The 144,179-nt window shown below is 41.1% G+C and overlaps 4 protein-coding genes, 1 long non-coding RNA gene, 2 other non-coding genes and 1 pseudogene across 9 annotated transcripts; 3 read left to right on the forward strand and 5 right to left on the reverse strand.

Moving 5' to 3' along the window:
• The first annotated feature begins 5,776 nt into the window (after positions 1-5,776).
• On the forward strand, positions 5,777-44,376 carry LOC149994200 (uncharacterized). Its single transcript, XM_090260863.1, has 5 exons — positions 5,777-5,801; positions 7,198-7,761; positions 22,170-22,284; positions 25,121-25,315; positions 43,807-44,376. Exons 1-4 carry the CDS (start codon positions 5,777-5,779, stop codon positions 25,149-25,151), a joined length of 735 nt encoding a protein of 244 aa, XP_090116989.1. The 3' UTR covers positions 25,152-25,315; positions 43,807-44,376.
• Positions 17,634-17,740, reverse strand: LOC149994201 (U6 spliceosomal RNA). Its single transcript, XR_016507971.1, has one exon. It is a non-coding gene; the product is annotated as a U6 spliceosomal RNA (small nuclear RNA).
• On the forward strand, positions 23,563-23,697 carry LOC149994202 (small nucleolar RNA SNORA42/SNORA80 family). Its single transcript, XR_016507935.1, has one exon. It is a non-coding gene; the product is annotated as a small nucleolar RNA SNORA42/SNORA80 family (small nucleolar RNA).
• Positions 27,364-66,458, reverse strand: LOC149994203 (leucine-rich repeat-containing protein 37B-like). The gene is made up of 12 exons (XM_090260864.1): positions 65,290-66,458; positions 62,885-62,956; positions 59,259-59,330; positions 54,695-54,766; positions 53,988-54,068; positions 43,611-43,682; positions 36,509-36,624; positions 34,451-34,591; positions 34,072-34,199; positions 29,665-29,711; positions 27,657-27,711; positions 27,364-27,579 (listed from the first exon to the last, which is right to left on the reverse strand). Exons 1-12 carry the CDS (start codon positions 66,456-66,458, stop codon positions 27,463-27,465), a joined length of 2,142 nt encoding a protein of 713 aa, XP_090116990.1. The 3' UTR covers positions 27,364-27,462.
• Positions 56,206-57,358, reverse strand: LOC149994204 (heterogeneous nuclear ribonucleoproteins A2/B1 pseudogene; annotated as a pseudogene).
• A 29,503-nt stretch (positions 66,459-95,961) lies between the features above and the next one.
• Positions 95,962-114,360, reverse strand: DDX19A (DEAD-box helicase 19A). Of its 3 annotated transcripts, none has more exons than XM_090261195.1 (12): positions 114,188-114,360; positions 111,379-111,427; positions 107,514-107,564; positions 106,923-107,058; positions 104,383-104,475; positions 102,439-102,541; positions 101,980-102,094; positions 99,937-100,114; positions 99,322-99,559; positions 98,024-98,186; positions 97,376-97,567; positions 95,962-96,951 (listed from the first exon to the last, which is right to left on the reverse strand). In XM_090261195.1, the coding sequence occupies exons 1-12, from the start codon at positions 114,242-114,244 to the stop codon at positions 96,890-96,892; spliced, it is 1,437 nt and encodes a 478-aa protein (XP_090117321.1). In that variant the 5' UTR covers positions 114,245-114,360; the 3' UTR covers positions 95,962-96,889. The 3 variants fall into 3 exon arrangements, with proteins under 3 accessions (XP_090117321.1, XP_090117319.1, XP_090117320.1); XM_090261193.1 differs by lacking the exon at positions 114,188-114,360 and adding an exon at positions 112,729-112,769; XM_090261194.1 differs by lacking the exons at positions 107,514-107,564; positions 111,379-111,427; positions 114,188-114,360 and adding an exon at positions 106,561-106,621 and having other exon boundaries at positions 106,923-106,939.
• A 72-nt stretch (positions 114,361-114,432) lies between these two features.
• Positions 114,433-118,718, forward strand: LOC149994206 (uncharacterized). Its single transcript, XR_016507871.1, has 3 exons — positions 114,433-114,645; positions 115,451-115,564; positions 118,074-118,718. It is a non-coding gene; the product is annotated as an uncharacterized LOC149994206 (long non-coding RNA).
• Positions 118,719-125,012: 6,294 nt separating this feature from the next.
• Positions 125,013-142,298, reverse strand: LOC149994207 (ATP-dependent RNA helicase DDX19B). The gene is made up of 12 exons (XM_090261433.1): positions 142,146-142,298; positions 136,774-136,822; positions 135,813-135,866; positions 134,972-135,107; positions 134,550-134,642; positions 131,920-132,022; positions 131,244-131,358; positions 128,846-129,023; positions 128,231-128,468; positions 126,393-126,555; positions 125,745-125,936; positions 125,013-125,322 (listed from the first exon to the last, which is right to left on the reverse strand). Exons 1-12 carry the CDS (start codon positions 142,200-142,202, stop codon positions 125,261-125,263), a joined length of 1,440 nt encoding a protein of 479 aa, XP_090117559.1. The 5' UTR covers positions 142,203-142,298; the 3' UTR covers positions 125,013-125,260.
• Between the last annotated feature and the right edge of the window lie 1,881 nt (positions 142,299-144,179).

Raw genomic sequence — 144,179 nt, forward strand, 5'->3', positions numbered from 1 at the left:
CGGAGTCGATACAGCTTGGGTTCAGGTGCGCCGCAGGAGTTGCCGGTGTTGACTACAACATCAAACCGCCTTAGGGACTCCGGCTCCGGATTTTCTGTCAGGGTTTACTCCCTTAGCCTTTCCCCTGAAGAGGTATGCCGCAAGGCAGCGGAGGTTTTTTGGAATCAGAGTTTTCCTTCTCTGAGAAGGTCATTATAATGATTCAGTAATACATAATACAACACACCACATCCTCCTTCCACCAAACACAACACTCCATTTCAAATGCTTTTGCATAGGACACACCTCAACACAGGGGGATGACATCAAATAAAAGCACAGACCAGTTAAAGGTAATTCTGCATCTGCGTGTATGGGAAAGGTAGATATATAACATGGTGTACACACCGCATGCTCAGAGGACCTGGTTTTGTTAGAAAGGGAGACAGCTTTACCTCCCAAAGTGTCCTTCGATTCTCTCAGTCAAGCTTTTGTTAGCTTCTGGGAAGCAATAAGTTTAAGAATATCGTATCTTCAGACTTCCAGCCAAGACGGAGGCCTAGACTGACATGCTCTGTCCCCCTCCAATACTAAGAAGGAATACAACTACCGCAAAACCAAAAATAACCAGAAGTTCCAGAAAAAAAAGTTACACGGAAGTCCAACGTATGAAGTTATAAACAAGTGGTGCTCATCTGGACAGGTAGGAGGGGCGAAGCCAGGTGGAGAGGTCAAGCTGTGCTGGCAGTGGCAGCAGCATCGACAGTGGCAGGACGGCAGTAAGCACAGACACCTGTATTTAAGAGGAGGCGAGAAGAGCCTGGGGAGCACCCCCAGCTGCAGACCAAACCCGTCAGCTTGCAATTCCAACACCAGGGAAGGAAGACCCCCCATTGCCTTGGATTTTGAGGCCTGGAGGGGGTGGGGATGGAGGAGAAGGCTCCCGGTCTCTCAGCAGAGAATGAACGGCAGGAATCCATCTTGGACCCTCACCCCCACAGAAAACGCCACAGCATGGTGAGAAGGGTCGCCCAGTTGTGATGAGTGCATGGGGCTCCGCCCCCTATAGCGTAGGAGGTGTGACAGCCCCGCCCAGGAAGCAAAGGTAAACACAAAACAGTCAGGTTGGCACAGATCATGATAGAGATCCCGGTGAGGCAGCTGACCAGAGAGCAAATATCTAATCTAATGAAGCAGCAGATAGGAATCCTTCTGAGGCACAGTTCAGAGCTTTGGTTATAAGAATGCTTAGAGTCCTAACAGCAGATCTTAAACAAGACAAGGAAGGAATGAAGGCTAGTCCTGCTGAAATGAACAAAAACACATAGAAACTAGTGGTGAAGGAAAGAAAACCAGGGATCAAATCAACAAATTGGAACATAGGGAAGGAACACAGTCAACCAATGCAGAAAGAGGAAACGAAAAGTGAGGAAAATGAGGAGAGGCTCAGAAATCTATGGGACAGCTAAAAGCGGGCCAACATCTGAATCATCGGGCTGCCAGAAGGTGAAGAATAACTAGAAATGGAAAAATTATGTGAAAAGATAATGAAGCAGAACTTCCCGAACTTGGGGAAGGAAATAAGACTTACAGGTCCAGGAAGCACAGAGAGTTCCAAAAAAACTGGACCCAGGGAGAACCACACCAAGACACATTATAATCAAAATGTCAAAAATTAAGGATAAAGAGAGAATCTTAAAAGCAGCAAGAGAGAAGAAGAGAATTATGTACAGAGGAGTCCCAATAAGACTATCAGCTGACTTCTCAAAAGAAACTGCAGGCAAGAAAGTACTGGCAAGGAATATTCAAAGTAATGAAAAGCAAAAACCTACAACCACGATTACTCTATCCAGCAAAGCTGTCATTCAGAATAGAAGGGCAGAGAAAGTGCTTCCAGGACAAAGTAAAACTGAAGGAGTTCATCAGATCCAAACCACTGTGATATGAAATGTTAAAGGGACTTGTTTAGGAAAAAGAGGATCAAAACTATGAACATTAAAATGATAAGTGTATCACAACAACCAACAACAGAAGCTAGAGAACCAAAACAAAGGCAAACTAAGTAGGCAACGAGAGTGGGAAAAGAATTATAGGTATGGGGAACATATTGGGGGGAGGTCAGCTGGTAGGAAGAAGGGGGAAATGAAGGGAGATGGTACAGGAATTAAGAAGCATAGTAGGAGTGAATGGAATAGACAGGAAGATGTTGAGAAGAACTATATGCACAACCAATAGGCATGGACTAAGGCAGGGGGACAACTGGAGGGAGGAGGGTCACTGGGTGGAGGGGAACAAAGGGGAAAGAAATTGGGACAACTGTAACAGCATAATCAATAAAGCATATTTTTAAAAAAAGAATATCATATCCTCTCAGCATAGTACCCAGCACATAATTAGTGCTCAAAAATATGATTTTCACTTACAACTATCAATTCTAAGCTCCTGAAATAAGGCTTTTTATCTATATTGCAAATATTAAAGTAGAAAAACACGGTGTAGTTGATGCAGAGCCAGTGAATGGCAACCACATCCTCAAGTACGGAGGAAAAGAGTGAGCTTCATTTGTGCTATCTTCCTTTGCGCAGAGGCAGCCAAAGGCAAATGTGGGAAGCATCTAAAATCCCTCAGACATCCCTTCAACACCCACTATCTTATAACAAGCAACTTCATGCTATATCAGGCATGCTCTCAGATCAGAGCCAATGTTCTAGACATTTCTCCTATCCTCATCTATCAAAAATGATCCATTGATCCAGGTCTCATTCTCTTACACCATGCTATCTGACAAACTAATTTGAGCTAAGATACAGTAGATGACAAGCCTCATGCCTTTTAAGTGATTGGAGAGACCTCATAGATCCTTGAATCAACTGTCTTCATTTCATGAAAGAAATCTGACATCTAAGGATGTCAACTTATTGAGGTGACAGCTACTTGAGGATGTCATATTTAAGATGACTTAATAAGCCACCTCTCCCAGACATGACATTTCAACAAGCACCTTTCTTCCTTGGTCAAAATAATGAGCTAGTGGAAATTTCAAGTGCTTTAACAGACTGGTATGCCCATTTTTAGGTTTGTGAGTATTTGAAGCATTACTAAAGTCAAAATGCCATGTTTCTGGCCCACGCTTACAGGGCCCCTAAGGCCAATAATCCTACAGTGTCCATATATTTCAGTGAACATGAGATAAAGGAATATGTACTGGAAAATAATCTTCCTAATACCATCTAGTCTCATAATCTTCTTTGAATAAGACATCTCAAAATACAGCTCATATCTATAAATTCAAAGGTCTAGCACTGGCTGGTGTTTGGAGTATCATTCATAAACCAAAAGATCACGGGTTCAATCCCAGGTCATGGTACATACCTAGGTTTTGGGTTCAGTCCCTGGTTGGGGTGGATACAAGAGGCAAATAATTGATGTATCTCTCTCACCTCCATGTTTCTCTCCCTCTTCCTCTCCCTCCCTTCCCCTCTCTTTAAATCAACAAGTATATCCTCAGGTAAGAGTTTAAAAGAGATCTAAAATCATCTGTTATAATTATTCAAAAATGTTCTTTTACTTTAATATCCTAAAAATTCCAGACTGATGTTACATTTACTAGAGGCTACCAAGTTCAAGATGGGTATGCAGAAGAGAAGCTCTTATAAATTACCTTCTTTCACAATTCATTTTTCTCTTCTGACACCAGAAAGCCTCTGCTTCATAAAAGAAATAGTCCCCACTAAATTATAGTTTGGTATGTAAAACTTCATGTAATGATCCTCAGATGCTTTCTTAACAACAGTCAGAGAAGATGTAATAAACTCTCCAAAGGCAGAGTATCTGAGTCATTGCTAATTTCAGTAGTCTTTCAATTTTAATGAGCATTAAACTAATCTGAGGTATTTCTTTACCAGTTTCTGTGACCCGGCTCCAGAGATTTTTGACCCAGTAGGTCTATGGGGCCAGGAATATGCATTTTTAACAAGAGCCTCAGGTGACTCCAATGCTGGTCCCCATACTCCTTTAAGAAACAAGGACATAGTGACTCCCAAACCAGTAGAAAGTCATTAGTAACAAAGGGCAAATGTAATTAAAGGATCTCAAGGGCAAATGTAATTAGAGGATCTCTGAGAAGAGAGTTGACAGCATTAGCATAGTCACAAATCACAATAGGGGAGTTTAAATAATCGAGTTGGATTGTAACGCTGGAGTAACCAGTAATGGAGAACGGGAAGAAGGAGGAGTTAATTGTGTTAGGGCGGGGAAGGTAATTACGTTCAGGGCAGGAAGCTAATCACTTTCAGGGCAATTTCAGGGCGGGGAAGATTTAGGGTGGGGAAGATTTAGGGTGGGGAAGCTAAGACTATAACACCAGCCATCTTTGTCTACTTGGAGTGCACATTCTCCTGGCTGAGGGTGCACCCAGCTCTGCAGACTCGTGAATAAACAGCCTCACTTTACTGCTCAAGTCCTGTGTTCCAGTTTTTATTGTGAGCGTTTCTCACACTGCTTTCCAAAATGGCACTGAGTAGTTTTGGCTTTTCATGATGTCAATTCTGAAGTGATCATTTTGTTATTTTAAGGGTTCTTTTTCTCTTAAAACATAATATCAGCCATATATTAATGGCAGATATGTGTACATAATTGCATCTACATATATATCACCTATACAGACTCCAGGTATAGTTATCAAAGCCTTGGACCATGAAAGGGGATCTTTTTTATTTTTTTAATATTTTATTTATTTATTTATTTATTTACTTTTGAGAGAGAGGAAAAGGAGAAAGAGGAGAGAAATATCAATGTGTGGTTGCCTCTCACGTGCCCCAAACTGGGGACCTGGCCTGCACCCCAGGCATGTGCCCTGACTGGGAATTGAATCAGTGCCCCTTTGGTTCACAGGCCAGTGCTCAATCCACTGAGCCACACGAGACAGGGCAAAAGGGGATCTCTTAGTTTAAATCATATGAACTTGCCAAAATTCAACCCTTTCATATGGTTATAAAAACAACACGTTCATATGGTAAACCTACAATGGACATGGATGATGGCAGAACAGGCTGATCACCTCTTTTTCTCACTATTGAACTGACATAACTCTGTCACCTCAAGAGGCCTCCTAACATGATGGCACCAGTTCTTTTGTTTGATCTTTACAATGATCCAACAAGGTATTTTTCCAGAAAAGAAAACTGAGGCTCAGAAAATTTAAATAACATGCCCAAGGCCACATGGTATTCAATAGTAAAACAGAATTCAAAATCTAGTATACCTGATCTTCCCGGAAAGTGAGAGGAAGGATGGGAGGTAACTCTGGCCTTCTTTCCACACTCAGGGACCCCACAGCTGATGCCAGGGCCTGAACACCCTCCACTTGCCCAAATCCCTCTGTGACTGGGCAGGCCCCCCACTCCAAACCTTCTGAGAGTCAGTAACACAGAACTGTCAACGAGCTCCCCACAGTGGCTCCCTGCCCACTGAGCAGCCCTGGAAAGAATGGGAGGGACTTTCCAAAAAGCCACACAAACCACAAAGAGGATGGAGATGGAAACTGACAAAATGAGAAAATAGAGCAAGAATCCCTATAACATACACATGACATACTGCCAGTAGGTAACAATTGTGGAGATTTATACTACGTTTAGTGGTCTACATTTCAAAAGTAAAGGAAGTAAAAGACCACAGTTCTTGGGATTGTTGTGAAAGTAGCCTCTTTTTTTTAAGTTTCATCACCTGAGAGTGTAACACACAGTATGATAAAAAAACAAGACCATGCCTGCTGTACTACAGACAAGCCAATGTTAACATGAGGAAGTCGGAGCTCTGTGTAGGTATAATTAGTTTCACTCTCTATCAGATATAAAAACTTCTGAGATATCTATTATTCTCTGTCATGGCACCTTCTTTCTAGTGAACCATGGTTCTTTCAACATACCAGTGACTAAATCAAATTCCTCCCCAAGAGTCATGATAAATCTACTGCATAATAAATTTATTCTTTTAGTTATCAGTATAATATCAAAATTCTACTCTCTGGCAATAACTGAATTATAAATTTTTATTATACAATATAAAATTACAGGCTTACTTTTACATATTTAATTAACAAAAGGTAACACTTTTTCCCTTAAATTTAGCAACTTGCTAAGGATACGAAGCTCAAAACCCACTACCTGAGCCTATTGTTACGGTTATTACAAATGCTTAAAAAAGTCACAGTCAAACTCAATAAAAAGAAAAGAAACAGTGATAAACTTAAATAATTTGATATTTTTTTCTTCCCTAAGGGAACTTCACTAAGTCATTTATTTATGCATTCACTAAGTGATTATTACATGCTAAACATTGTCCAGTAATTTGATTTATACATTATCAGCATTTACTTTAAAAGGAATGCTTTAGACTGCTTTATAATTTTGTATCTAGAGAGAAAACAATGAGTCAATTTCAAGCATGTGATTATGACATGATTTAAAGTATCTCAAACTATTCGAACTGAAAAGAGGATCCATCAAAACTGGACTATAAAACAGATGTGGTCCAGTGAGTTCCTTTTCACTAGTTGTCAAAGCCCATATTCGAATCTGTTCTGATTTTTATCTATGGAAGCAGGGGGAAGTAATGGAGCCTCAGTAAACCAAACTAAAACATATTCTTTTCATAGTATGCGATAAATCTGCTCTCTGCATATTGAATAGGAGTAAGAGATTAAAATGAATACTCACCCATCTGAAAACAAATTGATGCTCTGTAAGCTTTTACATTTTGCAGCCCATAAAAACTAAATGCTTTGCTTTCTGCTTAAGCTGCTATATTTTGAAATAAATCATTTTGTTGAACAGTGGACTTTTCCTCCAAGGGAGATTCTAAAATCTTATCCATTTTAACAAGTCTCTGACAAGTCTAACTCTCATTCACTCTCTCCTATATACTCACTCAGTAATCATTGCTCTTTGGCCTCCAGCATTCGCCCCAGTTCTAAAGTAAGCACCAAAGCCTTCTTCTAGCACACCCTCCATTCTCCATCCTCTACCTGCTTTCAACTCAAGGCCCAGAACTCGTGTTCCACATAAAAAGTTTTTAATGAATCATCAGTCTTCTGAGTTGTAAGCAGGCAAACGTACTGAATCAGATTTCCATGCAAATTTTAATGACTTCCTGATACACACACATACATACATACATCAAACCAAAAGCATTGTAGAAGTAATGTCTTACAGCTGTAAGCACAGCCTTCAGCCGGCCTGCGGGGCACCACCAGTCAGTCGGGGAGCAAGAGCCCTGCGCGGAGCCGGCGCGGGCTCGGCCACTGGCGCGCCGCCTCCCGGGGGCTGGGCTCGGGGCTGCCGGCGGACAGGCAGCGGACAGGACGCGGGGCTCGTGTCCTGAGCTGGGGAAGGAGAGCGGCGGCGGGTGCAGCCGCCGGAACGGAGGGAGGATTTTGGCTCGGCCGACGCGCTCTCCGCTCCCTCTCGCAGCAGAGGCAGACGCCGAGTGGGGTCAGCGGCGGGGGAAGAGGACCCAGGCCCCTCTCCCCAAGCCCCGGGAACCGCTGGAGTTCGGACTTCTGCAACTGTTGGCACTTTGGAGGACTGGTTCTGTTTTCTGGCTGTTTACCCTTTTCTCGTAGCTGCCTTGAACCCAAAGCTCCCGCCCGCCCTCCGCCCTCGCGCGCCGACCCACCATCCCGGGGAGCGGCCCGGCGCGCACTCTGCAACATGAGGAGACTTGGGAGTTGCCTGGCGACTTTGGTCGGACTTTTGCTAACTGCAGCAGGGGAGGCGTTTTCAGGTAAGCGGGGCCACTTTTGCCGTCGCCTGGGGAACGCAAGCGGGAGCGGGAGCTGGAGCCCGGGACGCCGGCAACTCCCCGGGTGGAGAGTCTAAGGCGGGCGGCCGGTCGGGAGAGGGGGCGCGGCGGGGCGGGCACCGCGCCTGCCTGTTTGCCGGCGCTGGTGAAGGGACGGTGGGGAAGGCGGGCACCTAGAACTCGAGCTGACGGAGCGGACGAACCTTGCGCACTAGCCTCGGAGCCAAAGGCCCCCATCTTGGCCCCTGCTCCGCCGCGGCCTGGGCGCTTGCTCGGGGCGGTCGGCCACCAGTCCGAGTCCCGGGCCGGTTCCAAGAGGAACAGCAGAAAACTTTGCCTGAAGTTCGGAGCTGCAGCTGCCCGGCCGCCGAGCGTGGGCGCTGCGCGGTCGGGAGGGATCTCCGGTGCTCAGCGGCGGCCGCGGCGATCGCCCCGACCCAGCAGCAGCTTCAGCGACTGCGACGGTCGCCCAGCACCCTGCCCTTCCTGCCGCCGCCTCTCGCTGATCGTCGCCGGTGACCCAAGCTCATCCCGGCGGTCGCGTGGCAGCTCCGGAAAGCCAAGGCGGGTGTTCCTCGTTGGTCTTAGCGGGAGGACACGGCAGCCCGGGAGGGAGTAGCCTGGACCCCAGGCCTCGCGCCGCGGTGGTCCTGCGCTCGCAGGACTCCGCTTTCCCACTCTCGATCCCCAGCGGAGAGCCAGTGGCCACTGACAACTTTGTCAGCCTAGCTGCACCGCCCCGAGGGTCCCAGGTGGGCAGGAAAGGGACTGGCAATTGTGCGAGTGTGTATATGTGCGTGTGTGCGCGCCCGCGTGCGGGTGGCTGCTTTCGCGCGAGGGACGTTCCGAGCTCGGAGGAGCCCCCGGTACAGAGGACCTCTGGAGGCGAGTCTGGGGTCAGGTGAGGGCTCGAACCCTGCCTGAATCTACAGGGGTTACCTCTATATCGCCAGTGGTACCTGGGACAGACATGTGGATAGACAGCAAACGCTTGCACATTGCACACTTTCTCATGTGTGTTAGTTTCATGAAGGTCCAGATACAGTTGTGGTACTGGGGTTCCTGCTTTTCTTTTAATGAAGAACCCGTTATATAGCCTTAGACTTGGGTTGTAAAGTAGGTTTCCATTCTGGAGGAATGAGTAAGTTGGATTTTTGTTTTTTCAATTTGATGGAGACTTTCACTGGCAGTAAATGCATACTTTAAACATTGAAGATATTTGACCCTTAATTGTGGAGACACACATTTTTACTTCTTGGAGTCCAGGTTCATACAGGCACAAAAGGCTGTCTCCGTGTCCCCTGACCACAGTTGGTGGGGGAGATGAAGTTTGAGCTTCTAGTTAGTCGGCTGATTGGCTCATTGCTGTGAAACCCAAACCATTACTTCAGTAGAGAAATAGCCTTGTCCTAACTTGAATATTTTCTTAACTGTCTGGTAATTGCACTTGCTCTAGAGGGTTTAACAAAATGATACACTTCTCTCTGGTATAAAATTGATGCAGATTTTGGCCTGCGTTCTTTCTTATTAGTGAAATATGGAGTAGACTTGCCAGTTTTACAGCTTGATAACTCATTAGTATTAGAAGGCAAGTGTGAGGACTTTAGAATCATAACTTTCTGCCTGGAGTTTGTTTTAACTTAAGCTGTGTTAAATAGCATTTGGATGGATTTTTAAGTTGTTTGCAAGAGGGTGGAAACAAATATTTATGTAGCTTATTTACACAATTAGTCCCTCATCATTAAAAAGTATTTTAGCCTGGGTAGTACTGACCTGTGTCTTTGTTAAGGTTGATTTAAATGATCGGTCAAACCAAAATAGACCTTTACTAAAATTTAACCAGATTTTTTCTCAAGAGGAAATATATCATCCTGTTTGAGTTACCACATCATTAGTTAGTGTATTCGTGGGCAAAGGGGAAATGAAGTACAGTATCTGAGATATTGCTTAGAAACATTGACAGTTTAAAAATTTGAAGTTGGCCAATTTTGTGTGCGTCAGGATCGGCTCTGTTGCAGTCCACCTTTTTTTTTTTTTTTTTTTCCTCTGCATTTAGGTAGTACAGCTATAAGGCACTTAATGCTTGGGGAAAATCAGGTTTTTGTATGTTGACAGTTAATTATGATATTATGAGTGACACACATTTTTAAATGATTCTTTTGGAAATTAAGTGGCTACTTTCCACCTAATGTGGGAGTCAATTTTAAAGACAGAGAAGCTAGATTGTAAGCTTCTTGAAGGCAGTTAATTTTTTCCCTCTTAGTTCTCCATAAAACACTTAGCATAGAGCTTTAGACCTAACTGGCATTCATTATTTGTTGAATAAATTACTAATGTGAATCCTGATCATTTGTAACCAGTATGTGAATTGACTCATGCAAAAGGGAGGGAGAGAAGTGATTTTTAGAAATTAGAATTGGCTTGCATTTTACCTTCATTTGATATGAACATTTTCTTCATGGGTCCTCTTTAGGCCATCCCAATGGACTATCATGAGGTTTTATGTAGTCAGTGGAGGTATTTCTGTGTAACTAAGATTTACACACAAGGTACTTTACTATTGCCCTTATGTGGTACCCTTCATTCTCATACCTCTTTTGGAATGGATTTGGAATTTATATGATTGTTAATTAATCATTTCTGGAAGTGTGCTGCATGTAATTTGGATGCCAGATATCAGAAATAGAGTGCCAAGCTTATTGTAAGAAAAAAAAAGAATATTTTTAGTCCATGAGGACTTTTTTTACTATAAACATTCCATTAAAAAATTACTATCCAATTTGATAATATTTCATTTGTTAGGCACAATATTGGAAGCTCACTTTCTGCCTTCCAGGCTTTTAATAATCATTAAAATAATTTTTGTTAAAAGGTGTACGAGTAAGCTGTGAGGAAGAAAGTTAAATTATTTTACTTTTGCTTGAAAATTTTTTCCATAGTGAGAAGCCAAACAGCTGTCAAGTAATTCCTCTTTGACCCAGTTTCTCAAAGGCCAAGGTGTAATATATATTATACAACAATGCGTTTAATTTTACATTTTAATGGGACTGATATGTTAGGTTCTGTTAAGCAAGCTGTTGATCTGCAGAAATAGAAATACAAACGGATTGGGCCCTTTGTTTCACTATAGTATTTGGAATAGATTAAACCTTAACATAACCCTGTGAATTTGGGACTCTTGTTGAGAAATTCATTTTTTAAAAATATTCTTTTAAGGGCAAATGTGGTGAAAGAGTAATTTAATTATAGTATTGTACCTGTGTTTAATTTCTTAGTTTTGGTTAGATGTAAACATTTGGGGAAGGCAAATGAAGTGTGTACTTGAAATCTTTGTACTATTTTTTGCTACTTTTCTATAAGTAAAATTATTTCAAGATACAAAGATCTAAAGTATTTAAATTTACAAAGAGTGGGGATAGATTTGTTTAGCAGTTTGACTTTTTCAGATAACTAGAGTCATGACATTTTACATTTTTATGGTGCTTTAACTAGATTGATAACTGATATGATGAAAATACTTCAAATTGAAATCAGTGAGCATGAAAGAAATACGCCAAGAAATTACTATAACATTTTTAGTGTTATGTGTATGTAAAGTATTGCTTGAGTGCAATAAGTTGTTCTGATCTGGAAAATTAAAGAATTTAATCTCTCATGTTGTCAAAAGGTTATTTTACAGGTTTTTAGAAGTTACTTACAGATAGTGATGTATGGATATGTGAATATATGTAACTAGACTAGTGTAATTCTAAATGAACTTAACAAGTAATTTATATTATGTGTTCAGATACTATAAACCCTATATGAATAAAACATAATCTTTAGTTTTGGAAAAAGTAACTTTTAATATGGAAGTATTTCTGACAGTTCTGTAGAAGTTGATGACTTTATTTAAATTTTTCTTAGTTCTATAATGATTGTAATACATTCTAGGAATCAGTAAGCTGTATATATCCATTTTGGTAGAGGAACTATTTTGGATTAACTATTGTTTCCCTTTAGTTTTTGTTTTAGATTTTATTAAGTTTTGTAGAGTGACTGTTGTTATCGTAAGACATAGTTTTCTGTTCGAGGGTCAGCCATTTGAATAACTAGTTACATATTTTTCAACACTATGTTTTTCCTAAGGATGGTGTCCATGGTGCTTTTAACTTGAATTCTAAGATTCTTCTCCTTGAAATCCAACTTTCCCACAAACTTCCTTATAGTTTCATATCTAGTGTGTTTATTGTCTTTACAAATCGACATATTAATAAGCTTATTTGGTAAGAGAACATTTAATTATTAAAGATCTTCAAACTCACTAATGAAACATTTTAAGAAGATATAAAATAATAGAGACTTCCTATCATAGGAAGATTTAGCTTCTCAGGTTCCTAAAATACTGCCATGGTTTTCAGTTTAGTCATCAGAAAGCTTGAGTGTACACTGTAGCTCCAAAAAACTAAAGAGAGAAAAATAAGTAAGGCTGGCGTTGGGTGGGGAGTAGGAAAGCCTTAGTCATCAACCTTTGTAGTCTGTAGTTCCCCCATGTCCCCCACCACCATTGGTGGGGCAGCTGGCAAGACCAGGGCATAATTAAGGGTGGGACTGTTTGAGAAAAAAAAAAAATGTAATGGGCATGAGAAGGAAAGGGCTATATGCTGAGGTGTAAGCAACATAAGTTCTGGAGATCCTTGCAGGGAAGGGTGGTTGTCCTTAATATTCTCTTTGCTGTTTAATGGTGGAACATATGGAAAGTTAAGGGAGGGTAATCAAAAGAATGACAAAATGTGCAGGTAGATCAAGTGGACATCCTATACCTCAGCAGCTTCAGTGGCCTTGGGGAAGACCTGGGGGTATTGAGCCAGTGTTGACAGTGAACTGTGTTTAAACCTATGCTTTTCAAAAGTTAGTGTGCCCAGGATCACCTGGAGTGGTTCTTCTCAGCATTGATTTCTATGGTGAGCCATGGTGATTCTGAAGTAGAAGGTCCCTGGAGTGGCCCACTGCATCCCCAGGTGATCCTGGTTTGTGGCTGCATTTTGAGAACATTGGTTTAAAAGAATAGTTCTGAAAGTGTTCTTGGACCAGCAGCATCAGCATCTGGTAACTTGTTAAACATGCAGACTCTGGGGCCACACCCAGGCTTCCTGAATCAGAAACTCTGGGCATGCAGGCAGCAGTCTGTTGGAACAAGCCCTGCAGGGGATTCTGATACTTGCTGAAGAGTGACAACTACTGTTCTAAAAATGCTGAGATCCTCATCCTGCATTTTCAGCCTCTCTTGACAAGAGCTGAAAGAGGGCTAGAGGTGAAAATATAATTTACATTCATGTACTTATTAGCGTCTTGATTAACACTGCCAAAGTTATAAACAGGCTGATGCGATTGTTAGGTGAAACTACCAGTGTGACATTTCAAATAATAGTCTGGTCTGGGGGAGATATTGGATCCAGCCAGTTGTTAAAAAAGTTTTCTATAATTTTACTTACCACAATATAAAGTTTTAATTAAATTTTGCAGTGATGATTAGCCATTGGAAAATTTTCTGGGTTGATATTGTGTATAGAAGACATTTGTTTGCTTGTTATAATAAGGACAGAGCCCAAGTGCCTATTAAAATAATGCCTTTAATTCAAGTAAATACTTACTGAACACTTACTGTTTGTAAGATCCATTTTTGCTGGGGGAGTATTGGGGTGGCGATGAGCAAAGGTAAGAAAGATATACTTACCATACTTTGAAAAGTCATCCATTCCCTAAAAGTTTAAAAATTCTCTGAAATGCAAAGAAACAAGGACTTCTGTAGTCACTGGGAATTAGTATACATAGACTTTGGAACTGTATTATGGAAATGTGAAACTTTGCCTTTGGAAATGAACTCAACTTTCAAGTAGAAAATGAAAGGTTTTCATTATACATCTCTTTAAAGTACTGACAGTGTCTATATGCTAAAATCAAGCCTTGTTTTCCTGTTATCCACAAAAGACAATTATTGCAACTCTGTCATTTAACACTCCAGGCAAACAAGAATGATTGTGATGTCATTTGACAGATATAGCCTGGAAATGTTGTCCCCAGGCTTTGAGAGAGTCAGTTGCAGAATGCTTTTCACAGGCTGTCTAGCTTCCTTCTTACTGCTCCTCCTGTTGTGATCCACAGCTGATCACTAGGTGTAGCTGCATCCCTAACCCCACCTGCCTGAGCCAGAAGGGGCAGGCTTTCTGGACTCACAGCTGAAGGGGGGCATGCTATTTAATGGATCTTCATCTGCCTGCATATATGTCTCTGAATCTTTATTGTAAAATTAAGTTCTTTAGTGGGAAGTTGTAGTTCCACTAGTAGTAGTTTAGTTTGTTGTTGTTCAGACACTGGCCCCATGACAGCTTTAGACTCGTCTGTGAAAAAATTCCTCATTTTTTTTTTTTTGGCTTTAAGATATATTACTGCTATACTTTGTATAGCAGTGAAATTGTTACAGAAACAGGGGAGTCCAAAAATCCCTGGAGTTTGGGGCTGGGGGGTGGGGAGAAGGAAGCAGCTTTCAAGAATGCCTCCACATGCCTGAGGCTGACGGCTGGTGTCTTTCATTATACAAAATTGCTTGGATGCTTCCAAGGCCTCAGGTAGATGGGAGGGGTCTTGAACCAGGGGACGGCATGGAAAGCACACAGAGCCTACGTAAGGGTCTGTGAATGGTCAGAACTGTTGGCAACGCCCACTGCGTCAGAGGACGCAGTCAGGGATATATAGGCAGCTGTGAACACTTCAGAGGGCGACGTGCTCTGGCACTGTCTCCCTTACTGGCGGGTGTTCCAGGGGTGCTCTGGAGAAGGAGAGGAGATCCACGCGGTTTACAGAAAGAAGACAGTTTGCAATGTTTATAGATAGAGCAATGCAAACTAAGTTATCTGACTCAGAATTATATAGAATGCATTACATCGTTTACCTTCTTTTAGAAAATCATGTGTAACTTCTTAACTTACCTTTTATCTTTCCAACCTTTTATAATGAAAATGAAAAAGGTTTCTGGTTTAAAAAATCTTGATAGTATAAATATAAAATACAAAGTCTTCTGATTCTGTTTCTCCTCTCCTAATCTTCTCATGAAATAACAGTTTCAGATGAAATTGTTGGGTTTGGTGTCTGTTTTTCTCAACGTTTTTTTCTATGTATATACTGATATGTATACATATAATTTTTTTTTACAACGCAAATGATTAAATACTGTTCTACTTTTTGCTTTTTAAATGAAGAATATGGTGGTACTTTTCTTGAAGTAAATATAGGTCATTCAGAAAATGTTTGTATAATCTGTTATGCGACCATACGTTGATTTATTTATGTTTATATTGAGAGACATTTAGGTTGTGTCCACTTTTGGTTATTTCACATAATGCTGGCAGGCTGCACTGAAGGATAGTTTTTTACCATTTTACATTCCTAGTAAAAGATACGAAAGTTCCTTTTCCTCACATTCCTATGAATACTGTCTATTACCAACCATCATTTTTTAAAATATAATTTATTTTTAGAGAGTGGGGAAGGGAGGGAGAAAGAGAAGGTGAGAAATATCACCGTGAGAAACATCGATCGGTTGCCTCTCTTATGTGCCCCAACCAGGGACCGAACCTCCCACCCTGGCTCGTACCCTGACCTGAAATCGAACTGGCAGCCTTTCTCTTTGCAGGACGACACCCAACCAACTGAGCCAACCAGTCAGGGTAGTCTATCATTGTTTTTGTCATTCTGCTCAGTGAAAAATTGTATCTCATTTTTAACGTTTTTTTAAAAATGATTGAAACTGAGCAACTCTAGAAATATTTTTACACCTTTATACTTGTTTTTTTCTTAAACTACCTCTTCACATCTTTTGTGCATTTTTCTTCATCTATTATCTTTTCATACTCACTTTTAACAACTGTACTATCAAGTGGAACTCTGTAATGATGGAAAATGTTATATAACTTTGCTGCCCCACTCCGTCAGCTACATGTGGCAATTGAGCACTTGAAATATGTCTGGTGTACCTGTGTAATGAAGTCTTATTTTAATTAATTTAAATTTTATTTTATTATATTTTAATTTATCCTAAGCTGAGGGCATTTTTTCATTGCTTTTAGAGCTAGAGGAAAGAAGGAAGAGGGGGAGAGAAAGAAAGAAACACCAATGAGAGAAACATTGATCGGTTGATTGTTCTATTTTGAGAAATGTGTTTTCCTTTAATTGACAATTTCTTTCTTTTCAAGCTTTATTGAGATACACTGTAATTGAAAAAAATTGTAAGATATTTAAACTTATGATTTGATATATGTATATATTGTAAAGGGATTCCCCTCCATCAAGTTCATTAACAGAACCATCACCTCACGTATTTACCTTTAGAATGTGTTTATTTTAGAAAATAATTTCAGGTTCTTTAAAGTGTGCATATGTATCTTCTCTCCAGCGCTCCACTCCAGCTACGGGAGCTAGTAAACTGTCGCTGGGCAGGAGAAGTAACACAGCAGCTTGATACTCTCCAGCTCTGCAATCTCACCAAACACAAGAAAATGAAAAGGACGAGTGTGTCTTTGATTTCTCTGTTTATGTTTTAATAGATGTTGTTACATGTTATTTTAATGAAACTACAGAAAGCCTTTTTTTTTTTTTTTAAGTTTTGTAGGGAAACACTTTTTTTCTGACATGGTTGGGGTATTACTCTCTGGAAGGGTCATTCTAACTTTTTAATCCTCACCAAAGGACTTTTTTTTTTTTTTTTTTTTTTTTTTTTTTGCTTTTAGAGAAAGAGGAAGTGGGGGAAAAGAGAGAGAAACATCGATCAGTTGCCTTCTCTTCTGTGCCCTGACTGGGGACTGAACCAACAAACCCTGACCAGGGATTGAACTGGCAGCCTTTCAGTCAACGCTCTGGCCAACTGAGCCACACTGGCCAGGGTGATGCTTCTTTTATCAGAGCCTTTCATGAAAGTGGAAGTGCCACAGTTGCTAATCTGCTAATCTCTTTTCTTAGCCCCTCAATGCCTCTTGGCTTCCTTTGGGTTTGCTGAGGTGCCTATAGGTCACTGATTAGAGTTGTTCTGATAAATTCCTTATATTTTAAAAGTTATAGCCTACATTAGACGGTGTGGAAATCATGCTAAGTGAGCTTCCAGACAGTAACTAATATACCGTTTCTTCATACTTTTATTAATTTTCTGTTTGATACATAGATCACTTATGAGAATAAAATGTGGACCTATATAGGTGTTTTCTCTAAGCCCAGTGTACTTCAGTGATGAGCAGAACAAAGGCAACACTGTGTCTTTTAAATGCAGGAGAAAACTTAAAAAAAATTTTTTTTAAATTTTGGGAAAAATGCACGTAACATAAAATTTATTGTCTTAACTATTTTTAAGTGTGTAGCTCAGTAGTGTTGAGTATGCTCACACTGTCGCACAGCTCATCTCCACCAGGGCTGCCGTAACAGAACAGCACAGACTGGGTGGCTTAAACAGTGTAAGTTTACGTTCTCACAGTTTTGGAGGCTGTAAGGAAGTCCAAGGTCAAGGTATTGTCATGTTTGGTTTCTGGTGAGACCTCTGTCCTCGACTTGGATGAGGCTTTTCTCTCTGCGTCCTTATGTGGCCTCTTCGCTGTGTGTACACACTTCTGGCATCTTTCTTTTCTGGTCAGGACGTCAGTCCTGTTGGGTTAGGCCTTCAAACTATGGCCTCATTTAATATCCTTAAAAACCCCTTTTCCAAGTACAGTTACATCATGACCTTCAACGTAGGGATATGGGGTGTGGGGAATGCAGTTCAGTTTTTTACCAGGTTCATCTTCATTCATTTGCATGTGGATTCCCAAATTATGGGAAAACTCTTTATTTTTTAAAATATGGAACACTTCACAAATTTGCGTGTCATCCTTGCACAGGGGCCATGCTAATCTTCTCTGTATTGTTCCAGTTTTAGTATACGTGCTGCCAAAGCAAGCATGGGAAAACTTAAAAATTGAGTTCAATTTTCATTAGGATCTGGTACTACTTTGTGCAGTTAACACGTGTCTTGATTATTGTTAGCATTGGCCACGTTTAGAAAAAGTATTTGTGCGTGCATACAGGCTCACATAATCTGATTTGCCCAGAAATGTAGTAGTAGGCTAGAATTTACCTTCTATGGCAGTGATTTCAACCGGTCTGCCTCGGCATACTGGTGTGCTGCAAGAGTTTCTAAAACATGCAATACCTGACTATTTATTTAGGGACACAGCTTCTTTGCCCGTAGTTTGTCAAATGAAGTGACAACAGGCAACAAATAATAGCTGTTTGGTGTGAATGAATACAACTTAGAACTATTGTTTTTTGTCAGGTCAGCAAACAATGTATGTTTTGGTGTGCCACAGAACTTTGTGGTTAGCTCATGTGTGCCATGAGACGGAACAGGTTGAAGATCGCTGATCTCTAGTGACGCTAGGAAATGTCATATTTGTACATTATTCAGAAACTGGACTGCATTTTTCATGTTGTTATAAATTCTTACATATTAATTGAAACAATATTTAAAAAGAAATTGTGTTCCAGTGTAATTCTTAGGTTAGTTACAGATGCCATGGGATACATGTTACATTGTTTTCCGAGGTATGATGGTTAAAAATTGGTCAGCTTTCCCCAACTTAGGGATTTGTTGAGGTAATTATGTTCCAGTATTAATTTATTTCATTTGTAACTTTTTTTTTTCCAAAATATGTAGATGTGAAAATCCCCATGGAAAACTTAGCATATTTTGCTAGAGTTGTAAGAAGTGTATCTGCCATCGGTGTGTCCAGGCACGTGCCCCAGCCAGGAACTGAGCCAGCAACCTTTCAGTTTGCAGGCTAATCGTCAATCCGCTGAGCCACACCAGCCAGGGCTTCAAAATTCATTTATTTTAAAATTGCATGGTGATAAATCTCAAAGGAAATGGCATAATTTTTACATGTGAGGAAATATGAGTAATGACTATATGAAATAATATATAGCTTTGCTAAAACAAAACAAAGTAACTTTGAAAGTACTGTTTTATGCAAAATTTTTGATTTATCGAGGTGACGTTTTATACCTGCTATGTTGACGAACATTGAGAGGAGGGAAGGACCCGGTGCCAGCCATTGACAATGCTGCTGTCTTTATAAATAATACTATTCTGATGGAAGAAATGTAATTGTATATATCGCTAAGTTTCTTCTCAGGTAATTACACAATGAATGTGGCTTTTATTCTGGTTTACCAACTATATTCATGCTCTCTTCTTCAATTTGAGATATGAATATAGTGTAGAAACGGTTCGTCAGTCCTGCGGTGATCCTACGAAAAACATCATTCGAGAGCCTGCATCTGACTTTGAGGTTGGAGAATTCTGGGGCTATAATAGCCTTTTCCGTTTGGACTTATTTGCAAATGAAGGATACTTGAATTGACAAAATGATCCAGTCATTTTAAGGTAGGAAAGATTTGATGCTGCGGCTTTTGTCAGGAGGAAATAATGTCACCTACCAGAAGTTTATTTTAAAGTTTATACCTTTAACAAAGATGAATATTGAAATGCATACTAACCATAACCGTAGCATATGTTCTGAACCATTTCATTTCAGGAGTCCTGTGCAGTTAAGTAAGTCAGTCAGAAATGTGTTTGACATCTAGTTAGTAATTCCATAAAAAGGAAAGTACTTCTAATAAGTACAGTAAGTTCCAATTTACCTTTTGAACTTCTTGCAGCCTCACTATTTGAAAATCAAAGAATAGTGAAAATCACATACTTTTTTTTTCACTTGACATTGTTCATATTTGGGTGACTGACTGGTTTTACAAGGTTAATTTTACAAAATGATTTTCAGATCCTTCTAGATAATAAATTAAAAGTAAGGGAATAGACAAAAACTTACAAAACAAAGTGATAGAGTTGGTGTGTTATTTTCAGGAAAAGACAAGACAAACTCTCAAAGCACATAAACCCCATCGTTGGAATAAACTTTACACGTCAGAAGTTTCGGTCATCATTACAAGGTGTTTTAATTTGATGATAAAAAATGATGATAAAAACGAGGGCTTGAATATTTAAAAGGTCGATTCATCCCTAGCCTGTGTGGCTCAGTTGGTTGGTGTGTCATCCCGGTAATTAACCGAAGGGTTGCAGATTCGATTCACGGTCAGGGCACAGGCCTCGGTTGCAGGTTCGATCCCCGGTCCGGGTGTGTATGGGAGGCAACCAGTCGATGTTTCTCTCTCACATCAGTGTTTCTCTTTTCCTTCCTCTCTCTCTAAAAGCACTGAAAACATGTCCTCAGGTGAGGATTAAAAGAAAAGATTCAAATGTGTTTTGAACTGAGAGGTTTCAGAGTGTTTTAACAGTACAGAAAGTGTTCTTCAAAACAATTTTGAAAGCTTTTTTCCTTGGAGTGATTTGATAAACTCTTAAATGTCACCTATTCTGAGCTTTGTTCTTGAGCATGCTGGGTGAGCTGCTGTTGTATCAACCTTTACTATTCTGTGTTCTTCGGAAGTTCTCTGGGAGAGTAAAGAAGTGGAGAAGGAGATCATTGCATTTTTAATGTAGGAAAAAAGCATGTTTTTGTCAACTTTGGGGGATTAGTTTAGTTCCATTTTAAAACCTTTTAATTATTTTTGTATTTTAAAAACATAATTCAACAAAATAAACACTTTGTTGCCTTTTCACATCAATCTTACCAACCTACGAAAGAGCTGTTTTATACCCTTAGTTCTCTCTTTACTGGAGTATTAGTAATGTTGAATCTTTCTGGTGGGAATCTGTGAGTTTCTTTTTTAATGCAGTTTATCCTACCTCTAGTTTTTTATTCAGGCCATCCCTGATTATAACAACTTTTCTCATACTTAGTACAGAAACAGATTCCTGTTGTGGTGTTTAATTGTCCCTTATTTAGCAACATTTACTGAGTCTGTGCCTGGCATTGAGCTAATATTAAGAGAGAGGAAGATATGGTTTTTGTCCTCAGGAACCTCAAGATGAAATGGGCAGATAAAAACAATTTATTATTCTATAAGGTAGTGCGGTCATAGCAGTGTCAATAAATTGCTGCGGGATCATGAAGGGGAAGCTTTTAATGACCTTGTTACTCATAATATTTAATGACAGATTGTTCAAGATTCTGATGTAGTTTTATATGTACATATTAGAAAGGTACTTAAGGCTTTTCTGTAACTATATATAAAGATATATCTATTTTATTAAAAAAGAACGTTAAAGAATTTTATCTTGTGCTTGCTTTTGTCTTAATGGCACTCATATTAAAAATGTGCAAGGTTGACCATGGTTTGATTAGTCATTCAAAGATACTGCTCTTGAGAAAGTCTTACTGATGTCCTGTTAGTGTATGCTGTCTGGGCGGTGTGCACTCAGGATGGTGGTTGAGTAAATCCCTCCTGCCCTCTGAGGCAGGAGTGTCCTTACGAAAAGCAGATACCTGCCGCAGATAACTGCTAGAAGGTCAGTAGATCCTTACACTAGGAAGAAAAGTGGAATGGTAGCTAACATAAGGCTGGCAAGACTGGGACTAGGATTTAGAGACTTCCAAATTAGTCTTGCCTTTTATGACTCTTTAGAAACCTCTTTACGTTACTGTAATTTTTTTTCACTGTCAGTGGAGTCATGTTTGGCTGTGTAAGAGAGTAGTTCTTTTTGTTTGTTTATTGTTTGCTTTTGCTTTAATAAGTATTCATTTTTTAAAAAACTACTGATAACTCCTGTAACTTATCCATTCATAGACTTTAATATAGATACTTTTTTTCCTTAACTATAGCTGACATATACCATATTATGATATATGGAGAGTTTTGATTTTTAAGCTGCTGTCCGGAGGGGTTGGGATTATAGGTTATTGAAAACACGAGACTCTTGGAGGCTTTAAAGCAGTCCTGGGTGGCTGACCTTGTAATTGATCTTTTTCCTGAGGAGCAGGGAATGTGGGAATGTGAGATGCAAGAAGGAAGGGAAGGGAGCAGGGCCAAAAACACACCGCCTGTTTTGCTCGGGTCTGACCTAGTTAAGAAAAGGGAAAGGGAGCGTTAGCTTCCTCCCTCCTGCGTAGTTGGTCCTGTTCTTCCTGACTGGTGATCAACATTGAATTTCCGCCTGGTTATTGTAATAAATAGGCTTTAATAAGTTAACCATGATGGGTAATGTTAAGTCTTTAGAAAACTACAGTTTAAGTTTAGACGGCTGACTTAAAGATGACTTCAGAACCTAATTTTATTATGATTTATGAACTATATGTATAAATGGCGAATATGAGGAGCTCTGAGTTCATTTTTAACTTTGGCCTTACAATGCAAAATTTTAGAATTTGTATAGATTCAAGGCTTGGTTGATATATTTTACTGTTTTATTTTTCACGTGCAGCTATTCTTTTAAGGTTTCAGGTTCGTTCACCAACTTTCTTTCAAAGATGCTGGGACCGGCATTGGTGTATTACTCCACTGGAGGCTGCACAAACTCGCTATGTCCAACAAATCAGTAATCTTAAAGAGGTAAGCAGAAAATATGTATTTTGGTGGTTTAGTGTTTCCTTGTCTTCTTGGCCTGTTTAGCTTTGTGATTAGATTTTGGATATTTACTGCTGTTTGTAATTATGTAGAAAAATCCAGTTATCTTGTTCTTCATGCTTACCTTCCCTGAACCTTTATTTCTCTACTGTTCAGTAGTCCCCAGTCACATATGGCTGTGTAAACTTAACTAAAACAAAAAAAAAGTCAGTTCTTTAGTTCCACTGGCCACATTTTTAAAGGCGTGAACTGGGCATTGCAGGTACAAACACGTGCCTCGTTGCATGCCGTTGTGTGGCCGCGCTGCGGCAGTGTCTCCCTGTGCTTCTCTCGGGCGTCTGTGTCCTCCTCCCCGTGCTGCCCTGAGTTTAGGGGACTCAGCGTGGTAGGAAGCCTGACAGGTACCCATCTTCAATGCACACCGTTGGTGAATTGAACCCTGGGGAGCATCAGTTGATTAATTTTTGTTTTACAGCGTTGAACTCAATTATGTAGGAACGTTCCCTTCTGCCAATGGAAAGTGAGGTGGGGTGGAAGGTTGGAAGTGCCAGGGGCGGCTAATAGGTGACGGAGGAAGGTGTGAGTAAGTACGTGCTTTCGGGGATGTTCCCGTTAAATGTGCTGTTTAAAGCCCCTCTATTTATATAGAGTTTACTAACTGTATGTGTACGTGGGCCTGGTAGGAGAAGTATGAGAATAAATTGGGGAGTTTTGCATTGTCATAGATCCCCCGTTAGCAAAAGGCAGCAGGTTGTGAGGGAGATGGTCCAAGAAATGGTTTTACGAACATACAAATATATTGTATTATTTAAGTATTCTTTTTGCCCTGGCTGATGTGGCTCAGTGGATTGAGTACCAGCCTGCGAACCAAAGGGTCACCAGTTCGATTCCCAGTCAGGGCACATGCCTGGGTTGCAGGCCAGGTTCCCAGTTGGGGACACGCAAGAGGGAGCCTCACATTGATGTTTGTCTCCCTCTCGTTCTCCCTCCCTTCCCCTCTCTCTAAGAATAAATAAGTAAAATCTTAAGAAGAAAATAGTCAAGTAGATCAGTGCGACATTTTAGCAGGATTAATCTGGGCTGGCGCAGGAAGGGAGGAGCCTGTAACTGATCCATTTGCTTTGTTATGAGACGTTTGATATTTTCTTCGTGTGCTTCAAGAGCAGTTATCTGCTTTTAAGTTTCAGTAGCTTCACTCTTTATAGCCCAAAGCTCTTAGCAGCCCAGACTCTCTCCCCGCAGAATAAAGAAATGGGACACATTGCCTGGTAATGGATTCATGGGGGGCCCGCCTCTGTGGGCCTCTCAGTGCACCCAGGCCAGAGCACATCGCAGCCTCGAACCGCTGCCCAGCCTCCGTATCTGTGGGCCGTGAGGACCGAGGGGGGTTGTGCAGTGTGAGAAATGAAAAAAGTAAAGAATGAAGAAGAAACTGGATATAGTCATAGCCTAGGATGCTGCATAGAAAGATAGATGAATCTTATAAACATAATGTGAAACTAAGAAGCCGGATATAAGAGCACATCCATACCTTACTTTACGTTTATATAAATTTCAAAAACAGGCAAAAATAACCTATGGTATTGAACTCAGAGATTACCTTGGGGAGGAAGGTTAACGAGCAATTTGAAGAGGTGTGGGGGAGGTTCTGTGGTGCCAGTTCTTGGGGAGCACTCATTAGGCTGTGTACATTGGTCTCAGACACACACCCACACCCCACACCCCACAATGATGGCAGCTTTAGCTCCGAGAGAGGGAGACTGAAATAGATGCTAAAGCCTTTGATGCCCGTGGGTGAGCACCATAGTGGGTAGAGAGGATGGGAACATGGGAGTGAGGGCGCAGACAGGGCTTACAGCACAAAGGAAAGGAGTTTTTGCTCGTCGGTGAGAATAACGGCCTGGAAGGTACTGAGGAACAGGGGACTGGTGGCGCTCCTTTCTGTACTGGGGTTCATTTAACACGGACAACTCCTACATTTAAAGACCCAGGTATCAGGGCATTAGATACCACAGAGCGGGCTTCTGACCTTACTTACTTACTACTCAGAGTCACCTGAGCCCGTTTTTGGAAAAAAGGTCCTGGATCTCACTCCAGTATTTTCATTCCATACATCTGGTGTGGAGCCCAGGAATCTCTAATTTAAAAAACTCCTCCAACTGTTTGATATGCAGCCTGATTTGACAACTCCCTAAAAAGGAAGTGTTAAGAGTTTTGTGGTGGAAGGAGATTGTTTTCAGCCAGTTTTAACAGGAATGCCAGTGGGTACTGAGGCTGGGAAGAAAGATTGGTAATGGAACGAGTATCCTTAGAAGAGGAAGAAGTACGAGAAGGGGACATCATGAGGATGTGACTGTAGATGAAAAACATGCCAGTAAATATTTAGCCTGAGTCTTCTGAATAATCAAACTTTTCTCTTAAGTTGCTTCCTGTCGCATCTCTTTGAAACACTCATAGTTAGAACTCAATTATTTTATGTTATTGTTACAATGCCTACTTTTAAGAGTTTTCTTTGGGTAACATTTTAAATGTTGTGTTTCTTTAGAGTATATTTAAGTTGCTTTAATAAAGATCAATTTTAACCAATATTTTCATACTTACTATTTGCTAGGCATTGTAGGAGGCACTAGAGAAAAGTCAGGTGGTTTCCTTGGTTTAAAGCTTAGTTCAATATAGATGATAGAACACGCTGGAAAAGTCTCCAGGTCTTTTATACAGTTTGCTGTCCAAAGACTGGAGAAGATCCCTGTTTGCTTTGTCTGTTAAGCCTACTTAAGTTTGTGCAAGTATGTAGCATGCGTTTTCTGTTTTTCTCTTGCAGGCAAGAACCAGGGCTATGTGGGTGCCAGTAGCAGAATGTCGAGAAGAGCACATGTATGCTCCGCTGCTACCACTGCTTTATTAGACCTTGATCCCTTCATTTTAATACGTTTGTTGGACCTAAAGGACCGGAGCAGTATGGAAAACCTATGGGGCTTACAGCCTCGCCCACCTGCTTCACTGTTGCAGCCCACAGGTAAAATACCAACAGTGGTTTCCTTTTTGTGTGGCTCCCCAAAAGAACTCGTATTTTAATCCAAGTACATCATCTAATTGTTGGAATATAGTATGTTTCTGTAGCAAATTGATTTTTCGTTGTAAGTCATAAAATGACATTAATCAAATTCATTTTCTATTATTATTTTCTATTATCAAAGGTGTTTTGTGCAAAAATGTCGAAGTGCCTGAAAGGCTTTTTTTCGCATTTGTTCCAAAAGAGGTTTTTTAAAAATACGATTTGCCCTGTAAATTGTATATGTAATTGACAGTTTGATCCATGTGAAGTACAATTTACATCTTTGTGAATGCACTTGTTTTGCAGGCTTCATGAAGACCATAATTTCCAAGTGGAATTGTCTAAATTGAATATAGAAAAAGATGGTTTACTCTTACTTTGATGTTCAGTAGCCTAGAAACCTCTACCAGTTAGCTGGAGTGTTTTAAGTGCAAAGGTTATCTGTTGAAGAGAAAGTAATTTGTGTTACTGTAACACAGTGTATGCACACGTATGAGAGGGGTAGGCAGAGTCCGACTCTGAAACTCTAGGGCTTAGTCATTTTCAAGAGCTAAGGATTTACTTTTAAATCACACATTTGAAAGAATATTTTCATACCTTCTTAACCAATAGTATTGTACAGATTAAGTCAGTGGTTTGGAACACTGATTTTAATGCATCATTAAAGGAGTGCAGCTCTCCACTCTCGCGGGAACACCGCTGTTGCTTATGAAGACTAAGGGTAATGTTTCTTATGGAAGTGTGAAGGTTATTTTAATTCAAGTCCACAGCCTGGGAAGAAATGTTTCCTTCCAAGATAAGGAAGAAACAGCACACATTAAATTCTTAAGTGGTGCCTTCTCTAGAGCTGCTTCCCCGTGACTCCAAACCTTAAGCTGTGGATGGGCTTCAGGTGTGACACTCTGGGAGTCGAACAAATCTTTGAGGACAGGAGGAGCAGGAATGGGTGTTTCTGGTGCATTAGACCTCCAGGGCAAGGCAGAGCCAGGCGGTCGGAGGGTCTGAGGTGGATGCCGCCTATGCACACAGGTGAACGTGTGGAAGGCGGGCGAGCACAGCACACAGCAGCTCGTGGGAGAGGATTTCTGCTCTGGAGATCTGTGTGTGTGTGTGTATATGTGTAAGAAAGGGGTGAGAGGGCATCAGCTGAGGTCTGTCACTTTTTTTTTTTTTTGGCTCCTCTTCACCCCCATAGCTTTGTATTTTATCTTTACGATTTTTAACCTGTTTTCTTTGCAAATAAGGAGCACCGTCATATTCCTTAACACGGTGAAGGTACAAGAACCTTGAAGTGATTACTGCTCTCACACGTTCTTCTTTGCTCTGTCTCTCCAGCATCTCCCTGCTGCCTAGGCAACAGCTGGGAATTTTTTAAATTAAAAAGATAAAAACAAAACAACTAAGTGGTAAGGGTGGAGAACCCGCTACACCAAGACAGGGCACACATTTGCGCATAAGTTTAAGGGAGAAGACAGGCCCCACCGTGAAGACAGGCTCAGGGCTCCAAATATTCTGACAGCCCTAAGACCTGATGATGGGGGGCCCCAATGGGGTCAAGGATGTTGTACATAACTGGCACTTGGTGAGCCAGGGGCCAGAGCACCAAGATGAATTGTTATTTGACTTAATAACCCACAGCCCTGGAGAAGGATGTGTTTTCCAGTTCTCGGGGACTGACAGTATTGGGGGTCACGGGGGACAGGAGCCCCTCTTCACCCTTGTTTGACCACACTGCTGCTTGAGGAAGTGCTGGCTACCCCAGGAGTCCTGCTTCAGCCTTGCTTTTCTTGCTTATGGCTCATGCTATTTGTGCATATATCTATTTATCTATTTACATTTTAATTCCTTCCCTCATGGCTAGAGGTGGTTAGGAATGTACACATTTTAAGAGAAAAAAATTTATTGGTGACTGGTTCACTCTGGCAGGAGTATCAGGTTTCACTTTCTATTGCAACTGAATCCAAGGCTGCAGAGCTGGAGGCTTCCTCTGTCCTCTGTCTCCCTGGGGAGGGAAGAAGAAGGTCAAAGCTTTTCCCTCTTGAAAGGGACAAGGAAACTATTCATTATTTCCTCCTTTTAGACAGAAATTCTAAATAGTTCCCAGTCATTTACATGTTGTCTGAAAGCTCCTCCCCAGCAGATGAACCCTTGGCATGCAGCTTCTGTGCCTCCTCTTTCTCAAAAGGGCCATATGCACCCCTCAGCCGGCTCCAGAGACCGCCCTCCTAGAAAACAGACAGGGAAACGTGAATTCTGTCACCCGCTTTGTCCCGCCACAGTGCTTGATCCTCCTGACATTTACCTCCATCTTGCTTTCCGCCGATCGGGCCTTACGCAGCAGTCCTGAGAAAAAGCCCCTTGGAGGAAAACGCATACCAACAATTAGTGATTTATCCCTGGCCTTATTAGGACTAAATGGGTACCTGGGTCCACACTCACAGGCAAAATCACTACAGACCTGGGACCTTGGAAATGATTCCTTGGAGACTGGGCTTCCAGGGGTTATCTGTGTCTGTTTAAAATGTCCCTGCCATGTCTCTGGGGTGACCTCTGTGTGCGGCTTGGCATGGAGTACAGGCAGGGTTTTCAGCCCCACTCACTTTCTTGGCCCTTGGCCAAGTGCCCTGAAATGCTTCGGGGGGAAAATGCACTGCCATGTTAGGCAGAAGCAGTTTACTCTCTCCAGAAGCATTTCACATCCGTCCCATTTAGACTTAATCCCACATGTACCCTTTGCTGGGGGTGAGGGTGCGGGTAAGAAGGTGCTTTTAACTTTCTACTGCTTTATCCTGTAAGTTAAACCACACAACTAAATGCCTGAGTGCAAATAGCAAAGTTAGCTAAGTCAGCTAGCTTGCTGACTTCCGTACTGCAGGCTGTCACTGCTGAGTGAGTTGTGAAATCAGCTTAGAAGTCACAACCAGCACTAGAATACAAAATATTCTTTTTGACTGAAACAGAATAGAAAAATATCAGAGTGCATAATGATTCTGCTTTAGAAACGACTTATGTCTGTGCGGGACGTGCGTACTGAGCTCTGACATAAAGCGTAGCTCACAGCCCAAGCACGGGGTCATCAATGGAGAGGCCCCAGCTGGAAAGGCACCATCTTCTTTCTGACACTCACTAGCACTGTGACCTCTTCTCTGTTTCCTTCTTATTAAAGGAAAAGACAAACTACTGTGTAAGGTCTCTCCCAGTTAAAACTCTATGAGGTTGGGATGAAGGCAAGAGAGAGAGTAGGGGCCTGAAAACCAGGAGGACGGGAAGGGAAGTTTCCTGCCACCTTACAGGAAGGACTCATACAGTCTGCCTTTCGTCAGCCTTGAAGGAGACCGGCCAGCGCCTTCACCCTAAGGCCACGTGGCTTTCCCTGTCCCTTCCCCAGAGCTCCCACCACCAGCAGGAACAGGTACAACCAAGACCTCCCCCTTTGCTCCCTGTTTCCTTAAAGGACCAGTGACAGCAGATGCACCTGTGCCGGTCACGCTCTCTATCAGCTTTGGCTACGGAGCTCATTTTGCAAAGTCCCGGCAAAGCATCAGAGTTAACAAGTGTTCTTTCCAAACTTAGTGGTTTCCTCAGTGTAAAATGAGACTGAGGCAGCGTTCTAAGTTCTCCTCTAGTTCTTTCTTTCTTTCTTTTAACTTTTCTTAGCATTTATTTTATGATAAATTTACTCCCAAGTTTTTGTTTCTTCAGTTTCTTCCGGCAATTTTTATCTTTTCTTTTCTGTGTAACCTCCTCTTCTGGTTCAGGACCAATCTGCTCTTTTTCAGGGAGGAGCGTCTCAGTGCGGCAGGCCTGAGAGCCGTGTGTGGGTTAATGCACCGTGAGCACCGTAAGCTCTGCGCTGTATCTTGGGAGCTTTGCTCACCTGGGTGTGCTCAATGCCCAGAGAGTCTGCACCTCAACCCTTAAGTTCGCACTACTCTCTGCATTTTAAGCATGTGCAGCAAAAACGTAGCACTTTTTGGGGGCACCAGACTGCACCCAGCCCCAATCTTTGGCCTGGGCACACCTACCAACTCCACTATTGTAAACAGAATGGCACACATTGCTTCTGTAAAGTAACATCCTTTAGCTGCTTGGTGGCTTTTCAGAGACACATACCCTTGATGGCCTGGCAGTTTCCCAAGTGTTCTCAATGTGAACATGAATATTTAAAACTCTTGATTTGCATGATTGTGTGGGGTTTTCTGGGTCAAATGAGTAGCGAACCATTTTCAGAGGTCACCTCGGGCCACTTCCAGGAAGAAGCTCCTCTAGTTTTAAAATCCTACTTTAAAAACTGTCAGACTAATATTTACCGTGGCTTTCCTTCTTTATTGTCCTCAGATGTTCTTCTGCGACAAATCTGTTTTAGGAAGACAACAACATCACAGTTATTCATCACAGTGACCACAGTCTCTAAATCTTTATTTGTTCCCTTCTAAGTAAGGTGATAACTTTCTTGAGGACATGGATTTGTTGAATATCCTTTGACTCTCCTTCCATAGGCCTTAAGTTAGGGTCTTGCAGGGAGCTGGCAGTGTGTTTCATTGGCAGTTTTGGATAACATTCAGCGGGTAATCCCTAATGAAAGCTCTTAGAAGTAGGAAAATAAAAGAAAAATGTCTCCCAGAAACAACACAGCGGCTTTGTTTTAAGGTCAAGAACAAGAGTAGGATGCCTGTTATTACTGCTACTATTCATCATTGTTGAGAAGGTCCTACTCAATTTAATAAGAAAAGTGAAGTACTGGAAAGAGTCAAAACGCATGTGCATAGGAGATGATGCCAAATCTAAAACTCCAAGAGCGTCGACTAAAATTTTAATGTCAAGTAAGATGATAATTCAGTAAGTAAATCCAAAAGCAAATGATCAATACGCAAACCTCAAGCGTTTTCCCACGTACTAGAAAAGACTAATTAAAAATGAAAGAAAGATCCCACTTATAATATCAATAAAAATGCACCAAGTACCTAAAAACAGACTTAACAAAAAATGTGTAAGACCTATGTGATCAAAACATTAAAACTCTTCTGAAGGACATTAGGAAGAATACACGACGTGAAGATACTGTGTTCCTAGAATGTTGTAAAGATGTCCATTCCCTTCAAATGGACCTACCAATGTAATGCAATCTATTCAAATTCCAAGAGAGTTTTTAAACAAAACCTGGCCAGCTGGTATTTGGTAAAGAAAATATGCTGGAATAGCTACAAAATGTATGAAAAAGAAGATAAAAAAGCAGGAGCTTACCTTACCAGACATCAAAATGTGTTATAAAGAAAGTGAAATTACATAGTGATACTGCTACTGGTACAAAAAAAAAAAGATCACTAGATCAACGGACTAGAGTCCAAAGAGATCCTTTTAGATCAGGAAAGAAAGAATGAGTCATTCAATAAAAGATTTTAAAACGATTACATCTTCATGTAGGGGGAAAACAGTCAACCACACTAAAAACAAAACCAATACTAGACAGATTTTTTTAAAAATTATGAATAAAAGAAATATTATAAAAAGGACTAAAAGACAATATCAGAGACTACTTTCATGCCATGAGGTAAAGGGCTCGCTAATGAAACGCATACCCCATAAGCCATGAGATGATTGGCAGACAGGGTGACAGACTGTCAACACACATCCTGCTCCTCACAGCCCTTGCCCTCTTCTCCCCTTGATTGTTTGTTTCCTTCCTGTTGATTTATGGAAGTCCTTTGATATTAAATATCTTCATCCCTTCAGTGGTTTTCATTGAATTTCAAAATTTCAGATATTCCTCAGTGTTGTTGTCTTTAAGCAGACAGAAGAGTCAGGCAAACCATCCTCAAAAAGCTTATCACCTCAGTGGGGAGAGGAAATAATTAAACCACATAATCAAACACAAATGTGAGATTAAACTACATAGAAATTAAATGCATTATAGGAGTTTACAGAAATTCCAAAAAAACAAAAGGCCATACGCCCCCTGGAGATGTAGAGGGTATTGTCTGGACAATGGCCAGTGACTTCTTCCCAGAGGCCTTGGCAAGCTGCCCCCATGCTAGTCCCCAGCTCCTAGGCTCAGAAATCAGACTCTTCACCAAGAGAGGGCTCACTTCTTCCGATCGGGGTAGTCTCACCTTGTCAGTACTGCAGTGCTAATAAAAAATCGGAATGCCAAGATTATGGCCTGACCAAGAGAATTACATGTGCTCCGCAGACAACATCTGTGTCTACACGATCAGGGAAATACGCTCTGTGGAGCTAGGCCACGTGGCACACAGAAGCACAGTCAGAAGGCTGTTTGGGGAGACCAGAATTAGAACACTAGGAATCAGCTGAATCCTGTGTTCAAAAGAAAAGACTGAATGAGCTGCGTCCATGCGTCTCCCCAACAGGCACAGCCTGGCTAGTGGGCCGGACTCCGCACATCTGCTGCCTGAGCTGCCATGTCTACTCTTAGGCACTGCTAGGGTGGGCAGTGCCCATGTCAGACTCTCCCTCACCTTTTCTCTGCCTTTATTGCTGACTGACCCTCCGCAGATAGCCATTAGCAGTTACACATCCAGCCAGGTTTTACTCAGGTCTGGTAGACCAGGATGCCAACTGGTCCGTACCCATCTCTGTTCTGCTGTATGATGTGTTTGACTTGGTGTTTCTCTCTTGGGGAGCCACCTTATAAAAACTTACCATATTTTTAAGTTCTCAGGGGAGGGGAATGCCTCACTACTGCCCACGCCCCAGAAGAGTGATAAATCTCACAGAAGAAGTAGGACTAGCAGGGCTGAAATAGGAACTTGAGCTGCCTTTGGGAGATTCATAGGACTTGGAGCACAGGCGGAGCAAAATAAGGGAATTTTAGATGGGCAAAGGCAGAAACAAAAGTAGAAATGGGCATGCTGTGGCTAGGTTATGGTGGGGGGCTGCCATGACCATTGAAAATGTAAACAAGGTATTAGGTTGGGTTAGTAGGGTAGTCAAGACTGTCAGCTAATTATATCACTTTTAATGTTAGCTCCTGCCTGTTGGGAAAATAAACCGTTGTGTAATTGAAGAAAAGGCACACAGGCAAGCTCCAGGAACAGGTGACTGTAGATACAACATGCTTTAGAGAGGCCTGATGCAGGATTTAGTTTGCAGTGTTGTAACTGAACCTATTTACACCATGCTTTTTACACACTGGAGAAGAAAGCTGCTAAGTAAAATAATAAATTGACAGGATCACACTTCCATCTTTTAGCCATGTCCTTTTTGCCAGGATGACATAACTACGAAGGTGGAGATTCTATATCTCTCCTCATTTCAGCCAAGGAAAGAAATCAGTGGTAGAAAGAGAGTGATTGGTAATACATCAAATCAACATCATCCATTTTGAGTTGAAGAAATTTTGCTGTCATGTCAACTCTGGCCTATCATGAGTTCTCAAAATAGCACAGTGGCTTGTTATCTTGATTTCAGTTCCACAGAGATCTCTGGGAGTGGGCTTCCTTTAAAAATCTCTGGAATATAATGTGTAATAAAATAATAAAGCATATCTCAGCATTCATGACTAAAGGAAAATATCAAGGAGGAGTAGGTGGGAAAGTGGCTTTGATTTTCAGTTTGTGGGTTCTGACTCTATTCTAAAGACAGACTGTATTTTGGGAAGCTGAATGAACCGTTGTCTTACCGAAATGAGATTGGCAATTAGAAGACATACTGTTACTACTACACTAGTAACAATAATGGCCAAAAGGCATTTCTCCTCGTAGCCATATCCTGGCACATTTTTGATGACCTTAAAAGAGAAAAACAAGAATTTTAAAAAACCAAAGAGATGGAAAAGATAAAAATAACTATTCTTAAGCCTGTGCTAAATAGCTAACTATCCTTTACTACTCTAAAATCCCACTCTTTCAGGTGAATGGTGAGGAGGGACCCCCCAAAAAACCCAGAATATATTTATAAAATATTGTGTATTTATCCTTACATGCTTAAACTTCAGTCCCCTTCAGAGTACTCTCTATTTGATGCAATGCACCTATTGAGACGTTTTTTCCACTGCTCACAACAGTTTTTGAACTCGTTGATTTTGATGCCTTTTAGTGCTTCTGCCGTTTTTTTGTTTCATCGATTCCACATTGGCAAAACAAATCCCTTTGAGGAATTTTTCATCCAGGGAAACACAAAAAGTCACTCGGGGCAAGACTGGGTGAATACGGGGTGTGGGGTGCGGGGGTCATGCCGTTTTTGCCCAGAGCGGCTGAACACGCAGCAAGGTGTGGGCAGGTGCGCTTGTAAATTACCCATCAACGATGCTGAAAAAGTCTTCAAAAAAAAATTCAGTAAAGCCTAACACAGCCTCTCACAACAAAACCAGCTGGTACACTCTTACAGATGGGTTTCTAGAATACTCCCCTAGTGGAAGAAACCTGTACTACAAGGGGACCGCCCTTTCAGAAGACAATTCTGGGTTTTTTGGGGTTCCCTCTTGTATAGGTTCTTAAAGAGCATACCATATCTAACGTGTTATGCAATCTTAGTGTTAGCATTTTCTTGTGCAATTTATTTAGCTTGTGTGTTAGGTCCTCTTAGCGTTGACCCCAGGAACAGTGGCACCACTGTCTAAATGAGCAAAGTGTTGGCCAAAGTCACATGGCTGAGACAAGAGACAGTCTGGGCGCCTCTGGTCTTCCTACCTCAGTGCTTTCATGGCAGGTCCTCACTGACTCACGGCCCAGGCCTTGTGCCTCAGGAGCTGTCCTTACCTCATGTGGCTCCTGCTCTTCCTCTTCACCCTGGGCTCCTCCCTTCTCAACTTTCCATTCATTCATATCCCGGTCTGCGTTGGGGATGTTTGCTTTTCGTTGCTCAGTAAAAAACTCTTTCAATAGATCTGTTCCAAAAAATAGTTTCCTCAATTTATTTTTGTAACTTGAATTGTAAAATTTAGGTTTAAGAAGGGTCCCTCTATTGTTTTTCAAATGACTCAGGGGCATACCTCCATCCTGTACATTTGGAAAAGGGACTTTAATGAATGGTAATAACATTGATTTTACATCTGCTTTTTAATCTCCAAGAAATAAGGCAGTCTGTACTGTAGTGCCCTAATGGCATCACGGTTATCATTAAAGTCTAGCTGCTTACCCAGAATGGCTGACAATTTCTTCTCCTTTTGGCCTGAGGAGGCCTTTCCCAGCTCAATTGTCAGCTCAGTGCTGGCGTTCTTATTTCGGTGTTGTAATGCTCTTATGATAGAGCCTTCTGCGTTTGTTAAATGTAGTTCATCTGTCAAAAAAGAAGAGACCACTTTTGATAATGAAGGACTCATGGGACAGCTTTCTGTCAGTCCAAAGCCCTACATCCCAGTCAAATAAGTTGGGAATCAGCAAATATCAGTGTTGTTGAGAGAGGAGAAAAATAACCCCCAACTTAAACCTGATTGGCCACACAACAAAAGGAGAAAAGGTATGTTTTTAAAGGGCATTATTGACTCAGAACATTCCATAGTGTGAAATAGAGCAACTATATTTAGGATGATTCCCTTGATCCCCAGGGACCCATTGCCAGGTACTGAAGAAAAACCAAGGCTGGAAGACCCCACTCAGCTACACTCTCCAGATCTACTGCGATTCCTCACATTCATGGTCCCCACCCTGTCCTGCTCAGATGCAGAGGGAGCACAAGGCTTCCTCCCTCCACCTCTTCGTGTGCTCGTGTTCTTGCTACCATCATGGGTGAGCATGATTAAAACCCATGGCTAACAGGTCTTCATCTGGACATGCCCTTCTCCACTTACCCACCAAAGCATCAGCTTGGTCACTGCTTTCACACATCCCCGCCCCCAGAACAGAAGGCTCTATACAGAAAAATAACTCTTGCTCTGTGCTTAAATTTAGGCACGCATCTGGAATGTGGGTTAATAGACTTGGCAGGTTGTGTGCCACTGTGCAATGTTCAATACATCTATGGAGTAATACTTTGGGGTCCTAAAGTACAGAAGGGAAAAGGCAGCTGTTGTCAGATGCCTACTTTCCTTAACTTTCATGTCTTTTCTTCTATTTTTGGCTTTACTTGGGGAACCATCCAAAGCTTCTGACTGCATAAAGATCAAGTGTATCATTGTGCAATTGGGTTTCCATTCCAGAAGAATGAAAGTGTTGCTGGTGAAGGTGAGGGTCAAAGAAGGAGTCGAGGGTCCCAAAAGGGGGAGCTTGTGGAGCTCCAAAATGAAAGCCAGAGACCTGGGCACTAGGTGACAGCCCTTAACACTCTCTAATTTTGTTTTTACTCTCCTGGCAAAGGAGATTAAAATGCCTATTCTGCCCACCTTTGGGGTAGAGGGGAGTAATATAATGGGCCAAAAAGTTGTATTTGAAAAATGGGCCACACACTCTTTATGTAAGTAGCACAGCGTTATTATTTATGATGCGCCCCAGATCACTGCCAGAGACCCACATTCACGCTGTCTAGGCATGAAAGCACATTTTGGAAGTTATCAAATAGGTGCCAATAAGCCTAATTTGTAGAAAAATACCTAAAAGCACCCAAGTGTTTGGTGGATAGAAAACCGTGAGCTTCGGAGCAAGTTCAGAGCTGGACAGTCTAAGAATACAAGAGGCCTCCCACCCGGTACAAGGATTTGGTAATAAAACCAGAAACTCTCAGTTTCCAAATAAAATTTTCATTAAAAAGCATCACTCAAACTCTTTTTATAAAATTGCAAATATAAACAAAATAAAAACACATCTCTACCTGTCCAATGAGGCAAAGCACAAATGAGGCCTAACACATCCAAAACGCGTTTACAAACTGTGACATTGACCAGCAAGTTCTCATTTGGACGGAAAGCACCAAACTGAGCACAGCGTGCGCCATGTGTTCATTACTGTTAATCCCCTGCCCCCTTCCTTTCCCTTTTTCCTTCATCTAACTTTTAGCAAGGAAGCAATTCTCAGAAATATAAGGAGTTAAACTCTGGATGAATGAATAAAAATAACACGGTGACCTTATTTGTTTAAAAACTTACCATCACTGGGACAACTGTAATAGAACAACAGCTTTAAAAAGAAAAAAACAAAAACAGCAACAACAGCAAACCTTCAAAAGGTATTTCCAAAGGAAAAATACTTACCATCATCAATTAAAAATGAAAACAAATAAAATGAAAATTAAAGAATTTACCACTGGGCAATTCAGACTCACCACAAGCTGGGCGTGTCTGACAGTCAGCGGGGCAGTGCAATTTCACTCTCTGGCCGACGCGCTCAATGTTATCTCTGAATTCGCAGAGGCAGCAGGCCAGATCATGAGGGAGGACCCTATACATGGAAAGAAAGAAAATTAACTTATTGGCAGAAAAGTTATTTGAGTGGGTAGAAGAGGTGGGCAGAGGCTACCAGAGGGCTGTGCAAAGAAGAGCAGTGGGGGCTGATCACCTGAACAGCGTGGTGAGCATCAGCTGGCCATTGGTGATTCTTTTGGTAATCCTCACGGGGGAACATGCTTACCGATTTTAGAGAGAAGGGAAGGGAGGGAGAGAGAGAAGGAGAGAAACATCTGTGTGAGAGAGAAACTAACTGGGAATGTCAGCCAAACCCTAGGGTGGCTGGAAATGGACCCGCGACCTTTCGGTTTACAGGAAGACTCTCCAACTGACTGAGCCACACCAGCCAGGGCACTATTTGTTCTTCTTGAATATTGTCAATAAATTGAGGAGAGGACAGAAGAGTAAGAATGGCAGTGGGTATAGTATGCCTAGACTAAAGGTGATAGGCACTAGAATCGGATGACACTGATCTGTAGTTTTAATTCAGATGTATCTCCTTCTCCCAACCCAGAAGTCTCACTTTGGGTGGAGAGTACACTAGGAGGGGGAAAACTTCTAAGAAGACTCTGGATAAGTCCGCAACTTATAAATCCCTAATTGTGAGTGGTAAATGTATTAGAAATTACTCTGGGCATAAAGAAAAACATGGTGTAGTTAAATAGGAGCAGATTGCATTGGGCAAATCTGGGCAATATGAACATTCAAAAGAATAATGATAATAAAGTATAACATAATTAATTTAAAGAAGAGCCCAAGAGTTCACAATGATACTCAAAAATAAAAGAGGTAAACTACTATTTATAGAATAATTTCAGCTAATAAATGTATTAGGAATAATACAATTAGAAAAATAGTGTCACTTTGTAACCGCCAATGTAGTAACAGATCAGACACAAATTATTACTGATGCACAGTTGGGTAAAATGTTAAAAGAGTAGAATGGTCACTGATCTTAAAGCATCATTCCACAGATTATTAATTACCAAGGGAAAAATAACTTTACAATGGGGGGAATCTGGAAAATACCATGTTCACCAAATCATCAAATTTAGCATTATAGGCCACTTGAAATGATGAGGTAGAAAGGATGCATCACCTGTGTAGTATTCTTTCCAAAATATTTTACTTTGAATCTAATCATGAGCAAACAGACAAATCCAGACTATGGGACAATTCATAAGACAACCATCTTAAGACACATCAAAAATGCCAGTGTCATAAGAGACAAAAAATAAAAAGGGTAGATAAATGTTTTAGATTAAAGGAAACAAAGATATGTGATGCCTGATCTTTGATTCGATTCTGGATCAAAACAAAACAGACTTAAAAAATATTATTTTGGCAGGGGGGAGAATATAACTGGCTTTAGACCAAGATGGGATCAATTTAACCTCCTGCCTAAAACAATTTAAAAACCAGACAAGATATATGTAACGACAGTTTTCAAGAAATTGAAATTCAGATAATGAAGGACAGTGACTCCCAAGAGATAGGAAACAAATTAAGTAAGCCCTGTGATGCATTGTTCTAGCTTACTGCTCTTGAGCTTCCAGGTCATGATGTAAGGAAGAAAAAACCCACACACAGACTGGTTAACTCCCTAGGGGATGGATATGAGAGTCGGGGGAAACCAAGGTGACTAGAATGCACAAAGCAGAATACTAGTTAAGAAAAGAGGTGCACAGACAAGCCCTCTGGGGATATGCAGACAGATCTCTTGAGTATTCAACAAAGTACTGGTTGGAGCCTGTGTGTGAAGAGTTGTTTGAGCCCAGGAAGAGAACCACTTAAAAGGATTAGAGAGAAGAATAACTGGATATCACCCAGTGTTAGGAATAGTGCCTGCTCCAAGAAGCTAGGGATTAAAAACTACAGTGTCTAAATGAAAAAGACACTGAATGCGGGATAAATGGTAATGGGGGAAAGATGCAATAAATAAATAAATGCAAACACCAAAAACAACAAGAAAAAGACACTGGGTAGGATTACTGGCGTATTAGACACTGCAGAAGAAGAAAAGACCAGTGACTTTTAAAATGTAGCAATACAAACTGTACAAAATGAAACGCAAAGAGAAACAAAATAACAAAGATGAACAGAGCCGCAGTGAGCTGTGCAACAACAGGTGGCCTAATGTATGTGCGCTTGAAGTCCACGGAAGGGAGGAGACATAAAAATCTGCATAAAAGCCCCAAATTGTTCCAATTGGTGAACACCGAACACTCACAGATCCAAGAAGGGCAATGAACTCCATGCATAAGAATTATGCCCAAAACTCTACGGAAGCACATCGTAATCTTATTGCTCAAAACAAGCAATAAAGAGAAAATATTAAAATCAGCCCAAGGGGTGAGGGGAAACTATATAAGAAGAACAAAGATAAAAATTACAGATTTTTTTTGTTGGAAATAATGTAAGCCAAAACTCCCAGTGCAAAGAAGTCTTTGAGGTAGTCAAGTGGGGAAGGGGACCCGACAACTATCAAGCTAGAAATCTCTACCCATGACCTTTCAAAAGCAAAAGCAAAATAAAGACTCTCAGACAAAAGCTGAAGAAATTTACCACTAGTCGGTCTGCACTGTAAGAAATGTTAAAGGAGGTCGTTCTCAGCAAAAGAAAAATGTTACCAGATGGAAATACAGATTATTACAAGAGACTGAAGAACACGTGAATTGCTAATGACTTAGGTGAATATGTAAGATTTTTCTTATTAAATATCTTCATAGATAATTGATTATTTAAACACAAAATATAGTGTGGCGTTTATAATGTAAGTAAAAGTAAAATGTATTGAAAACAATAGCAAAGGCCAGGAGGGACAAATGGAAGTACACTATTGCAAGGTTCTTATACCACTAATGACACTACAAAATATCATTGGAACATAGACTGTGATAAGGTAAAGATGTATACTATAAACCATTGAGCAATCACTAAAATAACAAAATCTGAGCTATAGCTTTCTAGCCCACAAAGGAAAGAAAATACGCAAATGTACTCAATGCAAAAGCACAAATGAAAAGAAAGAAAAAAACAACAACAAGCAAACAGATGGGACAAATAAAAAATAGCAAGACAGTAGATTTAAATGTAATTGCATCCATCATTACATTAATTGGAAATGGCCTAATACAACTTCAATAGAAAGAAACACATAGGCTAAAAGGATAGAAAATATACTATGCTAACACCAACCAAAAGAAAGCTGGAGTGACGATATTTCCATAAGACAAAGTCAATGTCAAAGCATATTACCATGGATAAAGGAGGCTATTTCATCAAAATAAATATGTCAAATAATGAAGACATAACCTAGAAACTTATACCCCTGATAACAGAGCTTAAAAATAGATGAAGGAAAGTGAGAATGACCAGGAGAAACAAACAAATCCACAATTATAATTGGATACTTCAACATTTTTGTTTCAGTAATTGACAGAACAAGAAGATAGAAAATCAAGGATATAGAAGACTAGAAGAACACTATCCACCTACGTGATGTGTATAAGACACTCCTCCCCAAATCAGCAGAATGTACACTTTTTTTAAGTGGACGCATAAGATTTGCCAAAATAGACCATATTCTGGCCTACTACCAAAATTTACTGGCTATAAAATCAGTTTCAGTACATTTAAAAGGATTTTAGTCATTCAATATACGTTCTCTAACAAAAGTGCAAGTAAATCAGAAATTAACAGATCTATAAGAAAAAAGCCCACAGTTTTGAGAACTAAAAAACACGCTTCTGAATAACTCTGTGGGTCAAAGAAAAAAATCATAAGGGAAATTAAAAACTATTTTGAACCGACTGATACGGAAAACATGAGATGTCAACATGTGGGATGTTGCTAAAGCAATACTCAGCTTCTGCAGCTTCCATCTTAAGAAACCAGAGAAAAGACTTCAGGTCAAGTTGGATGTATAGGTAGACCTGTTTCAGCAGCCCCTTGCACGAGCATAAGAAAGATCACAACTATCCTCAAAACAAAAAACACCCAGAACTGTCAGAAAATTGAACTGCATGGAAGTCCGACAACCAACGATTTAAAGGAGCCATATTCATCCAGATGGGTAGGAGGGGTGGAGCCGGGGAGCCAGGGTGGAAAGGACACAGTGTGGTACCGGTGAGGTGGCACCAGTGGTTGGCAGAACAGGCAGTCCTACATTCATGTGTGGCGCATTAAGATCGGGTGATCCCTGTTCAAGGCCAGACTGCGCAGCCCAGGGCTCCAGCACCAGAAAAATAAAGCCTAATAATTTCGGGCTATAAATACCAGTGCGGGTTGGGTGGCAGAAGAAACCATCCATCATTCAGGAGAGTCTGCTTAGAGGGCCCCCACAGTCCTAGAATGCACTCAAACCCACCCACTCTGGGAACCACCACCATTGCAACAGGTAGAGGGGTGCCAGTGAGTGAAGTGACTGGAAGCAGGGTGAGTGCAGAGCAAGCCTCCAGCAGCCAGGCAGCGGCGTTGTCCCCTCTCTGACACCTCCTCCACAAAGAGAGCCACAAAGTGGTGAAATGGGTTGCCCCGCCCAGGCAAATACCCAAGGCTCCGCCCCATACAACTTAACAGATGTGCTAAGACACGGAGTCAAAGCAGCTCTACCTAATACACAGAAACAAACAGGGAGGCTGCCAGATTGAGGAAACAAAGAAATATGGCTCAAATGAAAGAACAGAACAAAACTCCAGGAAAAGAACTAAACAAAATGGAGATAGCCAACCTATCCGATGCAGAGTTCAGAACACGTGATCAGGATGCTCAGAGAACTCACTGAGTACAACAAAAGCATAAGGGAAGAAATGAAGGCTACACTAAGTGAGATAAAGAAAAATCCACAGGGAATCAACAGTGAAGGGAAGGAAACCAGGGTTCAAATCAACAATTTGGAACATAAGGAAGAAATCAATAGTCAACCAGAAGAGAATGAAGAAATATGGAAGTCAAAAAAGTGAAGAGACCTGGCTGCTGTGGCTCAGTGGATTGAGTGTCGGCCTGCGAGCCAAGTGTCACTGGTTCGATTCCCAGTCAGGGCACATGACTAGGTTGCACGTCAGGTCCCCAGTTGGGGGTGTGAGTGAGAGGCAACCACACAGTGATGTTTCCCTCCCTCTCTTTCTCCTTTCCCCTCTCTCTAAAATTAAAATAAACAAATAAATAAGTTATTATTATTTTAAATGAAGAGAGAATAAGAAAACTCTGGGACACCTCCAAAAGTACCAACATCCGAATCATAGGGATGCCAGAAGCAGAAGAGGAAGAACAAGAAATTGAAAGTCTATTTGAAAAAATAATGAAAGTAAACTTCCCTAATTTGGCAAAGGAAAGAGACATACAAGTCCAGGAAGCACAGAGAGTCCCGAACAAGTCGGACCCAAAGAAGACCACACCAAGATACATCATCATTAAAATGCTAAGTGTTAAAGGTAAAGAGAGAATATGAAAAGCAGATACCTACAGAGGAGTTCCCTTAAGTCTGTCAGCTGATTTCTCAAAAGAAACTTTGCAGGCAAGAAGGGACTGGCAAGAAGTATTCAAAGCAATGAGAAACAAGGACCAAAACCAAGATTACTCTATCCAGCAAAGCTATCATTTAGAGTGGTAGGGCCAAAAAAAAAAGTAGAAACAACTCAAACGTACATTAACTGATGATGACTGCTTAAACAGACTGGTATCTTCACACAACTGGAAAATTACACAGCAATAAAAAGGAATTAACTACTCATAGATGCAATAACATGAAGGAATTTCAAAAGGATTGCGCTAACTGAAAGAAGCCAACACAAAAGGCTACACTCTGTATGATTTCATTTACAAGAGACTCTGGGAAAGGCCAGACTATTGTGACAAGAATCAGATTGGTACTTGCCAGGGACTAATGGTAGGAGGAGGAACTGATTGCAAAAAATCACGAGGAGCCTTTTCAGTATGACAAAAGTATTCTGTATCTCAAATATCACGGTGGCACATAACTACACATTTCTCAAAACTCACTAAACTGTATACTTTAAAAGAGTGAATTTTATTAAATAAAATCTGACTTAAGAAAATAATAAGGCATACCTCAAAGAACTAAGTGAAAATAAATATAAGAAAAATCAACTTACAGTTTTTCCAAATTAATATTCATCATGAGGATGCTCTCAACTGTTGTAAGTGGCACATATGTTTTTCCCAGGTCTCTGAAGGAGAAAGTCCAAATGTGCATCGAGTGAACCCAAAGACAAAATTCTGCACTTAAAAGGACACTTAATATCTGCTTACTTCAGTTCTGGCTTCTTTGTCAAGCCAGCTCAAAAGTTTACTTGCCATAGATCATAATTTCAGAGAGCTCTTCTTGAAGATATTTAAATTTACTTGCATCATCAAATTAATGATGTTGGTGAACAGTACAATCTATTTTTTTTTTTTTTACCATTATTCTACTTCTCATTCTCAGTAGCATTCACTTCATTACTCTTTAAAAAATATATAATGTACTAATTATTCCTTTTTCCTTTCTGGGATCAATGGCATTTCTCCATGCTTCTCAAGTTACATATCAGCATGTGTTCTTTAACACTGCTCCCTTTCTCTGCTGGCTACCTGCATTCTCTCTTAATCGTTTTTCTGTGCCAATAACTTTGTTTTTTTCAATAGGGAAAGATTTTTTTTTTAAATATTTTAAAATTTATTTTTAGAGAGAGGGGAAGAGAGGGAGAGAAACATCAATTTGTAGCTGCCTCTCACGCAGGCCCAATTGGGGACCTGGCCTGCAACTCAGGCATGTGCCCTGACTGGGAAGAGCCGGCGGCACTTTGGTTCTCAGGCCAGTGCTCAATCCACTGAGCCACACCAGCCAGGGCCACTGTGCCAATAACTTTTATGCAATAAACCAGTTATAATTTAAATTACGACTTTTTAGTCAAAAAAAAAAAAAGTAGAAAAAAGCAGAAGTCATCTCATGAACCAAGAGATTGTCGCAATACTTACAGATGTTTTAATGCTGGCAATTTAAAAAGATAGGGATCGTCAAGACTCGTCAAAGGATTATCACTGAGGATTCTGAAAAAAATGCAATAGAATAAAAATTATCTGCATTTTCAATAATTACCATGAAACTTTATATTCATTTTGTTGGTACAAAACTAGAAGGTTAAAAAATATTATTTTCTGTCTTTGCTTATAGATCACCCAGAGAATCTGTAAAGCACTCTTTGTTGGGAACTACCCAGGTCTCTAAATGATAAAGTGGGGAAGAGAATTTTAAAAACAAAGAAGAAGAGGAGGAGGAGGAGGAGGAAGAAGAGGAAGAAAAGTGGACAGCAAAGAAAAAAATATGCCAAAGACCTTTCAGATGGAAAACCCTGGAAGTGACTATGCTGACAGGAGGCTCTTGCTCTACAGAAAATACCTATTGTAGCATCCTCGATAATTCAAGTTGCTTTTCTTTCATCTACAGAAATTTTTTTAAATTCCAGTTTAAACCACCCAGTTAAAAATAAAAATAAGACAAACTCCTTGGGTGTAGAGCCAAAGAAGGGAAAAGTCTAAGAGGAGCTGGTGAAAACCACACTCCCATCACATACTCCCATGTGTATTCTTGTATCACAAGCTTCCTTACATATCATGTAATCACCTGTTTACCTGTCAATGTCTTGGACCGTTAGTGCCGAAAATTTTCTAGGTATTTAATAAATGTTTGTTTAATAAATAAATAACATTTTAACTACATATGAATAAAATGAACAAGTGTGTATTTTGACGAAACTTTTTTTTCCAAATGCTGAAATAAATTTTATTCTCGACTATTTAAAACAGGCAAAACAAACAAAAATAAGAAAGGAAAGAAAGTCTGATTTTAGGTTAACTCTTCTCAAGAATCATTAGTGTAACCCTCACAATAATCTTACTGATAAATATTATTACCCGATTTTACAAATGGGGAAACCGAGGTACAGAGAGGTTGTATTACTGGTCCTAGGTCATCAAGCTAGTAAGAAGCAGAGGTAGCATTTGAACCCAATTCTGACTCCAAAGTCTGTTTAACTTCTATGAAGAAAAGGGGTTTAAAATAACTGGTAATTTAACTTTACTTATGAGACCACTAAATAAAGAAATACATTTTCAAATTTCATGTACCCATCTGGGAGACCCTCGATGAGAAATTGCATGTTCTGTTTTTATTTGTTTCCTAATCATCCCCCACGATTAAATATTTAACTAATGTATAGTCAAGTTTAAAACCATGTTGTAGGCAAATTAGTAAAAATGGTGAAGTAAGGACACCCAAAAATTCATTTCTAAAAAAGCAACAAAAAATACAACTGGAAAAAATACTCAATTTTTTTAACTGAAAAATTTAACCAGCAAGCTTGCAGGAATCCAGGGAACATTTATTCAAGAAAAGTGATTAATTAGTTTCTGTAAGATCAGTGATCTGTGTTGCTTTAATTCTTCTTAGACCTTTGTTCTCCATCCCAGGAGTAACCTTGAAAAACAGCCCACATGACCAGTACCACAGGGAGCAGAATGGAATACAATCTCATTCCCAAAGAACTGTCTGGTAGTTCCCTGAAGACTCACTTAAAAGGTTTGTCTTTGACCTGACTGAGAGCTAGGTAGCGCCAAAAGCCTCTGTCCTCAGGGGCAATTTTGTGAAAACAATTGCAGGTAAATGTTTTAACAGGGCAGCTGCTGAGGCAACAGATAACAGTTGGTGCAAAATTTTAAAAAAAGCCTAACAAAAAAGCTTAAAAGTCAAAGCTGAGAAATGAGATGTCCATAGAGACTCCGGAGGGCTTCAAAATATGCTCAGGAAATTGGAAGACCATGGGACACATTCCTGAGAATCTAGGAAAGAACTATTAGAGCTAATAAATGAGTTCTGCAAGGTTGCAGGATACAAGACCAATATGCAAAAATTAGCTGTATTTCTCAACACTAGGAATGAGTAATCCAAAAATGAAATTAAGAAAACAACTCAATCTATAACAACATCAAAAAGAATGGAATACTTAGCAAAAGAATTTACCCAAAGAAGTGCATGACTCATATACTAAGAACTACAAAACACTGTGTAGAGAAACTTTTAAAAGATGTAAATAAATGGAAAGACATGCTGTGTTCATGAATCGGAAGATGACACTGTTAAAATGACCCTCCTCCCCAAATCAATTTATGGTTTCAATGCAGTCCCTATTAAAATTTCAAGTGACTTCTTTCTAGAAATTGACAAGCGATTTCTAAAATCACATAACAATTCAAGGGACCGAGAATAGCTAAAAAGCTCTCGATAAAGAGGAACAGTGTGGAAGGACACACACATCCTGGTTTCAGAACCTAAATCAAAGCCACAGCAATCACAGTGTGGTACTGGCATAAGGCTAGACATAGCAATCAATGGAACAAAACTGACAGTCCAGAAATGAACCCTTACATGTACTGTTTATTGACTTCCCACAAGGGTGCCAAAGGTATTCAATGTGGAAAGAACCATCTTTTCAAATGGTGCTGGGACAACTGTATATCCCCATGCAAAATAATGAAGTTGGACTCGGCCTGCACTTCACACCATAAGTACAAATTAACTCAAAACAAATCAAAGACCTTAATGTAAGAGCTAAAGCTGTAACATCCTTAGGAGAAAACGAGGGGTAAACCTCCATTACCTTGATTAGACCAACAGTTTCTTAAATATGATACTAAAAGCACAACGAAAGGGAAAATAGATAAATTAGACTTTATAAAAATGAAAAAAAAATTGTGCCTCAAAGGACACTATCAAGAAAATGAAAAGACAACTCATAGAATGGGAGAAAATATTTGCAACTCATATATTTGGTAAAGGCTCACATTCAGAATATCCAGAATATGTAAAGATCTCTTACAACTCATCAAAAAGATAATACCCACATTTTAAAATGGACAAAAGATTTGAAGAGACATTTCTCCAAAAAAGATATACAGATTGCCAATAAGCTCATGAAAAGATGCTTAATGTCTGAAGTCAGTAGGCAAATACAAATCAAAGCTGCCGTGAGATACTACCTTACATTCACTCAGATGGCTATAGCCAAACAGACAGTAGCAGACGCTGGCAAGGATATGGAGAAGTTGAAATCCTCACACATTGTTGGTGGGAATGCAAAATGGTGAAGACACTGTGTACAACAGTTTGGCACTTCCTCAATAAAGGTAAACGTAGAGGTGCTATATGACCCAGAAATTCACTCCCAGGTATGCACCCAAGAGAATTAAAAACATGTCCACAGAAACACTAATGGCCAAAAGGAATAGGAAATTCCTTGCAAAGCTCATAAGTGGATCTACCACTTATTAACAGTGTATGAACCTAGGTAAGCTGTCCAACATCTATCTCTGAATTCCAATGGGGATAATAATATCTGCATCACAAGAGTTGTTGGGAAAATGAGATACAGCCTTAGGTAACACGTGATGAGCATTTACCATGTGCAAAGCACTTTTCTAAGAGCTTTAATCACAGTATCTTACTTGTATCATAACTAAAAGTACTAAGTATACTGCCTGAAACATAAGCACCTAATAATTGTAAGTACTAAAGAAACGGGGCAGAGGAAGAATTACTATGCTTTCGAGAGAAAGAAAATATCTTGTTATAAATGAGAACAATAAGATGCAGTTGGAAAAAGAGAAGTATCATCGTAACCTGCTGGGTTTGACAAACTCAAAACTTTTGTACTATTACAAATAAAACAACCACCCTAGATCATCCTAAAGGACAGATTCCCCACTGCTATTTTCAGTTTCGTGTTTATGCCTTTCTGAACCTAAGAATAAGCTGCCAAGATTCCAGTCTCTACCAAAAAGAGCATCCTTTAGTTGCTCACAGCTATCTAAAGGAAACCAGTTAAGGTTAGTTGACTAGGGGGGGCATTAGGGTGTCTCCGTGATCACTGCTCAGTTTGCCTTCTTAGTGTGGCCTGACCTACCTCACTGATATTCTCAAGAGTGGGGTCAATAATTCAACAGGGCTAAGGCTTGGATTTTCCTCTTATACCCTCTTAGTGCCTATGATCTTGGCACAATATGGATGTACCACAGACAAGCCAGAATGTGAGTGGGCTCTACCTGGATGAGGTACAGCTTTTCTACATTGTAGAGTCCTTCGTTTTCTAAAATCATGGAGCTTGTGTCGTTAGAATCAATGAAGTGAGCTAAAAGCATTTTTAAAAAGATTTTATTTTTAGAGAGAGGGGAAGGGAGGGAGAAAGAGGGGGAGAGAAACATCAATGTGTAGTTGCCTCTCGTGCGCCCCCTACTTGGGACCTGGCCTGCAACCCAAGTTTGTGCCCTGACAGGTATTTGAAACAGCGACCCTTTGGTTCACAAGCCGGCGCTCACTGCACTGAGCCACGCCAGCCAGGGCTAAAAGAATTTTTTAAAACAAGCCATCAACCCTGGCGGGTGTGGCTCAGTGCATTGAGTATTTATCAATAACATAAAGACTTCATTCAAGGACTTCTGGACATGGAATCCTAGGCAGACACGCTGCATATCCCTGCACAACTAAGAAGGAATACAACTACGTACCTCAAAACTAGAGACTACCAGAAGTTCCAGAAAATCAAGCTGCATGGAAGTCCAACAAAGAAAGATATAAAGAAGAAATACTCATCCAGACAGGTAGGAGGGGCAGAGAGGATGCAGTGTGCTGGTGGCAGCGCCAATGGCAGGCCGGCAGAAAGCGCAGTCATATGTTTTACAAAGCAGGGAGGGACACCCTGGGGAGTGTTCCCAGCTCCTGTCCAGACCCCGCAACTCAGGGTCCCAGCACCAGGAAAAATCAAGCCTCATTGCTTCTGACTGTGCAAACCAGTGGTGGCTGGGGTATAGGAAGAAAGTGCCGGAGTGTCAGCAGAGCCTGCTTGTTTAAAGGGCCCCCATGGTCCTAGAATGTCCACAGACCCACCCACTCTGGGAACGACGGCCAGGGCAACAGCCAGAGAGGTGCCAGTCCCATACAAAAATGGGAGAAGTGCCTGGAAAAGGGGCAAGTGCTGAGCGAGCAGCCTTGTTCCCTCTCGGACCTCTCCCCCACATACAGTGCCACAACGTGGTAAAACAGATCGCGCTGTACTGAGGAATTTCTAAGGCTCCGCCCCTTACAATGTAACAGAAGTAACAGCACTATCTAAGACACAGAGGCAAACAAACACAGGAGCCTGTCAGAATGAGGAGACAGAGAAGTATGGCCCAAAGGAGGAACGGATCAAGGTTCCAGGGGGAGTACTAAGTGACAAGGAGATACCCAACCTAACAGACGCAGAGTTCAAAACACTGGTGACAAAAATGCTCACAGGCTTGACAGATATGCTTGATTACAGCAAACGCATAAGGGAAGAAGGGAAGGCTATGCTAAGTGAAACGAAGGAAAATCCACACAAAACCAATGGTGAAGGGAAGGAAACCGGGGTTGAAATCAATGATTTGAAACACAAGGAAGAAAAAAACAGTCAACGAGTACAGGATAAGGAAACAAGAATTGAAAACAATGAGGAGAGGCTTAGGAACCTCTGGGAAAGATTTAAACATGCCAACATCTGAATCACAGGGGTGCCAGAAGATGAGGAAGAGCAAGAAATTGAAAGCTTATGTGAAAAAATAATGAAGGAAGACTCCCCAAATTTGGCAAAGGAAATAGAAATACAAGTCCAGGAAGCACAAACAGTCCCAAACAAGCTAGACCCAAAGAGGACCACACCAAGACACGTCATAATTAAAATGCCAAAGGTGAAAGACAAAGAGAGACTCTGAAAGCACCAAGAGAAAAACAGAGAATTACTTACAAAGGGGTGCCTATAAGACTATGCGCTGATTTCTCAAAAGAAACGTTGCAGACAAGAAGGGACTGGCAAGAAGTATTCAAGGTGATGAAAAGCAAGGACCTATAACCAAGATTACTCTAACCAGCAAAGCTACCATTTAGAATGGAAGGGCAGATAAAGTGCTTTCCAGACAAGGTAAAGCTAAAGGAGTTAATTATCACCAAGCCATTATTATGGGACTTATTTAAGAAAAAGAAGATAAAAACTATGAACATTAAAATGACAACAAACTCACAACTATCAAGAACTGAATCTAAAAAATAAAAACAAAATCCAACTAAGCAAACCAGAATACGAACAGAATCATACGTATAGGGATCATTTGGAGGGTTATCAGCTGGGAGGGGGAAGAGGTAGAAATGGAGAAATGGTGCAGGGATTAAGAAGCATAATTGGACACACAGGAGACTTCCGGCCAAGATGGAGGCCTAGACTGACACGCTCTGTCTCTCTCCACAACTAAGAAGGAATACGACTACTGCAAAACCAGAAAAAACCAGAAGTTCCAGAAAATAAATGGAAGTCCAACATATGAAGTTATAAGGAAGCGGTGCTCGTCCGGAGCGGTAGGAGGGACGAAGCCAGGGCAGAGAGGTCAAGCCGTGCTGGTGGTTGCAGCATTGGCGACAGCGGCGGGACGGCGGTAAGCTCAGACATCTGTATTTAAGGGGAGGCAAGAAGCACCTGGGGAGAACCCCCAGCTGCAGACCAGACTCGTCAGCTTGTGATTCTAACGCCAGGGAAGGCAGAACCCCATTGCCTTGGACTGAGAGCGCCGGAAAGGGTGGGGATTGAGGAGGAGGCTCCCGGTCTCTCAGCAGAGACTGAATGGCAGGAATCCATCTTGGACCCCCATCCCCACAGAAAATGCCACAGCGTGGTGAGAAGGGTCGCCCAGTTGTGATGAGTGCATGGGGCTCCGCCCCCTATAGTGTAGGAGGTGTGACAGCCTATAGTGTAGGAGGTGTGACAGCCATACGCACGAAGCAAAGGTAAAAACAAAACTGTCAAGATGGCACAGATCATGATAGAAACCCCGGCGATGCAGCTGACCAGACAGCAAACATCTAATCTAACGGCTCAGCAGTTAGGAAATCTTTCTGAGGAACAGTTCAGAGCTTTAGTTATAAAAATGCTTACAGACCTAACAGCAGATCTTAAACAAGATGGGGAAGGGATGAAGGCTAGTCCTGCTGAAACGAACAAAAACACATACAAAACTAGTGGTGAGGGAAAGAAAAGCAGGGGTCAAATCAACAAATCGGAACATAGGGAAGGAACAAACACTCAACCAGTGCAGAAAGAGGAAACGGAAAGTGAGGAAAATGAGGAGAGGCTCAGAAACCTATGGGACAGCTATAAGCGGGCCAACATCCAAATCATAGGGTTGCTGGAAAAAGAGGAAGAACTAGAAATTGAAAAATTATGTGAAAAAATAATGAAGCACTGCTTCCCTAACTTGGGGAAGGAAATGGACTTACAAATCTAGGAAGCACAGAGAGTTCCCAAAAAAAGAAAATGGACCCAGGGAGAACCACACCAAGACACATTATAATCAAAATGTCAAAAATTAAGGATAAAGAGAGAATCTTAAAAGCAGCAAGAGAGAAGAAGAGAATTACATACAAAGGGGTCCCAATAAGACTATCAGCTAATTTCTCAAAAGAAACTCTGCAGGCAAGGGACTGCCAAGAAATATTCAAAGTAATGAAAAGCAAAAACCCACAACCACTATTACTCTATCCAGCGAAGCTGTCATTCAGAATAGAAGGGCAGAGAAAGTGCTTCCAGGACAAAGTAAAACTGAAGGAGTTCATCAGATCCAAACCACTGTTACATGAAATGTTAAAGGGATTTATTTAGGAGAAAGAGGATCAAAACTATGAACATTAAAATGAAAACTATCACAACAACCAACAACAGAAGCTAGGGAACCGAAACAAAGACAAACTAAGAAGGCAATGAGAATGGGAAAAGAATTATACGTATGCGGAACATTTTGGGGAAAGGTTAGCAGGGAGGGGGAAGGGGGGAAAGGGAGGGAGATGGTACAGGAATTAAGAAGCATAGTAGGAGGGAGTGGAGTAGACTGGAAGATGTCGAGAAGAACTATATGCACAACCAATGGGCATGGACTAAGAGGGGGGACAACTGGAGGGAGGAGGGTCATTGGGTGGGGGGGAACAAAGAGAAAAGAAATTGGGACAACTATAACAGCATAATCAATAAAGCATATTTAAAATAATAAAAATAAAGACGCATAATTGGTAGGTACAAAATAGACAGGAGGAAGTTAAGAGTATCATAGGAAAGGGTGAAACCAAAGATCTTATATGCACGATCCATGGACATGAACTACGGGGGGTAACATTGCTGCGGCAAGCAAGGTACTGGGCAGAGGGGAGCAAAGGGGAAAAAATTGGGACTACTGTAACAACATAATAAATAAAATATACTTAAAAAAAAAAAAAGACTTCATTCAAGAAACTTAATTATAATTACCTGAATCCCAGGGGTGAATCAAGACTTTGTGGAGCTTGAGCATCATCTGTTCTGGGAAATCCTAATACCGACATGCCAAACTAGAAATATGAAAATTGCTAGTGCCTCTCCTAATACCTTGAAGGGGGCCCATGCAAGTGAAGAGCCTTGAAGCCTAAGTTCCATTCAATTCATGGTAAGTCTACCTCAAACTTGTCACAAACTTGTTTAATGCAGAGAAAAGTATTGTTTCAACATATAAAAACACCAGTAATACATTGTATAGATGATCAAATGACTCAACTTGAGCGGTGGCATCTTCCCTGGGCAAGTAGCCTTTGGAAAAAGATGCGATTTAGTTTGTATCTCATTACGGCAGATGTTTCCTGAAGCAAATTAGCCTTGTCCCTAACAAAGCTTTGGCCCCAAACAAAGGAGCCCAGCCCCCAGCACACACGAATGGCATTGTGACAAGCTTTTGAAAATAACTGTGCATTAGTTCTAGCAGTACAGCTCTGGACAAACCACAGGAGTATCTTTATTTCTAACACCTTTTCCTGTCATTTAAGATGAACCCAGAAACTCAAGAACAACAAGTTGGTGCCTCCTGGATGACAAATCTGTCCTGGCCCACCCCTCGTTTCCCACTTAGTCTCCCTCCTCTCCTGTTACCCTGCTGCAGAGATGCTGCGTGGGTCTCCCATGTTCTTCCCAACAACAGCCATCTTCCTCCTTCCAGTATCAAAGTTTCTTGGGGGTAAAGTCCCTGCCCAATTCTCCCTTGTACCCCAGCACTTAGGACAGTGCTGATACACAGTGGGCATGGCGCCCAGGAAACCTTTTTTCTTCCTGTGCTGCCTTCCTAACTATAGTGAAACTCAGCTTCTTATAAGAAACTCTCCGTGTTACACAATGCTGGGCAAAGCTGCTGAGTTTAGGGCATTGCACTGACACCACCGAGACCTCTGGGTGGGAGGGCCCCAGAAGCCTGCTGCTCTCTGATGCGCGGGCCAAAGGGAAACTGACCCTCAGCCTTCTTTCCCCAAGTTAGGGATCAGCAAACTAAATGGAAAAGGAAGGCTGCCACAGATGGGACACCTGCAGGAACTGTCAGTCCAGCTCCAGACACACCCTGAACACCCGCATCTAAGCTGAAATGAATTGTGGGAAGTTGGGTTTCCGAACCATAAGACAGTAAGACAGCCTTTTCAAAGGCAGGTGTAGACAACAGTCTTCACCAGGAGTCCAAAATCCTTTTCAGGCCACTGAACATACGCATTGTGGTTTGCTCATGTCCCAGAGAAATCACAGAATTTTTGAGCTGTGAGAGAATAAAACCCACACTTCTCACTGAGGAGAGGTCAGGAAAGAAATTGGAATTAGGCTACAGTGATGTATTTTCTTGATGACTACTTTTTCACAGCACACCTTCACATAAACAGCATATTTCCCCATACCTCACAGAGTCCCGTTGCCACAGACAAATCACTTCAGACTGACATACTTTCTCAAAAAGATAACATTCTGTGCGATTGAGGAGAGACGTGCCCTGTAGCAGGTTTTTAGGAAGACTTCCTGCTTTACCGTTTAAGAGACCCATGGTTGAGGAGAACTCTGAGCTAAGCTGAACCCTTTCAGTCCTATGTTCCATACATTTACGCAGTTAGACACTTTGCACGTGAGCAGGAATCGAAGCTAAACTCACAAGTGGAATTTCAAGGACCATTCACAAGTCAGAGCAGCAGCACCGCTGGGACAGCCATGACGCTACATTGAACGATATTTGCTTGCTGCCTTTTATCGCCCCCGCCAAAGGTCTGTGCTGGGGAAAGCGGGGCCTGCGTGTGAGTCAGACAAGTCCTTGGCCTCTTTGTACCTTTGTTTCCTCATTTGAGAAAAATGAATGGCTCCTAAGCCATACTCTTCAGAGTTCAAACTGGGCTTACACCCAGCCCACCAATCCCTGGATGATGTGTTCACACATAGCTTTTTACATGTATTTATCTTCTATTTCACTTACACCGTGTGTAAAAATTGCATTCCGTGCCAGGCCTTAAATGTTTCGGGGCTCAGTGACTCAATGGAATTGCCGCCAAGATTTCTTCAAAAGGAGACACAAGCAAAAGACAAAAAAGAAAAACAAAATTCAGATCATTTATCCTTTGGCAGTGATTCTTATTTATATATGAAAAAACAACCTCAATACTCCCTCTATACATTAAATAAATCTCACTGTGGGAGATATCTCATATGAGCTAGGCTTTTATGTGTACACATGCAAAACAGTAAGTGCTTGAAAAATACTTGCATTAAGTGGTCTTTATTTCTCTAGCACAGGGTTACACAACTTAAAAACTATTGACATTTTGAGCTAGATAATTCTTTGTCATGGGGGCTGTCCTGTGCACTGTAGGATGGTGAACAACTCCGGCCTCTGCCCACTACATGCCAGTAGCATATCTACAGTCCTGACAACTAAGAATGCCTTTGGGTATTGCCAAGTGCCGCCTGGTGCAAAACCACCCTGGCTGAGAATCACTGCTGTGGAATGCTTCATTCCGATCTGTGAGGTAATTCTCACACTAGTCTGGGCTAGAGACAAAAAGGACTGGCTACATAACTTTAGCAGCTTTCTACTCATACAATTTTAATCTTACTTCAAAAGAAATAACAAAGATTTACAATTAAGTTTTATAAAAATTCTAGACACATGAAGTTATAACTTACATATATTCAACGAAAGGGAGTGCTTCAAATGTGTTCTTTTGAATAAAATTTATGTTATTTCCAGATAAATCTCTAGAAAAAAGTAAAAGAGAAATATTGGCTGAATTAGCTATTAGATACCAAAATAGTAGAAATAATTGGTAGGGGTTGGAATGATAATATTGAATACATAGCTTTAGTCTAAGCTCTAAACCTTAGGAATTGGGATTTGAACCTTCCAGAGCCCGTAAACTTGCCCTCACTTCCCTGAACAATCTCACCCTCATGATCTTCATAAATAAAATATACAACTATAGATCTTGATAAATTCTGAAGATAATCTTTCCTGAGAGCAGAGTTGATGAGATGATATTTTGTGGCCTCATCAAATTTAAATTATGAGCTGAAAGCTTTTATCTTTATATATTATAAATTTCTGATATGAAAAAGAAATAGCCTCACACTTACACACTTTCCTGGCTTAGTTCTGTTTTTCTAGGCCAATTCAATACCAGAAGAAATAAAAGATCCCTTTTCACATAACTTAAAAGGAAGCTGCCACTTTTTAAAATTCAGAACTTTGAACTAATTCAGAATAATACTTCCTACTGTTTTGGCAGAAATTCATTTTTTATTTTACATTGCTTTAATAACCCATGAATTTAATTGCCTCGGTTGTACAGTGGTGGGAAAACAAAAAACCAAAGTGGTACTGGATTTTTATTTGAAAACACCCATTCTTGTCTATAGTTACTCTTATTTCCATTGATCCCAGCTGAGTCCCTCAGTGTTCACCTAGATGAGTATAACCGTCTTCTGACTGGTGTTTCCATCTCTGGTCTCTCCCTTTCTAATCCATCCTGCACACAGTCACCAGATCAACACTCTGGAAGTGGTTCTCCAATACCAGCCAGCATCACTTGAGAACTTACTGAAGATGCAAATTCCCAGCCCTACTCTGGACCAACTGAATCGGTAACTGTGGGTGTGGAGCTTGAGTTTTAACGGGCTCTTCAAGTGACTCTGTTGTAGGCGAAAGTTTGCCCTCCAGCACAGGTGTGATAACATGGTAGCCTGGCACGTTATCCTTGGCTTGGCCTTCAAAGCCCTAGAAGATCTGGCTCTAATCTCCTATTCTTCTGAGGTGTACTCTACAGGTACTCAAGGTATTTTTTCTGTATTTTGCCTTTCCTCACGCTCCTTTTGCAAGCTTCTTCCATCCACAATGTCTGTATGATGATCCCTAAGGGCCCTTCAAACAGCATTGCTCTAGTAACATCTTTTTTATTCCCTTTAGAATTATCTTACTAAATCATAAATGTACAACAGCTTCTTAACTCTACACACACACTTAAAATTTTTTTAAAGGAAAAAACGTTTTATGTCTTATTACACCATCATCCTGGCTAATAGCTTTTCAGAACTTTTGAGAAAAATCTTAGAAAAGGTTTCACATGTCACCTGAAACTTACAAATTTAACATGATCAAAGAAGGAATGCTTCTACACTCTTACAAAGACCACCAGAAATAAACAACAATTAGAAAGCTAAGAAACTGTCTCAAAGGCATTTTTTTACAATCCTTCCTCCACAGTAAGGTACTGTTATTAAATAATCCAATCCATTCACAAAATGGCTCTCTGCATCTGCTCTGGTGTCTTCTGCCATATCACTGCATACTTATGCATGACTGAGATAAGAGTTTCCTTAACGTTGTTATTTCGATACCCTGAAGCTGTTCTGTTACGTCTGGGTTCTCATCCTCTCCTATTTATACAGTGAAGCCCATGGCAAATAGGAAGAAGCTCAATATCGGCTTCTCCCTCCATAGCCCCCACTTCCTCCACTTCCTCCAGGACCATAGTTTCCTCCACCATATGGTCCACCCATGTTCCTGCTACCACCAAAATTTCCACTCTTCATTGGACCACAGTTAGAAGGTTGCTGGTTATAATTTCCAAAATCATTATAATTCCCACTTCCATTATTTCCTCCACATCCTCCGCCATACCCATTATAGCCATCCCCCAATCCACGACCACTTCCACAGCCGTCAGATCCTCCTCTAAAGTTACTTTCCGGTCCTGGTCCAAAATTTCCACTGCCACCGCAGGAGTCTCCAAAACCGAAGCTGCCTCCTCTTCCACTTCTGCAACTTTGAACCTCCTGCATTTCTTGTCTAGACAAAGCCTTTCTTACTTCTGCATTATGACCATTGATGGTATGGTATTTCTGCAACACAATCTTATCCACAGGATCATGGTCATCAAAAGTAATTACCTCAATGGTATCAATTTTTCCATATTCCTCAAAGTAATCTCTAAGATGATGCTCCTCAGTGTCTTCTTTAATACCACCAACAAACAACTTCTTCACAGTTACATGTGCCCCTGGCTTTCCAGATTCCTCTCTTGCAACAGCACGTTTTGGCTCAACCACTCTCCCATCAATTGAATGAGGTCTTACAGCCATGGTGGCATCAACCTCAGCCATGGATGAAAAAGTTACAAAACCAAATCCTCTTGATCTTTTGCTTGCAGGATCTCTCATTACCACACAGTCTGTAAGTTCCCCCCATTGCTCGTAGGAGTTCCTCAAACTTTCTTCTGTGGTTTCAAAGCTCAAGCCGCCAATAAAGAGTTTACAGAACAGTTCCTTTTCTCTCTTCATCGAGGACTCAGTCCCTTCAGCCCGATTTCCCGCAGCCGAGCGAGATGAGACAGCTCTCCGCGGTCGAACGCGAGCCGGACTCGTCCTGACGCTGTAGTGAGAACCGCCGCCGCGGGAGAAACAACAACGCTGAAGGAGCCTCCACACGGCAAGCCGGCGCTGCTGCTACTCTCTAAGTAACATCCTTGCCGATCCAACTTGAAGTGTCTTTTCCCTCTGCTGTGTTCCAAAAGCAGTTTATACTTCTCATTGCCCATCTCCATTTCTTCTTTTTGATACAGTTATTTTTGCATCTTATTTCCTCTGAGCATAAACTCCTTGAAAGGATGGACGAGGCCTTGCTCACCTGCACTGTCTCCCATGTTTAAAACTGGCACGTGAGTATATGTAAACTCAAGTATTTATAAAATAAACAGATAGCTGGGGAGTAGAGGGAGAAAAATGACTGTTGTAAAGGAAATGTGGTTTTATTATTTTATGGCTCCCTCTGTGAGCCCTGCAGCGCTGTCTTCTGTTTAGTACCGGTGCATTGTGGTATGAGCTTGCATGTTCATTTTCCCTGTGAGATCATGAGTTACCAGAGGGTAGAAGCCATGTCTTACCCATATCTGTGCCTACAATACTAGTTGCAGTGCTTGGCATATTCTTTTTTGGCTTGTTTGTTGATTGGCCTTTTTTAATGAATGGGAATACTTAGGCTAGCATGGAATAATTAGCTTACAAAGTATTTCACAGCAGAAGGGATGAATGACCTAATCTATTGAGCAGTTAGTTACCTCATTTGTTGCCCTGAGGTTTGAAAAATTTCATAATTCAAAGGGCTATTTCTAGTGTCTCATGAGGCTCTTTCTACCCACTTTCCTTAAGCCTTCTACATTTGCAAAAATAATCTATTTGCTAAAGAGCATCATTAATTAGCTTTAAAAAAATAATGACATACACATCTCTGAATGCCATGGACAAAGGATACGAATTGAGTTCTTCTAGCAAAGAACATCTCCTTATCTCTAAGTGGAATCACTAGGCAAGCATTTCTTCCTTGGCAAGAAGGCTGGAGAGATCTTTATTTTGTAATTAGTGAAGGTAGGGGCATTTCTGATATGCTTATTTAGTGTAGACATTTCTAAGTATACCACTTAACCATCATTTTAAACACGGAAATCCTGAACACCAAGTCTGCTCTCTTGGTAACTTAACATGTTCATAACAATACTGTTTACATAATTCATCTGCTTAGTTAAACATTTGATATGTAAATGTTAATCTAATTTAGATTAAATTATTGAAAAATTCTGCGTTAATGGCATTCAAATTAATGTAAGTGTTCTATAGTTTCTTGTCCTTTAGAAGACAATTTCAGGTTAACCTCAGTTCCTCTCATTTTACTAAATTAACATTTTAAAACCTTTTCTGTAAAGGCAGACAGTAAATATTTTAGGCTTTGCAGGCCACAGTCAGTCTGTCTTGCATATTCTTGTTTGTTTCTTTCTTTTCTTTTTTTGTTTACAGCTCTTTAAAAGTGTAAGAAGTATTTTTAACTTATGGGCTGTATGGAAACATACCATAGGCTCTATTTGATCCACGGGCCCTAAATTAAATGTAAATACAGGCAGATGATATATGAACACTTATATGACCAGGTTCATATGGGTGTGTATCACTACTCAGACATTATTACCACTTTTCCTCTATAACTGGAGACAATTTCCTACCTATGTCTTGTCTCTATGATTAAAAAATTGAAAATGCATTGAAGATAATAAATGCTCAAGATAGGCTGGAAGCCCTATCCACACTTACAGAATTTGTAGCATTTTATTGGTGAGAGAAATTATAGAGATTATCTAATTTGAACCCCTTATGTATTTTATAGATAATATAACTAAAAAATTATAAATAAATACGATTAACTTACAAATACTTGAGGAATGAAAGACCTTCAAACGAATCTCTAGGCAATTCTTTTAAGTTATTGTCACTGAGGATTCTGAAAAATAAAAAGGTTATTTCTGGATCAAAATGCAAAATAACTACAATTATTTACTACACAGAAATATATATGGAGAAACCTGGACAGAAAACAGAAACAAACATAAGAGTTTATAGCCAATGATACAGAGTTCACGGAGGAAGCACAAGAGGACTTCAGGATAGCATCATTAATATCTTCAGAGAGCTGTAAGCAGCTAGCACATCCACTGAAAAGAATGAACTCAGCCTTATGCAAATGAAGTGTTGTCATTCATAAAAATAATGCTCAGTATATGAGCAGCAGAAATGACAGTTGAATAAATTAGGAAACTGAGCGATCTGGCCAATGAATTCTCCATAATGAAAAAGGATGGGAACGGGAATGATCCACAGACAGGTCTGACACCTGGTCTGCCCAAGGAATGTTAAGGCCTTTGCTTTATCTCGTCTCTCAGTAATGACGAAGGACATGCTTGGGGTAGGGGTGGGCAGTGAGGGGAGTTTCACTCATTTCCTACATGTGAGGAGCAGAAAGGCACAGAGCCAGTGTCTCCAAGAACGGAGCGAGGGAGTGGTGGAGAGTCAGCACGGAAGCAGCTCTGCAAAACATCAATGTTAGTGTCTCTTGCAGGAGATTCCCCCCTCCATGCACATAACATTAGGTGGTGCCCCCTTCAGGAGCCTTGGGGATTGGAGAACGTGCTGTGTTGCCTTGTGAAACTATTTCCATCAAGTTCAGCATTTGAAACACTCTGCTTTCCCTCAATGCCTGTTGGCCACATATTTTTATTAACCGTATCTCGTTGCATGATTCTACCCCAAAGCTTAATTCTTTACTCATCGCATACGGAAAAATATTACGGCCCAGAAACTCAACCACTGAAATCAGGGACGGGTCTCAGTTATAAGGTAGTTCAGATGACACAGAATATAGTTACATTTTTTTTTTTAAAGAACATGAAAATAAAAACGCAAAGACTTTAATTCCCACAAACAAGTCTTGGAGTCCTAAGAAGACATCAAAGACCCTGGCCTCAACTTGAAATTCACCACATTGTAAGGCACAGCAGTGATGGTCAGAATGTGTACGCAGGGGGAATGGTCAGGGCTGATGCTCTGATTCATTGTTTTCTCACCTCCCTTAGGTAACACTTTCATATTTCCATAGAAATGGTCCAAAAAGAAAAAGAAAAAAAAAAAAAAACCCGCAATGTCCAACAATGTTTATAGTAAACCTTTTCATAAATATAAAACTTTGGAAAAAATTATACCTCCCCAAATCATCACTTAAAACTGTATGCATATTTTCAAATCACGTATTTGTTGCAGATGTCATTTGCGTCACTACTTAGAAGTTATAACAGTTATTAGATCTACCACTATAGCTCGTTTCTTAGTATGTTAAGAGAAGCAGATTTATTACTATGTCAATTAAAAAATATTTGAAAACTTCTTTTAGTAAGTTTTCCTTTATTTTCTTATATATTTTTTAAAATTTATTTTTTATTGTTTTTCTATTTCATTTAAAAACATAGTCCCCAAGAACAGAGGCTTCTGCCGATCACCAAAGAGACTAATGGAAAAAAACAAAAAGGTGAAGAAATCCTGCTCTCGGGGGTCTGTTGACCCTAAGTTAGAGACCTCTCCCTCATAAGGTAGAACTCTCAAGTTGACTTAGAAATCTTCAACATTTACCAGATTCATGTTGTTGTGTATAAGATCCCAAATACATGTTATGAAAAATATTAATGTTTAATTTTCAACTTAAAAAATGTGTAATGTATATTTCTCATGGCTCAAAATTCCATAGGTATATAGTTAGACAATCCAAAAATTTTTTCCTACACCATCTTTCAGACTACCCCTTTCTCTCTACTTCTTAAAGAAAATTAATCTTATTTATTTCTTGTGCTAAATGACTTTCATTTTTCTTACAAGTTTGGAAAATAAAATTTCCAAGTCAGATCCTATCATGGAAAATATACACTATATATAGTTTCAAAGAAATTCATAAATTAAAAAAAGAACACCTGCCTGGTTCTAGCATTTTTCTGTACCAATGAGATATCTTAGAGGGTGCTCATAAACCCTATTTTTAGATTACTGTGGCTATTTTGTCTCTTATTATTAACTCAGAGGTCATTTATGACATCTATTCAAGTTGAACTAATAATACGACACACAAACTGTCATGAAAAATGCCAGTTAATTACTTTGAATGTAAATATTTTTTCCAAACTACTTGTGTACCTAAACTGACTTTTCTACAAATTGATTTTAAAAAGATAAAAGGAAAATAGGCAATAAAGGACAGGGCAAAGTCAGAGAAGAAATATAACTGTTCAATATTTAAAGATTTCTTACAATTGTTGTTCTATTACAATTGTCCCCATTTTCCCCCCACTGCTCTCCCCTGGCCTGCCCACCCCCAGCCCTCTCCCACAGTCAGTCCCCTCCCTGGTGTCCATGTCCATGGGTCATTTACACTAGTATCTTGACTAGACCCTCCCCTTTTTTCCCCTCTTTTCCCCCTCTTCCCTCTCCTCTGATCACTGTCAGCCTGTTCCCTGTTTCCATGTCTCTGGTTCTACTTTGCTCATTTGTTTGGTCATTAGATTCCAGTATGAAGTGAGATAATATAGTATTTTTCTTTCACCACCTGGCTTATTTCACTAAGCATAATACTCTCCAGTTAAATTTACAAGTAACCAGAAAAATTCAAATTCAGATGGGACCCCTTTTATTCACTCATTGCATCAGCCAAAAAATGGAGACTATCAGTGCTGGAAATGCATGCTGTCGTGGCCTACTGACTGGAGCATACGTTGGCACAACGTCTTTGAGGGCAGTTAAAATGTTATATCAGTATACTCTTCACCCCAACAATTCCTTTTCTAAATATCTATTCTGCAGAAAACCTGTCCATATTCACAAAATGCATGTATAAGAATGTTCGTTTCAGCACAATACATGCAACAGGAAAATGACATAACCTAAACACCCATCAATAGGGGGATTTTTAAACTGTAACACACCCATACTATAGAATATTATGCAGAAGTTTAAATGAGTTGGTTAACCATCAAGGAAACAAGTCTAAGACACAGCAAGAGGTGGAAGGACCAAGTTGTTACCATTTATGTAACAATAAAAAGAAAATCACACAACATGCCTATTGTGCTATCAGTATGTAGGCAAACGCCTGGGAAAGGTCTGCCAGGGTGTATAGTCAACAGCTCAGAACAGCCTCACCTTCAGGGTGGGGGACGAGGGCAGAAGCGAAGTTTTCACTGTACCTGTACTTCATTTTTATATACTGAGAATATAATCATGTATTACTTGTTATAGTGAAAAATAAGGTTAAATTGACTCATTTTAAAGAGGACCTGCCAATTTAATTTTTAAAATAAACATAGAATTGGAATCAATAGAGGTTGATTTGGGATACAGAGGTGAATATCTTTTCTCAGAGCTACTGATCTCAAAATTCAGGACCAAGAAGGATCTTACAACGCAGTCAGGTTGGTTTGTTGGTTTGTCTGTATTCATTTTTGGAGAGAATATACTCACAGTTTCTCAGTTGTATGGAAGGAGGTCCATGAATCCTTATCAAGGTGAGAAATATAGTTGCCTTTTAAATTTCTGCAAAGAAACACAGTTAATATCTTTAAATAAGCAGCAAAAGAATGAACAGAGTAAGTAAAACAATCATGGCAACCTGACAGGGATTAATCAAATGCAGAAAATACCAGCTTTCTAATTCCCACAGCTGTCAGCCTTCCCAGTCTGCACAAATTAATAAAGACGTAATGTAGGGCCCCTGGCACAAACCATGAGGCATCTCCTCAGAACCTGAACTTCTTATCTTGGTTAGGTAATGCCAGTTAATTACTTTGAATGCGTTTTCTCCAAAACCACTTGTGTCTAAAATGACTTCTTGTACAAACCAATGCAAAAATAATAATTCAACTGAAAAATGGCAAAAATTATCATTATCAGCAAATTAACATAAAGAAACCTTGTGCCAGGCCACAGCAAAACTTTGGGTCGGTGCCCTCTGTGGGAATCTTTCCAGGTGTTAGAAGGATAAGGGCAATTAGAAATGAGAAGGACTGATATGGAAAGATCTCACAGACATATGTGACAGGGAAAAGCACAAATCACTGAGCAAGGAGTAAGCTACTACCTCTTTGGGGGAAAATTGCAAAACAAAAGAACAGAGAAGAAAAAAAGAGAGAGGTTGGAAGACTAGACCACACGCCAAAATGGTAACAGGAGTGGTGGAAAGCGCTGCGTGGGATTTTCACATTTATCCTGTGTGTTTCTGTGACATTAACACCAACACCAGCAACGCAGGGGGGCTGCACCCATGAATTACAAGTGTTTAAGAGAAGCTGTGAAATTCCCGAGGTTCAGTCTCAACCACTAACTCCATGGGTGACTTTGAATCTTCACCTTTAGCTCTGTCCTCGTCCCTCAGCGACAACTTACCTGTCCAGTTTATATGCGCCTTTCCCAGGAAGGTGAGAGAAGTCCAACAGGTCCCTGTCTGTCCCTCTGCACAGTGGACACTTCCACCCAACCAGAACACTTCTGGTCGCTTTTGGCTCCCCAATAAAAAAATGCCCAGTCTGAGCTCATCTCCTTCAAACTGGTTCTCCTCTCCAGCTGCTCTTTGTCCACCTCGTGCACCACTGTGGTCCTCCTCATCACCCAGGACAGAAACTTTACAGAGTCGTATTTGATTTTTATCTTTCCTGTACACCCCATTGCCCCACTCCAGCCAGTTACTACAGCCTGTCAGCTTTTCCTTTACACTGTTCCCAGGGTGTTCTTTCTCCTCCTATCACAATCACTCTTCTCGCTTTCCTGCTAGATTTTGCTCAAGTATTCTATTGGTCTCCCTGAATCAAGCTTTCCTCTTGAGATCGCTCTACATATGGAATCAAAATTAATCCTGTCTCTCTCACTTGAAAACATTCAGGGGCTCTCCCCAGTCTCAGTGCAACTTCCAAACTCCGAGAGCCAAAGTTTTTCATAATCATATTTTTCACCGCTTCCTAAACCAATTCTTGACAGCCCAGACTAGCCTAATGAGTCCTGATCATTCCTGCCGCCATGCCGTTGCCAAGACTGTACTCACTATGTTTCCTCTATGTAATAAACCACAGGCACCTTTAGGTTCCAGTTAAAGTTAGAGCTTAGCCATGCAGCCTTCCGACTTCCATAGCCCAGTGACTACAGACTCTGCTGAATTATAGCACCTTTGGTCTGTATCTTTTTCAGTACTCAATTATATATCATCTCCCTTTTTAGTCACATTCCCTTTCTTCCCACCTGTCATTGTCATGTTTCATAGACAATGTCATACCTCTGAGGCTCCCACAGTACTTAGCCCTGGTTGGACACAAAATGGGTGATATATTTAGAAAGCCAGGTGGCAAATATGAGTTATGGGTATAACTGCATATATGTTAGGCACTGATATAAGTACTTTACACATATGAACTCATTTAAATATCACAACAATCCTATGAAATGGTAACTATCATAACCTTTACTCCTTTACTTTGCAGATGACGAAATTGAGTCCAAAAACTAACATATGGCATAACTGCATTCAAACCCGGGCACTCTGGCTCTAGAATCCCTTCTTTTAACCACTTTGTTGTATCACCACCAATGAGATGCAGAGAGGGCCACGAAGCTGTAAAGAAGGTGGCACAAAAGTGGGAGGAGAGTAGAGGTTAAGGAATAAAGTGATGGGGTAAAGAAAAATCAGTAAGGAAAAATACGTAGGAGGGAACAATAGTAGAAGGAGAAGGAAGATAAGGAATAGATGACAGACAAAATATAAAAACAGAAAGTCAGTCAGTGTGGGTCTGAGGAGCTGAGGAAGGCCCAGGAAGACCAGGAGGAGAAGGCTGGCAGGTCAGGCAGGTTGCGGAGAACAAAGGAAGAAAGGCACTTCTTACAGGACGGTGAAGGCGTCGTTGTACGAGTTGGGGTCTGGCACGGGCACTCTGTGGAGCTTCTGCGTTGGGCTGAGACCAGAACAACAGAGCGTCTTGTTCCTGCAGGTACAGAGCTCACACACGTGTGTGATGGCATTCTGTTCGGGCATTGGAGGCCCGGCCGCAGACGACACTGGGTGGTGAGCTCTGGGAGACTGCTGGTCCGAAGAGTGATCTGTTAGCTCAGACCAGGTTAGCTGCTGAGGCTGAACAGTCTCTGGCTGTGAAAGTGTTGCCTCAGGGTGTTTCGCAGGAGCCGTGGCCTGCCGGAGAGGTGTTGGACGTTCAGCCTTTGCAGTGGCTTCTGGCTTTACCGTGAGCTGGGGCCGAACAGTCTCCGGATGTGGTAGCGTCGCCTCAGGGTGTTTCAGAGGAGCCGTGGCCTGCTGCAGGGGTGTCGGACGCTCAGCCTCCACAGTAGCGGCTGGTGTTACGGTGAGCTCCAGGTCCAAGTGTTGACCTGTTACCTCAGGCCGGGGTGGACGCTGAGGCCGAAGAGTCTCCGGATGTGGCAGTGTCTCCTCAGGGTGTTTCGGAAGAGCTGCAGTCTGCTGCGAGGCTGTAGCATCAACCTCCCAAATATACTGGGATGAAGATGGTTTCAGCATTTCAATGGGCTTTGGAGGGGTCTCCTCCTTGCTTGCTGGTTCAACCACCTCTGCAGATTTTGCTAGATAAGCTGAGATCGCCTTCACAATTGCCAATAATTTCATTTCTTTAGGGGGCTGTGGTGGTATCACACCTGGCAACACTGGATTCTCAGCTTCACCTGAGCCCGTAGGTGAGACTGTCACCTTAACATGTTTATTAGACTTCGGAGGCTGAACTGGAGACTTCTGCAGGCCCGTGGAAGGTTTGGCACCATCCCGTGGGTCAAGAGGCCATTGGAGCAGAGCTGAGCTCTCTTGCTCCGTCGTCGCTTCAGGAGGCTCTCCCTTCTCAGGGGCTTCTGGTTCCTGCGCTGGGATCTGCAGGGTTGGAGATGGTCGCATTTCCTCAGGGTACACAGAGTTGGGCATGACAGGGTCCAGATCCAACTTCCTATCAGGAATTGGAGCTGCCTGGACCAGCAGCCACAACAGCTGCCATGGGAAAATGACCCACGGGGCCCAGAGGTGCAGCCCGGACATGCTGGCAGAGGTCCGGGCTACACAACTAGCGGCCCAGGGGAGCCGGGGCACAGCAAGCGACCCGGGATGGGGGGTTGGGGGCACAGTGAGCGACCCGGCGGAGCCGGGGCACAGTGAGTGATATGGGGCTGTCGGGGAACGCTATACAAAACAGGGAAATGAAGCACAGCGATGAGACCCAGACAACTGAGGTGCGGGCACACGCAGTGAGTGGGAGCCTACAACTGGCCGCAGTGTCACAATTGGCAGCCGTGTCACAGCTGGCAGCTATGTCACAGCTGGCAGCCCTGTCATGCACGTGGCCCTTAGCAACAAAGCACCCCTCACCCACCTCAGGTTCCAACCCTTATTTAGGCAACTGTATTAGTCTCGGGTGAGAGTACTGCAGGATAGCGAGACTTTTTCCCAGAATCCCCGGGGACCAAGGGGTCCTTTTCCCTGCAGAGGGGACAGCTCCCTCCTGACGGGCCTCCTCTCCCCCCTCAGTGAGGCAGAACTGGGCTGCACACCTGGGTGGCCCCGGACTCCAGCAGCCCAGGGGCGGTGGGATGCGGGTGTTAAAGAAGGTGGGAAGTTGCGGGGGCAGGGGTGCCTGCTGCAGAGCTTCCCAAGGGAGCTGCAGGGCCTGGCAATCCAGGACATTCCCAAGTGCTGGTCAGGCTCCTGCAACCTGAACTCCTTAAAGCTGAAATCTGAGTGACATTCGTCCTCCCTTTGGCCACACGGCTCTCAGAGAAGTAGCTGACCTACAAACTAAACACGAGTGTGGGAGGCCGGGAGGGGGACACACTTTATAGTTCTAAAATGTTGTCATTTGCTGGGAATTCTCAGAATCCATGTCTGATTCTTCACTGGCCACTCTGTTAGGTGGGGGCTACCACTGAGGCAGGGATGACTCCAAAGTTTCTGCAGATGGGGTCTGAGAGTGAGCAATTCACTCTGGGAAATAGGGTCTGAAACCCAGGAAACAATCCTTTACAATGGTTGGGAAACAGTGCCCCTCCCACGTGGCTCAGCACAGCCATTAATCTAGAAAAGCAATGACGGCCCTTTCAGAGGTCTGCCCTGTGCGCACACGTGGAGAAGACTCTCAGGTGTGAGAGCTGGCACATTAAACCGTTTTCTTCAGACACTGTAACTAGCACCCAATTTGCTTCCCTCACAGCCCTTTTTATATTCTATTTTATAAATTACTGTCTGGCACAACCTCTGGCCCATAAACTCCAAGAGAGAAGAGGCTGCATCTTATTCCCAGTGTCTAGCACACAGTACTGGTTTCTAAATCAAACTGATTCCAGGATTGGCCTCATGCAGCGATGACTCTCTTGCTAGAATTAGGTTTCTGAAAATTTAGCGTCAGTATGGAATCCCTTCCTCACATAATTCAAAGGAAGACAGGCTTCTTCAAGCCCAGGACAACACCAGAGCTTTTGTTTCTGTAGCCATCAGAGGTTCCAAATTCAAAATTCCACAGAAGTATTCTCAGCAGGCTCACACAAGTGAAATGCAACAACTATTCTATTTCAACTATGAGTTAATTTTTCTTTAATTAGCGAATGCTTGATATCAAGGTGCTGTCAGTACTTTACTAAATACCTATTCTAAATAGGTTTCTAGACCAGCCTTCTTAAGGTACTGGCAACGTATGTCATAAAACCTATAGGCTGAAATAACTTTGAATTTTAACAAGAAAAATAAATAAAAGCCTTAGTCAGCCAAGTACCTCTAGCTTATGCAAAGCAAGATGATTTTGATTTTGTATTAACAAGTTGGCAGCCATACATACAGTAATGTCATCGGAGTACTTTACATACACATTTAAATTTTTCTCCAAAAAAGGAAAACACTTCATCTCCAGTTAATAAGCCTTTTTAAATCTATAATTTTAGAAAATTAAGCTAGTAACATCAGTCAATGTCTCTGCACCATCAACAGCTATATTAGCTGCAAAGTACTCCATAGATGACTAGAGGAATGAGTTATTTCTTATACTAGGAATTTACTATGTTAGTACTTAAACCATCATTCTAGTCTACAGAATAAATATAAAGTACCAAGAAAGTATATTAGTCTTTTAGCCTTGACACTACGCAGGAATCCAACCCACCAATCACATTTGTTTATGTGCTTTTGGAGTATCTTAAACCAGCCCTAGAATATTTTACTTACAAAGTGTACACACATACACACATTTACCTGACAGCCTTCTTCCCAGCCTTTATTGTCTGGAAGTACACGTTACAAAAAAACAAAAATGAAAAACTAATGAAATGCTGTTTAGCCTAGACAACTCACTCTCATGCACTGTGTCTCACAAAGGTAGACATCCAACAAGTTAACACCACATCCAATGAACAAAAATGCCTGGCAAGCAACATGAAATAGCAACTCAAAGCATACTAAGTCTGCTACTCAAAACATTCACAGGTCAAATTGCCTATAAAATCTAATTAGATAAAGTCTTAGTTTCCCAAATCCAAAATATTTAGAATTGTGGCACTCACAGAAGAATGGTCAAAACTTCATCTATTACAAGTTATCACCTACTAACAATCATTTATCCAACCAGTCTTTGATGAGCACCTGCTACTGCTACACGCAAAACATTTTGCTAAAAATGTAGGGGACATAAATTAACATAAGGATGTAGAACCCTTAATTTCATATAAAGATAGGACAAGGTATATACAAGGTAGACTGAATGTCGTTAAGAAAAATAAAATGTCATGTGTGCTTTTTAAAGTAAACCCAACCACAAATTGTAATCTCAGTATATGCACAGCTAACAGTCCTAAATATTATTTGCTAGGCCTTCAAAGGGAAGTGAATGTTAGCTTCACACTCATGATCTCATCTAACCCTAATTACTTGCCAAAAGAAATAATACTATTGCGTTGGGTGGTCAGGTTTCAACATATGAATTTGAGGGAGAGGGACACAAACATTGGACCGTAACATTTCAATTTTGGACTTCTATACACCCAAACTGTGAGAGAATAAATTTCTGTTGTTTAAGCCAAGTTTATGGTATTTTGTTACAGCAGTTTGAGGAAACTAATAGACTCCAACTACCCCTCAGGAATGGTTTTGAACTCCAGTGATTAGTGCGTATGAGAAATCTTCTCTCATCTCTTGATAATAAAAAGTTAGCTCTCACGTCCGGCCAAGATGGAGGCATAGGTAGACACGCTTCACCTCCTTGCACAACCATAAGAAGGATCACAACTAACCTCAAAACAAAGAACAACCAGAACTGCCAGAAAATCAAACTGTATGGAAGTCTAACAACTAAGAATTTAAAGAGTAAATACTCATCCAGCTGGGTAGGAGCGGCAGAAATGGGGAGTTGGGGTGAGAGGACACTTCCTAAACTTGGGGAAGAAAATAGACTTACAGGTCCAGGAAGCACAGAGAGTTAAAAAAAAACTGGACCCAGGGAGAACAACACCAAGACACATTATAATCAAAAGTCAAAAGTTAAAGGTAAAGAGAGAATCTTAAAAGCAGCAAGAGAGAAGAAGAGAATTACGTAAAAAGGGGTCCCAATATGACTACGAGCTGATTTCTCAAAAGAAACTCTGCAGGCAAGAAGCGACTGGCAAGAAATATTCAAAGTAATGAAAAGCCAAAACCTACAACCACGATTACTCTATCCAGCGAAGCTGTCATTCAGAATAGAAGGGCAGAAAAAGTGCTTCCAGGACAAAGTAAAAATGAAGGAGTTCACCAGATCCAAACCTCTGTTATATGAATGTTAAAGGGACTTATTTAGGAGAAAGAGGATAAAAACTGTGAACATTAGAATGAAAACTGTATCACAACAACCAACAAGAGTAGCTAGGGATTTGAAACAAAGGCAGACTAAGTAGGCAATGAGAGTGGGAAAAGAACTATAGGTATGGGGAACATTTTGGGGGGATATCAGCAGGGAGGGGGAAGGGGGAAAAGGAGGGAGATGGTACAGGAATTAAGAAGCGTAGTAGCAGGGAGCAGAGCAGACAGGAAGATGCTGGGAAGAACTATATGCACAACCAATAGGCATGGACTAAGGTGGGGGACAACTGGAGGGAGGGGGTCACTGGGTGGAGGGGAGCAAAGGGAAAAGAAACTGGGACAACTGTAACAGCATAATCAATAAAGCATATTTCAAAAAAGAGAGCGAGAGCTCAGGGTGGGGCTTCCAGGAGATTCATACTCTTAGCAGCTTTTGGTCACCCCTCATTTGGTCTCCAGACCTACACTCTCGAGGTCCAGGAACAAGCCAATGGAGCCAGGGACTGACGGTGTGGTGGGGGACCCATGAACAATTCGTCTGTCTTCTTCTCTGCTTTTGGTGAGAGAGGTGAAGAGGGGTTTGGCCCCTTTCAAACTGAGCTTTCGTGATTGTAGTGCAGTGACTGGGTTGGAAGGCACCAACTCCTAATCGTTGAGGAAAGAGGTAATCAGCCTTTTGTGCTAAAGGGCGCACAGAAGAAACAATCGGGTTGTGGGGCACTCCCTCAACCCCACAAAGGCAGTGCAAGTGCCAAGGCCAGTGCCCTGTGGAAGCCATGAGTCTGTCAGTTCTCAAAGGTATTAATAAGTCAGACAAGGAAACACCTGACCCCAGGGCACAATACAGGCAGGCTGAGAGGGCGGGACAGATGGGCAGACTGAGCCTGGCCCAGCACCTCTGGGTTAGCTGGCTGCTTTGGGGTAGCTCTAGGCGTGACCTGGGAAAGCTTAGCAGGGACTCTGGGGCCAAGCCTTGGTAGGGAGAGCATGGTACTGCCACCCCTAGAAAACCAAGGTCCCCACCTTTCTCCCATCCTTGCAACCTTCATCCCCCAATTCCTCACATCAGGATTCACCTCTCCTGCTGCTGCCACAGCCTCGACTGCTATAAAGGTTGGGGTTTGAGGTTAAAACACATCAACAAAAATTAAAATACTTAGGTACATTTCTGCAAAATGTTACATACATGATGTATATTAGAAAAGCTACAAACTCTAACTGTAAAAATCAGAAAATAACTAAATAAATGGAGAAACAGTCCCTGTTCATAATAGGTATATTCAGTACAGTTTAGACACCATTTATTTCCAATGTGATCTATTTATTCAGTGCAGTCTCGATCGAAATCCAAGTAAGTCATATTGTGATATCAACAAACTCATCTGAAGAGGCAAAGAACCAGAATAGTCAACACTATACTGAATGAGAAGAACAAAGACTTACTAAAAACTACATTAATAAAGATGGTGTGGTAGCCCTAAAAACCAGATAATTAGATCGATTAGACAGAATGGAGAACCCGAAAATCAATCCACATAAATATAGTCAGCTGATCTTTGTCAAAGGGGTAAAGGAAATACAATGCAGAAAAGATCTTTTTGACAACTGGTGCCAGAATAACAGGGAATTAACATTAAAAAACAGATCTAAGGACTTTCGGCCCAGATGGAAGCCTAGACAGACACGCTGCATCTCCCTCCACAAGTAAGAAGAAATACAACTACCTCAAAACTTAAGACAGCCAGAAGTTCCAGAAAACTGAGCTGCATGGAAGTCCAACAAACAAAGATATAAAGAAGAAATACTCATCCAGACAGGTAGGATGGGCGGAGCCGTGGTGGAGAGGATGCGGTATGGTGGCAGCAGTAGGGACAGCAGTGGCAGGCTGGTGGAAAGTGCAGTCACACCTTTTATAAAGTTGAGAGGGACACCGGGGGAGCACTCCCAGCACCAGACCAGACCACACAGCTCACAGTTCCAGCGGCAGGGAAAATAAAGCCTCATCACTTCTGCCAGTGCAAATCAGTGGGGCTTGGGGCAGAGGAAGAAACAGCCAGTCTCTTAGTAGAATCTGCTTGTTTAAAGGGCCCCCATGTTCCTAGAACTTTCGCAGACCCACCCACTCCAGGAATGACAAATAGGGCAACAGTTAGAGAGGCACCAGCCCCACATGGAAGTGGGAGACATGTCTAGAAAAGGAGCGAATGCTGAGTAATCAGCATTCTACCCTCTCAGACCCCTTCCCCACTTATAGCGCCACAGCGTGGTGAAACGGATCAGTCATACCGATGAATATCTAAGGCTCTGCCCCTTACAATGTAACAGGTGGAACAGCTCTACCTAAGACACAGAAGCAAACAAACACAGGTGCCTGTAAGATGAGGAGACAGAGAAGTATGCTTCAAAAGTGGGGACGGATCAAGGTTCCAGTGAGAGAACTAAGCGACAAGGAGATACCCAACTTCACAGACGAGGAGATAGCCAACCTAACAGATGCAGAATTCAAAACACTACTGATAAAGATGCTTACAGGCTTGACAGATAAGCTTGAGTACAGCAAACACATAAGGGAAGAAGTGAAGGCTATGCTAAATGAAAACAAAGGAAAATCCACACAAAACCTATGGGGAAGGGAAGGAAACCAGGGTTCACATCAATGATTTGGAACATAAGGAAGAAAAAAAAGAGTCAACCAGTACAGAATGAGGAAACAAGAATTGATAAAAGTGAGGAGAGGCTTAGGAACCTCTGGGACAACTTTAAACGTGCCAACATCTGAATCATAGGGATGCTAGGAGGAGAAGAGGAAGAGCAAGAAATTGAAAGCTTATGTGAAAAAAAAATGAAGGAAAACTCCCCAAATTTAGACATACAAGTCCAGGAAGCACACAGAGTCCCAAACAAGCTGGACCCAAAAAGGACTACACCAAGACAGATCATGATTAAAATGTCAAAGTTTCAAGATAAAGAGAGAATCTTAAAAGCAGCAAGAGAAAAGCAGAGAGTTACCTACAAATGGTTGACTATAAGACTATCAGCTGATTTCTCAAAAGAAACTTTGCAGGCAAGAATGGACTCTCAAGGAGTACTCAATGTGATGAAAAGCAAGGACCTATAACCAAGATTACTCTATCCAGCATAGCTATCATTTAGAATGGAAGGGCAGATGAAGTGTTTCCAGAAAAGGTAAAGCGAAAAGAGATCATCATCACCAAGCCATTATTATAGGAAATGTTAAAGGGACTTATTTAAGAAAAAGAAGGTCAAAAATATGAACATTGAAATGACAAGAAACTCACAACTATCAACAACTGAATCTAAAAAACAAAAGCAAAATCCACCTAAGCAAACTAGAATAGGAACAGAATATGGGGATCATTTGGAGGGTTATAAGCTGGGAGGCGAAGAGGCAGAGATGTGGAAATGGTGCAGGGATTAAGAAGCATAATTGGTTGGTACAAAATAGACAGTGGGAACTTAAGACTAACAGAGGAAATGGTGAAGCCAAAGAACTTATATGCACAACCCATGGACATGAACTAAGGGGGGTGAGATTGCTGGAGGAAAGAGGGGTTCTGGGTGGAGCGGAGCAAAGGAGAAAACAATTGGGACTACTGTAACAGCATAATCAATAAACTATACTTAAAAAATAAAAAGGTTTAAAAATACGATGAGATGTCATCTCATACCCACCAGGTGGGCTATTACCAAAAGCCATAAATGACATGTGTTGGCGACAGTGTGGAGAGGTAGGAATGCTCGTGCACTGTTGGTGGGAAAGTAAAATGGTGCAGTTGCTTTGGAAAACAGTACAGTGGTTTTTTAAAACTTATACATATAATTACCATATAACCCAGCAATTCTACTTCTGGATATATACTCAGAATAACTGACAGCAGGGTCTCAAATAGATAGTTGTACACCGTGTTCACAGATTTATTCACAGAAAAAAAAAAAAGATTTATTCACAGAGCTGAAATGGGAATGCAACACTAGTGTCAGTCAATGGACCAATGGATAAGCAAAATGCGGTTATATCCACACAACAGCTATTCCTCAGCCTTTACAAAGGCAAACTCTGTAATACGCTACAGCATGGATAACCCTCCATAATGCTATGCTAGGGGAAGTAACCAGGCACAAGAAAACAAGTATTTTATGATTTCAGTTATACAAGGCACTAAAGTTACTCAAAATCCTCGACACACAAGGTGTAATAGTGGATGCCAGGGGCTGGGGAAGGGGGAAATGGGGATTTATGTTTGTTTGTTTGTTTCATAGGTAGTGTTTCAGTTTTACAAGGTAGAAGAGTTACAGGGATGGAAGGTGGCGATCGTTGCACAACAATGTGAATGTATGTAATATCATCCAACTGTACCTAAAAGTGGTTAAAATACTAAATTTACATTCTGTGTATTTTACCAGAATCATTTTTTTAAATCTATGTCTCTTTGTGTAAATGCCAATGATACACTTCAATACAGAATGAAGACAGTCCTAAGTGCACCACCTGGACCTCTTGGAGGGGAGAGTAATTGATTTCCCAAATAACGATTGCCTGGTCTCCGTTCTGTGACTTAGAGCTCTCACGTGTTCTGAGAGGGCTGATTGCTGCCCTCACCAGAAGCTTGTACATGGGAGGAAGTTTTTCAAGTGAGACATTGTTTGTACCCCTTAAAATTAATCCCTTTGCCTCAACTGGCTATTAACACCATGGGTAAGTCTCCTCCTACCTCCTCTTCTGCCATAGACTACATGCTTTAACATTAGGGGCTGACTCAGTTTAATATGTTCAGAAAAGATAAGTTTCTTAAACACAAGGAGAGCTTCAGTGGCCACACAGGGCATCTGACATGGGAAATCCATGCCACTGCGCATCTAAGATGTTTCCCTCATCATCATCCTTGTCCTCATTGGTCCTTTATGTACACCTTAGGTCTTCAGCCCTCCTGAATCTTTGATCTGTCTGCACCTCCACACTCCTACCTCCTCCATCTCCTCAACCAGAGTTCCCACCCCTGCCAGACCTTTCCCTTCTTAGCTGGACCCCTCAGCTACTGAGAATCACTGAAAAATTGGGTCTTCTCCACCACTGTGGCCTCTTGAGGGGCTCAGGGACCCCAAGACCAACTTCTTAAGGCTTAAAAAGGTGGTTGGAAACAGGAAATGAACCCGCAAACCATACACACTTGATGTGTATCACATTCAGGACTTCCCCTGTTGAGCCTGGATGTTCTCAAAAGCTGCAAGGTTCTTGGTCCCAATTTTTTCTCTTAAAAAGTTCTGTTTAATTCTATTAAAAAGCACATTAACATTACATTTACCACCATGAATTAATAGCCCATGTACAATTCAGTCTCGTCGTCGTCGTCGTCGTCGGCAGCCGTCCGTCTCGAGAGACGATGGTGTAGCTTCTTAAGAGTCTATCTGCACCGCCGAGAATGGTTGTGCAGTCCGACTCGGGAGTGACACGGTATCTGTCTCCTCCCGTGTTGAATCGACATCTTGCGATGACGCTGGAGTGTCCTCTCCAGTGAAGCTGAAGCTACAGAGCCTGGGCAGGGTGATATGGAGGGTCTGCTGTTGCCCATGCAGCAGACCCCCCCTCTCTTCGCAGCTGAAGGGTCCAAGGGAAAGACGGAGTCAATACAGCTTGGCTTCAGGTGCGCCGCAGGAGTTGCCGGTGTTGACTACGACGTCAAACCGCCTTAGGGACTCCGGCTCCGGGTTTTCTGTCGGGGTTTACTCCCTTAGCCTTTCCCCTGAAGAGGTATGCCGCAAGGCAGCGGAGGTTTTTTGGAGTCAGAGTTTTCCTTCTCTGATGTGCCCTGACTGGAAGATCGAACCAGCGACACTTAGCTCGCAGGCCGACGCTCAATCCACTGAGCCAAAACCAGCCAGGACAAAACATTGACCAGCTCTTGTACATGCCCCAAACCCACAACTAAGGCATGTACCCTGACTGGGAATCGAACCATCAACCTTTCGCTTTGTAGGACTACACCCAACCAACTGAGCCACACAGGTACAATTCAGTAGTGGTATATATATTCTCATTGTTGTAAAACAGACCTCTGCCACTTTTTCACCAGTAAAACTGAAAGTCTGTACCCATTGAAAAACAACACCTATTTCATCCTCTCCCAAGTACCTGCAATAACGAAATTCTTTTCTTTCTGTACATTTGAATACTTGAGATGCCTCATATAAGTGAAACATACTATTTCTGTCTTCTGGCGACTGGCTTGTTTCACTTAGCATAAAATCCAGATTTACCTTTTTTCCTAAGGCTAAATCATATTCTCTTTTATATGTATACACTGCATTTTCTTTTTCCATTCCATGCTCTATGGACAATTGAGTGGATTCCACCCCTCAGCTATTGTGAATAATGCTGCAATGAAGATGGATGTGCAAAGATCTCTTCAAGAACCTGCTTTCCATCCCTTTGGATATAAGAGAAATGAGACTGCTAGACCACATGAGGTCTGTGTCTTATTTCTAGAGCAACCTCCAAACTGTTATCTACAGTAGCTGCACCATTTTGCATTTCTACAAAGAGGGGGCCAGGTTCCAATTGTTCCACATCATGCCAACGTAAGTTACTTTCTGTGTTTCTCATAGTGATCATCCTAATGGGTGTGAGGGAAAATTTCCTGGTTGTTTGGACTGATTTCTCTAGCGAGTGATGAAGTTGGTCAGTTTTTCATGACCTTGTAGGCCATTTGGATGTCTTCTCTGGAGAAATGTTTATTCAAGAGTTTTGATCATTTTTGATCAGGTAATTTTGGATTTTTTGTTGTTAAATTGTAGGCTTTCTTTATATACCCTAGGTGTTAACCACTTAATAGATATGTGTGATTTTCAAATACTTTCTCTTATTCTGTAGATTCCTTTCTTACTCACTTGATTGTTTCTTTGGTGGCCAATACTTCTTAAGCTTGATGTAGTCCCATTTTCTATTTTCCTTTGTTCACTGAGCTTTTGGTATTATAGCCAACACATCATGCCAAATCCAACATCAGGAAGCTTTTCTCCTGCGTTTTCTCCTGTGAGTGTTATAGTTTCAGGTCTTACATTTATATCTTTAATTCATCTTGAGTTAATTTTTGGATGTGATATAAGATTCTCTTACGTGTGAATATCCAGTTTTCCCAACACCTTATATTGAAGTCTCTCTTTTTCTTCCATTGAGTGGTCTTGGCAGCCTTGATGAAAGTCATTTGACCATATACAGGATGGTTTACTCATAGGCTCTCTCTTTGGTTCCATTGGTTTATATGTCTGTCTTTATGCCAATGCCATTACTTTAGCTTTGTAATGTGTTTTCAAATGAGAAAATGCCAGCCTCTAACTTTGCTTTTTTGGAAGATTGTTTTGGATCCTCAAGGAATTTTGAGATATCATATGAATTGAGATGATATTTTATATTTCTCCTAAAAAGTGCCATTGGAATAATAATATATTACATTGAACCTATAAATTACTTTGGGTAGTATGGACAGTTTAACAATATTAACCTTGCAATTTACGGATCTGTTGCTAATGAGGAAGGATTTTCAAAGAAGCAGTTGCTCCAGTTCCTTTCCCCATGGTCTCTTTGTACTCAGCCCTTTGTGGGAGTTCGTGCAACTGCCCGCCCCACGCAGGGACTCCCGAGGTGAGGACCGGACAACACGGGGTTGGAAGGCTTCAGATCCAGGGACTGTGTGAGGAGGCTAAGCAAGCTGCACTTCTTCCCTGCTCCTTCCATCGTTTTTCACTCCGGTTTAACCACCTGTTAACTCCATGGGTGACTCTATTCTGTAGCCCATCCTCTTTTCTTCTGCCAACTCAAGCTCAACCGGAAAACATTTTGCCGGGAAATATAGGACCTTATTCAATAGAAAGAGTCTGGGGGATGGAAGGAGATGTGCTTGGGGCAACGGGAACATGATGCAGTGTGCAGATGCTTTATTAAGTTGTACACTTATAACCTGTATGGTTTGGTGGACCAATGTAACCCCAATAAATTTAAACAAACAAACCAACAAATAAACACAAATTTCTGGTGTAAGATTGTTGTTGACTGGTTCGTTGGGCACATCACTAATATGGCAGAAATATTTGACATCCATTCATGAGAAATATAGTCAAATTGTCTATTGGAAATTCTAAAGCTTTGTCTTTCATAAATAAAATAACTGAATCACCAGAGGACATAATGTGCATGTCTGTTAGCCTCAGTCCCAGGCCTGACTTCAGACGTGGTGGGCTGACGCCTTACAGAGCCGTAGCTCTGACCCGAGCAAACCCCACACTTAGAAAGTGCCCCCGGCCAAGGAGCCTGTGCACCGGTGTCCAGCCCCATTTTCATTTCAATGTCCCCACCCTGGAACCAGAGTGTCTGGAAGAATATCTGACAACGCAGATGTCAAGGGGCTGGGAAGGAATGTGACCATCCTCCAGGGTAGGGACCGTGAGGAGCTACAACTGTGGGCACATTTACTCCATTTAAGTTCACAGGATTGCAACAGGGTCGTTTTCTAAAGCTTTTTAAAGTATGAAGATAACATATTTTGAAGTTCTTTGAATAATGTGGTAGAGGAAATAGTTGTTCCCTGAAGGTACCCTGAGTTTTATTCCTGGAACCCGTGACCGTTAGTTACATTCCTTGGCAGAAGACACACTGCGCATGTGATGAGGTTGTAGGTGGTGAGATGGAAAGTAAACTCTGGATTTCCTGGGTGGTCCCTCCATGTGATCTCAGTGCTCTGAGAGAAAGAAGAGAGAGAAAGATTTAGCGACAGAGGGAAGTAAGCAGATGTGACCATGGGAGCAGGGGATAAAAATGCTTGTGATGTAAGGTCCTGCGCCAAGAATGTGGACAGCTTCCAGAAAGAATCTGGAAAAGGCAAAAACGGATTCCCCCCAAAAAAGTCTGTGGAGAGAGCAGGGTGTGCAGACACCAGGATCCCAGCACAGGGACGCCATGTCAGTGTCCTGGCCTCCAAGGCTTTTAGAAAATGTGGGGACAGACTGAGCGCCTTATCCCCTCAGATGTGCTTTGGAGACACCCCGGTGGCCACCCGCTCCCTCCTTAGCCCCTTGTCTGAAATTTCCTCCACGGTCTGCACAGGATGGCACATGAGGGCAAAGGGAATATTTAAGGCCTCCTCACTAACACTGGCAGGAACGCTGAGCAAATAACTTGTGTGATAATCGATCAACTGCCGGCAAGAGTTGGAAGGACCCTAACCACCAACATGTTTCAATTCCACACACATTTTTACCTCACATGTAAGGAAACCCTTGCACAAATCTTTCAAAGGTTCTGTCATCAAACTTTGCTGTTCTGTGGGGTGTAGAGACACCGTAAAATGTCAGCGGGCAGGGGCGCCAGTTCTATTACACAAGCACACGTCCCCCTGGGCACGCACCCTAATGCCTTCACTGCCCTGTGATTACTGAGCACCACCAGGGCGACATACACAGCACAGGACACGTTCCTGGCACTTGATGTCTTTTTCCAAACTCCATTTGCCTATTCCCGAGAGAGTCCTCAAAAAAGGATACAGGGCATTGGAAAATGGACACTGACTTTTGGGTGATGTTGGGCTTTGTTGGGTATTTTTGGATTCTAAGAGCACAGCAATATGCTGCGGAGACCTGCAGGCCAGTGGATGGACTTCAGAAACCAGAGGACTTCCAGAGTGAAAAAGCAGGGGTAAGGTACTGGGCAGAGTTAGATAATCACTGGAGCAGATGGAGGGGAGGCGGGGAGGGAAGGACAGGGGAGGACAGGGGAGGAAAGCCAGAGAGCCAAGGAGAGAGAGAAGCGGGCAAAAGGACTTGCTTGTTGCACTGCCCTCCTTATATAAAAGCCGTTGTGGCACACAGATGGTTATGAATGGCCAAGCTGAGCTCTGTCTTCTCTGTGTCAACTCAGAATCCAACCAGAAAATGGTTCCTATGGATAGAGTATGACCTATCGAGGGGTAGCGTAAGGGAGGGCAAGATGAAACCAGAGAGGTAAATGATACATGCTCACTGAAAAATAAATCAAATTTAAAAAATGCAGAAAATAAAAAAGAAAAGTTGCCGTTCCTAAAAGAATTACGTATTAATCCCATTTCCTTTAAGAAACCAGTTAGCTATTTGATATGTATCTTTCCAAATATTTGCCTTTGCAAATATACATATGTATACATGGCTTTAAAAAATAATAGCATTTTATAATACATACAGGTCTGTAGCATACATGTGGAGTATGTGTGCATATACTAGATGTAAACAGAGATAACTGTTGCACATAATATTATGGACACTTTCCATAGATATAGATGTGTTTATCCTTTTTACTGACCGCAGAATATTCCATTGGTGGGCATCTCAATCTTCTACTGCTTTAATCCTTGACTTGGTTGTTTCCATTTGTTTGCTTTTTAGAACCCATGTTGGGAAGAATATCCCCGTGCCTATACAAGGTGAGGCAAAAGTAGGTTTACAGCTGTGAGTACATGAAACACAGTTTATTCTTGTGTTATTATTTATTATTATATTATTTTCCATATCAACAACTGTAAACCTACTTTCGTCCCACCCTGTATACTCCTGTCCTTTGGCGGTGCTGCTACAAAATAGATTCCTAGAGATGGAATCAGGGCCGATGATACCTAGGTCACATAGTACGTGCATTTTAATGTTTGCTCAATAGGAGTGTTTAATTGTACTCTAAAGAGTTTGATGATTACAATTCTAAACTAATTTGTGGTATAAAAATTAGATTATTTCAAACAAAATGATATAGTCATGTCTCATAAAAATTAGTACATGTTTGGTTTTTCCACAACTCTTTTGAATTTCTCCTTTTTTGGAAAAAAGGATACTAGCTCAGTGATATTTCTTGTAGTTATTACTATAACTCAGGTGATCCATCTAGTAAATAACTCAGCTTTCTCAGTGAACCTATAAACAGAATCCTGCTCCACATGAAGGCTGGTTGAGGTTCCCCTTAACATTAGTCATTCATTTTGTGGGGCATGGATTCAAGGAAAATAAAGTACAGTATACTTGTTACTAATACAGATGTGCACTGCACTTGGAAGAGTGGTGAATCCTATTTGACTATTGCTGACTCTCAGCTGTTAACAGACATGTGGAAAACCTGATAAACTTGGTAGAAATACCAATTCCCAGGCTCGCATCTAAAGATCATTATGTCACTGGTTTTCAACAGTCACTGCTTGTGATTTGAGTACAAGTGGGTTGCATTTTGGGAAATAACCTGGCTGCTGATTAAGAACATAGTCTATAGTTACATCAAAGTCTAGCTTTGGAAGTCAACTGTACCATTTGCTGTGTGATCTTGGCCAAGTTGTTTACCTTTCCTGAGCTCCAGCCCCAGTTCACTCTTCTGTCAATAAACTATGCTATCTCACTGTGAGGATCAAATAGTCACTGTATTAAAAGCACTCAGCCAAGCCATGACCAGTATGGCTCAGTTGGGTAGGCACCACCCCGCAAAGTGAAAGGTTGCTGGTTTGATTCCTAGTCAGGGCTTATGCCTGGGTTGCAGGTTCAGTCCCAGCTGGGGTGCCTGTGACAGGCGACCAATCGATGTTTCTCTCTCACATCAATGTTTCTCTCTTTCTCTTTCCCATCCCCTCAGTCTAAAAATAAATAAATAAAGCATTTTAAATGAAAGCACTCAGCCTTCCAAGAAGCATCATAATTAAAATGCCAAAGGTTAAAGATGAAGAGAGACTCTTAAAAGCAGCAAGAGAAGTTATTTACCTACAAGGAAGTTCCCATTAGACTACCAGCTTATTTTTCAAAAGAAATTTGGAAGGCTAGAAGGGATTGGCAAGAAATATTCAAAGTCATGAAAAGCAGGGACCTACAGCCAAGATTCCTCTACACAGCAAAGCTATCGTTTAGAATCAAAGGGCAGATAGCTTCTCAGAGAAGAAAAAACTAAAGGAGCTCATCATCACCAAACCGTTATTACATGAAATGTTAAAGGGACTTATTTAAGGAAAAGAAGAAGATCGAAACTATGAACAATAAAATGGCAATAAACACATAGCTATCAACAACTGACTCTAAAAAACCAACTAAGCAAACAGAAAGAACAGAGACAGGATCATGGATATGGAGAGAGTTTCGATGGTTGCCAGATGGAAGGGATGTGGGGGAGTGGGTGAAGAGGCGAGGGGATTAAGAAAGACAGATAGGTAGTTACAGAACAGCCACGGGGATGTAAAGTACAGTATAGGAAATGGAGCAGCCAAAGAACTTATAGGCATGACCCATGGACATGTACAATGGTGGAGGGATTGCCTGAGGGAGTGGGGGTGCTGGGTGGAGGGGGAAAGGGGGAAATCAGGACAACTGTAATAGCATGATCAATAAAATATAATTAAAAAATAAAAATAAAATTCAAAAAGCATTCAGTCTAGAGTAAGTCTCAAATATGTTAGTAATTGTTATTAAGAAAACTTGAGTGATCGCAAATATGTACTATGAATACCTTTTTTATACAAATGAATACATCTTTAACAAAAAGAAATATCAAATATCTGCTACTTTATTTATTTTTTAATTTTTTAAATTGTTTTTCTATTACAGTTGTCCCACTTTTCCCCCCATTGCTTCCTCCCTCCCCATCCACCCCTTCTCCCACAGTCCATCCCCACCCTGCTGTCCGTGTCCGTGGGTCATTTATACTAGTTCCTTGACTAGACCCTTCCCCTTCTTACCCCTCTTCTTTCCCTCCCCTCTCCCCTCTTGTCACTGTTAGTTTGTTCCTTGTTTACATGCCCATGGTTCAATTTTGCTCGCTTGTTTGTGTTGTTCATTAGTTTCCTGTATTAGGTGATGTCATATGGTATTTGTTTGTCATTGCCTGGCTTATTTCGCTAAGCATAATTCTCTCTAGTTCCATCCCTGTTGTCGCAAACGATAGGAGTTCCTTCCTTCTTTCTGCTGCATAGTACTCCATTGTGTAAATGTAGCACAGTTTTTTGATCCACTCATCTACAGATGGGCACTTGGGCTATTTCCAGCACTTGGCTATTGTAAATGAAGTCAATGAATTGGTATTTATATATACTTTAGCCCCATGGCAGTGTTTAAGAATTTTATAAGTGGTTCACATTGTCATATTCTTTAACAACAAATTAATATAGTTCCTTTTATCATCTTCCGAATCGCATTTAAAATTGTATTTTAGAAATACTATGCAATTAACTGTTGTGAACTGTGTATCAAACACTATGCATTTAAAATGACCTTATCTGATGTTTAATTGCTTTCTTGTGGACTATTTCTATACGAAGGCTTTATTTTTTTTTAATTTTTATTTTTCAATTATAGCGAAATTCAGTATTATTTTATATTGGTTTCAGGTGTACAGGATAGTGGTTGGACAATTATATATTTTACAAAGCGATCCTCCCAGTAATTCTAGTACCCACAGAACACCGGGCATAGTTATTACAATATTATTGACTGCATTCCCTGTGCTGTACTTCTGTACCTAGGCTTTAAATTCTTTGAGGATAGAATCTAGGTCTTCTACTTTTCTCTTTCTTCCCCTTCTCCATTCTTTTTTTAAAAACATCTCTGTGTGGTTGCCTCTCACTCGCGTCCCCAGCTGGGGACCTGACATGCAACCTAGTAATATGTCCTAGCTGGGAATCGAACCAGCGACGCTTGGCTCGCAGGCCGACACTCAATCCACTGAGCCACAGCAGCCAGGGCTCCTTCTCCATTCTTGTCACACAATTGCATAATAAAATATTCACAGTGTTTGTTAAATGGATGGTAGAATATGTTGTACATATTTTAATTGTTAAAAGAAGTTTAATTTTTCATTTCCACAATTTAATATATATATATATTTTCCTGATATAGAAAAATCCAGTTACACTCTTACAGGAATTGTCAGCAATAAAGTCTCGATATCAAACTTCACATGCAAATGTAATTGAATCTTGAATTAGGGGGTCTCCGAGTCAACAGTATCAGCATCCATACAAGTCAGGAAGTGACATTCCACAGCTCATCACAAATGTCTCTTGAGATCAAAGGGGGGAAGATGTTCATCACCAAACACAGGGAAATGGGAAAATGTAGCTAGACAGCTCAGCAAACAGGTTAGCGAATCTTCAAGGGAGAGCTGGAGACAGACCTATAAACAGATTACCCTTAGTTAATTACCACCCTCAGTTAATTTAATTAATCACGTTAGACTGTAACTCCAGACTATCCAGCATGGAAAAACGGAGGAGGAGGGAGGGGGGTCAGGGGGGTTTACTTGCATTAGGTTAAAGCCAGCTTGCTTTGCCTGTTGGGGCACGCATAACTTTGTTTTGTGCCCCCATTTTTTTTTTTTTAAGTTTTTATTTATTTTTTAGAGAGAGGGGAAGGGAGGGAGAAAGAGGGAGAGAAACGTCAATTGGTTGCCTCTAACACACCTCCAGCTGGGGACCTGGCCCACAACCCAGGCATGTGCCCTGACTGGGAATCAAACCCACAACCTTTCATTTCTCAGGCTGATGCTTAACCCACTGAGCCACACCAGCATACTGAAGTATTAATGAGTGAAAGGATAGGGTGTCTGGGATATGCTCTGAAAGACTCTAGCAGCCATTCTTCCTTCCCTTCAAAAAACATGGAAGAGATAGATGAAATAAGATTGGCAAATGTTGGTAGGCTCTGAGGCTGGAGGATAGGTACAGAATGATTCATACACTCTTCTCTCTTGTGTATGTTTGGCAATGTCTACAATGAAAAACTTTTTAAAAAGAGAAGTCCCAGTCAAGCACTGTGGGGATAAAACCCAACCTGGGCAGAGATGGGAACCCTGCTATACAAAGAGCAGAAGAACCTGTGAGTAAAGTTCACACCAAGACTCCAGGCATCTCAGAAGCAATCAGCCATCCGAGCCAAGCTGCTTATCAAGTTGATCCAGACTAGATATTAGCTGGGACTGTCCTGGGTGCTCCTGACATCTGCAGGGTGTGCCCTTGTCACACTGCAGGAGCCAAAGCAAAGCCTTCCACAATGTTGTCTTCCACAGCTTCCTCTGTGCATCATGTTTACAATGGCCTCTAAAGCACGAATCATTAGGACTGGGTAATTCTGGAGCAAAATCCACAGTCTTCATAGACATGACCATGAGACATGTGCAAGGAGTACTAAGTGACCCCAGCAACTAGTGGTTCCCTCAGCTGGGACCAACAACCTCTCAGGTGAGATGGACTTGAGCCAGGCCTTGAGTATGGAATTAGGATTTGGTGAAAGTGTTGAACTGCAAGAGGATGAATAAACAAATGCCAACTTGCCTTTGGGTGTTTCAGGTAGATCTATGCATTCACACCCTCCTCTCTTTCCACTAACAAAGAATTTTACAGCAAGAAGGAAAAATTATAGATACTATTTGATTTATTTTGACTGATGCCTCTTCAGCACCTGCTATGTGCCTTTAGGGGATGTGAGGCCCTAGAGGATACAAATATGAACAAGATAGGAGTCTTACTAGTAATAAATTTATAATTTGGACCAACTTCTTCCTTCCAAGTCAAGCCTAGGACAGAATAGAAAACCACTCCTGAAGTTGATGACCTCAATTTCACAGCTATATCGCACAAAGCCATAGGTACAATTTATACTCGTTAGAATGGCTCAAATTAAAAAGTTAACTGTCCTGGTGAAAAGCACATTCTCTAGACCAGGATATTTTGTGTTCAAAGCATAACTCTGCTACTCATTAAGTGAGACCTTGAGGAAGTTATTTAACTTCTTTAGTCCTCAGGCTGTCCTCCATAAAATGAGGGTGCTGATAGTACCCACCTCATAGGATTGCTATAAAGCTTAGATTAGTTAATATGTGTGAATGCTATGAAAGCATTTACTCTGCAGCTGTTGGTATTACTACTACTATTCTATCATCTCCCCAAACACAGACCTGAATTGCTACCCCCTTGTTTATTGGCATTTAGATCTAAGAATTCCTAGCATCAATAGTTCTGCTCTTGTTAGAATTGCCAGCTAGGATAACAGGAAGCTGGAATATGCAACTTTAAATCCACCAGCTTCTCTATCTCCCTTGATGAAGATTACATTATCAGAAAAGGTTCTGTGATCCTTGGCTGGAAGTTGCTTTCATGTACAATTATTAGGCTCCTCCCTCTCATTAGCAGCACATGCAGGTGCTGAATGGCTTTGTGGGTATTGTCCACATTTAGTATGCCTTTAATAAAATGTTCACAATAATTCAGAAATACAAGCTCTTGACTGAGCTTGCAAAATAGAATGTTTATCCTGGTATAAAAACTCTTTCATACCAAGCTCAAGTGCTGCTCTCCAGATGTCAAGACTGGAATGGCTCTGTTCCCTCATCATACCTGAAACAATGCTTTGATGGTCCCACATTGTGTGGGGTTCCCACCCTAAATTCCATACCTGTCCTGAGTTCATCAACCATCTTTTCTCGTGTGCTTTTTTATGTTATGACACTTTTAAATAGATCAGCTTCTACCTTCCAGCTGAGCCATTTTATCAACTTTTAAAAATATTATACTTAAAAGCTTCCCTATATTGCCATTGAGCTCCATCTAATCTGTCCGTTCTATAGAACAAACCTCCTTGTCACCATGCATTCTTTCACAGGCTATGCAATGAGGGCCCTCTGTAGTTCAAAGTGTCTTCATGCTCATGATCAAATCTGAGTAAGCAGGAATTATTACCTTCAGTTTCCAGCTAAGAAAAACTAAACTTTAAAGTTACTATATATAATAATTATGATTAGCAACTGTCTGGTGATGACAGCAGCTAACATTAATCAAGCACTTAAAAGTACTTCACCAAGCACTTTACACATGTAGTTTACAAGAAAAAAGATTAAATAAGTTTCCCAAGCACATCCTTAACTCAAAACTGAGCTCCCAGTCTAGACCTTTTCAGCACATGAAAGATACTGTGAGCAGGCCATTCTTACTCTTTTTCATTCTGTCTTGAATTTCAGTTCAACTTAACAAATATTTTTAAGTGTCCCTCAAATAGCAGGCATGTGTTAAACAAGAGATGAAAGAGACCATGTCTCCAGTCTCAAGCAGCTAGCTCATTGGTTTAATGGGAAGGGAGACACATAAATAGATAAGATTAGATAAAATTTGAGAAATAAAAGCATTAAATAGAGGGTGAATATAAAAGTTGTCATCTAAATGAGGTCCTATTAATAACACTGGAACAACAAGGAGAGATCAGAAGTGTCCCAGGCAATTCCAGTAAATACTCCCCTAGTTATATCAGTGTATCACTCTAAAAGCTTGCCTGCTCTCAGGCCTGTGGGCTCCACAACACCAGTTAGTAGCTCATGACTCATAATCCACTACCAAATTTTCAGTAGAAAGACTGAAATTATGTGGAATAGGAATTTCCAATTACTGTTTGTTGAAGTTAAATGAATTGTACTAACTTAAAGTGAATTGCATTGCAAGGGCCATTAATAGATATTGGGTTTAAAATCGCAAAAATGAGCATGGTGCTGTTTTTATCACCCTGCAGCAATTTACATCCTACATTGTGGAGTGCCTTCCATGTCTCTGAAAATGCTTGAGGGAACTATCCCAGCTACTCCACACTCCACCCACCCTTACCTCCCACAAGAAAGGAATCAATCAGCCAAAAATAGAATATTGGGAAAATGTCAAAAGAATGTCACACTCATGGCAGTCTACATGCATTATAAAATTGCACACTGTCTCTTTCTTTATCCCCTTCCAACCCACAGATTCTCCTTCTCCCTCTGTCCCTGGGCATCTAGATCTTTTACCTCACTAAGGGCTTCAACTTTGGCTTCAAGGTGTACAGGCCTTCTCCCCAGCAGAGACCCTATAATCAAGAAGTCTAACTGTGCTCCCCAAAACAATGGTTTAAAGTTTGTTACCAAAAAGTTGCCAAAGCCAACAGAATCCCTGAAGAATCTATAGATTCTATCCCTAGAAAAATACACAGACGCATATACATAAACCTCTCCATAGAGATCCAGGAGGTTCCCAGAGTCTAGAAAAGACCCTGCCCCAGAGGGTTCCTAAGGCTGAACCAAAGCTGAGCCATCAGATTTTAGACTCTGTACTTAACTTAGGGCCTGACAGTAAGTAAACACTTAGTGAATGTAGAGGTAAGAGAGAGGCTCATGGAAATGCAGATGTAGGTGAGGGTGACAGTAAGAGCAGGTCAGTGACTGATTCCAAGAATCTTTATATGCTGATGTCATCACCTGGAACTCAACAAGTCCTGAGGGTAGCTCTCAGCCTTCTCTTCCCATGGCCGGCTGGCAGGGAAGACTCAAGTTAACCAGGTCTCAGAGATGGAGAGTAATGAGTGAGTGAGATGTATGTATATAACTATCCACCAACCAGATAAATATATGGGTAGGTATTAAAAGTTTGTTTTCTCCCCAATGGCAACATTGCCATAGTTGTGACTGTCCTGCCATGGAGCCATAAGCAAGCATAGTGCTTACAATAGACTCCAAGCCCTGTCTCATGTTGCTCAGTTGGTTGAGTGCCAGCCTGTGAACAAGTGAAGGAACCAAAGTGTCGCAGGTTCAATTCCCAGTCAGAGCACGTGGCTGGATTGAGGGCTACGTCCCCAGTTGGGGGCATGCAGGAGGCAGGTGATCAGTGTTTCTCTCCTTTCTCCCTCCCTTCCCCCAGCTCTAAAAAGTAAATAAAATTTTCAAAAAAATTAAAAATAAAATGGGCTCTGAAGTCATATCAGACCATCTGCCACCCAGAGTGACATGTCTCTAAACATATTAATTCATTCCACCAAAGTGCAATCATAAATTCTGTTCGTCTGGGAGCCATTTATTCTCTTTAAGATGATTTTGCATTTCTCCACTGGCTTCATTAAATATTTGAAAGTTTCAATAATTTGTTTTTTAAAGTTTACCTCCCTAAAGATAATCTCTTTTCCCTCATTTTGGGTGTGAAGGAAAAGTTTTACTAAAAATTTCCATGCACTACAACAAATCATGCTAAGGGAACTAACTCACCTCACTGTTTATCCCAACCCCAAACCTTTGTCAAATTTCTACCTCAGTGGTTTCTTATTTCACACACTTTCCTGCTAAAGGACAATTTCCTAAGTGTCCTGTAAGTTGACTTCTAAATCCAGGTGAGAAATTTTTAACCTGAGCGACATAATCCAGAAATCTTAAATTAGAGGCTTAAAAATTATGATCTGCACAGACTTCTTGATGACCTGCTAAGTGTTTCTTAAAACTTTAAATTGGTCCTCCCGTTATTTTCCTGTAAAAATTCTGATTTCTACCTTTTCTTTAAAATAAATCAGAAATTGTGACAACACTGTATGCACATTCTTGTACTGCAAGAATCGTCTAGAGAGCACCAAGAGATGTGCAAAATCACCCTGGAACTAACCCAACAGCATCCAGTGAGAGAGAGCATGAGGTGCAGTCACACAGTGTGACCTTACACAGCACTGCAAACAAATCAGCTCCAGCAACACCCAACAGCATGGACGACTCTCAGTAATATAATAAGTAGCAAGTGAGACGAGTCAGTGAGAAAGATTCCATCAACATGATAACCTTTTAATAAGGCTAAAAACAACTAAAATTTAAAATATATTTTTAGGATACTCTTAGGTAAAAGGAAGCTCCATAGAAAGAAAAGCAAGGGAATAATAAATGCATGAAGCAAGATGATGCTTACCTGTAGTGGGGCTAGACAGGGAAGCGAGGGGCCACATTGTCAAATGTAGGTTGTTGTCAAAGTCCTAGCTTTTGTTTGGGGTTGTTGGATCATTACATTGTTCTAGATGGCTAATTAACTAGATGAGTGCCACACAGCATGGATAAATAACGACAATATGTCATGAACCAACGATATGGACAATTTCATTGTGAGCACTGAAGTCTTAGGAAAACAAGAAAGATAGAATCAACCAGAGCAAGTTAAGAAATGAGCAAGGGTTCTCCCTTTTCCCATGGCCTTTGCCACACTTTTTTTTTTCTCCCAACACTGAAGCCATATGTCAGATTCCATTGCTTAGCTCATCCCAGATCTGCTCATTGGAGTTACTGCCTCATCCTATACATAGGCCAGTGTTTTGTAACCAAGGGTGATTTTTGCCCCCAAGGGGACATTTGGAAATGGCTGGAGACATTTTTGGTCACTCTCAACTGGGTTTCAGGTGCCATTAACATCTGATGGATAGAGATCAATAATACTACTGCTAAATATCCTACAATGCAGAAGACAGATGCTCCTCAACCTCTACAACAAAAAATTATCTGGTTCAAAATAATGCCATGGTTGATAAGCTTGCTGTGGGCATTTGAGTTTCCCCCACCTAGCCTAAGTAGGTTTCTAGGTTCAAGTGCCAAGGATGCTATCCTCATCGTCCAGACAAGAAGTATAACATTTTGATATGGAAACCTGTAGTAAAAAAAAAAGATTTACACGTAATGCCAATGACCAATAAGATCAGTAGTGGTCACAGCAACTCATTTTGCAGCTGAGGGTACTGAAGTGCTAAGAAAGAAAGAAGATTGCCCACGTGGTCTGCACCTGCCTCCCTCCCCAAGCTCAGCCACTCTATTTCACTCTGCCCCAGCCATGAAGACATTCCCTGAACTCCTGGAACCCTTTCCTGCCTCAGGGTCTTCCCATGGCTGGCTACGTCTCATCTTTTTAAGTGTCCTTTAAATGTTTCTTTCTCAGACAGGTTTCATTCCTATATTTTAATTTTAAGCACTTGATTCATACACTCCTTACAAACACTTTTGAAGTATTTGCACAATTTACAATTAGTATTTTTTTCCTTACTTTTCTAACTGTTCCTCTTTTCTGTCCCCCACAAACAAGATTTTATGTTCCATCAGTTTAGGATCCAGTCAAGATTGTTTCCTCCAATGCTGTTTGGCCATCACCTAGTACATTATCTGTATATACTTGACACTTGGTAAGTATTTGCTGAATGAGTGAATAAATAAATGAGCAACTCTACTAGAGGAAAGAGAGAAGGAAGGAAGGAAGGAAGGAAGGAAGGAAGGAAGGAAGGAAGGAAGGAAGGAAGGAAGGAAGGAAGGAAGGAAAATTAATAAGCCTTTACTCTCCTTCTTCCTAGCTCAACAAGCTTAACTATGTCCTTTTCTTGGGCACTCTAAAAATTTAATCAGTCCACTGGGGAAGGGGAGTAAGGAAATATAAGCAACTCCCAAAAACAGCTCTCTGCTGGTCATCTGGAAATGTTAACTAGTTTCATCATTTGCACCACACTCAAATTAATCTGTAAGGCTAGGTTCCTTGAGCAAGTGCTTTTTCTTCTTCCTTATAATCTGTCTCACAACTCTTATCTTCAACAGAGATTAACCAAGAGTCTGGGCTGGAAGGACAAACTGATTTGGACATCTGCTGCCCAGGCTCCTTCTCTAGACCAAAAGATGTCTGTGAGCTGCGCTAATTTCCCAGTCTTATAAGGTGCTTTACAAGAGAAATTATTTTTTAAAAGTTCTCCAGTGATGACTACTTAACAGCTCTGTCCCATTTTCCATGAGCAATGTTGACATCTGTTGAGTGGTGGCAAGAGTGAGCCTTGAGGGGATCCTTAGGAGTTGAGTGACCTGGACACCATTCTCGGTCCCATGGCAGACTGCTACAGTGTCATTTAACTCAATTTAATTCCTGGCTTTGGAATTCCACTTCCCTCTCATTCCTAGCTTTGGAATTCCACCTCTCTGGCCATTGAGTCCCATTCTCTTGCGACAGCATTACCTCATGCAATTGCTACAGGAAACAGTGAAATGACATCTGTGTCAAATGTCTGGTCCAGAACAAAGAAACTCTTTATAAAAATCCTTATATGCTGCATCCCTGGCATAAAGTCTTCACGGTGTCTTTGCTTCAGTTCAATTCAAATTGCCTCCTGTATTAAGGCCCCGGGTAAGGTAGGACTGCTGGAGATAAATTTCCCACCCTCAAGGGTCTGACAGGAAAGATGATAAATTGAAAAATATAATTCAGAGCAGAAAACATTGTGTCATATGTTTTCAGGGGGGAAATGTTATTAGATTTAAATGATGAAGATATCCTACCGAGATGATGAGAAAAAACTTTTCAGGACCTGAGATGAACTTGAAAAGAGTTGTTAGAATTTCAATATTGCAAAAGGAGTGTAGGAGAGAGGGCACGCCAAATGAACTAGCCTTGTGCAAAGGTGCAAAATCTGAAAACATGGAGTGTGTTTAAGGACAAAAGATCAGTTTAAAGTATTACAGGTCAATGTACCATTGTGTTACAATGAACCCGGTCATATACGGCCAGATAATGCAACTGTGGGTGCCACTTTGGGATTCTAGAACACATACTCTTCTCCAGCTAGCCATTGGCCAAAGGAGTTTGCTCAGCCCTTAAAAACAGCACCTCCATTTCCTCCCTCTACAACCAGCAGGTGGGCCTCTCATGGCTTCCCTAAAGCTGGTGTCCTCTGGAGAAGTCCAGAGCTGAGGGACCTGCCTCTGGCCACTCTGACTAGGCAGCAGTCTGGTTATGGAAGCAAGATGAACATACGTGCTTGGGACATTAGTGTCCTTTAACAAATCAGTGTTTCCTTTTTTTAGCCCAGGAGGTTCCCACAGAGGTTTGCTGGCAGAAAAGCAACCTGTTCTACCCACCCCTCCATGGCAGGCAGGGTTACACCTTGCCCCATGGGTAATTGTCCACTTGGCTAAAGCTCATGAAAACACAGAGTTCATGTGAATAATTACTTCTTTTTATGTCCCACTCACCCTAAATGTATATTTTTCCATATTCTGCTTTAATCCTCACAATCCTATAAGGAAGGTAATATCAGCCATGGGTGAGAAATAAGAGGTGAGGTTCCAAGAACTTAAGGAATGTACCACGAGTCACCCAGCTGGTAGGTAACAGAGCCAGATTCTTCTCACTTAACTCCTTCTGCCCAAGAGGGCTACCTCTCAAGAAGACACTCCCTCTTCGGCTTTCTAATATTGTCATCTGGCAGGTGTCATGGGGAACAGTACTTGAACTCTCGTTGATTGCGTACATTTGAACTAATAATGAATTTACTGCCCAGACAAGTTCTCAGGCTTCCCTTCAACAAGTTTCCACAAGATCCAAACTGCAGAGTAAGAGGATCTGCGCAAGAGGGACTCCACCCAGCAACCAGATGGTGGTTTCTACAGGCAACATTTAATCTTCTGACCTAGCAATCTGAGAAATGTGAGATAGTCAGAGCACAGACAGGTCAGTATCCGAGACTACCATCCTGCCTGGGACCTTACTCACTACACTGACTCACTCTCAGACTAAAACCCTGAGACAGATCAGAGCAAGAGAAAAGGCCACATTTAAAGATGAAACACTTGGATTCAAGACCTGATTCTGACACTTAATAGTTTCATCAGTAGATGAGTGGCTAAAACAGCTATGGTACATTTACACAAAGACATATTACTCAGGCATTAAAATAAGAAGAACACATTGTTCTTTTGCAACAGCATGGATAGACCTGGAGAACATTATGCTAAGTGAAATAAGCCAGTCAGAGAAAGACAAGTACCATATGTTTCATTTATACATGGACTCTAACAAACAAAGTGAAAGAACAACCAAAATAGAGACAGACTTATAGAGAGCAGGCTGACAGATCTGGGGTAGAAGGGTGAGGGGTGGAGAGATTGATCAAGGAAGAAAAAAGAGAAGAAATTCATGAACACAGACAACAGTGTGGTGTTTGCAGGAGTAGGTGGAGGTGGACGAAGGTATAGGCAGATAAATGGTGTTGGAAAAAATAAAACAAGAAAGTTTTTTTTTTAATAACAATAATTTTATCGTGTGGAAATCACTATCCCACTTGAAAAATAAGAATACTAATGCCTACCTCACAAAATTGTTATGACAATGAAATGGGATAACAATGGTGAAAGTGTTATTCAAATATAAGCTGTCATTATGAGGGCAATTAGACTAAAAGCTGACTGATAAACCCTCAGTGAGACCCTGGTGTGTCTGGCCCCTCCTTATTCAGATCAGCTTCCCTGACCACACAGTATAAAGTAGCTACCCAGTTACTCTGTAACACATCCTGCTATTTTAATTCTCTACAAGCCATTATCTCTGCCTGATATTTTTCTTATTTATTTTTTCAGGAACTGTTACTAGAATGTAAGTTTCACTAGAGCAGAGCTTAGATCTGCCTTGTTTATTGCTGAATTCTGTTCTAGAACAGTTCCTGGGACATAGTAGGCCAACACGTGTTTTTTGAGTGAACAAATATCTCAGATTACATTATAGGAATTCCAATCTAAGGAAGATCAGAATATTGTTAGACTGGTAAATAGAGAGGGCAAACAATGACTATTATAGACTGTTCGCATCTGGTAGAACTTAACAAACACCCAGTCAAACATCATTTTGTAGAGAAAAAAAACAGATACTCTCAAATAGGAACACTTAGACAGAAAGCATAGGAAAAGCAATGATCTACTTCCAAAGTCATACTTCCACTCTTTGATCAATGGAGAATTATTTTGGCAATAAATTGTATCCCCAAGTATTATCTGTCTTTATTCCTTTACCACAGGATTTGTCATTTACCATAGGATTTTAGAGGAAGGAGGATGCTATCATAGACTCTGAGGGAAGGAAGGAACAAAGATGATCTGGTCCTGCATGTCTTTTACAGCATGAAACTCTCACACTTCCAATGAAGCAAACTCTACCTCCTAGGCAGGCCTTTACCATTTTCAGACAGAACCTCTTAATAATTACAAGACATGCCAGTCATTGGGCTAGAGCACACTCCCACTAAACACATGCATATCCACAAATAAACGCTTTTCTTTCCACCAGAACACCATTGTATCTGTGAAAGCAACATAAAATCAATGTAAATATATTGATGTTCCATTACAAGTTTACATCTAAGCAAGGGCCTGAGTAGATAAAAGTTATTTTGAGAAGGCCTGGAATCTTTTTCATATAATGGAAGTAGAAGAAAAGCATGCCATAGAACAATAGTTCCATGTCTTTTTAGAATAAGGAGCCCTTTCTCAATATTGTTGGTAACAGATAAGTTGCTAAAACCACTTTAGCAAGCAGTTTTGCATTATATAATTAGGCTAAATGAATGCTTACTGTGTGATCCAGGAATTTTGTTTATATCTTCTCTACAGAAATGTGTGTACATGTACACCAAGAGATGCAGAAAAGAAAAAGTCAAAGCTGGAAACAATCTAAAAGACCAGCAACAATGAAATTGACTTTTTAAAAAAAGTATAGTCTTACATTAATATATTCTGACACAATAAATATAAAAATAATTGTAATTTTATGCAATAATATAAACACATTACACAAATATAAGCAGGAGAAACAAAACAAAATAATATAATCAATGATGATTATAATTATATCGTCGTCGGCAGCCGTCCGTCTCGAGAGACGATGGTGTAGCTTCTTAAGAGTCTATCTGCACCGCCGAGAATGGCTGTGCAGTCCGACTCGGGAGTGACACGGTATCTGTCTCCTCCCGTGTTGCATCGACATCTTGTGATGACGCTGGAGTGTCCTCTCCAGTGGAGCTGAAGCTACAGAGCCTGGGCAGGGTGATATGGAGGGTCTGCTGTTGCCCATGCAGAAAAATACAAATAAAGACTAATCAAGATTAGTAAAATTTTTCATATTTTAAAATTTTGTAACATCATGATGGGCATAGCTCTAATTTATTTGTCCATATTCATACCATGTATGAATTAAAGTAACCAAGAGATTCATTATTATGGATGAACAGCGTAATTCAAGTTTTCACTTGGTTATAACTTCATTTCCAAAGTGTGCTGCTCACCTGCAGGCATAGTGTGACACCCTGTGGACAAGAACCAACTCACTCGGCTGGGCTTGTGTCAGAAGACTGCCCAGGTCTCCCGGCTGCCACGACTGCAAGGGGAGAAGTTAGCCCCAAATCCTCGAGGGCGGCATCTACCCCCGCCAGACGAATCCCTCTGAGGATGCACTGACTTCCATGTTTCTCACCCAACCTGATGTTTACAAAAGTAGCCAAGATGCTCACCCAGGGAGAAACAGGGATACCCTCTGGTGCAGAAAACAGGTTAAAGGGTTTAACTGGGTGGAACAGCTCTGGATTGTAGAAGAAGGAAGATGGCCCCAAGAGCAGAGACATTTGTGACTGATCTCAGGGACAGAGGAGGGGGACAGCTCACAGGCCTCTCTGCTGCCCCTCTCCTGGTGCCACATCCACGGTCCAACCATGGGCTGGACCTCTCCCACACTTGGCCTCTATCATTTCTTCAGGGGCTGGAGGCAGGTCCCAACACCCCTAGCCAGGAAACAGGAAAGGGATCCTGGGGCCAGTGATTACCAACAGTGACCTGATTTTATAAAGATGGGGGAAACCATGGCTTTAAAAAATGGGAGAAAAAAAAGACTAAATTTTCCTTCTACCTTTCCCAATCATTTGCATAATTTTTGTTGAGTCCAAACATAATTTAAAATGAGGTAGGTAGTTTCTCTCTATGCATGCCTATCTTTTGCTGACTGCCCAGGCCTGTGCTGTGAAAGGACTACATTCCTGTGCACGGACTGTGGTGGAGCTTTTCAGTTGGCTATCTTCTCAATCTCGTCCAAATCATCCGTATCCAATCTTTCTATTTTCTTATCTGAGGGGGAAAAAAAAGATTCAAAGAGAGATCACCAAAGGGATACTGTGGAGACGCACCTAGGGAAGGGGCAGCACAGCAGGGAGAGGACACACAGGTCTCCACCCTGGCCAGGAACAAGCCCCGCCTCTGGTCACATCCATCCTTCCTCCAACCCCAGAGGCCTCTGGTACCCAAGAAACACTGAGAACAGCAGTCAGAGCCCGAGGCCCCTCAGCCTGGCCGAGGGGGAGCTGTCATTCGAGTGCCTGACACTGAACTCTCCGGGTGTGCTCTTTGAGAACGTCCATATTGTAGGGAAGGAGAGGGATGTGGACAGGGACAAAGCCTCCTTAGGGGTCACAGGAAGACCTACCCTTTCCCCACCCTCGGATTTGCCCCTATAAGGAAAGGGCCCTGGCAGGGGGCACTCCCAGGAACTCACTAAAATGCTCCTGGATCCTGTTGAGGATGTTCATGCTGTGCTTGCCGTCGACCATGTTCACTGCCAGGCCCCTCTTGCCAAAGCGGCCAGTGCGCCCGATCCGGTGCAGATAGGTCTCGTTGTCCGGGTTCCCATCCTTGTCCACGGGAAGATCGAAGTTGATGACCACAGACACCTGTTCAACATCGATACCTGCATGAAGGAGAGTTGGACAAGAGTAAGAACGGGAGGAAAAGATCCCTGTCGCTCGCCCACGGTCAGGCCACGTACACAACTTTGGGTGGAAGGAGTCTGGGTGGTGGCCCTGGGATTCAGGGACAAGGGGCACGGAGCAGGACCCAGAGGAAAACCGCAGAACTTTGGCAGGTGCTAACGCAAGTGTCTGGAGATGCAGCTAAAAGCCCAGTGGACGCCCCAAGAAGAGCAGGTGCCATTCTAAACCAGTCAGATGCCTGCACGTTCCCTTCCACCAAGTCAGGACTACAGCTTCTGGGCAAGTTCTTACCTGCTGAGGGAACCCAGTCTCTCCTAGGAAAAAAAGTCACCACCAACCCTACTTGATCTCTCCCAAGCCATCTGAGTTTTTCACATACGAGGATTTCTCTCGCTACCCCGAGTCTGGCAGACCAGGACAAGTTCCCTGCTCACCACGGGCACACACGTTGGTGGTCACCAGCACCTTCTCTTTGCCCTCTCGGAAGCGCTCAATCACGGCAGCCCGCTGCTCCACCATCATTTCACCGCTCAGCAGAGCCACCTGGTGGCCTTCTTTTGAGAGCTCTGCTGCCAGCCAACTGGCTGTTTTACGGGTCTGTAGGAAGAAAACATTTGAGAAATAAAGGTCCCTGAAGAGAATATTTTTGATCTGGAAGACTCTACGTGAAACTTGGCAGCTAAAGGTTAAACTTCCTAATTGTTAACATGATGATGTACCAGAAACTACCAATGTCATCTGGGTAGTAATCTTACAAAAATATTTAACCTGAAAAAATCACAAGGGGGAAAAAATCAAGAGTAATTCTAATTACTAGCCTGGAATGTTTAAGACATTTGTGTCATGAAAGGTGGGGAAACTTCTAGATTAAGGGAATCTCCAGAGACAGGAAAACTAGTTCAAGAACCTTTTTGTTAAGAAGTGAAAAAAATCGAAAATGGATGAACTGTTTAGGGGACAATATCACTATCACCATATCACTGTTAAAGGTGCGGTAATGGTATTATGGTCATTCTTAGAAAGTATTTAGGTGTGAATTGTCACAATGTCTGCAACTACCTTTAAAATAACTCAGCAAAAAAAGAAAAAATTAGATATGTCACACACATGGATACGGATAAAGAAAATGTGGCTGAATGCTGACAACAGGTGAAAGGCATGAGTATTCATTTTACTTTTTCTTTCCTATAGGTTTGAAAGTTTCAATCTGAATTTGGGAGAGGGATGCCACTCTGTTGTCTTCCAACAACAGAGTGAGAGTTGTCTTTTTATTACACCCTTTAAATAGTATTCTGAAGTTTTCTTCAGAAATCTTAAATATTTACTCCTAAAAAAAATTTTTTTTTGCTATTATAAAATGGATCTATCCTTCCATTTTCTAAGTGTTTGCATTTAAAACTAGAAAACCAGTTTTTTATATTAATTTTGCAACCAACCATTTTATTAAGTTTCTAATTTTTCTTACAAATATCAGCTAATTCTCTTAGGTTACATACAAGTAATATAAAATTCAACAGGCTCTATGCTTAGGCTATGTATACTTTAGGACACTGAGAAGAAACTGCCTCTTGTATCTTCACAAACCATTTCTTTCCTGGCCACAGAAGGTACCTGGTCCCTCTTAGCACTCAGGTGGAGCTGGCTGAGAGGGAGGGGGCTGGGCAACACCTTCCCATGGAGCCCCTCCCCAGGCAGGCCTGCTGCTGCTGCTGCTGCTCCAGCTGCTACTCACATGGCAGAAGATCATGGCTTGAGCAATGGTGATGGCCCCGTAGAGGTTACACAAGGCCTGGAACTTCTCGTCTCTGTTATTGCACAGGACGTAGTACTGCTTGATGGTGTCCAAGGTCTCCTCCTCACGCTTCAGTTTGATGATGTTGGGGTCTGGGACCACTTTCTGGGCAAATTTCCATACTGAGTCTTCAAAGGTGGCAGAGAAAAGCAGCATCTGGCAGTTCCTGGGCAGCATCCTGCAAGGGAAGGCCCAGGTACTTGCCATGACCCTGAGTTTATCACTAGAACGAACAGAAGCATGGCCTCCCCAGGTTTGGGTGGTCCGTGTCCCCAGGAAGATGGCAGAGGTGGAGGAACACTGCAGGGAAGGGACAGGAGTGGACATGAAGCAGGAACAAAGTGGTGTTAGATCCCGTATGTCTTCTTCCTCAACCCAGCCTGGGAGTGTGGTCAGTGCTGACATGGCCCACCAAGCACATGCTTCTGAAGGTTCTGAAGCAAAGAACCCAGCAGGAGACAGAAGAGGAGTGGGATATCACAGGTAGAGACATAAAGATGATTTTTACTTGTAGATCAGGAGGCTAAGAAGTTCCTCCCGGATCCAGAGTCCTACCTTTGGATGCGGATGCTCTGATCTTGGTGGCCCTGAGTAGCTATCATCACGTCAGCCTCATCCAGAACAAAGACTTTGATCTTCTTGGGGTCGATGAACTTGAGCTTGGCACACCAGTCCAGAACAGTTCCAGGGGTGCCAATGACAATCTGCTCACTGATCTTCTGACCCCTTTCCACTGTGGGGACAAGATGTGTTCTGTGGGTGTTTTCATGACAAAACCAGCTTTGGAAACCAAAGCTTTGGCCAATCTTCCAGAGCTAGTATAACAAGTTAATTCCAGATCTTAAAACATACAGGACTTCTTTCCAAGTCTTTGGTTCTTCTACTGGAGAGCGGGCATAATGAAACTGACTGTACTGCATGTGGTTAGGATTAAATCCTACACAATGAGCCCCCTTCCTACCTTCTCCTATCATCCAACATCACCCAACTCTGTCTCTTTAGCATTACTCTTATTCTTTTTTTTTTTTTAATTATTTTTATTTTTAGAGAGAGGGGAAGGGAGGGAGAAAGAGAGGGAGAGAAACAGCAATGTGTGGTTGCCTCTTGCAAACCCTCAATTGGAGATCTGTCCCACAACCCAGACATGTGCCCTGACTGGGAATCAAACTGGTGACCCTTTGGTTCACAGGCCAGCACTCAATCCGCTGAGCCACACCAGCCAGGGCACTCTTATTCTTTTCATACCATTCATTCACTCACAGTTCAGGGACTTCCTCCCAAATTGGTAATTCTCAGTCCTGGGATTCTGGCCCCGTGACATTTTGCTTTGCTAAACATTTTAATTGTGTAGGCAATTTCTCTAAGTACAAATTCTTTTTGATTTAAAAAACATCACTTTCAAATTATAACCAATGAAGGGTGAAACTGATATAACCATCTATCAAAATTATTAATGCATGTAGCCTTTGACCAATCCTTCCACTATTAGGAATTAATCCTATCTAGGTATTAATGTGTGTGAAATAACATGTATGCAAGGATATGGATATATCAAAAGTTTACTAATAAGCAAAATGATACACCCAATGGATAACATCCATAAAAGTATAAAACCATCTAAGAACTAATACAGAACAATCTCAAATTATTACTTAATTATAGCTGTAGAATATCTCTGCTAGAACACATGAGAAACGCGTTAGTTACTGGGTCCCTTTAGGAAGGAGAAGTAGATAAAACCTGTGTAAACAAAAAAGCTTTGGTGTCCTCAATAATTTTTAAGAGTATAAGGGACCAAGAAATTTGAGAACCACTGCTTTAGGCAATTATAAACTGCTGGGTCAAAGGGACATCTCTCTTCAACTTTTCTTGGTAACACCAAACTCTCCCCTAAAATGTTCTACCAGTGCACACCCCCATCAGGAATGTGAGCATTCCTATTCTGCATCTTCACCAGTACTGGTAATTGTCAGATTTCTTCACTTTTGCCCATCTGAGAGGCGTATAGTGGTTTTAATTTACATTTTTCCAATGAAACTCATCCTTTCATGTTTACTGGCCATCTGAATGCCTTCTTTTGTGAAGCATCTTTTCAACTGGGCCTCTTTTGTCTAGTCTCCTATGAGATTGCTTCCTTTTTTCTTAATGATTTGTAGTTTTTTTATATTCTGATAACTTTCTACCTGTCCCACCTCCCCATTTTAACCCATATCTCTACATTATATCCTGCAGAACACACAGAAGAAAGAACTGCTGGAAGATTTCTGATTTAGGGAAGACCAAGTGAGCTCTACATGCTCTTAGTTTAACTTCCTAAGGCCGTGCTTACTTTCAAAGAAAAGTATCCGACCTCCACTTAGCATCCTCAGTGCTGCCATCCCTGTCTAGCAAGCAGCTTCCAGAATTCTGGAATTTAAAACGCCAAATTTAAAATGCTGTCTTTTCAGTAAAGAACTTTAGGAGCCAGGGATTTCCTAACAATACAAGATCTTATTTTAAGAGTGGAGAGAACTGTTAACAAATTAGCAAGTAATTAAATATTTTTCAAATACCTAATCACCCTACGTTCACCGCTTACCCTTACCCCTTTATACTCACATTTATTGCCTCGAATAGCATAAGCAAGCTTTAGTTCCGGATGAAATTTGCCCATCTGCTCAATCACTTTTCCCGTTTGAAGCGCCAACTCATATGTTGGGGAGAGGCACAGACACTGGCAGGGAGATCACAAAGGATGAGTTTAGGAAACCCTTTTAGTAACAGACCACAGGCTCTAAAGCAACAAGCACGCTGATGTTATCACCACTTGAACAGCACAGGGAACCACATCCTCTTCGGCCAGGCCAACCTTTCACGTGACCGGGCTGATGCCTTTGAAAGCTATTATTTAAGGCTGACTCCAGATGAATTCTGTGCAGGTCCTGCTCTGCCTGAGCCACAGTTTGAGGCACAGGAAACATTCAGAAACCGACAGGGGCACCCTCATCAACCCCCACCAGATGGCACCGCCCTTCTCAGGGCAGGCAAGTCAGCACCCCAGGATTCCCCAGCCCTCACCTGGGGGTATCTCTCTGCTGGCTCCACTCGGCTGAGCATGGCCAGGACAAAGGCAGCCGTTTTACCAGTACCAGACTGAGACTGGGCAATCAGGTTCTGTGGGCTGGATCAAGGAAGAGAGATAAGAGTAATACAGCAGCCTCTCTCTATATCACGGTTCACTTATTGCAGCCTCACTGTATCGCAGGATTTTTTAAAATATTATATTTAATTATTTATCAAGGATTTTTTCGCTATATCACAGGATTCTGCGGTACTGTATACCTATGTTGTTAAAGTTACGTAGGTTTAAGAGGGTAGAATACGTTTAAGAACATAAGTAGTGTTTATAAAGGTGTGGAAAAGGTTAATAAGGGACTGGGAACAGTTTATAAGTGTGTGGGAAAAGTTTCTAAAGTCTTAAAATATATATAAATATTAAAATAAATGTAAGGTTCCTACTTCGCGGATTTTCACCTATCGTGGCGCGGGGGGGGGGGGGGTCTAGAACGTAATACCCACGATAAGTGAGGGAATACTGTATTGGTCAAACACAAAAAAGGTGTCAAAATGTTCTTTCTGGGTGGTAAGAATATGGATTTCCCCCTTCAGTCCAGGTTTTCTGCATTGAACACAATGATAATTTTCTTTGTATACTGTTTAAAAACTGCTTAAAAATTATGGGATATAATGGTTGTTTTAGATGGGTTCACACTGAGAAGGCTTTATTCTAGACTCTAGCACAGCTAGTGCCCTAGTTTTGTACTCTAAGGGCCCCATGGACATTAAGATTGCAGAATAAGATCTGTGCCAAGATGAATCCCCGAGGATATTTTCTGCTGAGCCACAATGTGCCTCTAGGACTTGGCTCCTTCTGTGTGTTCCCTTTTCCCATCTTTATGGAAAACGTAAGATCAAGTCAGACAGATGCTTGAGAGGAAGCTTTCACATTTCACTTCATGTAACCCACTGTCATGGAAATAGGTGGCATTTTGGTTATTAAAAAAATATATATTATAATGGTCCTGGCTAGTGTGGCTCAGTGGACTGAGCACTGGCCTGCAAACTGACAGATCTCCAGTTCGATTCCCAGTCAGGGCACACACCTGGGTTGTGGGCCAGGTCCCCAGTTTGGGGTGTGCAGGAGGCAACTGATCGATGTTTCTCTCACTCATCAATGTTTCTCTCCCTCCCTTTCTTCCTCCCTTCCCCTCTCTCTGAAAATAAATAAATCTTTAAAAAATAAAATAAAAAATAAAAACATTATAATAATAGAGTTGAACAAAAAATGTTACCACATAAAGCATACTATTTATATAATAAGGTTTAAAAATACATAAATTACTCTTAGCTTTTTAGGAACACATAGATATGTAGTAAAAGCATAAAGAAGTGTGAGAGAATGATGGCCCATTCGGAATGATGCTTACTCTGGTGGGCAATGATATGAACAGAAGGTATTCAGGAGCTTCGACTATCAACTAGTTAATGATGTTTTATTTTTTGGCAGGACAGGGTTACAGGTGTTCCTGGTATTGCTCTCAACACCTTCTTGCAGGTTTCAAAAATTCCAAAATAATTTTTAAAAATCCAATTTTTAAAAACTGTGTAGAACAACATGAGTTTTTATTGTTAAGTGGGAAAGGCACAAACTATACTAAATTCCATCTGTCTCTCTGCACTTGGCCAAGGTGTTCCCCTGAAGAAACATGTTGCCCAAATGTCTCATCTTGGTCTCAAGACAGTAACAGCTATTGGTGGGTGACATTAAACCAAATTCTATGACAGCTATGGGGGAGGGGAGGTTGGGGGTGGAGGGATTGAGCAAAAAGGAAAAAGGACTCATGGACACAAATAGCAGTGTGGTGACTGATGAGGGGCAGGGTGGTATAAGGGGACTAAATGGTAATGAGAAAAAATACAATAAAGATTTTTTAAAAAAATTCTGAGGAGGCGCATACTCACGGCTCAGCGAGCATCAAAGGCAACGCGTTCTCCTGTATCTTGGATGGTCTGTTGAAGCCCATGGTGTAGACTCCCTGAAGGAGCTGTGGCTTCCTGGGAGGCCAAGGAGAGAAAAGATGGGTTCCTAGTTGTTGAGATTGTTTTGAAGGCCTAGAATTTTATCCTTCCCTATATCTGGCAAAGAATGATGCTTCCTATCTTTGTAAGACATGTTTTCCTATGCCTTAAAAAAAAAAAAAAAAAGCACTATCTAAAACAAAATGAAACCATCTTTTCTTACTGAATTTTAATCTGCAACTATTATGCAAATCATAAAATATAGATTAGTTTCTTTTCTTGGAAAAATTCATTCTTTCTGCAGACCCACAAATATGATTGCCCTTGGAAAACAAGCATTTCCTGGATACTGTAAGAGTGGTATTTATTAATTCATGGTATAAAATAAATTATAAAAGACATATTTAAAAGTAACACTGCTTACTATGCTGCTAAGATATAGAAGTCTCTTTGGGGAATGGGATTTCAGTTTTAATTTTGCAGTGCAGATATTAAATTGAACCAGTCACTTTGTGTTCAAGGTCCTTCCAAAGCCAGCTTGGAAAAATCAAGTGCAAATACTTGGAAAAATCAAGAGATAACATCTAGTCAAAATCAAGAATAGAAAAGCACCAACTTCTCATATAAGCAGCTACGCCACAAATACCAATTAAAGTTGCTGTTAATTGTATTTACAATATGCTCTCTGCTACCTCTAAATTGTAAAGATGTTTTTAAAAAATCATACTAGATTATTTCCAAAGAAAAGTCAAACCAAGTCAAGACTTCTGTGCTCTAAGCCTTCTTTGGAGTTCAACAGACTCTCCAAAAAGCAAATTCTTCTGGCCTACGTTGGTTCTCAGACACAGAGAACATTGAGAACATAACCTTTGAGGTCTGCTATTTGGAAGAAAAGGCTTTAATGCCAGCAGAATCTGATTTGGTTGTCAAGGAAACAAAGTCACTAATGAATGAGGATTTTCAAGTGATCCAAGAACTTTCGGTGGCTCATTTTTTTCTTTTATTTTGTAGATTAATTCAAATCTTGTAAGTACAAAACAGACCAAGTATATTAGGTCAGGGGTCCCCAACACCCCTCCTCCTCTCAGTTCGGGGACTCTGCTAGCATTACCGCCTGAGCTCCGCCTCCTGTCCTCCACCCTAACCCAGGCCCCCATCCGTGGTAAAATTGTCTTCCACGAAACTGGTTCCTGGTGCCAAAAAGGTTAGGGGCCGCTGTATTAGGTGACCTAGGTTTCATTCTTTGTTTCCTTTGTTTCCAAGAGCTAAATCAGAAAGAATTTGCCTTTTCAAAGAGGACAATTCATCTGTGATTGAACTAAGAGCTCCAGCCCTTTAAATGAAAGGAACTTAAAAAAAAAACCACTGATACTTAGAAATGCAAACTGTCAATTCAGGAAACAGAGTACAATGTAGCTGTCTAATCGTTTATGAACAGAGAAGAGATGACAGATTTGCTGAATGAAGCCCTTGAGAGGAAATAACACAGAGAAATTTCCTGAAATCATAAAAACAAACAAAAAACAAGAAAATACCCTGTTTTTAGCTATTACTTCATTAACAACTTGATTTGGTTCTAGTTGGCTCTAGTATTTTAAGCATCTTTTACTCTCAAGCAGTGGTAATAGTTGGCAGAAATGTGGCCTCTATTTGCTCATATTGGGCATACTATAGATTTTGATGAATAAAGACGAATAATTTATTCCACCACTTTCTTATTCATCAGCAATTTTCTGTCTGTGATTTGGGTCCTGGCAGACAGCAAGAGCGGTAGTTATGTCTTGTGTCACTCATAACACCCAGCACAGTGGCATGTACATAAACCAATGATCCATGAACACCTTTTACTAACTTACTGAAAAAACAAAAATCATGGTATGACCTTTCATAATTACCTCTCTAAAATAAAGACACATCAGAGTCACTCTTAGCACAATGCCATACACGTGCTCCACTAAGACTTAATTCTGGGTTCTGGATTTTTTTTAAATTCCAGAATGTTGAAGACTGCCTTCCACTGTAGGTCCTGGGAATCCTGTACAGGCTCTTTTGACAGATTTTATAAAAGCAGATAAACTGTTCTTAAGACCATAAATCCTATAGTCTAACAAAAGGGCTTACCTAATAAGAAATGTTCCTGACATCCAGAAATCACCTGTCAGCCAATATTTTATTGAAATTTCTAAGAGCATAAAAGAAAAAAGACTTTCAGCTATGACGAATAAATTTGTGGCATATAAAAATTCCTATCAAGAGGAGGAGAAATGGGAAGCCAAGAGACAGGGGTGCGAGGGAGACCATCACTATAACCTTTTTCATACTTTTTGACTTTTGAATCATGTGAATTATTAACTAGTCAAAGAAATAAATACATTAGGATGTTTTTAAAAAGTGAGAAGTAAAACTCCCACAAGAATCTCTGAGATGCTGAGTTTTATAAATGAGGGACTGGTAAGAAGCAGCTCAAAGGAACAAATACTCACAACCGAAGCTCCTCAAAGGACTTCACTGAGTAGAGGGGGGACTTTGGGTCCCGCTGCAGGACTTCCACTTGGTTTGTGTTATCGACCAGGTTGTTTCTGATGAGCTTGTTGAGTAAGGACTGGGCAGCTCTGTCCTCTGTCAAGAAGAAACCAGCAGATTTTCTTCATACTTAGCCGAAAAACTCCACCCTCCCCCTTTATGGAGCATCCCCTAAAACGGCTATGTATCTTCATTGCCATTTCCTCCTCCCTTTCTGTTGAATGTACACTGAGTAGTTTTTTGTTAAACCTCTCCACTTCACCACAGCTCCTGTCAAGTTCACCAATGATGTCTACACTGCCAAGTCTATCCGACAGACAGTATTTACTTTAATTAATCAACTTATTACCTATATTTAACTTCCTACTTCATACTTTCTTCTGATTTCTGGGACACCTCTCTTCGGTCCTTCTATCTCACTGACTGTGTCTTAATCTCCTTTGTGGATTCCTCCTCTTCTCCTTCATCTTACAACTCAAAGTGCCCCTAGCTCCAGAAAGGCGAGTCCTGAGTCATATTTTGTCTCTTGTAGGGTTTCAAAGAGTAGTTACCTTTCTCTTCTTCATCTGCTTTTTCTGCAGTGACACTGGTCTTAATAACACCTACACAAGAGAAAAGTTGTCATAATCAGAAAGGTAAATATTAAACCCACCCAGAAGGGGGGACAATGTAAACGCTAAAGCTTATTTAAGTGATCAAAAGGTAAATAGTTGGCACTTTTTTGAGTTTAATAAATTTTTATTCCTAGGAAGTTTTTAAGTGCATAAGAAAATTCCAAATTTCTAGAGATTTTAGCTGACTTCAAAGTGATCAGAATGTTACCTCTTACTTTTCCTAATATAAAATATAGCTTTATATCAGCAAACATAATTAAACATGAGAAGGAAAATAAAGGCATTAAAAATTAAAAGGAAGAGGTAAAATGATCACTTTTTATAGAATGTATAACTGTAAACTTGCAGGACTAAGTATCAACAGAAATTAGTAGCTTACATAAACACAAATATAACAGAAAAAAATCCTATTTATAATAGCAACTAAAAAGATAAAAGTCTGCACCTAGAAATAAAGTTAACAAAAAATATGCAAGACTCACATAAGAAAACTTTAAAACACTCATAAAATAATTCAAAGAGGTATAGCTAAAAAGCCCATAAATAAATTAAAATGGGACTCTTAAGATATTCACTTAATGCAAAAGAAGGCAGGAAAAGAGGCAGAGAAACAAAATCTGAGGGGACAAACAAAAACCAAATAGTAAAATTGCTAACCTACACCCAATGACATCAATAATTACATTCAATGTAAATAGATAAATTCTCTAATTAAGACATTAGAAAGGCCCTGGCTGCTGTGGCTCAGTGGATTGAACGCCAGCCTGCAAACCAAGTGTCGCTGGTTCAATTCCCAGTCAGGGCACATGCCTGGGTTGCACACCAGGTCCCCAGTTGGGGCCACGAGAGAGGCAACCACACATTGTGTTTCTCTCCCTCTCTTTCTTCCTTCCCCTCTCTCTAAAAACAAATAAATAAAATCTTAAAAAAAAAAAAAGACATTATAATGGATAAAAAAAGCAAGATCCAACTGTCACACATTAAATACAGACACATAGAGAAGTTGAAAAGCCAAGGAATGCAGAGATGTATCAGGCAACTAGAAAGCGTAAAAGGCTGAGTGGCTCCCATAATGCAGAATTCAAGACAAAAAGCATCACCAGAAATAAAGGGGGATATAAAAAGGTTCATTCATCAGGAAGACATAAATGTGTATATATCTGAAAACACATCTGCAAAAAAGACAATTAAAGAGAAATAGACTATCCCATCATTGCAGTTGAAAGTTTTAACACCCCTCTTTCCAAACCGAAAAGAACTAGACCAAACAACAAACAAGACATAGAAGATCTGAACAACACTATTAATTACATTAGCCTAATTAACATTTATAGGATACCATACACAATAACTGCAAAATACATATGCTGCAAATCAAAAGACAAATAAAAGTATTATCAACTTCTATCACAATTAAAGGGTTAATCTTAAAATATAAAGTTCTCCATATTTAGAAAAAAAGACAAAAAGCCCAATAGAAAAACGGGCAAATGACACAATCAATCAATTCAGGAAAAGGAAATACAAATGCTTTTAAACTTATGAAAATATTCAACCTTACTGATGAAACACAAATTAAAATATATTATGCCGATCCACCATTTTTTACTTATAACATATGGCAAAATTACAAGTTTTGACTAAAAATTCTGTGGGGAAAGAGACTCTCCTGTTTTACTGATAGAAATATAAATTGGTATAATACTTATGGAGAGTACCTTGAAAATACTGATAAAAATTGCAAATACATATACCTTTGACCTAGCAAATCCATTTTAGGGGCATTTATCCTATAAATATACTTGCATACATGTAAAAAGAATTAAGGTCAAGGTTATTCCATGAAGCACTGTTTATAACAGCACAAGAATATGTTAAATAAATTGTGGTGCATCATCGTCGTCATCGTCAGCAGCCGTCCGTCTCGAGAGACGATGGTGTAGCTTCTTAAGAGTCTATCTGCACCGCCGAGAATGGTTGTGCAGTCCGACTTGGGAGTGACACGGTATCTGTCTCCTCCCGTGTTGAATCGACATCTTGCGATGACGCTGGAGTGTCCTCTCCAGTGAAGCTGAAGCTACAGAGCCTGGGCAGGGTGATATGGAGGGTCTGCTGTTGCCCATGCAGCAGACCCCCCCTCTCTTCGCAGCTGAAGGGTCCAAGGGAAAGACGGAGTCAATACAGCTTGGCTTCAGGTGCGCCGCAGGAGTTGCCAGTGTTGACTACAACGTCAAACCGCCTTAGGGACTCCGGCTCCGGATTTTCTGTCGGGGTTTACTCCCTTAGCCTTTCCCCTGAAGAGGTATGCCACAAGGCAGCGGAGGTTTTTTGGAATCAGAGTTTTCCTTCTCTGATGTGCCCTGACTGGAAGATCAGGTGCATCAACACACTATCGTCGTCGGCAGCCGTCCGTCTCGAGAGACGATGGTGTAGCTTCTTAAGTGTCTATCTGCACCGCCGAGAATGGCTGTGCAGTCCGACTCAGGAGTGACACGGCATCTGTCTCCTCCCGTGTTGAATTGACATCTTGCGATGACACTGGAGTGTCCTCTCCAGTGGAGCTGAAGCTACAGAGCCTGGGCAGGGTGATATGGAGGGTCTGCTGTTGCCCATGCAGCAGACCCCCCCTCTCTTCGCAGCTGAAGGGTCCAAGGGAAAGACGGAGTCGATACAGCTTGGCTTCAGGTGCGCCGCAGGAGTTGCCGGTGTTGACTACAACGTCAAACCGCCTTAGGGACTCCGGCTCCGGATTTTCTGTCGGGGTTTACTCCCTTAGCCTTTCCCCAGAAGAGGTATGCCGCAAGGCAGCGGAAACACACTATAATACTATGTAATTATAAAACAGAGTGAGGAAACTCCATGTACTGCTAGGAAAAACTTGCCAAGGTATGTTGTTGAATGAAAGAAAGTATACTGTGTTCACAATGCCATCTTTTGGTGACAGAGAGAATGAATGAATGAACTGTATTTGTAATTGCTTTGCATAAAGAAACTCTGGAAAAATATTAATAATCCAATAGAGTGGTTAATTACAGGATAGGGTAGTATTATGGGCTGAATTGTGAATTGTTGCCCCCCAAATTCATATGTTTAAGTCCTAAGAAAGTAACTCAGAAAATGACCTTATTTTGAGATAGGGTCATCGCAGATGTGAGATCATTTGGGTGGCCCCTAATCCAATATGGCCAATGTCCTTATAAAAAGGGGAAATTTGAACACAGATATGCACACAGGGAGAACGCCATGTAAAGATGAAAACAGATCAGGAGACAGATCAGGGTGATGTTTTTACAAGCCAAGGAATAACAAAGATCGTCAGATCCTTCCTCATAGCCCTCAGAAAGAACCAACTCTGCCAACAACCTATGAGACAATAAATTTCTATTGTTTAAACCACTCAGTTTGTGATACTTTATAATGGCAGCCCTAGGAAATTAATATAGGCAGAGATTGAAAAATGGGTAAATGGGCCAAGGTGAGAAGATCTTTTATACTTTGAGTTTTAAACCCAGATTAACTTTAAAAAAATTAAAATAAAAACTTTTAAAGAAATATTATTAAGCAAACAGTGACAGACATACAATCCAATAGTGATTCTTGATTTTAAGGAGTCAGCGTCTAAACAAAACCTGGAATAACATATCCCCTTCAGTTGCAAAACTGACTTTACTAGCTGTCAAATCCAGTGCTGACATTTGCCGAACATGCTAAATGAAAAAGCTCCTTGTCACATTATAGCTATGAGTACAAAGCAGAGGCAAACTTGTAGCTGGTATCTAGGTTACAGTTACTAGTGACTCACCATTTGTATCTGGTTTGACTTTATCTTCCTTGATCTGCAAATTACTGATCTGAATGGAAAGAAAAGAAAACACTTGACAGCAAAGTCACAGAATAGCCTAATACCATGGATTATTTATTACACTATTGTACACAAGTCTATGTGGTACCATAAAAAGAGGGGAGGGTTTTTACCAACTATTAGGAAGCAATGCTTTAAAACATAAAATTACATCAGCCTCCTGATAAGCAAATTGGTTAGAACCAGATACCAAGTATGCTTAGGCCTCTGTGATATTTGTAATATCACAGCTAGATTAGGGTCCTAGGTTTAAAAAGATCTGAAACCAATTTTCAGTATCTGTTTTTTTAGGGAAGATCTGATGATGCTAAACACTAGATTGTAAAATTTAGAGTGCCAGAACCATATACTACATCATACTTTTTTATTTTTTTGTGGATAACTGCCAGTTTTATACCTCTAATCTGACCTCCTGAACTCCAGTGCCACATTTCCAAATGCCTGATGAGTACTGTGCAGAAAAGAGTTAACATTAAGAGGCATAATTACTATTCTTAGGAAAGCCAGCTTGCAAGGCTGGCATCTGGGATGTGGATTTTGAGAAGGTTGCCACCATTCCCAGAACTTCCAAGGGGTGCAGTGACTCTGTAAAAACATGTGGTTCATGCTAACGCCTTTCCTTTGGGAGTCTGAAATTCTGGTATAGGCTAGGCTGAGGGTGACTATGTGACAGCCTCCCTTCCCCCACCGTAGCCCAATAAAAACTCTTAAGCATTGTGTCTCTAGTGAGCTTCCCTGATAACACTTCAAATGTGTTGTTACAATCTGTTGCAGAAGGAATTAAGCACAAACGTGGAGCGTGTGACTCCACTACGAGAGGACTCTTAGAAGCTTGTGCTTGGCTCTGACGGGTGTGGCTCAGTTGGGTGGGCATCATCCAGTAAAGTGAAAGGTCACTGATTCAATTCCTGGTCAGGGCACATGCCCGAGTTGTGGGTTCAGTCCCAGGCTAGGGCGTGTACCAGCGGCAACTGATTAATGTTGCTCTCACACCCATGTTTCTCTCCCTTCCTTCCCCTTTCTAAAAATAAACAAACTTAAAAAAACAAATTAAAAAAAGAAGCTTGTGCTTGGTTTTCTCTGGACTTTGCCCATGTGCCTTTGCCTTTTGCTAATTTTGCTTTGTTTCTTTTCATTGTAATAAATCATAGCTCTGAGTAGAATTATATGCTGGATCCTGTGAGGCCTAAGAAATCATCAAACTTGGACAACTCTTGGGGACTCCCAACACAGGTATTTACCAAGATGTCCTCCTTACTTCAAATTCAGAACAGAAGAAAGTGAACTCACCATCCTCCACATCAAATCTGCCTTCTTGCCACTTCTAGTCCTGTTATTAGCAGTTCATTAATACCACCTGTGGGTTGTAGGCTGAAAACAGTAATCTTCGCCTGGACCTCCCTTTTCTCCTTTTTTCTAAATCCTTACAGTTATACCTCCACATTCTCTCTTGAATTCATCCCCTCATCTTCATTTTCACCACCCAATATACGCCTTCTATCTGTGAGGTATTAAAAGTAACTTTCACACTAATCTGCTTTCCTTTAAACATCACTCCTCCTCTCAATTTAATGTTGTCAGTATCCTTAAAAATCCCTAAACTAACCTAATAAAGTAAGTTTTGTAAGTTCTTAATTAAGGTCCAAAGCACACTCCCTGTCATATTTCCAATATTGCTCCTGCTACAACCCAACAACCTTAAGCTGCAGCAAAAAATGAGTTCTGATCCCTGCTTTCTAGGCAAATGTGCATTCTGTTGTGCATTCTATTTTCCTAAAATGCTTTTCAACTAATCTCTCTTAAAACGACTCAATCTCTTACTATCCTGCTCAAATGTAAGCTACTTTTTTAAAAAGTAATTTCCCTGAATTTCTTACTCATAAATGTCCTCCTCCTGCTCAGAGTTCAGTTACCACCTTACTTGTACCATTTTCACAGCATTTCCCACAGTCTAGCCTTCCTAACTAGACTGTGAAGCTTCTTCCTATTCTCCACTGAATTTAGCCCGTTTCAAATACTGGCTGACAAATTGACAACCCTCGCAAAGCAATTAAAGGGTATCTTGAGAGGAATTGTAATTTAGGCATTAAAAATTTAAAAGATTTCACACTAAAAAAACAAAACCACCTCCTTCCCAAAACACCAAAAGCCCAACTATATTCCTAAAATCGTCATTATCCCTAAACAAATCTAAATTTAGATATCCAGAAAGTCACTGTTTACATTATAATTACCTTCCAGTTGACTGGATCTTCATTAATCAAAGAACCAGTACATGAAACTAAATGTCACTATAAACATCAATGAAACAATTTGCAGTGCCTCCCGGCAACACCTGTAGTAGACTGAAACATAAAAACCTCTATCTGTTGTTCTGCAGAGCTACAAACTACCAACCATGTTAATTTAAGCATGGATCTTTAAAAAATGTTAAAATAAGAGTAGCACAAACTCGTTCTACTCTTGACGAGAAAGAGAATCAGCATCTGAGTTTCCCTTTCCTTAGTAGCCCCACTGAGACGCAATTCAGTAAAGACAGCCTACGTAGCGGGGACCGATTTGCCACAGGACAGAAGTCTTTAGCTGGCCCAGATAAGAGAAAAGTCTCGATATTGCTTTCTCTAGGCGCAAATCAGTACCGATTCCCCGGTGGGCCACCGGCCCGCCCCACCCACGGGACTCCCTGGATTCGAAGAGGGTCTGTTTGGGCCCCCCTACTTTCTTCTCCCCTGGAGCTGATGCCACTGACCGACTTGACAGCCGCTTCCTGCTGGTCCACTGCCAGGGCCCACGAGTCGGTGGCCATGGTCCGGAGGGAAGAAAGTCCGCTCGCGAAAAAAATCACCGCACTACGTGCGAACAGCGACCCTAAGTCCGCCGCAGGCGCGAGAAAGACACTCACGCGGACCGGAAGCGACGGTGCTGAAAAGTGACGTCACTTTCTGAGCGGCTCAATACGTCACCATTCCGCGCCGGGCGTCTCCGAGCCGCGCCTCTTCCCGTCAGGCGCAAAGCGGACGCCTCCGCGTGTATCGTCAGGTGTATGCTCTCGGTGCCTTACTTCACACTGAAATAACCCGTTTTATTTTCAAACTTGCCACGTCTCGTTAAATTTATAAATCTCTGAACTCTAAAGCTTTACCCAAGGGAAAATGCTATGAGAGTACTACATGATGCGAGTTTCTACTGTTAGGAACGCGTTAACTGGTAAGCCAACAAAAACCAAAACGAAACCGAAAGCCCTTAAATCTCCCTCTCCGCCCCTGCCCCCACCTCGTATTCCCACCACTCAAAAAAATACTACAGCGGTATCTTTGTCTTCTGGGTCATGCCAGTCTTTGTTCATACCCATCACAGCACAGGTATTTCACATAGTCTTAAACAAAGTGTACATAAGGTTTAAAATTTGACCTTTTTATTATAGGGCTAAGTATTTCTTAATGTCATTTTTAAAAATCAATGTAATGGTATAATACGCCATCAAGCTCCCATCACATAAATTGCTTTAACTCCTTTCTGATATTAACATTAATTGATAATACTTAAGTGAGCATTTGCACGCTGTCAAAAATCATCCTTTTGGTTGCCAATTTACCTTTGTCTCTCTCCAGTAGAGTATGAACTCTAAAGTGTTTTTATAAACATTTAATTTTTTAAAAAGATTTTATTTATTTCTTTTCAGAGAGAGGGAAGGGAGGGAGAAAGAAAGGAAAAGAAACATAGATCAATTGCCTCTAGCACGCACCCCAACAAGGGACTGCACCTGCAGCCCAGACACGTGCCCTGGCCAGGAATCGAACCAGCAACCTTTTGCTTTGCAGGACGATGCCCAACCAACTGAGCCATACTGGTCAGGGCTTTAGACCTTGATTTTGAGTTACATATATGTATGAATTTGTTAAAAGTCAGGGCTTTAGACCTTGATTTTGAGTTACATATATGTATGAATTTGTTAAAACTCTTAGAACTGTGCAGCTCATTTTATTGCGCTTCACTTTATTGTCCTTCACAGGGGTCTTTTACAAATTGAAAGGAAGACCCTCCACCAGCAAAAGATTACAACTCACTTTATTGCTATACCCACTTTATTATGGAGGTCTGGAACCAAACCCACAATATCTCTGAGGTATGCCTGTATTTAAAATGTCATTTTATTGTATATAAACTATACCTTCCAATAACATTGATTTACAAAGGAAAAGAAAAGGAATGAACTATTGATACATGCAACAACACAAATGAGTGATTTGCTATCTCAGAGTTATTTTGAATGAAAGAATCCAGACACAAAGAGTATATGGTACATGATACCCTTTATGTAAATTCAAAACAGGTATATTTCTGTAGTGATAGAAACTAGAACAGTGGTTGCTGAGGATGGGCTGCAGTGAGTAGGATTGATTGGTTGGGCACAAGGGACCTCTCGGGTGATAAAATGTTCTGTATCTTAATTGGAGCAGTGTTTACAATTGTCAAAACTCATAGAACTGTCCAACTGATATCCGTACATTCCGTTCTACATGTATGTCAATTAAAAATGAAACAGACAACACATTGTAATGGAAAAAATCAAAGTTTAAAAAATACTGGTAGTAATTAATTTATTTGTACTGTAGAAAAGGTGATGGGGACTGAGAATGTTTTCTCAGCTCTTAACCAGTCAGTAAAACCGAGGGCATGCACCCACTATGCTACAGAAGAGAGAATGCCAAATACCATGTTATCTTCCCAAAGGACTAGTCTCATTCTCAGCCTCCTTACCAGCAGTGAGCTACTGCTAGGAGACAGCACCATAATCTCATTCCATGTCGGACAGTAACCCTGAGGGAGACTGCTAATTGGCTTTCTGAGGAATAATGTTCCTTCTGTCCTACTACTGAGGTAATCACTTTTTAGAAAAAGGCACAAAACTAGATTTTGAGGTGCCTCTCCCCCTTACTCTTTATCTCAGATATCTACATAGCAAAGCTTTCAGCAACACTAAAAGACTCAATTTTAAGCTCTTTGTGACAGAGGTCTATAGAGCAAGACTGAAGTCTGGGTGCCCACTGCCCTCTCTCCATTGCTATTTCATTACAAAGTGCAGCTGCTCTAGCACTGGGACTGTCATTCTTGCATTACTTCCACTGAAACACAATTCCTAGAGCTAAACATGGTCACCAGAATTGAGGGTAGAATTTTTGCTTGCATTGAATTGGCAAGACATTCACTGAAATTTCTTTTTATTATTTCACTGCCTGCACCTATAAGGAGATTGATTGGCATTTGTTTAATCCAACTGAGTGCTGTCAGGGAAGATCTAGGCTGAGGCTCCAACTGGGACAATGAAACCAGCCTGTTTGGAGCAGTTCTGCCAGGGCTACCACTTCCTGCCCTCAGCTAGTGTTTATATTACAAAACAAAGGGCATCCAGTCTGAAGTAGTGAGAATCCCATTCAGGGGGAGGGTATGTTTTCCTAGGTAGCCTCCTGCCATGAGTCAGATTGATTAGACTGGGCAGTTATAATGAGTTAATATTTTTAAAAATGCATCTTCATGGTTTATTTGAATCACCCCATTTAATTCTTGGCAGCTTTCCTGTTATTTCCATTTTACAAATAAGGAAATTGAGGTTCAGAGAGGTTGACTTCCAAGGTAATGTGGCCTAATAAGTGGCAAATATGGTATTTGAATTCAGGGTAATCTAATTCAAGAAAGCAATGGGCGATGAAACCAAAAACTGAGGGGAGTGAGAGACCAGCTTTTTAGGGAACCGTGACTCTGGTCAAGAGCCCAGCCAGCATCCAATTGGCTTAGGCCAATAACCCAGCCAATCATCGGAGGGCATTAGCCTTTTCCGAGGTACTTTCTAACTGGCCATTTCGGCCTGAAATCATGCTGAGAAGCTGAGTGAACTTGAACTGCATCTTATTGCCTGATCACAAAATGATTTCACCTTCATCACTCAACTGTGAGTTTTGTGGGCAGAGACCTTACCTGTTTTGCTCACTATTTGCTTCCCAGTACCTCCTCCATAGAAAGGACACAATAAACTATTGAATTAGGGAGTAGAAATCAAATGAGTTAGTGATGGACAGATAACCATCTCTCACCATCAGGCCAGATTCTGTGACATCATCATTGGTTCTGAGTGAATAAATATAGGGGAGTCACACTGCTTCTACCTCACCTCTTGCAAATCAATTTTTTAAAATGGCCAGATACTTCATAGCTCCTCCCATCAGGAGATGAAGTTTATTTCCCCACCCATGATATCTGGTCTGGTCTTGTGATTCTGTTATGACCAAAAGAATGTGACAGAGAAGTGCATTGGAAAAGTTCTGAGCCAAAGCTTCAAGAGAACTTGCACCTTCTGCTCTCTCTCTTGGAAGCTGGACACCATCTACCATGATGTGAAGATGAATGACCATGTGAAAGGATCCTGTTGTCTTCTTGGCTAAGCCCAGACATCAGCTAGGGGAATGTAGCTGCATGAATGAGCCTGAGAGACACCAGCAGAGGCACCCACACGACCCTCAGAATTGTTAAGAAGTCATTTTAAGTCATTGTTTTGGGGTGATTTGTTATACTGCAATGGTGGTTTTTGGCGGTGGGAATAATAATGAGTTCCGTTTTGGATATGTTGTTGAATGCAGAATTCCTGGAAGACATCCCCAATGCAAGTGTCACGTAGGCAGTGTTTCTACAACCCTGAAGCTCAAGAATTGGGTCTTGGTATAGATTCAGGAGTTGCCAGCAGAAGGAAATAAAGCCACAAGAATGAATAGGATTGTCCATGGAGAGAAAGAGGAAGAAATGGCCCAAAACAGCTCTAAGGAAGAGTCACATTAAAGAGGTGAATAGAGCAGGAGGCTGCCAACGAGACTGAGAAGTGGCCAAAGAGAAGGAAAACCAGTTGATGTGGTATGTCACTTTAGTCACCAAAAAAGTGGTTAGAAGAAGGCATATCCATAGTACTAAATGCTGCTGAGGGGTCAAATATGATTAAAAGGAAAAAAGTGTTTGGGTTTTTGTTTTGTTTCTGTATTAGTAACATACAGGTCGTTGGTGTCCTTGATGAAAGCTATTTCTGAGGAGCAGTGGGGCAGAAGTCAGACTGCAGAGGGACAAGGAGTAGGACTCAGTGTGTAGAATTAATTTTATAAGACTTTTGGTCACTAAGGAGAAATGTAAGGCTAGAGAAGGGAGGGTTGGATTTTAAGTAGGAGGTATGTTAAAATATCACCAAGAAAATTAATGGGTGACCCTTGAGGAAACTGTGGTTAAGTGAAATAAGCCAGTCTGACACACACACACACACACACACACACACACACACACACACACACACACACACACACACACACACACACACACCCAAACAAATACTTATATAAAGTACTCAGGAATAGTCAAGATCACAGAGAGTAAAATGATGGTTGTCAGGCTGGGGCTGGGGAGGTCACGGGAATTGTTTATTGGGTATGGTTTCCATTTTACAAGATGAACAGTTATGGAGATGGATTGTGGTGATGGTTGTACATCATTCTGAATATATTTAATACCCCTGAACTGTACACTTAAGAGTAGTTAAGATGGTAAATTTTATATTTACCACAATAAAAAAACAATTGGAAAAATTGGGTGCTGGAGGGACTAACAAATGTGATGGGAAAGGTTGAAAATAGGAGAGGAGTCAATGGAGCAAATCCTTAGAAGCCACAGGAGAGGGAATTTGGTGCAGATAGAGAAATTTAGACAGTCGGGATACTTCTCCCATTTGTAACAGAGGGAAGAAGAGGTGTGCTTGGAGGTAGGTCTGGTGATGGAAGGTTGAGGGTGTCTCCTTGTGTTGACTGCTCACTTGGATGAGGGAAATTATTTGCTGAAAACTGAGGAAGATAACGGGGCTGGAAGTTTGAGGTGAGTCTTGAAATGGTCCCTGAACAGAGTGGGGGAGTTACTCAGAAAGGACTAATGACCTATGACTCTAGAGGCACTGCAGCTTTTTCTGAAGTTGTCTCCTCCATTGATGTTAAATATGAAATCAGATAAATAGAACAATATTTAATTTGTCCCTCTAGCATAGCCCTGCTTGCTCTAGAAAATAACAAAGCAGTACTGAAACACTGGAAGCTGTTTTATTGCTAAACCTGCACTCAAATGGCAGTGGTTTATTAGGATGATTTCCACGCAAATTTAGAAGCTGTTGGTATCTGAGAGGAACACAGACCAGATAATACCCAGAGCATCCAGCCACACAACCTGACCAGGGGCTAACTCATGTCCTTTCAAGTCTAAGAATGGAGACATTTGTTTTCAGGGATAGAACCTAAGACTATTTGGCTTTTCTGCAACTGTAGAATTTCAAGGACTAGAAGCATATGGATGAAGATACAACAAAACAGTAAAGACTCGCAAAATGTATACCAGTACTTCCAGGAGAGTTCCATCTAAACACCTGGCCCCTACTCATTTCCTCTGGGAGAAGGAAATGGCTGTAGTCCTGGGCAATAAGGCTTATATTCAAGGAAGGTCTGCCACCCAACCACCTCTGCCTATTAGATATTGATAAAGCAGGGGCGATAAATATCTCATCTGGGCAGCTGACATACCAAACAGCCACCACTGTCAGGCTTTATTTAATATTCTTTCCTATACCCCGTTTTACTTTTAGAACTACTATATAATTAGAGCTAGTATGGACAATCCCCTTGTTCTGAATACTAACAGTTTCTAAGCCAAGGCAGAAGCATCCAACAACGGGGCTGGAGAAAGGGCATAAGGTGGGAGGGTGACAAACATCCTCCAAGCAGATCCCCACTGTCTCTCACTTCCCAGTAGGTGTGTGTTTTTTTTTAAATAACTTTTTAAAAATTGATTTGAGAGAAAGAAACATCACTTTGTTGTTCCTCTTATTTATGCATTCATTGGTTATTTCTTGTATGTGCACTGACTGGGGATGGAACCCACAACCTTGGTGTATTGGGATGACACTGAACTAACCAGCTGGAGTCCCCACTAGGTGTTTGAAGCTAGTCTGGGGAAGCCCTGTCCCAGATTCAGGATTAGGGTACTGGAACCTTCTGGCATCAGCCTCTCAGGTTCCCTCACCTCCATTATATCATTTTTGGAAGATGCTGCAATCTGAGTCAATCAACAGAATAAGGAACATTTATTCTCAGTCATGAATCTTCTCTAACCTCGGAAATCCTTACTTGCTGAATATCAATGGCACTTTGAATGAAATAGCCTTCAAATTAAATAATAAGTAACAGATGGGAACAACAAAGGGAGAACTTCGTGAGTCCTATTTTTATTCCTTTCCTAGGACTAGAAAAATAGAATGCAAGGACTTTGTATTTGCTGGCATCTACTTTCTTTCTGATTAGTTAGCTAGTGTCCTCTGGTTTACCAGCAGGAAAAAGGGAATGTGAACACCCCTCTGGCAACTGCATAGGGCGCTTGGCCTATGGAGCCATCCCAGCTACTCATGTTGGAGTGTCAACTTTGAAATGAAACATTAACATAAGGTGATGAAATATGTGAGTCTTCACTTATGTATGATTACTAATATCAGCAACCAAAACATGCTGTTTCCTTCTTATAGTCAATGATATCTTAGTAAAATGAATATGTCATGATTAAGTTGTTAATATTAAAGAACACATCAATGGTTGATTAGTTCTTATGCGTACAGCCAATGAATGACACTCAAAAAACCAATAAAATCCATTGTTTATGGATAATGAACACATCCAGAATCTTTCATTGAGCCGAAATCTCCTTTTCCCAAGTGAATTTTTCTATTCTAGGCCACAGTTTATCATTCCATATATATAGGAACTTACTAAAAAATAGTAGAAATAACTCTGGGGACTGAAGTTCACCAAGGGCTCGATACATTTTACATCACTGATGTCTCAAAATTGGACAAGGTCACAAAGACAGCGGTGGTCCATTGAGCCCTGGGAGCCAAGCACTGGAGGCAATGAATATGGTCTGTGAAAGAATGTGGACTGCAGTAACACTGGGGAGACATTCCAGAGCCATCCCTAACAGTGAGTCTTACCTTTTTAAAACACACACACACTCCTTTGGGAGTCTCTCTCCAGGAAAATGCATTTAAAATCCAAATGTTGCATATACTTAAGACTTCACAAAACCCATCCAGTGAATTCTAAGGGGTCCAAGCTCCCAGATTAAGAATTGGTGATCTAGGAGACTTCCGGCCAGGATGGAGGCCTGGAAAGACACGCTTCGTCTCCCTCCACAGCTGAGAAGGAGCATAACTACTGCAAGGCCAGGGATGGCCAAGGGTTCCAGAAAATGGGTGGAGGTCCAACGTGTGAAGTTGTAGAGAGGTAGTGCTCATCTGGGCAGGTGGGAGGGGCGAGGCCAGAGAGGTCGGGCTGTGCTGGCGGCGGCGGCAGAACAGCAGGAGCACAGATACCCGTGTTTGGAGGGGAGGAGAGAGGCACCTGGGGAGCACCCCGGCTGCACACTGGACCCATCAGCTTGCGGTTCCAATGCTGGGGAGGGCAGACCCCCATTGCCTTGAACTGTGAGGTCCAGATGGGGTGAGGATGGAGGCAGAGGCCCCTGGTCTCTCGGTGGAGCGTGGATGGCAGTAGTCCATCTTGGACCCCCAGCCCCCACAGAGGATGCCACAGCGTGGTGAGAAGGGTCGCCCGGTTGTGACAAGTGCATGAGGCTTCGCCCCTTATAGCATAGGAGGTGTGACAGCCCCGCCCAGGAAGCAAAGGTAAACACAAAACTCAGGATGGCACAGATCATGATGGAGATCCCAATAACACAGCTGATCATACAGCAAATATCTAATCTAATGAAGCAGCAGATAGGAAATCTTTCTGAGGCACAGTTCAGAGCTTTGGTTATAAGAATGCTTACAGACCTAACAGCAGATTTTAAGACGGGGAAGGAATAAAGGCCAGTCCTGCTGAAATGAACAAAAACACATACGAAACTAGTGGTGAGGGAAAGAAAAGCAGGGATCAAATCAACAAATTGGAACATAGGGAAGGAACAAACAGTCAACCAGTGCGGAAAGAGGAAACGAAAAGTGAGGAAAATGAGAGGCTTAGAAACCTATAGGACAGCTATAAGCGGGCCAACATCCAAATCATAGGGTTGCCAGAAGGTGAAGAAGAAGAACTAGAAATTGAAAAATTATGTGAAAAAATAAAGAAGCAGAACTTCCCTAACTTGGGGAAGGAAATAGACTTACAGGTCCAGGAAGCACAGAGAGTTCCAAAAAACCTGAACCCAGGGAGAACCACACCAAGACACATTAGAATCAAAATATCAAAAATTAAGGATAAAGAATCTTAAAAGCAGCAAGAGAGAAGAAAATTACATACAAAGGGGTCTCAATAAGACTATCAGCTGATTTCTGAAAAGAAACTGCAGGCAAGGGGCTGACAAGAAATATTCAAAGTAATGAAAAGCAAAACCTACAACCATGATTACTCTATCCAGTGAAGCTGTCATTTGGAATAGAAGGGCAGAGAAAGTGCTTCCAGGACAAAGTAAAACTGAAGTTCATCAGATCCAAACCACTGTTACATGAAATGTTAAAGGGACTTGTTTAGGAGAAAGAGGATCAAAACTATGAATATTAAAATGAAAACTGTATACAACAACCAACAACAGAAGCTAGGGAATCGAAACAAAGGCAAACTAAGTAGGCAACAAGAGTGGGAAAAGTTATAGGTATGGGGAACATTATGGGGGGAAGTCAGCAAAGCAGGGGAAGGGGGGAAAGGGAGGGAGATGGTACAGGAATTAAGAAGCATAGGAGGGAATGGAGTAGACACGAAGATGTTGAGAACTATATGCACAAGCAATGGGCATGGACTAAAGGGGGTGACAACTAGAGGGGGGTGTCACTGTGTGGAGGGGAACAGAGGGAAAAGAAATTGGGACAACTGTAACAGCATAATCAATAAAGCATATTTAAAAAAAAAATTGGTGATCTAGATTTCTATCAGATACCTATTTATTCCTACTATTGAAGAGTTTGAAGCACGTCCCTTTCCATTCTCCTTCCAAGATTTAGGGCTACTCAATAGATGGGTTATATATGTTGTGAGAAGGTGGGGGTATGTTTGGCCTGCAGCCTTGTGAGGAGTCTACAGTCATTTAATTATTGCCTTTGTTTCTATCCATTTCAGGGTTGGTCCATAGGACTTTGGGAGGGGAGGTTAAATTTTTTCTCTTATAAAACTCCCAAGGTTGGTCAGAGTTGGCCAGAAGCATAGACAAGTCTCTATACAGTCAAGTGCCCAATGGAGGAATGTGGAGGACTGGCAGTGTCAGTCTCCCTGCCGTATCTGTAATGTCATGTTAAGGTAACCACCTAGAAGCTGGTAGTGGCCCCTTCGTTTCCCAGGAGACAGATCTATCCCTAAAGCACAGAAACACAAGGAAGTTCTGGGCTTGTAGGAGTTCTCAGCACAGAAAACCCCTTTCAAGCCTGGTCCTAGGTAAAGTGGCCATTCTGTATCAAAGTCTAAGAGTAGAAAAGGACTCCTTTTGGCTGGGGTTTCATACTGTTCTCGCAACTTGTCTCATCTCTGCGCTGTTACTTCGTGGATACCAATAGTCTTGGCCAGGTATGAAGGAATGTCCATTACTATTATCTGCTCTAACTACTCTGCACAAAGATGGCACGTAAGGATCGAGTAAAGCTCTTGGCAACTACTCTTGCCTTGCACAGATGAATGGTTGTAGCCCACCTAGTCCCTTAATTGCACTTGTTTGTATTCCAAGCACTAAACACTAATGTTCAGTATCCCTTTACAGTCAGGATGCCAAATATCTGAACTCATTCCCCAGCTCTTACAAAACTTGCCCTCTGGGATCTGAAGACAAAGCAAGAATTTGTGACTGCTGCGGATTACTTCTAAAGCTACCTTGAAGTTGGCCATTCCTGACTTGAAACCAGTTTTCACGGAGGATTCGAACTTCAGATCACCTTTCACTTGCTTGGGGCTACTAAGGGGTCAAGGTGATGGTAGGGATGTAAAAAACATAGGCAAGTGCCTGCAAGACCAGGTTTTGTGGCAAGCCAGAGCCTGCACTTATTCTTCACAATGACTTCTTTACAGGACTTGCTCAAGCACAAGCAAGGGGCCCACCAGTAATCAGATGTGCACTGCACACATTGCATGTGCTGAGAACAGGTCAGGTCCTTCAACACAAACTTGCATACAGTAAAGATGCCAGGTTGGCATTTTGATCCATGCTTAGCAACTCTCTTCCTGCGTGGGCATCAGGACAGAGTGGCACCCCAAACCCAAAGCAGCAGCTCACAAGCCTCCTCTGCTGTCTCACACTTTACTCCAAACATGGTGGGTGACTTATACACCTATCCTACTTGGGGCTTTCTCTCTCTGTGTTCCCTCTTCACCTCTATTCTGTCACATCCACTAGGGCTGGGGTTGGCCTGAACACTCCTACCCCAAGAACAGGCAGGGGCTGCCAGATAGATCCTGAGCAAGTGATTAGCCAGAGCATTTATATTAGTGTAACAATGGGGAAAACACTGGCCAAAAAAAAAAAAAAAAAAAAAAAGACAATTTCCAAAAGGTAAATTTATGTATTCACGCCTAATCTTCAAAAATTTTGTCAACAATTATTTCTACCTTCCCCATCATTTGCACAATTTCTATCGAGTCCAAACATAATTTAAAGTGAGGTAGGTAGTTTCTCTCTACTTGTGCCTTCATCTTCCTGGTGACTGTGGAGGCTTGTACGTGAAAGCACTAGTCTCCCATAAAGGGGAGCGCCAAGGATGGGCACCAATGACTGGTGGAGCTTTTCAGTTGGCTATTTTCTCAATCTCGTCCAAATCATCGGTGTCCAATTTTTCTATTTTCTTATCTGAGGGGGAAAAAAAAAAGATTCAGAGATCACCAAAGGGATACTGTGGAGACGCACCTAGGGAAGGGGCAGCACAGCAGGGAGAGGACACACAGGTCTCCACCCTGGCCAGGAACAAGCCCCGCCTCTGGTCACATCCATCCTTCCTCCAACCCCAGAGGCCTCTGGTACCCAAGAAACACTGAGAACAGCAGTCAGAGCCCGAGGCCCCTCAGCCTGGCCGAGGGGGAGCTGTCATTCGAGTGCCTGACACTGAACTCTCCGGGTGTGCTCTTTGAGAATGTCCATATTGTAGGGAAGGAGAGGGATGTGGACAGGGACAAAGCCTCCTTAGGGGTCACAGGAAGACCTACCCTTTCCCCACCCTCGGATTTGCCCCTATAAGGAAAGGGCCCTGGCAGGGGGCACTCCCAGGAACTCACTAAAATGCTCCTGGATCCTGTTGAGGATGTTCATGCTGTGCTTGCCGTCGACCATGTTCACTGCCAGGCCCCTCTTGCCAAAGCGGCCAGTGCGCCCGATCCGGTGCAGATAGGTCTCGTTGTCCGGGTTCCCATCCTTGTCCACGGGAAGGTCGAAGTTGATGACCACAGACACCTGTTCAACATCGATACCTGCATGAAGGAGAGTTGGACAAGAGTAAGAACGGGAGGAAAAGATCCCTGTCGCTCGCCCACGGTCAGGCCACGTACACAACTTTGGGTGGAAGGAGTCTGGGTGGTGGCCCTGGGATTCAGGGACAAGGGGCACGGAGCAGGACCCAGAGGAAAACCGCAGAACTTTGGCAGGTGCTAACGCAAGTGTCTGGAGATGCAGCTAAAAGCCCAGTGGACGCCCCAAGAAGAGCAGGTGCCATTCTAAACCAGTCAGATGCCTGCACGTTCCCTTCCACCAAGTCAGGACTACAGCTTCTGGGCAAGTTCTTACCTGCTGAGGGAACCCAGTCTCTCCTAGGAAAAAAAGTCACCACCAACCCTACTTGATCTCTCCCAAGCCATCTGAGTTTTTCACATACGAGGATTTCTCTCGCTACCCCGAGTCTGGCAGACCAGGACAAGTTCCCTGCTCACCACGGGCACACACGTTGGTGGTCACCAGCACCTTCTCTTTGCCCTCTCGGAAGCGCTCAATCACGGCAGCCCGCTGCTCCACCATCATTTCACCGCTCAGCAGAGCCACCTGGTGGCCTTCTTTTGAGAGCTCTGCTGCCAGCCAACTGGCTGTTTTACGGGTCTGGAGTAAAAAGAATTGTTTTAAATGAAGATACCTATAAAAAAAATGAAAACGCCTGCAGAAAAGTGGCTTTTTGTCATTCATATACATGAAGGCCCTGCTGCATTCAGTAAGCAGGGTAGGCTTAAAATTTTCAAATAGAATTTTAGCCACATGATTTTGGGGAAGATGAATTACTTAAATGATCTTAGTGTTCATCTAGGAAAAGTGTGGTTTCAACCAAAAGTTTTCATTCCTAAAATGTCTATATTAATGTTTTAACACTATTTCGGTGGATTTTTTAAAAAGTACCCTGTTTCCCTGAAAATAAGACACCCCCCAAAAATAAGACCTAGTGCAATTTTTTTCAAGCTTAGAAATATAAGGCCTCCCCTGAAAATAAGACCTAACAGCAGTCATTGCTACAGCTCCCCCCAAATTCTTGATGGAATTTAGTTTGGTTGGTTATGCTGATGTTTGTGATAACATAACTACAGTATATTAATAAATGTTGAATTTTTGTTCAACAATAAATGTGAATTCTTGTTCATGGAAAAATAAAACACCGGGGGACCAAGATGGCCATGGAGTAGGAACAGTGTTCTCAGCTCGCTCCTGTTAAGGAGACAATCCAGGAGGAACAAACTCAGGGAGGAATGACTGAAACACAACAAGGACACCAGCCTGTTAAACCAAGCACGCCGTTGACCGGAGACAGCCAACTGACCTGGAGTCTGCACGATCCTTCCCCATGTGGGAAGGCCACCCTCCCCTCCACACCCCCACTCTTATTAGGGTTTTCTGGACCCAAGGGTAGGTAGGACGACGACCATGTCCAGCTTGAAGCAGCTAGAGGAGCTTGAGACCTTCGCCCATTGTCCTTTACAAGATTACAAAGGGTCCTAATATTTGAGGGGGGGGGATAGTTAATTTTTACGAACCAGGGGTATGGACTTGGGGGGGGATTGCTGGGGGAGGGGGGTGCTGGGTGGAGGGGAACAAGGGGGAGAAAATTGGAACTGTTGTAACAATATAATCAATAAAAAACATTAAAAAAAAAAAAAAAGAAAAAAAAAACACCCCCTGAAAATAAGACCTAGCACATCTTTAGAAGCAAAAATTAATATAAGACACTGTCTTATTTTGGGGGAAACACGGTAAGATCCAGCTATATGCTATCTGTTAGAGAATCATGTTTTTTAAAGATTCGTTTATTTTTAGAAAGAGAAAGGGAGGAAGAAAAGAAGAGAAACATCAATGTGCGAGAGAAACAATTAGCTGTCTCTTGCCTGCCCCCAACTGCGGACCTGTCCTGCAACCCAGGCATGTGCCCTGACTGGGAATCAAACCAGCGACCTTTCAGTTTGCAGGACGGTGCTTAATCCACTGAGCCACACCAGCCAGGGCTATTCCACTGAATTTTATTTGCAGTTTTTTCCAAGTTATCTCTAAGAAGTGGAATCAAAGAAGGTTCATATTTTCAGTCTTCCCCTTATAACTCCTCATAGTGTGAAGAGAATATACCCTGGGGCAGGTGGAAATGATTTGTTTCCTTTCTAGTCCCACAGAGGGAACCTGGTCCCTCTTAGCACTCAGGTGGAGCTGGCTGAGAGGGAGGGGGCTGGGCAACACCTTCCCATGGAGCCCCTCCCCAGGCAGGCCTGCTGCTGCTGCTGCTGCTCCAGCTGCTACTCACATGGCAGAAGATCATGGCTTGAGCAATGGTGATGGCCCCGTAGAGGTTACACAAGGCCTGGAACTTCTCGTCTCTGTTATTGCACAGGACGTAGTACTGCTTGATGGTGTCCAAGGTCTCCTCCTCACGCTTCAGTTTGATGATGTTGGGGTCTGGGACCACTTTCTGGGCAAATTTCCATACCGAGTCTTCAAAGGTGGCAGAGAAAAGCAGCATCTGGCAGTTCCTGGGCAGCATCCTGCAAGGGAAGGCCCAGGTACTTGCCATGACCCTGAGTTTATCACTGGAACGAACAGAAGCATGGCCTCCCCAGGTTTGGGTGGTTCGTGTCCCCAGGAAGATGGCAGAGGTGGAGGAACACTGCAGGGAACGGACAGGAGTGGACATGAAGCAGGAACAAAGTGGTATTAGATCCCGTATGTCTTCTTCCTCAACCCAGCCTGGGAGTGTGGTCAGTGCTGACATGGCCCACCAAGCACATGCTTCTGAAGGTTCTGAAGCAAAGAACCCAACAGGAGACAGAAGAGGAGCGGGATATCACAGGTAGAGACATAAAGATGATTTTTACTTGTAGATCAGGAGGCTGAGAAGTTCCTCCCGGATCCAGAGTCCTACCTTTGGATGCGGATGCTCTGATCTTGGTGGCCCTGAGTAGCTATCATCACGTCAGCCTCATCCAGAACAAACACCTTGATCTTCTTGGGGTCGATGAACTTGAGCTTGGAGCACCAGTCCAGAACAGTTCCAGGGGTGCCAATGACAATCTGCTCACTGATCTTCTGACCCCTTTCCACTGTAGAGACAAGTTGTTTTTCACAGGTGTGTCCATGGCAAGTTAGTGCTCCTCTCTGAGAAATTCTAAAGCTATAATGTATTTTTTTAAAGATTTTATTTATTTATTTCGGAGGGTGGGGAAGGGAGTGAGAAAGAGAGGGAGAGGAACATCGATGTGAGAGAGAAACATTCATGGGTTGCCTCTCGCATGTCCTGTACCAGGGATCTGGCCTGCAACCCAGCCAGGTGCCCTAATTAGGAATTGAACCAGCGACTTTTCAGTTTTTGGGACAACTCCCCACCCACTAAGCCACATGAGCCAGGACCTATGGTGTATTTTAATGCAATCGTTTTGATGTTTGCATTAATATTTTAAGGAAAGGTTAAGATATCATTACTGTATTTAATGGACACGCACACAAAGACAATGCTGAAAAGATAGTAAGGCTATAAACATGAGAAGATCAAAAAAACTGTTTAGTGGTATTCTTTTTCATTCTGTCTTTCAAAGATCTGTTATCGTTATTTCTTTTCTGTGAACATTGTTCTCCTGAGACCATGACTGCATTTCCTCAACAAACAGACTTTTTCAAAGTTCTTCTCACTCTAGTGCACTCTGCCCCTCAGCTCTCTCAGTATCTACATTGAGTAAGTCAGTTGCCTTTACATGCCCCAAGCCAGGACAGTAAATAGGGTTCATTATGAAAGGCTTTGTTTTTTCCAACACAATCTACCTCTCTTAAAGTGCTTCCTAGACCAGGCCTACGAGACATGACACATTCTTGGTCCTACAGTCTGAAATTGAGAATTTGGTTTTAATTTTCAATTAGATTGTACTTATTGATTCAAATTTTAGTATGTCTATTGTACTCTTGACCAGACATACACAGGCTCCCTGTAGTCACAGCCAAAATTTTGCCCAACTGTGAATGTTGAGTCAATTCAAAGCTAACAAATACTTGCTTCTTATTTCAGTTAAAAAAATTACTGCCCCCCCATAAAAAATTATTCAGAATCCTCTGCCCTTCTAACTCAAATCCAAACTGCAATATTTCAAAGGTCTCATAATTTTTCACTAAGTTTTATCTTTTCTCCTCAGAACTGGCTTCACTGTACTCAGAGTAGATTTCTACAAGTCATAAAAATCACAGGTTTGTGTTAAAGACCCATGGGATTCAACCAAACCTCTAAGAAAATTTTAATTACTTAATGTTATCAATTTGTTGTAAACAAAAGTAGAAAATGTGAATAAAAAAAGGATAAGATATGTCAAGGCTGCAAGTTTGATCCCTGGTCAGGGCACATACAAGAAGCAACTAATGAATGCATAAATAAGTCGAACAACAAATCGATAATTTTCTCTTTCATCCCCTTCCCCCCTTTTCAAATCAATACATAAAAAAAATAAAAAAACAAAAAAGAATAAAAGTAAGATCCAAGAGTTAATTGTCATGAACATTCTAGAAAATTTTTGTCCTTATGACATTAAAAAGAAATTAAACCCTGGCTGGTGTGGCTCAGTGGATTGAGTGTCTGCCTGTGAACCAAGTGTCGCTGGTTCAATTCCCAGTCAGGGCACATAACTAGGTTGCCTGTCAGGTCCCCAGTTAGGGGCGCGAGTGAGAGGCAACCACACAGTGATGTTTCTCTCCCTCTCTCCTTTCCCATCTCTCTAAAAATAAAGTATTTAAAAAAAAAAAAGAAATTAGGCAATTAAATAAATCCAGAATTTGGAACATTTTATAAGCAAAAAGGTGTATTCAAAAAGTCAAATATAATGGTGGGGAAAATGTGAGGGGACTATCCTAGATTGAAAGAAACGTGCAGATAATAACCAAATGCAGTGCGTATACACTGACTTGGTCTTGGTTCAAAAACATAAAAGCCATAAAGAAACACTTTGGGGCTAACTGGGGAAAAATGAAAATGACTAGGTGTTAATTATTAGAGAATCTGTTAATTTTCTTGGTGTGATAAGGGTACTGTGGGTATGCTGAAGAACGTCTTCATGAAATGCATACTAAAGGATTAGGAATAAAAAGCCACACTGTCTGCAGTTTACTTTCAAATGGTTCATCAGAAATATCTATATACATGTAAAGCAAATAGGGCAAAATGTTAAGTTTTCAAATCTAGGTGGAGAGCACACATGTTCTTTGTATTCAACTACTGTGTAAAATTTTTCAAAATAAATAGAAGTTATTAGCTTAATGAATTAGGATCACATATTTGTACTCACATTTATTGCCTCGAACAGCATAAGCTAGCTTCAGTTCAGGGTAAAACTTGCCCATCTGCTCAATCACTTTTCCCGTTTGAAGGGCAAGCTCATATGTTGGGGAGAGGCACAGACACTGGCAGGAAGAACGCAGAGTGAGAATTAAAGACAACAGCTCTTTTGCAATGGGGAATTCCCATCAGGATTTACTTAGTCTTCCAGCTAAGGCTAAGGGGAAGAATATATAAAGGTACACTAATTGACTCTTTTAAACTGCTAAGTCATAAGTTAGAATTCTTAGGGGTCAGAACTCTGGCTGGTAAAAACACTACAAAACAGTTATTGGCTAGTGGAGTACCAAAACCTACAAGTGAGTAAGGATCTGAAATTCAGATTGGAGATTAGCTTCCTTTTCACTTTCTCAGAAAGTTCTCAACTTTCTAATGGATGAATAGTTGGAGTTAAAGGAGACTTTTCCAGCAAGTAAAGGAGCCAAGCGTATCAGCGGTATCCAAGAACTGGTAAACCACAGAAGGGAACAGAATTATTGTTACTAGATCAACTATGTTGTCTGTGCCCAACTTAGGGGGCTCTAGTTTATGTAAAAAGTAATACAACCCAAGGCTTTTAATTCATCAAATGGCATTTCCCTTGTAGCTATGCATTAGCAGAAAACCCAGCTTCACCAAGCCCTTACCTGGGGGTATCTGTTTGCAGCGTCTACATGGCTTAGCATGGCCAACACAAAGGCAGCTGTTTTACCAGTACCAGACTGAGACTGGGCAATTAAGTTCTGTGGGCTGCACAAGAAAACAAACTGTTTAGGAGCTTAAATATCAAGTATCCTTTCAGTTAATAAAAATGAAGAACAGAGTTTTATTAAAGAACAAATAATCAGCGCTGACTGGTGTGGCTCAGCATATTGAGTGCTGGCCTGCAAAATGAAAGGTGGCATTCTTCAATTCCCAGTTGGGCACATTCCTGGGTTGCAGGCCAGGTCCCCAGGTAGGGGCATGCTAGAGGCAACCGATGTCACACATTGATATTTCTCTCCCTCTCTTTCTTTTTCCCTTCCCCTCTCTCCAAAAGTAAATGAATAAAATCTTTTTTAAAAAAGAGTAATCAAAATTAATTGAATTCTGTAGCCGAATTACATATACTAGCTTCACAAATACAGAGCACTACAGAGAGGAGATTTTGTGGTGGGATTTGAAGTATTATCTTTTATCTAGCCTTGACACAGCAGCCAGTAATTCTTTTAAAATGTGAGTCAGCTCATATCGGTTCTCTGCTCAAAAACCTTCCAATCAATCCCAGTTTCATTCAGAGTCAAATTAAAATCCTTATAATACCCTTGTGGGGCACAAAAAATAATTTTCCTTCCACCTTCTAAGTTCTTCTAGCTGGGCTAATAATCAAGTTAATATGAGACAGATTACAGTTAACAGGAGAAAATGTCCAATATCTATTATGAATGTATATTTGGGGATGCTATAAGAATATAAACCATTGGGCAATTGAGGTTTATATGCCATTTTGAACAAAGGAAAGTGGGGGAGGGGTCTGGGGTTTCAAAGAAAAAGTAGGCAATTTATAGGAAGACAGAAACAGCAAACATGGTAAACAATTTCTGGCTGCCCTACCCAGAAACAATGGGACACAGAAGGAAGTTCAACAAACTGGCTTTGCTAAGGTTTCTCCTTGTCTGCCACATTTAGTTTATATTATGAAGCTACGGTGATGTAGCCTTCCTTTAAGCAGGTTTTTCTATCTCAGTTCTTTCAGACAGGTGAGAAGGGAGTGTCAAATTTCTTCTTGAGTCTTTTTCTTAATAACCAGCTTAACATTAATACTCCAAAGGGCATATTTTTGAGATGGCAAAGCTTTGGTCCTTCTCACCCTACAACGTCCTACCCTGATCTGGCTCCCCATTACCTTGTTGCCCTCATCTCCTGGGTTTCCCTTTCCCTTACTCCACCCACCACAATGGTCCCAATGCTGCTCTGAAAACTTGCCAGCCATGCTCCTGTCTTAAGGCTTCTGCATCAGCTATACTCTGCCTGGAACAGTAGTCTTCAGATGACAGCATGTCAACTCTCTCATTCAAGTCTCTGCTCAGATCTCTTCTTCAAGTCTTTGCATCACCTACTTGATGAGCTCCTACCCTACACACTGATTTAAAATTGCAACCTACTTTTGAAATACCTTAACAAACAAGATATATTGGTAGAGAGATACGTTATGAAGCATAGTAGTAAAATGTTAATGGTAAATTTTAGGTGATGGGTATATGAGTGTTCACTATAAAATCCTTTCAACTTTGTTGTATGTTAGAAAATTTTTATAATAAAACTGCAATCAGGGGTGGCCCTAGCCAGGTAGCTCGGTTAAAGTGTCATCCCTGATATACTAGGATTCTGAGATTGATCCCCAGTCAGGGCACATACAAGGAGCAACCAATGAATGCAAAAATAAATGGAAGAACAAATCAATGACTCTCTCTCTCAAATCGATTAAAAAAAAAAATTTAAACGATACCTGGAAGCTTACTAGAAATGGTGAACCTCCGTCCCCACCTCAAATCTGCTGAAATCAGAATTTGTATTTTAATAAATTCCTGTGAGATTCATAATGCTATGAAAATGTGAGAAGCATTGCACCAGAAAACAACCTTAGTAATTGTACTATCCCAGTCTTGTAGAACACTGTTTGGTTTTTGCCCACTTATATTTGACACAATAAGTTTTTTATACATTTTTTAAAATCCTCATGTGAGGATATGTTTACTGATTTTTGGCACGAGTGAGCGAGAAAGAGAAACATCAATGTGAGAGAGAAACATCGATTAGTTGCGTCTCTTCTCTCATACATGCTTCGACCAGGTATTGAACACGTGACCTTTTGGTTTACAGGACAATGCTACCAACTGAACCACATTAGCTAGGGCTAACACAATAAATTTTATATATCCATATAATAAAATTATGCTGTATATGAATGATAGAAATGTATATTTACCAACATAGATGATCTTATAAAATTTTAAAAAGCATACAAAAATTTTATATCCAATGAAAAATTATATTATATATACACACACACACACACATAAGTTTACATAGAAAAGAGTCTAGAACTTTGTACTCCAAGTATTAATAGTAAGTGGTAGAGGGAGATTACAAATGATTTTTCTTCTTATTTTTCATTGTTTTTTTTAACATGTTTTTCTAAAATGAACATGTATTACCAGTATATATTTTTTTTAAATAATAAGTTTTTAAAAAGTAGAAAATTAAAAATGGGATAAGGTTATGTGAAGATACATACGGCTCAGCAAGCATCAAAGGCAACGCGTTCTCCTGTATCTTGGATGGTCTGTTGAAGCCCATGGTGTAGACTCCCTGAAGGAGCTGTGGCTTCCTAGAAAAAGTTAATGATGCAAATCAGTCTCTTTGGTTGAGGGAAGAAGGCAGATACCTGGGGAATTTTTTTCTCTTTTTAACAGCTATTATCCACAGTTTATAACTAACAACCCTTGAACTGTGCTGAAATGAGCCCAATGTTTAAGTGCAAACAAATTTTTTATAGATTACCTAGAAATTTTACATAATCGCTCAAACCAGCTAAATTTTTTAAAAAAATTGAACTTGTGTTAGCTAAAAATGTTCTACTATGATGAAAAAATATATATAACAGGCTTAGGATCTCTATCTAAACACAAAGGGAAAAGTAAGAAAGCAAACACGTACAGCCGAAGCTCCTCAAAAGACTTCACAGAATAGAGGGGGGAGTTTGGATCCCGCTGCAGGACTTCCACTTGGTTTGTGTTATCCACAAGGTTGCTTCTGATCAGCTTGTTGAGTAAGGACTGGGCGGCTCTGTCTTCTGTCAAGAAAAAGAGCAAAGAATTTTTAAAATCCATGAAATTCCCCATGAACTCATCTAAATTTAATTGTCATTGGTATTTTAAGCAGTAATATTTGTACTGGGACTTCTAATTCAAGGTATATCATAGTTGTGATTTATAAATATAATTTGTTTATGAAAGAGAAAGGTTATGATATTCATATCATCCATCTGGGCCTCATATTGTTCTTCAGAACTCTATTCCTAACAGCTGTCCTTTCCTGAGATTACCTAGTCTTCTAGATCCAAATATTTACTCCCCAATTTACACTTAATATAAACCTAAAATGATTAATTCAACAAATATATCACAATGAAAAAAACAAAGAAGTTAAAGTCTGTCTTGTATCATATAGTTGTTTGCATGTTACATGTGTTAAAGTATCATTAAGTTTAATTTTATTAGACAATGGGGATGCAACTTAAAATTTCTTTTATAATGCCTTGTAAAAAATAATCATGCAGGGACCCTTTCCTGCTGCTGCAGAAGTTCATCAGCTGTTTAAAGTCAAATTTCTCTGTAATGTAAACAATTAGAATTCCTTCACCAATGACTATGTTGTACTTTTTTTTAGCACTGTGACTTCCATTAAAGTCAAGCCAAGTTGGATGTAAAAATGAAGCCTCTTAAAAACCCATTCTCTTAGACTGTAGAACCTTAGTATATAGCTCTCAGGCTGTTACCTTTCTCTTCTTCATCAGTCTTCTCTGCATTAGCATTGGTCTTGACAACAGCACCTTTATCAGACACAAAGTGGCTGTCATTCAAAATCACATCCCATACCCAACAGCTGAGAAAATTCAAATTCTATGAGACACTAGAAATGTAAAGGCCTGAGAAGCAAAAAAAAACAATGAGGAGACACAGATAAAAACATATTGTTCCTAAATAAATAAAGGTATGAGACACTTTAGCTTATATTTTAATCCTTTGCTATTCCAAGTCCTCTCATCATACCTCAAAATGTTAATTTCCCTCATAGCATTAATATTTATGAAATGTTATATAAAGATAATTACAGAAATCAGTGATCAGAAATCAACTTAATGCTCAACAGAGGAATATCTATGCAAATTGAATTTCATCAATATATGAATATAATGTCATTAAGAGTATGTATAGAAATTATTAATAGAAATGTATGTTCAAACAATGTTGTAATTATATAAAAATATACAAAAAAAAAAAAAAAGACCCCAAAAATACCAGATTGTAAGTGAATTCAGTGAGGTAAATGTTATAATTTCCCCCCTATAATATTAAGTATAAAGTACATCAACAAAAATTCAAGGGAAGTCTTAGATTTTGGGTACATGATTTTAGAATAATTATAATAGGTTGACTCTCAAGATTGCTCCTACCTTGTCTAGTTCATCTCAAATTGAGGAATATTTTTAAAAACAAGAAATAATCTTTGGCAGTATAGTCTCATGGTTAGTAATACATTTAATAATATGTAAGTCAATTAGCCATCCTCATGTTTATAGTAAACCCAATATAAAATCCAGTTTGTTGATTTCCAAGTCAAATAGTGCAAATATCTGCCAGCCCCTGTCTGGTTACATATATTTTTCCAGACAGTTATGTAGAAAGGAATACTAAATTAAATTACATTTATTTTCACACTAGCTCTTAGTTACTCACCATTAGCATCTGGTTTGATTTTCTCTTCCTTAAGATGTAAGTTGCTCAACTAAATGGAGAATATGGGGGGGAGGGAAAGTGTCAGAAAAATCACTTAAAAGATTTTGAATCAACAGAGCCTCCCCAGTGATGCTGGGGAGACATGAGCCACTCTCAAAAACTTATTCATTAGATTTTTCTGCCGGGCTCCTTTTGTAATCCCTAATTACAACCCCTAAATTTCTAATTACAATCCCTAGAGAGAATTATAACTTACGAGTTTGTTTAATTCTCTGATGACAAAGACTTCTCAATAGAATATCATTTGCGTTTTCATGCTCGCATATTCCAAACGAGGGAATTTAAAGAGATGGAAAATGCACTGTGAGTAGGATGTTGCAGGATATGTCTGAGCCACAGGCCCACAGCATGCAAATATGCATCCTCACTCACACTGAGGCCACCTTGTGCTGGATGTCTGGTATTTTAAACTAGGAACAGCTTAGAGAATCATGGCACACTGTGTAATCAAAATACCCAGCAGGCTGAAGTGGGAATAGATAGGAATGGACAGAGCAAAGAGACATTTCAAAGAAAGAATTACCAGGACTTGGATTAAACACTGTAAATTAAGGATATCCTGTCAGGACTTATCTCCCCTAGGAAAATGAAAATACTCTTTTAATTGTCAATCATACTTCAATAAAGTTGAAGAAAAAAAAGAAGAAATACCTTAAAGACAGGAGATATTTTTAATTTTAATTAATCTTTGGTTGTAGCACAAAGCAGGTACTATAAACTTAACATATTAAGTGGTGCCAATGACAATCTAGTGCAGGGTAAAAGTATGAAAATCACAAAAATGGGTATTTCTTAAAGCACCACCCACACAGGTTCTTTACGTTTTGAGGTTCATTTCTGTCTTTCCTCTAAGTTCAAGAAGGGGGAAAGACGAGGAAGGGATGAAAAAGTTGTCCTGTTTTATTTAAAGATTTTATTATTTATTTTTAGAGAGAGGGGGAGGGAGGGAAAAAGAGTAGAAGAGAAATACTGATTCGTTAACTGTCATATATGCCATCACCAGGGGCATATATGAACCTGCAGTCCAGTCATGTGCCCTGACTGGGAATTGAACCCACCACCTCTCACTTTGCAGGACAAGGTCCAACCAATTCAGCTACATCGGTCAGGGCAAAAATTTTTTGTTTTAATGGTTGGTTAGTTAGGAATGGAGAAACTTTTTTTAAAGTATATTTTATTGATTATGTTATTACAGTTGTCCCAATTTCCCCCTCTTGCCTCCCTCAACCTGGTACCCCCGTTGGAATGGAGGAACTTCTACCGACAGAAACTGAAAAGGGTGTTTCTCGTGTCTCTGCTTTGGTGTTTGGGGCAAAAGGAGGACACACTGGAGAGACTGGCAAAAAAGAAAATTGGCAAAAAGAAATAATCACAAAGTGGTAAAAATCTTCATTAATTATGAAGAACAGATATCATCCTAACAGATAATGAATATGAAGCAACCAGCATAGTGCATAAGTAGGTTAGGTGTTCAGTATCTTTTGGTCTTCACCAAAGCATTCCTCTTCCACATCCTTCCAATGAACTTAGTTCAAGTAGTCAGGGCTGTTTAAAAAGGTACAGATTGACTTATTGGCAATATTTACAAGAGTAACGTTAATAGTACTCCTCAGGTGATAAATGCTACTTAAAATAAATGATAAGGCTGAGGTCTAAGTAAGTTAATGATGTATAAAAGAGTTAAAGATATCCATTGCTGTAAAGTATTTTAATATTCAATGGCAAAAAGACACACCTTTCTTTTGTTGATATTGTTCAAATTGAAGAGTAAGTAAACAGTTAAAATAACTAAAATACAATGTGTAGGAAAAGTTGGTAGCAACAATGTAAGTTAAACAAGTGGATGTTGTTTTAATACAATGTATCAAGAGTTCTGGAGAGGTCCCAGCAGAATCTATAAAACAAATTCAGCCTTTTTTTGGCTACCACGATCTCAAACCATATAAGGCAAAAGCAACAGGACAGTCAAATTTGTATTACCCAATGCAGTGTGAGTGAACTGAACACTGAAACTTACATTGAAAGCAATTAGTTCAGATGCTTTCCTCAGCTTTATTTATTTGGACCAAAAATGAAAAACCAGTTTCTCTTGTGTTTTCATTGGAAACCATTTTAAAATTGAGAAAATTAACCAAAAGGAAAAAAAAGCAAAAATACCCACCTTATAATATCCACATTTTTTCAATGCCTTTAATATTTTAGTTTTTAAGATACATTAAGATAATTGGAAATTATAGTTACACATTGCATTTTATTCAAAAGCTACTTGAGATTCTTGAGAAATAGTAAGGAAGATTTCATGGTATGTCCTAGTCACCTATGTCATGGAGTGCCTGTGAGGCTCCTCAGTGAGAGTTCCATAAAAGCAGAGGGTAACAGAGATGTTTTTAATCATTTGTTCAGTTTTAGAATATTGTAATTATTATAATTAACCAATGTGAATGGTTAGTAGATTCACAAATCTTATTGAGGGTCAACTAACTAATCCATAAAGTAGAGAAGTAAATTAGGATTCCTGCAAAGGAACTGTGAATTATAGATAACAGCAATAACAATAGCTGTCATTTACATAGCACTTATATCAGGTGTGTCTATAACTCAATTAGGTAGGTACTATCATTATCCTCATTTTATAGATGTGGGAAACTGAGGCACAGAAAAGCAGTTTGCTCAAGGTCATATAACTAGTAAATGAGGGACGCAGAATACAAATCCAAGTCTGTTTAGATACAAAGTCTGAGCTCTTAATCTCTACACAAAAGTGGTTCTAACAAATAGTAACCTCAAAGGAAATAATAATCTAAGGATGATACAATAGTGTAGCTGCTTTGAAAAACAGTATGGCAGTTCCTTAAAAGTTAAACACACAGTTACTATATAACCCAGTAATGCCACATCTAGATATATATACCCAAAAGAATTGAAAATAACATGGCCACACAAAAACTTGTGCATGAAATGATTATAGCAACATTATTCATAATAGCCAAAAGGTAGAAAGAATCCAACTGTCCATCAGTGGACATGATGAGTGGAAAAATAAAATGTGGTATACAGATATACAGTGGAATATTACTTGGCAGTAAAAAGGACAAATACTGATACTCACTGCAACATGGATGAACCTTGACAACATTATGCTAAATGAAAGAAGCTAGACACAAAAGACCACAAACATATAATATGATTCCATTTACATAATGTCCAGAATAGGCAAACCTAAACAGACAAAGTAGATTAGTAGTTGTCTAGGGCTGACAGATTGGAGGAAAATAGGGAGTGACAGCTAAGGCATAGAGTCTCTTTCTGGGATGATAAAAAAGTTCTACAATTGTAGTAATGGCTGCACAAGTCTGTGGATATAATAAAAACCAGAGAACTGTTATGTTTTAAACTGGTTAAATATATGGTATGTAAATACCTCAATACAGCTGTTATTTAAAAAAAGGTAATAGGGTAAAATCCCGTCATAATACTCTACAAATAGGGTACGAAGATTCAATTTTGTAAAAGTCAGGGTTTTGTTGTAGGTAAATAAAATGGGTAGTATAGACCTGCCAAAAATGATAAAAGCTGATCATATTATGTCTGAATGTTCAGTATCACAAGGTGGATTATGAGTTTCTGTTCTATCTTAAAAATAATTCTAACAATGCAAACTCAAGCAAGTAAGAAAAGCTACCAACTCCTAACAGACTGTTTTAGGTATATTAATAGGTTAAGAGAATGACATCTAATCTGACCTAACAGAAGTTAGTGGAAAAAAAATCAAAACTATCAAAACTACTTGAAATGTATATTCACGTTTACAGAGGCTATTAATGTTCTTTATAAGTGTATATTGTACTTTGAGGTACTAGTTAATGAAAGTATAAAGCCAACAAAAGGAAGCACAGTAAAACATTTAAAAACATTGTTTATTTTATCTTTATCTCAGCTTTTATTACTTTTTGTATGTTTTATAATGTACATATTTAGCAAAATAGTATAGTATGCAATTTCTAAATAGATGTGTATATATTGAGAATGCATGTCCAAAAGTTTCTGACAGAGCCATGTAATGGAAAATCAGACGGTACAGCTTACTCAATTAACAGTGCCCTCTAGGGTAGGCATGAGGAATGCTGAGATGAATAAGTGAAGGGCCACAGTAGAGGAAGTGAATGCCATAATGAAAATGGGAGCATAAAGTGGAACCAGGTATACCGAGTCCTGAGGCCTTCTCTTGCCCATCCCACTCAATATCCCTGAACACTGACACTGACTCAGACCCCTACCCTACAGGTAGAAAATCTGAGGATCCCTCTCTGCAAAGTCTGGCCAGTCTAGAATGTTCTGAAGACCCTTAAAGAGATAAAGGTCAGAATTGGCAAGCCCCACTCCTGTATTTAGAAGAGTCAAGGTCAGTAAATATTAAAACTGCAAATTTAAGAAGTAGCAAAACAAGCATGTTATTTAGGGAACAAGTAAGTCAATAATGGTAAATCAGTCTCTTTCTTTCTTTTTTTAAGATTTTATTTATTTTTTAGAGAGAGGAAAGGGAGGCAGAAAGAGAGGGAGAGAAATCAATGCGGGAGAGACAGTCCAGTGCTCAGTCCACTGAGCCACACCAGCCAGCGCTAAATCAGTTTTAAGAGTCTCTGGGGAGGAAAAAATTGGTCGTGGTGGGAACCACTGTTAAAAATTGACTCTTTGAGCTATTTGTGTTATTATATTATAAAAAATAAGACAAAGCCCTTGTTCTCAAATTCACAGAAATAAGTACTAACAGAAGTAGGTTCAAAGTGGTATCCGAACGTAAGTGTCTAGCTGAGAGAAACTAATTCTATACACAGCCACATTTAACACATATCTTGCTTACTGGATGTCAGGCCCAGAACAGTTAAAGCAGGTCAGGCGAGGATTTACTGGCTGCCAGGCCTACTGAGTGGCCCATTCGCCGTCACTTAAGCAAGCTGAGGAAACAGAGATATGAGTAAACCCATGGTCCTTAAGCCCAAGCAGCTCTGAATCCAGAGGAGGAAAATGACAACTACAAAAGTGATACAATCCAGGGTAATGAGTGCAATCTGCGATCAATCCGGATTCCAGGAAGAAAGACAGGTGACTGGGTTCTTGATGGGAGGGAACCCTCACCTGTGCTTACATAACACAGGAGGTAGGTGGGTAAACAAAGCCAGCTCAGGCCCCAGGCTCCCTCCCCGCCCGCATCCCAACTGGTCCCGACCAACCCAGGAACAGTGCATTCCCACGGATCTGATTCCCGGCCGAAACTGACCCTCTTGACTATTTTGTGGCTGAAACCAACTCACCGACTCGGCCGCCGCTTCCTGTTCATCCACCGCCAGGGCCCACGAGTCAGTGGCCATGGTCCCGGGGGCGGGTGGGATGCTGGTGCTGGTGTACTCGCCGGCTAGCACCGCGCGATCGTGGGCTCCGGGAGTCGCGGCGAGCCCGGCTCCGGCCCCGCGGAGGGTAAGTCATTCGCTCCGGTGCTGGGGGCCGGAAACGGCGCGCGGCAGTGACGTCGGAGTCTGCGTCGGGCATGGCCCCCGGGGGCTGTCCCTTCTGTCGCCTTCAAACACCCACCTCAGCCCTGCTCATTAGCTCACGCTTCCGTGTGTAACTTCCAGAACCGCACGGAGGTAGTTATCTTAAGGTGCCGAACCTGGTCAACGGGCTCTCCAACCGCAGAGCGAAGCCAGAGCCCCGCCCACGATAGGGGGTAGAAGCAGTTCATACAGTTTGAAGATTCGAAACACTAAAGCATTACAGATAGTCACCAAAATGCATATTGAAACAAGCAGATCTTTTTTCTCACTTTTCAGGTTGATAGTTTCAAGTGTCCAGATGTTGGCCAGGGTGTTGGGGATCAGCCCTTTCAAACACCGTTTGGTTGAAAATTTGTTCCACAGACTATGTGGCAACACCACTTAGAGCAAGTTCACCTTGAAAAATACTCAAGGAAGGTGCTAGCGAAATGTGTTCCAGATAGAGGATCAGAGACAGCAGAGAGCAAGGATGTTTGTGGACCTGAACAGACGCAGAGTTTCTGTGGGGATTGGTGAGAGCCAGGGAAAAAGAGGTTGGTAGGAAATGGATGAAAAGTGCAGCGCAGTTTAATGAGCGAGAGAGTTCACTTCAGGGAACCTCTCCCCATCTGGCATGACTTTTGAAGTTAACTGTGCCTAGGTTAGAGTCTCATCGCTCCCATGTAAGGATTTTGTGACTAGGAGAATTTTTTAAAAGGCAAGTATATTGTTTTAGAAGAAGTGAAATAAGGATTAAGTGTGACAGATGTTTTCTGCTAACCAGAGTCATATAAGTTTCTCTCTCCTTGTTACCTCACTGGAAAGAAGCTGGGCATTTTCCTGCAACCTGAGAAGATGAATCTCCTCCACTCCTCTCACTTTGCCAATATTCCACTACAATAAATTAATTTCAAGCAATAGTGGTTTCTCTGTGGAATTTTACCTGGAGAGTATAAGTAAAAATGTTTGGGAAAGGGTAAAGCAGTTCCCAGCAATCGTTTATTTGTCATGATTCTTTTTCTCCTGTACCGGTTAGGGGGTTAAGTGGGAGGGGGGAACTTTTTTTTGATCCTACAGATGAGGATGTACAAAAAGTAAACACACAGCCTGGGAAGCCATGACCTACATCTCATCATTTTAGAAGCAACCAGGGCTAAAGGAGGTTAATAAAATTTTTTTTAAGTTTAAAGAGGTTAAGAATTAAGTCACCTAAGATGCTGTCTGTATATAATAGGGTACACTTATGCAAAACAAAACAAACTCAAATATGTGCTGGTACCTATTATACAAAATATTTAAGACACACAAAACTAGTGAAGGACTCTAGAAATCTGGGGGCAGGGGGGAGACTTCCTTTTCGTTAGTACCCTTGAGCTTCTGAAATTTACTTTCTGTGTGCATTCTTTTCTTTTAAAATTGTGAGTATTTCAAACAAGAAAGGGAATAATAAACATCTAGGTTCCCACTTCAAGTCTTAAGAAGTAAAACAAAACTCAGTTGAAGTTCCCTGTGTATAGCCATCGCAAGACACAGCAGCTCTCCTGAATTTGGTGCCTATCTTTCCCATCAATGCTTTTAGTATATGTTGCTTATTCTATTTAAAAAACAAACAAACAAACAAACACTTAAAAATAAGCATCAGGATTCTAGACTCTCCTACCTCCACCCACTATACCTGCACAATGTATGAGACTCCTGCTAAGGCGGAATCTGGTCTCCAAACTGGAATATGGAGAGAAGATGAGAATAAAGAGCATCAGATTTGAATTCAGCCTCCTGCATTTTCTCCCACATGACCTTCGGCAGCCTCCTCTC

This window comes from Furipterus horrens, unplaced genomic scaffold, assembly GCF_987537825.1.
Source record: "Furipterus horrens unplaced genomic scaffold, mFurHor1.1.pri manual_scaffold_13, whole genome shotgun sequence".
Taxonomy (NCBI): domain Eukaryota; kingdom Metazoa; phylum Chordata; class Mammalia; order Chiroptera; family Furipteridae; genus Furipterus; species Furipterus horrens.

Coding starts and splice junctions, on each gene's coding strand:
- LOC149994207 (XM_090261433.1), bottom strand. CDS start 142,202: ATGGCCACTGACTCGTGGGCCCTGGCGGTGGATGAACAGGAAGCGGCG. Junction 136,823..142,145: donor AGGAAGCGGCGGCCGAGTCG/GTGAGTTGGTTT, acceptor TTCTCCATTTAG/TTGAGCAACTTACATCTTAA. Junction 131,359..131,919: donor CTGCAAACAGATACCCCCAG/GTAAGGGCTTGG, acceptor TCTTCCTGCCAG/TGTCTGTGCCTCTCCCCAAC.
- LOC149994200 (XM_090260863.1), top strand. CDS start 5,777: ATGAGGAAGTCGGAGCTCTGTGTAG. Junction 5,802..7,197: donor GAAGTCGGAGCTCTGTGTAG/GTATAATTAGTT, acceptor TACAGCTGTAAG/CACAGCCTTCAGCCGGCCTG. Junction 22,285..25,120: donor AAATCAGTAATCTTAAAGAG/GTAAGCAGAAAA, acceptor TTTCTCTTGCAG/GCAAGAACCAGGGCTATGTG.
- DDX19A (XM_090261195.1), bottom strand. CDS start 114,244: ATGGCCACCGACTCGTGGGCCCTGGCAGTGGACCAGCAGGAAGCGGCT. Junction 107,059..107,513: donor AGCAGATGAAGAAGAGAAAG/GTAACTACTCTT, acceptor TCTTCTTGACAG/AGGACAGAGCTGCCCAGTCC. Junction 102,542..104,382: donor CCTTTGATGCTCGCTGAGCC/GTGAGTATGCGC, acceptor TCCTTGATCCAG/CCCACAGAACCTGATTGCCC.
- LOC149994203 (XM_090260864.1), bottom strand. CDS start 66,458: ATGTCCGGGCTGCACCTCTGGGCCCCGTGGGTCATTTTCCCATGGCAG. Junction 34,592..36,508: donor TCAGACACGCCCAGCTTGTG/GTGAGTCTGAAT, acceptor CTTTTTTGACAG/ATGAACTACATTTAACAAAC. Junction 27,580..27,656: donor CGGCGGAAAGCAAGATGGAG/GTAAATGTCAGG, acceptor TCTGTTTTCTAG/GAGGGCGGTCTCTGGAGCCG.